This window comes from Aegilops tauschii, chromosome 4, assembly GCF_002575655.3.
Source record: "Aegilops tauschii subsp. strangulata cultivar AL8/78 chromosome 4, Aet v6.0, whole genome shotgun sequence".
In the NCBI taxonomy this organism is placed as follows: domain Eukaryota; kingdom Viridiplantae; phylum Streptophyta; class Magnoliopsida; order Poales; family Poaceae; genus Aegilops; species Aegilops tauschii.
This window is the reverse complement of record NC_053038.3, coordinates 55,453,576-55,597,754: the sequence shown is the minus strand read 5'-3', so window position 1 is coordinate 55,597,754 and position 144,179 is coordinate 55,453,576. Positions and strand designations below refer to the sequence as shown.

At 45.6% G+C, this 144,179-nt stretch overlaps 1 protein-coding gene across 1 annotated transcript; it reads left to right on the top strand.

The window, feature by feature from the left end:
* The first annotated feature begins 81,271 nt into the window (after positions 1-81,271).
* On the top strand, positions 81,272-82,199 carry LOC109771008 (peamaclein). The gene is made up of 2 exons (XM_020329725.3): positions 81,272-81,537; positions 81,641-82,199. The coding sequence occupies exons 1-2, from the start codon at positions 81,435-81,437 to the stop codon at positions 81,832-81,834; spliced, it is 297 nt and encodes a 98-aa protein (XP_020185314.1). The 5' UTR covers positions 81,272-81,434; the 3' UTR covers positions 81,835-82,199.
* The last annotated feature ends 61,980 nt before the right edge of the window (positions 82,200-144,179 follow it).

Sequence of the window (144,179 nt, the reverse complement as noted above, 5' to 3'; positions counted from 1 at the left end):
CAACTATACCATGCTCCATTAAAAGAAACTTTGTTAAAACTGCTTTATGTGATCTTGGAGCCGGTGTTAGTGTTATGCCTTTATCTTTGTATCATAGACTTGCTTTGAATAAGTTGACACCTACTAAAATTTCTTTGCAAATGGCTGATAAATCAACTGCTATACCCATCGGTATTTGTGAGGATGTGCCTGTCGTGGTTGCAAACGATACTATCTTAACGGACTTTGTTATTCTTGATATTCCCGAGGACGACAATATGTCGATCATCCTTGGTAGACCCTTTTTGAATACCGCAGGGGCTGTTATTGATTGCAACAAAGGCAATGTCACTTTTCATGTTAAATTTGTCAGCTATCCTAGCAGTAATATGCCCCTTTCTGGATTGTTTTTGCCATGAAGAATCAACACAATCCATAAAACCCTCCAGCTCCAGCCAATAATTCTCAAACCTAAAAAGATTAGACTTGGGAATAGAAGTTTTGATTGTAACCACACAAGGCACATGGTCAGATGCAGTTCTAGCAAGAGGTAGCACCTCAGCCATGGGATAGTCAGATATCCAATCAACAGAAGTGAAGAACCAGTCTAGCTGCTCAAGCAATGGAGTATCCTGCATATTGGACCAAGTGTAAGATCTGCCTTTGATGGGCAATTCCAAAAGACCTAAGTGCCCAATAATCTCATTAAAGATGAACATGGCATTCAAATCACCACCAGGTAGTTTTCTGTTATCCAAAGAACGCAAGAAATTAAAATCCCCCAGTAGCAGCCAATTTTCATCCACAGGAATATTCAGGTGATACATCCAGGTTACAAAATTATCCCTAGCTCCCCCCTGACAAGGACCATAAACAACCACAAGTGTCCACCTCTCATTGTTTTGCCTAGAAACAAACTCAATCACCACTGCAAATTGTTGGACTTGCAATAAAGTCCCATCAAAAATAGATGAGTTCCAAACAACTAGAATTCCACCAGAGGCCCCCAAAGAAGGAGAGAAAGCAAAGCTGTCAAATCTCTTGGGGCAAAAGCTTTTAATTGTTCTGGAATCGAATGAAGCACATTTAGTTTCTTGCAGACAAGCAATAGCACTGTGACTTTCATCTATCTTTTGTCTAACAGCTCTTTGCCTAGTCTCAGAGTTTAAACCCCTGACATTCCAGCACAGGACATTCCAGCTTCTACATTGAGTATTCATAAATAAAGATCATAAACAAGTCCCCAAACCACATGACACACAATGTCATATGCCCAAAAAGCCCATAAAGGTCTGAACCAACATTATTACATGCTTATGTTAGTAGACAATTGAAACGTAATGCTTACATGCTTGACCACTTGGGTGATTATACGAGTAGAACTGTTAATGATCTTAAGCTTATTAGTAAACATGCTTCCATGGAAACAACTCAAGTAGAACAAGTACTTAAAGCTCAAGATGATTTTCTTAATGAGTTGAATAGTAAGAATAATGATAATGCTGTTAGGGTTATGACTCGACGTGGTAAGATGACCCAGGAACCTTTGTATCATGAGGGCCATCCTAAGAGAGTTGAGCAGGATTCTCAGAGAACTAATACTGATGCACCTAGTCCTCGTACTAAAAAGAAGAAGAAAACTGACAGGACTTTGCATGCTAGTGAACCTGCTATTGATACACCTGAGAATCCCAATGATATTTCTATTTCTGATGCTGAAACACAATCTGGTGATGAACATGAACCTAGTGATAATGTTAATAATGATGTTCATGTTGATGCTCAACCTAGTAATGATAATGATGTAGAGATTGAACCTGCTGTTGATCTTGATAACCCACAATCAAAGAATCAACGTTATGATAAGAGAGATTTTGTTGCTAGGAAACATGGTAAAGAAAGAGAACAATGGGTTCAGAAACCCATGCCCTTTCCTCCTAAGCCATCCGAGAAAAAGGATGATGAGGATTTTGAGCACTTTGTTGAAATGATTAGACCTATCTTTTTGCGTATTCTTTTGACTAATATGCTTAAAATGCCTCCATATGCTAAGTATATGAAAGATATTGTTACTAATAAAAGAAAGATACCGGAAGCTAAAATTTCCACCATGCTTGCTAATTATACTTTTAAGGGTGGAATACCAAAGAAACTTGGAGATCCAAGAGTACCAACTATACCATGCTCCATTAAAAGAAACTTTGTTAAAACTGCTTTATGTGATCTTGGAGCCGGTGTTAGTGTTATGCCTTTATCTTTGTATCATAGACTTGCTTTGAATAAGTTGACACCTACTAAAATTTCTTTGCAAATGGCTGATAAATCAACTGATATACCCATTGGTATTTGTGAGGATGTGCCTGTCGTGGTTGCAAACGATACTATCTTAACGGACTTTGTTATTCTTGATATTCCCGAGGACGACAATATGTCGATCATCCTTGGTAGACCCTTTTTGAATACCGCAGGGGCTGTTATTGATTGCAACAAAGGCAATGTCACTTTTCATGTTAAATTTGTCAGCTATCCTAGCAGTAATATGCCCCTTTCTGGATTGTTTTTGCCATGAAGAATCAACACAATCCATAAAACCCTCCAGCTCCAGCCAATAATTCTCAAACCTAAAAAGATTAGACTTGGGAATAGAAGTTTTGATTGTAACCACACAAGGCACATGGTCAGATGCAGTTCTAGCAAGAGGTAGCACCTCAGCCATGGGATAGTCAGATATCCAATCAACAGAAGTGAAGAACCAGTCTAGCTGCTCAAGCAGTGGAGTATCCTGCATATTGGACCAAGTGTAAGATCTGCCTTTGATGGGCAATTCCAAAAGACCTAAGTGCCCAATAATCTCATTAAAGATGAACATGGCATTCAAATCACCACCAGGTAGTTTTCTGTTATCCAAAGAACGCAAGAAATTAAAATCCCCCAGTAGCAGCCAATTTTCATCCACAGGAATATTCAGGTGATACATCCAGGTTACAAAATTATCCCTAGCTCCCCCCTGACAAGGACCATAAACAACCACAAGTGTCCACCTCTCATTGTTTTGCCTAGAAACAAACTCAATCACCACTGTAAATTGTTGGACTTGCAATAAAGTCCCATCAAAAATAGATGAGTTCCAAACAACTAGAATTCCACCAGAGGCCCCCAAAGAAGGAGAGAAAGCAAAGCTGTCAAATCTCTTGGGGCAAAAGCTTTTAATTGTTCTGGAATCGAATGAAGCACATTTAGTTTCTTGCAGACAAGCAATAGCACTGTGACTTTCATCTATCTTTTGTCTAACAGCTCTTTGCCTAGTCTCAGAGTTTAAACCCCTGACATTCCAGCACAGGACATTCCAGCTTCTACATTGAGTATTCATAAATAAAGATCATAAACAAGTCCCCAAACCACATGACACACAATGTCATATGCCCAAAAAGCCCATAAAGGTCTGAACCAACATTATTACATGCTTATGTTAGTAGACAATTGAAACGTAATGCTTACATGCTTGACCACTTGGGTGATTATACGAGTAGAACTGTTAATGATCTTAAGCTTATTAGTAAACATGCTTCCATGGAAACAACTCAAGTAGAACAAGTACTTAAAGCTCAAGATGATTTTCTTAATGAGTTGAATAGTAAGAATAATGATAATGCTGTTAGGGTTATGACTCGACGTGGTAAGATGACCCAGGAACCTTTGTATCATGAGGGCCATCCTAAGAGAGTTGAGCAGGATTCTCAGAGAACTAATACTGATGCACCTAGTCCTCGTACTAAAAAGAAGAAGAAAACTGACAGGACTTTGCATGCTAGTGAACCAGCTATTGATACACCTGAGAATCCCAATGATATTTCTATTTCTGATGCTGAAACACAATCTGGTGATGAACATGAACCTAGTGATAATGTTAATAATGATGTTCATGTTGATGCTCAACCTAGTAATGATAATGATGTAGAGATTGAACCTGCTGTTGATCTTGATAACCCACAATCAAAGAATCAACGTTATGATAAGAGAGATTTTGTTGCTAGGAAACATGGTAAAGAAAGAGAACAATGGGTTCAGAAACCCATGCCCTTTCCTCCTAAGCCATCCGAGAAAAAGGATGATGAGGATTTTGAGCACTTTGTTGAAATGATTAGACCTATCTTTTTGCGTATTCTTTTGACTAATATGCTTAAAATGCCTCCATATGCTAAGTATATGAAAGATATTGTTACTAATAAAAGAAAGATACCGGAAGCTAAAATTTCCACCATGCTTGCTAATTATACTTTTAAGGGTGGAATACCAAAGAAACTTGGAGATCCAAGAGTACCAACTATACCATGCTCCATTAAAAGAAACTTTGTTAAAACTGCTTTATGTGATCTTGGAGCCGGTGTTAGTGTTATGCCTTTATCTTTGTATCATAGACTTGCTTTGAATAAGTTGACACCTACTAAAATTTCTTTGCAAATGGCTGATAAATCAACTGATATACCCATTGGTATTTGTGAGGATGTGCCTGTCGTGGTTGCAAACGATACTATCTTAACGGACTTTGTTATTCTTGATATTCCCGAGGACGACAATATGTCGATCATCCTTGGTAGACCCTTTTTGAATACCGCAGGGGCTGTTATTGATTGCAACAAAGGCAATGTCACTTTTCATGTTAAATTTGTCAGCTATCCTAGCAGTAATATGCCCCTTTCTGGATTGTTTTTGCCATGAAGAATCAACACAATCCATAAAACCCTCCAGCTCCAGCCAATAATTCTCAAACCTAAAAAGATTAGACTTGGGAATAGAAGTTTTGATTGTAACCACACAAGGCACATGGTCAGATGCAGTTCTAGCAAGAGGTAGCACCTCAGCCATGGGATAGTCAGATATCCAATCAACAGAAGTGAAGAACCAGTCTAGCTGCTCAAGCAATGGAGTATCCTGCATATTGGACCAAGTGTAAGATCTGCCTTTGATGGGCAATTCCAAAAGACCTAAGTGCCCAATAATCTCATTAAAGATGAACATGGCATTCAAATCACCACCAGGTAGTTTTCTGTTATCCAAAGAACGCAAGAAATTAAAATCCCCCAGTAGCAGCCAATTTTCATCCACAGGAATATTCAGGTGATACATCCAGGTTACAAAATTATCCCTAGCTCCCCCCTGACAAGGACCATAAACAACCACAAGTGTCCACCTCTCATTGTTTTGCCTAGAAACAAACTCAATCACCACTGTAAATTGTTGGACTTGCAATAAAGTCCCATCAAAAATAGATGAGTTCCAAACAACTAGAATTCCACCAGAGGCCCCCAAAGAAGGAGAGAAAGCAAAGCTGTCAAATCTCTTGGGGCAAAAGCTTTTAATTGTTCTGGAATCGAATGAAGCACATTTAGTTTCTTGCAGACAAGCAATAGCACTGTGACTTTCATCTATCTTTTGTCTAACAGCTCTTTGCCTAGTCTCAGAGTTTAAACCCCTGACATTCCAGCACAGGACATTCCAGCTTCTACATTGAGTATTCATAAATAAAGATCATAAACAAGTCCCCAAACCACATGACACACAATGTCATATGCCCAAAAAGCCCATAAAGGTCTGAACCAACATTATTACATGCTTATGTTAGTAGACAATTGAAACGTAATGCTTACATGCTTGACCACTTGGGTGATTATACGAGTAGAACTGTTAATGATCTTAAGCTTATTAGTAAACATGCTTCCATGGAAACAACTCAAGTAGAACAAGTACTTAAAGCTCAAGATGATTTTCTTAATGAGTTGAATAGTAAGAATAATGATAATGCTGTTAGGGTTATGACTCGACGTGGTAAGATGACCCAGGAACCTTTGTATCATGAGGGCCATCCTAAGAGAGTTGAGCAGGATTCTCAGAGAACTAATACTGATGCACCTAGTCCTCGTACTAAAAAGAAGAAGAAAACTGACAGGACTTTGCATGCTAGTGAACCTGCTATTGATACACCTGAGAATCCCAATGATATTTCTATTTCTGATGCTGAAACACAATCTGGTGATGAACATGAACCTAGTGATAATGTTAATAATGATGTTCATGTTGATGCTCAACCTAGTAATGATAATGATGTAGAGATTGAACCTGCTGTTGATCTTGATAACCCACAATCAAAGAATCAACGTTATGATAAGAGAGATTTTGTTGCTAGGAAACATGGTAAAGAAAGAGAACAATGGGTTCAGAAACCCATGCCCTTTCCTCCTAAGCCATCCGAGAAAAAGGATGATGAGGATTTTGAGCACTTTGTTGAAATGATTAGACCTATCTTTTTGCGTATTCTTTTGACTAATATGCTTAAAATGCCTCCATATGCTAAGTATATGAAAGATATTGTTACTAATAAAAGAAAGATACCGGAAGCTAAAATTTCCACCATGCTTGCTAATTATACTTTTAAGGGTGGAATACCAAAGAAACTTGGAGATCCAAGAGTACCAACTATACCATGCTCCATTAAAAGAAACTTTGTTAAAACTGCTTTATGTGATCTTGGAGCCGGTGTTAGTGTTATGCCTTTATCTTTGTATCATAGACTTGCTTTGAATAAGTTGACACCTACTAAAATTTCTTTGCAAATGGCTGATAAATCAACTGCTATACCCATCGGTATTTGTGAGGATGTGCCTGTCGTGGTTGCAAACGATACTATCTTAACGGACTTTGTTATTCTTGATATTCCCGAGGACGACAATATGTCGATCATCCTTGGTAGACCCTTTTTGAATACCGCAGGGGCTGTTATTGATTGCAACAAAGGCAATGTCACTTTTCATGTTAAATTTGTCAGCTATCCTAGCAGTAATATGCCCCTTTCTGGATTGTTTTTGCCATGAAGAATCAACACAATCCATAAAACCCTCCAGCTCCAGCCAATAATTCTCAAACCTAAAAAGATTAGACTTGGGAATAGAAGTTTTGATTGTAACCACACAAGGCACATGGTCAGATGCAGTTCTAGCAAGAGGTAGCACCTCAGCCATGGGATAGTCAGATATCCAATCAACAGAAGTGAAGAACCAGTCTAGCTGCTCAAGCAATGGAGTATCCTGCATATTGGACCAAGTGTAAGATCTGCCTTTGATGGGCAATTCCAAAAGACCTAAGTGCCCAATAATCTCATTAAAGATGAACATGGCATTCAAATCACCACCAGGTAGTTTTCTGTTATCCAAAGAACGCAAGAAATTAAAATCCCCCAGTAGCAGCCAATTTTCATCCACAGGAATATTCAGGTGATACATCCAGGTTACAAAATTATCCCTAGCTCCCCCCTGACAAGGACCATAAACAACCACAAGTGTCCACCTCTCATTGTTTTTCCTAGAAACAAACTCAATCACCACTGCAAATTGTTGGACTTGCAATAAAGTCCCATCAAAAATAGATGAGTTCCAAACAACTAGAATTCCACCAGAGGCCCCCAAAGAAGGAGAGAAAGCAAAGCTGTCAAATCTCTTGGGGCAAAAGCTTTTAATTGTTCTGGAATCGAATGAAGCACATTTAGTTTCTTGCAGACAAGCAATAGCACTGTGACTTTCATCTATCTTTTGTCTAACAGCTCTTTGCCTAGTCTCAGAGTTTAAACCCCTGACATTCCAGCACAGGACATTCCAGCTTCTACATTGAGTATTCATAAATAAAGATCATAAACAAGTCCCCAAACCACATGACACACAATGTCATATGCCCAAAAAGCCCATAAAGGTCTGAACCAACATTATTACATGCATATGTTAGTAGACAATTGAAACGTAATGCTTACATGCTTGACCACTTGGGTGATTATACGAGTAGAACTGTTAATGATCTTAAGCTTATTAGTAAACATGCTTCCATGGAAACAACTCAAGTAGAACAAGTACTTAAAGCTCAAGATGATTTTCTTAATGAGTTGAATAGTAAGAATAATGATAATGCTGTTAGGGTTATGACTCGACGTGGTAAGATGACCCAAGAACCTTTGTATCATGAGGGCCATCCTAAGAGAGTTGAGCAGGATTCTCAGAGAACTAATACTGATGCACCTAGTCCTCGTACTAAAAAGAAGAAGAAAACTGACAGGACTTTGCATGCTAGTGAACCTGCTATTGATACACCTGAGAATCCCAATGATATTTCTATTTCTGATGCTGAAACACAATCTGGTGATGAACATGAACCTAGTGATAATGTTAATAATGATGTTCATGTTGATGCTCAACCTAGTAATGATAATGATGTAGAGATTGAACCTGCTGTTGATCTTGATAACCCACAATCAAAGAATCAACGTTATGATAAGAGAGATTTTGTTGCTAGGAAACATGGTAAAGAAAGAGAACAATGGGTTCAGAAACCCATGCCCTTTCCTCCTAAGCCATCCGAGAAAAAGGATGATGAGGATTTTGAGCACTTTGTTGAAATGATTAGACCTATCTTTTTGCGTATTCTTTTGACTAATATGCTTAAAATGCCTCCATATGCTAAGTATATGAAAGATATTGTTACTAATAAAAGAAAGATACCGGAAGCTAAAATTTCCACCATGCTTGCTAATTATACTTTTAAGGGTGGAATACCAAAGAAACTTGGAGATCCAAGAGTACCAACTATACCATGCTCCATTAAAAGAAACTTTGTTAAAACTGCTTTATGTGATCTTGGAGCCGGTGTTAGTGTTATGCCTTTATCTTTGTATCATAGACTTGCTTTGAATAAGTTGACACCTACTAAAATTTCTTTGCAAATGGCTGATAAATCAACTGCTATACCCATCGGTATTTGTGAGGATGTGCCTGTCGTGGTTGCAAACGATACTATCTTAACGGACTTTGTTATTCTTGATATTCCCGAGGACGACAATATGTCGATCATCCTTGGTAGACCCTTTTTGAATACCGCAGGGGCTGTTATTGATTGCAACAAAGGCAATGTCACTTTTCATGTTAAATTTGTCAGCTATCCTAGCAGTAATATGCCCCTTTCTGGATTGTTTTTGCCATGAAGAATCAACACAATCCATAAAACCCTCCAGCTCCAGCCAATAATTCTCAAACCTAAAAAGATTAGACTTGGGAATAGAAGTTTTGATTGTAACCACACAAGGCACATGGTCAGATGCAGTTCTAGCAAGAGGTAGCACCTCAGCCATGGGATAGTCAGATATCCAATCAACAGAAGTGAAGAACCAGTCTAGCTGCTCAAGCAATGGAGTATCCTGCATATTGGACCAAGTGTAAGATCTGCCTTTGATGGGCAATTCCAAAAGACCTAAGTGCCCAATAATCTCATTAAAGATGAACATGGCATTCAAATCACCACCAGGTAGTTTTCTGTTATCCAAAGAACGCAAGAAATTAAAATCCCCCAGTAGCAGCCAATTTTCATCCACAGGAATATTCAGGTGATACATCCAGGTTACAAAATTATCCCTAGCTCCCCCCTGACAAGGACCATAAACAACCACAAGTGTCCACCTCTCATTGTTTTGCCTAGAAACAAACTCAATCACCACTGCAAATTGTTGGACTTGCAATAAAGTCCCATCAAAAATAGATGAGTTCCAAACAACTAGAATTCCACCAGAGGCCCCCAAAGAAGGAGAGAAAGCAAAGCTGTCAAATCTCTTGGGGCAAAAGCTTTTAATTGTTCTGGAATCGAATGAAGCACATTTAGTTTCTTGCAGACAAGCAATAGCACTGTGACTTTCATCTATCTTTTGTCTAACAGCTCTTTGCCTAGTCTCAGAGTTTAAACCCCTGACATTCCAGCACAGGACATTCCAGCTTCTACATTGAGTATTCATAAATAAAGATCATAAACAAGTCCCCAAACCACATGACACACAATGTCATATGCCCAAAAAGCCCATAAAGGTCTGAACCAACATTATTACATGCTTATGTTAGTAGACAATTGAAACGTAATGCTTACATGCTTGACCACTTGGGTGATTATACGAGTAGAACTGTTAATGATCTTAAGCTTATTAGTAAACATGCTTCCATGGAAACAACTCAAGTAGAACAAGTACTTAAAGCTCAAGATGATTTTCTTAATGAGTTGAATAGTAAGAATAATGATAATGCTGTTAGGGTTATGACTCGACGTGGTAAGATGACCCAAGAACCTTTGTATCATGAGGGCCATCCTAAGAGAGTTGAGCAGGATTCTCAGAGAACTAATACTGATGCACCTAGTCCTCGTACTAAAAAGAAGAAGAAAACTGACAGGACTTTGCATGCTAGTGAACCTGCTATTGATACACCTGAGAATCCCAATGATATTTCTATTTCTGATGCTGAAACACAATCTGGTGATGAACATGAACCTAGTGATAATGTTAATAATGATGTTCATGTTGATGCTCAACCTAGTAATGATAATGATGTAGAGATTGAACCTGCTGTTGATCTTGATAACCCACAATCAAAGAATCAACGTTATGATAAGAGAGATTTTGTTGCTAGGAAACATGGTAAAGAAAGAGAACAATGGGTTCAGAAACCCATGCCCTTTCCTCCTAAGCCATCCGAGAAAAAGGATGATGAGGATTTTGAGCACTTTGTTGAAATGATTAGACCTATCTTTTTGCGTATTCTTTTGACTAATATGCTTAAAATGCCTCCATATGCTAAGTATATGAAAGATATTGTTACTAATAAAAGAAAGATACCGGAAGCTAAAATTTCCACCATGCTTGCTAATTATACTTTTAAGGGTGGAATACCAAAGAAACTTGGAGATCCAAGAGTACCAACTATACCATGCTCCATTAAAAGAAACTTTGTTAAAACTGCTTTATGTGATCTTGGAGCCGGTGTTAGTGTTATGCCTTTATCTTTGTATCATAGACTTGCTTTGAATAAGTTGACACCTACTAAAATTTCTTTGCAAATGGCTGATAAATCAACTGCTATACCCATCGGTATTTGTGAGGATGTGCCTGTCGTGGTTGCAAACGATACTATCTTAACGGACTTTGTTATTCTTGATATTCCCGAGGACGACAATATGTCGATCATCCTTGGTAGACCCTTTTTGAATACCGCAGGGGCTGTTATTGATTGCTACAAAGGCAATTACACTTTCCGAAGAAACAACTTCAAATTCATAGTATCAATTCTATTGGAAAATTTTCAACCATTACTATTGGAGGTTTTGAATTCCCTCTTCCTACTGTCAAAAAGAAATATGATATTCTTATTGTTGGGGATATGCATATCCCCGTTGAGGTAACCTAGTGTTATTCGAAAATTGTCCGATTTCATGTCATTCGGAAGAAGTTTGTTAATAAGACTTGATCAACCTTGTTAATGGATTCCTTTTGATGAGCATGAGATGGATGAATTTAGAAGGCACAACTCTCTGTACCCATATTTTACTTTCTATTAATTACAATAAATAAAGCAAAAATAGTATTTTCCGTCTGTTTTCTGAATTATCCCTGCAATAAAAAATGTCCCGAAAATAAAAGTTCTCCAAATGCCCTGAAAATTTAGTATGATTATTTTTAGAATATTTTAGAATTTCTGGTGCAAAGAACACACCAGGGGGCCTCACCAGCTGGCCACAAGGGTGGAGGGCGCGCCCCTGACCTTGTGGACCCCACGTGGCCCCCTCCACTTATTCTAGCACCCATCCACTCCTTCTTCCTCCAGAAAAAATCACTCCATTGCTCAAACTCGTGTTCTTGCTCATCTTGCTGCCTTTTTCGATCTCCTTGCTCAAAGCTCTATTCGCAAAACTGCTTTGGGGGATTGTTCTTCGGTATGTGACTCCTCCAATGGTCCAATTAGTTTTTGTTCTGGTGCTCCATTCATTGCAAATTTTTGCTGCTGTGGTGACCTTGTTCTTGAGCTTGCATGAAAATTTTATATGGTTCAAAGTGGTTTTGATGCATGATATAGCTTCTAGGCACTTGTGGGAGTAGTTGCTATCAATTTTGTTGAGTTTGGTTCACTTTTATTTTGAGTCACTAAAAATTTCAGAAATTTTTCAGAGGAAGAAAAATGTCTAGGAAAATGTACCAAGGTGGTTCTTCGAGGAAGCAAGGACCCTGGCCTGCGATTCGTGAGCAGGACCTTGAACCACCAAGGGAAGCTCAAGTGAAGCCGTGTGAATGGACATCGGATGAATTTATGGATCGTGCAGGTTTCAAGGATAAATTCTATGCGTACATACAAAATGCTGGCCTCGAGGATTTCTTATCGGACCAATGCTTACAGAATTATTATCTCACTGATTCCTTCGTGCGGAGGTTTGAGTTTTCATCCAAGCGCAATACTCTTATTATCCAGTTTGATCTTTACGATGAATCTTATACCATGGACCTAGAAGACTTTTGTAATGCATGTAAAATTCCGTAATGGGGTAGTCTTAGTGAGCCTCAGAAATCTGAATATAATGATTTCCTTGCTAGTATCATTGTTGGAGAAACTAGAAATATCACACAAGCAACCGTATGAAGCATTCACTTTCCTGCCGTACATTATTTTGCTCTCTTTATCGGTAGGCGCATTAATGGTAAACATGAGCTTGGCCACGTTTGAGTCCCAGATCTTAGCGTCCTCAAGTGTGCGGTGTTAGGTGATAAACGATATAATTTGGGGGCCATTATTGCTAAAACGCTACATCTTAATGCTAAAGATGGAGATTTATTTGGTGGGATTTATCCAACTCGTTTTGCTAACTATTTGAATGTACCTATTAGAAGTTATGATATTGAGTTGCCACCTGCTTTTCTTGTTGGGGAACGTATCATGCAATTTCAAAAAAATTCCTACGATCACGCAAGATCTATATAGGAGATGCATAGCTACGAGAGGGGGAGAGTGTGTCCACGTACCCTCATATACCGAAAGCGGAAGCGTTAGCTTAATGTGGTTGATGTAGTCGAACGTCTTCGCGATCCAACTGATCAAGCACCGAACGTACGGCACCTCCGAGTTCTACACACGTTCAGCTCGATGACGTCCCTCGAACTCTTGATCCAGCAAAGTGTCGAGGGAGAGTTTCGTCAGCACGACGGTGTGGTGACGGTGATGGTGATGTGATCCGCGCAGGGCTTCGCCTAAGCACTACGACAATATGACCGGAGGAGTAAACTATGGAGGGGGGCACCGCACACGTCTAAGAGAACAATTGATGTGCTTTGGGGTGCCCCCTGCCCCCGTATATAAAGGAGGAGGGGAGGAGGCCGGCCCTAGGGGCGCGCCAAGTGGGGGGAAAACCGACTTGGACTCCTAGTCCTAGTCGGCCCCTTCCTTCTTTCGGAGGGGAAAGGGGGAAGGAGAGGGAGAGGGAGAAGGAAAGGGGGGCCGCGCCCCCTCCCCTTGTCAATTCGGACTGCCCATGGGGGGGGGCGCCACCCCTTGTGGGCTGCCCTCTCTCTCCCCTATGGCCCATGTAGGCCCATTACTTTCCTAGAGGGGTTCCGGTAACCCCTCGGTACTCCGATAAATATCCGAAATACTCTGAAACCATTACGGTGTTCGAATACTATCGTCCAATATATCAATCTTTACCTCTCAACCATTTCAAGACTCCTCGTCATGTCCGTGATCTCATCCGGGACTTCGAACAATCTTTGGTCACCAAAACACACAACTCATAATACAAATCGTCATCGAACGTTAAGCGTGCGGACCCTACGGGTTCAAGAACTATGTAGACATGACCGAGACACATCTCCGATCAATAACCAACAGCGGAACCTAGATGCTGATATTGGTTCCTACATATTCTACGAAGATCTTTATCGATCAAACCGCAATGACAACATACGTCATTCCCTTTGTCATCTGTATGTTACTTTCCCGAGATTCGATCGTCGGTATCCTCATACCTAGTCAATCTCGTTACCGGAAAGTGTCTTTACCCATTCTGTAATGCATCATCCTGTAACTAACTCATTTTTCACATTACTTGCAAGGCTTATCATGATGTGCATTACCGAGAGCGCCTAGAGATATCTCTCTGATACTCGGAGTGAAAAATCCTAATCTCGATCTATGCCAAGCCAACAAACACCTTCGGAGACACCTGTAGAGCACCTTTATAATCACCCAGTTACGTTGTGACATTTGATAGCACACAAGGTGTTCCTCCGGTATTCGGGAGTTGCATAATCTCATAGTCAAAGGAATATGTATAAGTCATGAAGAAAGCAATAGCAATAAAACTTAACGATGATTATGCTAAGCTAACGGATGGGTCTTGTCCATCACATCATTCTCCTAATGATGTGATCCCGTTCATCAAATGACAACACATGTCTATGGTCAGGACACTTAACCATCTTTGATTAACGAGCTAGTCAAGTAGAGGCATACTAGGGACACTTTATTTTGTCTATGTATTCACACATGTATCAAGTTTCCGGTTAATACAATTCTAGCATGAATAATAAACATTTATCATGATATAAGGAAATATAAAATAACAACTTTATTATTTCCTCTAGGGCATATTTCCTTCAGTCTCCCACTTGCACTAGAGTCAATAATCTAGTTCACATCGCCATGTGATTTAACACCAATAGTTCACATCTTTATGTGATTAACACCCGTAGTTTACATCGCCATGTGACCAACACTCAAAGGGTTTACTAGAGTCAATAATATAGTTCACATCGCCATGTGTTTAATACCCGAATAGTACTAAGGTGTGATCATGTTTTGCTTGTGAGAGAATTTTAGTCAATGGGTCTGCCACATTCAGATCTGTATGTATTTTGCTAATTTCTATGTCTACAGTGCTCTGCATGGAGCTACTCTAGCTAATTGCTCCCACTTTCAATATGTATCCAGATCTAGACTCAGAGTCATCCAGATCGGTGTCAAAGCTTGCATCAATGTAACTCTTTACGACGAACTCTTTATCACCTCCATAACCGAGAAATCTTTCCTTAGTCCTCTAAGGATAATTTTGACCGCTGTCCATCGATCTACTCCTAGGTCACTATTGTACTCCATTGCCAAACTCATGGCAAGGTATACAATAGGTCTAGTACACAACATGACATACTTTATAGAACGTATGGCTGAGGCATAGGGAATGACTTTCATTCTCTCTCTATCTTTTGCCGTGGTCGGGCTTTGAGTCTTACTCAACTTCACACCTTGCAACACAGGCAAGAACCCTTTCTTTGACCGATCCATTTTGAACTTCTTCAAAATCTTGTCAAGGTATGTGCTTTGTGAAAGTCCCATTAAGCATCTCGATCTATCCCTATAGATCTTGATGCCCAATATATAAGTAGCTTCACTGACGTATTTTATTGAAAAATTCTTATTCAAGTATCCTTTTATGCTATCCAGAAATTCTATATCATTTCCAATCAACAATATGTCATCCACATATAATATCAGAAATGCTACAGAGCTCCCACTCACTTTCTTGTAAATACAGGCTTCACCATAAGTCTGTATAAAACCATATGCTTTGATCACCTTATCAAAGCATATATTCCAACTCCAAGATGCTTGCACCAGTCCATAGATGGACCGCTGGAGTTTGCACACTTTGTTAGAACCTTTAGGATCGACAAAACCTTTTGGTTGCATCATATACAACCCTTCTTTAAAAAATCCATTAAGGAATGCAGTTTTGACATCCATTTGCCAGATTTCATAAAATGTGGCAATTGCTAACATGATTCAGATAGGCTTAAGCATCACTATGAGTGAGAAAATCTAATCGTAGTCAACACCTTGAACCTGTCGAAAAACCTTTTGCGACAAGTCGAGCTTTGTAGATAGTAACACTACCATCAGCTTCCGTCTTCCTCTTGAAGATCCATTTATTCTCAATGGCTTGCCGATCATCGGGCAAGTCCACCAAAGTCCACACTTTGTTCTCATTAATGGATCCTATCTCAGATTTCATGGCCTCAAGCCATTTATCGACATCTGGGCTCATCATCGCTTCCTCATAGTTTGTAGGTTCGTCATGGTATAGTAACATGACTTCCAGAATAGGATTACCGTACCACTCTGATGCGGAACGTACTTTGGTTGACCTACGAGGTTCGGTAGTAACTTGATCTGAAGTTTCATGATCATTATCATTAGCTTCCTCTCTATTTCGTGTAGGCATCACGGGAACAATTTTCTGTGATGAGCTACTTTCCAATGAGAAGGTACAATTACCTCATCAAGTTCTACTTTCCTCCCACTCACTTCTTTTGAGAGAAACTCCTTCTCTAGAAAGGATCCATTCATAGCAACAAAGATCTTGCCTTTGGATCTTTGATAGAAGGTGTACCCAACAGTTTCTTTTGGGTATCCTATGAAGACACATTTCTCCGATTTGGGTTCGAGCTTATCAGGCTGAAGCTTTTTGACATAAGCATCGCAACCTCAAACTTTAAGAAATGACAGCTTAGGTTTCTTGCGAAACCACAGTTCATACGGTGTCATCTCAACGGATTTAGATGGTGCCCTATTTAACGTGAATGCAGTTGTCTTCTAATGCATAACCCTAAAACGATAGTGGTAAATTGGTAAGAGACACCGTAGATCGCACCATATCTAATAAAGTACGGTTATGACGTTCGAACACACCATTACACTATGGTGTTCCAGGTGGCGTGAGTTGTGAAACTATTCCACATTGCTTTAAATGAAGGCTAAACTGGTAACTCAAATATTCGCCTCCGCGATCAAATCGTAGAAGCTTTATTTTGTTGTTACGATGATTCTCCACTTCACTCTGAATTTTTTTGAACTTTTCAAATGTTTCAGACTTGTGTTTCATCAATTAGATATACCCATATCTGCTTAGATCATATGTGAAGGTCAGAAAATAACGATACCCGCCGCGTGCTTCAATACTCATCGGACTGCATACATCGATATGTATTATATCCAATAAGTCATCAGCTCGCTCCAATGTTCCGAAGAACGGAGTTTTAGTCATCTTGCCTATGAGGCATGGTTCACAAGTATCAAATGATTCATAATCAAGTGATTCCAAAAGCCCATCTGCATGGAGTTTCTTCATGCGCTTTACACCAATATGACCTAAACGGTAGTGCCACAAATATGTTGCACTATCATTATCAACTTGCATCTTTTGGCATCAATATTATGAATATGTGTATCAATACGATCGAGATTCAATAAACCATTTACATTGGGTGTATGACCATAGAAGGTTTTATTCATGTAAATAGAACAACAATTATTCTCTGACTTAAATGAATAACCGTATCGCAACAAACATGATCCAATCATAGTCATGCTTAACGCAAACACCAAATAACATTTATTTAGGTCCAACACTAATCCCGAAGGTAGAGGGAGTGTGCGATGGTGATCTTATCAACCTTGGAATCACTTCCAACACACATCGTCACCTCGTCCTTAACTAATCTTTGTTCATTTTGCAACTCCTGTTTTGAGTTACCAATCTTAGCAACTGAACAAGTATCAAATACCCTGGGGTTACTATGAACACTAGTAAAGTACACATCAATAACATTTATATCAAATATACCTTTGTTCACTTTGCAATCCTTCTTATTTGCCAAGTATTTGGGGTAGTTCCGTTTTTAGTGACCATTCCCTTTGCAGTAGAAGCCCTTAGTTTCAGGCTTAGGTCTAGCTTTGGGCTTCTTCACGGGAGTGAAAACTTGCTTTCCATTCTACTTGAAGTTCCCTTTCTTTCCCTTGCCCTTTTACTTGAAACTAGTGGTCTTGTCAACCATCATCACTTGATGCTCTTTCTTGATTCTACCTTCTTGATTTCAGCATCGCGAAGAGCTTGCGAATTGTTTTCGTCATCCCTTGCATATTATAGTTCATCATGAAGTTCTAGTAACTTTGTGATAGTGACTAGAGAACTCTTTCAATCACTATATTATCTAGAAGATTAACTCCCACTTGATTCAAGTGATTGTAGTACCCAGACATTCTGAGTACATGCTCACTGGCTGAGCTATTCTCCTCCATCTTATAGGCAAAGTACTTGTTAGAGGTCTCATACCTCTCGACATGGGCATGAGTCTGAAATACTAATTTCAATTCTTGGAACATCTCATATGCTCCGTGGCGTTCAAAACGTTTTTGAAGTCTCGATTCTAAGTCATAAAGCATGGCGCACTAAACTATCAAGTAGTCATCATACCGAGCTTGTCAAACGTTCATAACGTCTGCATCTGCTCCTGCAATAGGTCTGCCACCTAGTGGTGCATCAAGGACATAATTCTTCTGTGCAGCAATGAGGATAATCCTCAGATCACGGACCCAGTCCGCATCATTGCTACTATCATCTTTCAACTTAGTTTTCTCTAGGAACATATAAAAAATAAAACAGGGAGCTAAACGCGAGCTATTAATCTACAACATAGATATGGAAATACTATCAGGACTATGTTCATGATAAATTAAGTTCAATTAATCATATTACTTAAAAACTCCCACCTAGATAGACATCCCTTGAGTCATCTAAATGATCACGTGATCCATATCAACTAAACCATGTCCGATCATCACGTGAGATGGAGTAGTTTTCAATGGTAAACATCTCTATTTTGATCATATCTAGTATATGATTCACGTTCGACCTTTCGATCTCAGTGTTCCGAGGCCATGTCTGTACATGCTAAGCTCGTCAAGTTTAACCTGAGTATTCTGCACGTGCAAAACTGTCTTGCACCCGTTGTATGTGAACGTAGAGCTTATCACACCCGATCATCATGTGGTGTCTCGGCACGACGAACTGTCGCAACGGTGCATACTCAGGGAGAACACTTATACCTTGAAATTTAGTGAGGGATCATCTTATAATGCTACCACCGTACTAAGCAAAATAAGATGCATAAAAGATAAACATCACATGCAATCAAAATATGTGACATGATATGGCCATCATCATCTTGTGTCTTTGAGCTCCATCTCCAAAGCACCGTCATGATCTCCATCGTCACCGGCTGGACACCTTGATCTCCATCGTAGCGTCATTGTCGTCTCGCCAACTATTGCTTCTACAACTATCGCTAACGCATAGTGATAAAGTAAAGCAATTACATGGTGATTGCATTTCGTACAATAAAGTGACAACCATAAGGCTCCTGCCAGTTGCCGACAACTTTTACAAAACATGATCATCTCATACAATAACGTATATCACATCATGTCTTGACCATATCACATCACAACATGCCCTGCAAAAACAAGTTAGATGTCCTCTATTTTGTTGTTGCAAGTTTTACGTGGCTGCTACAGGCTTCTAGCAAGAACTGTTCTTACCTACGCATCAAAACCACAACGATGCTTCGTCAAGTTTGTTGTCTTAACCTTGAACAAGGACTGGCCGTAATCAAATTCGATTCAGGTAAAGTTGGAGAAACAGACACCCACCAGCCACCTTTGTGCAAAACAAGTTGCATGTCCGTCGGTGGAACCGGTCTCATGAACGTGGTCATGTAAGGTTGGTCCAGGCCGCTTCATCCAACAATACCGCCGAATCAAAATAAGACGTTGGTGGTAAGCAGTATGACTATGATCACCCGCAACTCTTTGTGTTCTACTCGTGCATATCATCTACGCATAGACCTAGCTCGGATGCCACTGTTGGGGAACGTAGCATGCAATTTCAAAAAAAATCCTAAGATCACGCAAGATCTATCTACACTAGTGCGTGTCGGTGTTATACAAACGGTTTTTAACCCCTTTCCACGACGACATTTGGAATCATCGTTAAGTGAGTGTGGGCGATAGGGGGGGTCCTTCCCACACGACCAAGTAATCATCGGGGATATGCCCTCCTGGCACACACGCTCGGCAAAATGAGTTCGTGTGCGACCGGCGAGCGCTCAAATACGGAAATACGTACAGTAGAGCTAAAAAATACAATTATACAGGCGAAATTGTTTCCGGTCACAAGTACATCCCACACAGTCAGTCCCTGCTAAACGTTTCCGTTCGTATGTACATCCCACCCAGTTGCTCGAAAGAAAACGTTTCCGTTCACAGGTACATCACACACAATTTTTCCCATTAAATCATTTGTGATAGCGTTGCCAATGCACACGATATTAATAATTTTATCGTTTGCATTATTGAATGCATCACACACGGTGCGTAGAAAAAACTTTGTGGCAAAGGCTGTCCACCACACACAGTTTTTATGTGGTAAACGTTTGCGCAAGGTGGCCTAACGCAAACAGTTTTCAAGAGAAAGTCGTGTGTGCAGTGGAGATTGATCGCACACGTGGTGGATCCTAGAAACGTTTCTGACCTCCACGTATATCGCAGAAGTTTTGCTTTCGCAAACCGTGTGCAGTGTAATACCTAATTAATCCCTAATTTAAAAATCACATGTTTTGAATTTGAAAGTAGGCAATCACTTATTTCATATCCAACCATGTTTATTACAAATATAGGTTCAACCATGAATGCATAATTTGATGCACAAGTACATATACTGAAGAACTACACAAGCACCAAGTAAAGAATGATGAACCACAGTTGTACTAAAGACTGTAAAGAGAGAGGCGAAAGACATTCTGGTTGTTGGAGAAGGTGAAGCGGAATGCCCATATTGTGCCCTCCTCCATGCGTAATGCGCGCATGACTCTAGGCCAACCCCTTGTGATGGCTGCCCATCCATCCTTCACTGTCTTCATTAGGACTTCTCGATGCTCATTGTAGTCTGGATGAAATACTTTAACCTTCATTGTGTGTCCACCAATCATGTACTTTGCGAGGTAATCTTGAGTGAACTGCTTCGGGAACCACTAGGAACGAAAAAGGTTCAGACATTGTTGTCTAACAACTCATTATGGGCAGTAAAAGGAGAAGGCTGCAGAGTTTGTAGTTACCATCCTACAGCTCGCTGTTGTGTTGGATAGAGCATAAACAAATAATTTGCTTGCCACCATTCGTATCTTTTTGCTAATAATCCTTATCAGTTTCCTCACTTGATGCTTGTTCATCAATATCTCATTGCCCCATACGCAAAAAGGGTTGATGCGTGGATCCTTACCAAGGGCATATGTGCCTACAAGCAACAAGTCAATATTAGAAGCTAACTAGTGTCCAGGCCTGGATCTATATGCACTACATTATGGAATGGCGGGGGGAGTACAAGCCGAGGGATGAAGCTAACCTCGGCGGAAAATGGTGGCCACTCCAGTTGTTGTCCTGCATAAGTAGTGGAAAGGCATGATAAGTACAGCAACCTTAACATCAAACAAATATAGCAAAGGTAAACAACATCATCTCCAAATGATAGCTTGAATGTGTTGGTTTCAGCATGCCGTTAAAGCAGATATAAAATGGAAGGCAATGTTACCGACAGCAGGCTTAACAGCCATCAAATATTGCAATTCAAACTGGTATTGTTGAAAATGAATAGAACGTAGGTAATGCTTAAACATCACACTGGATAAATGTGTAAAACTGAAATAAAGGGCATGTGTTAACTACACCAGGAATAACTAGAACCAAATATAGCCGTTCAAACTGGTCTTGATATAGTCGAGCGGCACAGTTCCGACTTGCACATAATGAACAACACATTGTGAATGACTGAAATAAACAAGGCATAAATGACCAGTATAACAACCAAATATAGCCATTGAAAACTGGACAGAGTCTCACTGCAACCTGAAGGAAATATGCCCTAGAGGCAATAATAAAGTTATTATTTACTTCCTTATTTCATGATAAATGTTTATTATTCATGCTAGAATTGTATTAACCGGAAACATAATACATGTGTGAATACATAGACAAAACATGGTGTCACTAGTATGCCCCTACTTGACTAGCTCGTTAATCAAAGATGGTTAAGTTTCCTAACCATTGACATGAGTTGTCATTTGATTAACGGGATCACATCATTAGGAGAATGATGTGATTGACTTGACCCATTTTGTTAGCTTAGCACTTGATCGTTTAGTATGTAGCTATTGCTTTCTTCATGACTTATACATGTTCATATGACTATGAGATTATGCAACTCCCGTTTACCGGAGGAACACTTTGTGTGCTACCAAATGTCACAACGTAACTGGGTGATTATAAAGGTGCTCTACAGGTGTTTCCGAAGGTATTTGTTGAGTTGGCGTATTTCGAGATTAGGATTTGTCACTCCGATTGTCGAAGAGGTATCTCTGGGCCCTCTCGGTAGTGCACATCACTATAAGCCTTGCAAGCAATGTGACTAAGGAGTTAGTTACGGGATGATGCATTACGTAACGAGTAAAGAGACTTGCCGGTAACGAGATTGAACTAGGTTTTGAGATACCGACGATCGAATCTCGGGCAAGTAACATACCGATGACAAAGGGAACAACGTATGTTGTTATGCGATTTGACCGAGAAAGATCTTCATAGAATATGTGGGAGCCAATATGAGCATCCAGGTTCCGCTATTGGTTATTGACCGGAAACATGTCTCGGTCATGTCTACATAGTTCTCGAACCCATAGGGTCCGCACGCTTAACGTTCGGTGACGATCGGTATTATGAGTTTATGTATTTTGATGTCCGGAAGGTAGTTCAAAGTCCCGGATGAGATCGGGGACATGATGAGGAGTCTCGAAATGGTCGAGACGTAAAGATCGATATATTGGACGACTATATTCGGACTTCTGAAAGGTTCCGAGTGATTCGTGTATTTTTCGGAGTACCGGAGAGTTACGGGAGTTCGCCGGGGAGTATATGGGCCTTATTGGACTTTAGGGGAAAGAGAGAGGGGAGGCTGCACGCCCCCCAAGGCTTAGTCTGAATTGGACTAGGGGGAGGGGCGGCGCCCCCTCCTTCCTTCTCTTCTCTTTTCCCTTTCCTTCTCTCCTACTCCTACTACTTGGAAGGGCTCCTAGTTCTACTAGAAAAGGGGGAATCCTACAGCCGGTGGGAGTAGGACTCCCCTATGGAGCGCCATAGAGAGGGCCGGGCCTCCCCCTCCTTCACTCCTTTATATACGGGGAGGGGGGCACCCCTTGGAGACACAACAATTGATTTCTTGATCTCTTAGCCGTGTGCGGTGCCCCCCTCCACCATATTCCACCTCGATCATATCGTAGCGGTGCTTAGGCGAAGCCCTGCGTCGGTAGCAACATCATCACCGTCATCACGCCGTTGTGCTGACGGAACTCTCCCGTGAAGCTCTGCTGGATCGGAGTTCGCGGGACGTCATCGAGCTGAACGTGTGCTGAACTCGGAGGTGCCGTACGTTTGGTACTTGGATCTGTCGGATCATGAAGATGTACGACTACATCAACCACGTTGTGCTAACGCTTTCGCTTTCGGTCTACGAGGGTACGTGGACAACACTCTCCCCTCCCGTTGCTATGCATCACCATGATCTTGCGTGTGCGTAGGAAAATTTTGAAATTACTACGTTCCCCAACAGTGGTATCAGAGCATGGTTTTATGCGTAGATGTTATATGCACGAGTAGAACACAAGTGAGTTGTGGGCGATACAAGTCATACTGCTTACCAGCATGTCATACTTTAGTTCGGCGGTATTGTTGGATGAAGCGGCCCGGACCGACATTACGCGTACGCTTACGCGAGACTGGTTCTAACGACGTGCTTTGCACACAGGTGGCTGGCGGGTGTCAGTTTCTCCAACTTTAGTTGAACCGAGTGTGGCTACGCCCGGTCCTTGAGAAGGTTAAAACAATACTAACTTGACGAACTATCGGTGTGGTTTTGATGCGTAGGTAAGAACGGTTTTTGCTCAGCCCGTAGCAGCCACGTAAAACTTGCAACAACAAAGTAGAGGACGTCTAACTTATTTTTGCAGGGCATGTTGTGATGTGATATGGTCAAGGCATGATGCTATATTTTGTTGTATGAGATGATCATGTTTTGTAACCGAGTTATCGGCAACTGGCAGGAGCCATATGGTTGTCGCTTTATTGTATGCAATGCAATCGCCCTGTAATTGCTTTGCTTTATCACTAAGCGGTAGCGATAGTCGTAGAAGCAATAGTTGGCGAGACGACAACGATGCTACGATGGAGATTAAGGTGTCGCGCCGGTGACGATGGTGATCATGACGGTGCTTCGGAGATGAAGATCACAATCACAAGATGATGATGGCCATATGATATCACTTATATTGATTGCATGTGATGTTTATCTTTTATGCATCTTATTTTGCTTTGATTGGCGGTAGTATTATAAGATGATCTCTCACTAAATTTCAAGATAAAAGTGTTCTCCCTGAGTATGCACCGTTGCCAAAGTTCGTCGTGCCGAGACACCACGTGATGATCGCGTGTGATAAGCTCTATGTTCATCTACAACGGGTGCAAGCCAGTTTTGCACACGCAGAATACTCGGGTTAAACTTGACGAGCCTAGCATATGCAGATATGGCCTCGGAACACTGAGACCGAAAGGTCGACCGTGAATCATATAGTAGATATGATCAACATAGTGATGTTCACCATTGAAAACTACTCCATCTCACATGATGATCTGACATGGTTTAGTTGATTTGGATCACGTGATCACTTAGATGATTAGAGGGATGTCTATCTAAGTGGGAGTTCTTAAGTAATATGATTAATTGAACTTAAAGTTATCATGAACTTAGTCCTGGTAGTATTTGCATATCTATGTTGTAGATCAATAGCTCGCGATGTTGTTCCCCGTTAAATTTTTGATATGTTAATAGAGAAAAAAATAAGTTGAAAGATGTTAGTAGCAAAAATGCGGATTAGCTCCGTGATCTGAGGATTATCCTCATTGCTACACAGAAGAATTATGTCCTCGATGCACCGCTAGGTGACAGAACTGTTGCAGGAGCAGATGCAGACGTTATGAACATTTTGACAAAAGCTCGGTATGATGACTACTTGATAGTTTCGTGCACCAAGCTTTACGGCTTAGAACCGGGACTTCAAAAATGTTTTGAACGCCATGGAGCATATAAGATGTTCCAAGAGTTGAAATTGGTATTTCATACTCATGCCCGTGTCGAGAGGTATGAGACCTCTAACATTACTTTGCCTACAAGATGGAGGAGAATAGCTCAACCAGTAAGCATGTGCTCAGATTGTCTGAGTACTACAATCACTTGAATCAAGTGGGAGTTAATCTTCCATATAAGATAGTGATTGACAAAGGTCTCTAGTCACTATCACCAAGTTGCTAGAACTTCATGATGAACTATAATATGCAAGGGATAACGGAAACGATTCCCAAGCTCTTCGTAATGCTGAAATTGACGAAGGTAGAAATCAAGAAAAGCATCAAGTGTTGATTGTTAACAAGACCACTAGTTTCAAGAAAAGGGCAAAGAGAAGAAGGGGAACTTCAAGAAGAACGGCAAGCGAGTTGCTGCTCAAGTGAAGAAGCCCAAGTCTGGACCTAAGCCTGAGACTAAGTGCTTCTACTGCAAAGGAACTGGTCACTAGAAGTTGAACTACCCTAGATACTTGGCGGATAAGAAGGATGGCATAGTGAACAAAGGTATATTTGACATACATGTTATTGATGTGTACTTTGCTAGTGTTTATAGCAACCCCTTAGTATTTGATACTAGTTCAGTTGCTAAGATTAGTAACTCGAAACGGGAGTTGCAGAATGAACAGAGACTAGTTAAGGGTGAAGTGACGATGTGTGTTGGAAGTGGTTCCAAGATTGATATGATCATCATCGCACACTCCCTATACTTTTGGGATTAGTGTTGAAACTAAATAAGTGTTATTTGGTGTTTGCGTTGAGCATGAATATGATTTGATCACGTTTATTGCAATATGGTTATTCATTTAAGTTAGAGAATAATTGTTGTTCTGTTTACATGAATAAAACCTTCTATGGTCATACACCCAATGAAAATGATTTGTTGGATCTCGATCGTAGTGATACACATATTCGTAATATTGAAACCAAAAGATGCAAAGTTAATAATGATAGTGCAACTTATTTGTGGCACTGCCGTTTAGGTCATATTGGTGTAAAGCGCATGAAGAAAATCCATGCTGATTGGCTTTTGGAATCACTTGATTATGAATCAGTTGATACTTGCGAACCATGCCTCATGGGCAAGATGACTAAGACTCCGTTCTCCGGAACAATGGAGCGAGCCACTGACTTGTTGGAAATAATACATACCGATGTATGCGGTCCAATGAGTCTCGAGGCTCACGACGGGTATAATTGTTTTCTGACCTTCACGGATGATTTGAGCAGATATGGGTATATCTACTTGATGAAACATAAGTCTGAAACATTTGAAAAGTTCAAAGAATTTCAGAGTGAAGTAGAGAATTAGCATAACAAGAAAATAAAGTTTCTACGATGTGATCGTAGAGGCAAATATTTGAGTTACGAGTTTGGCCTTCAATTAAAACAATGTGGAATAGTTTCACAAACTCATGCCACCTGGAACACCACAGCATAATGGTGTGTCCGAATGTCATAATCGTACTTTATTGGATATAGTGCAACCTATGATGTTTCTTACCGATTTACCACTATCGTTTTGGGGTTATGCATTAGAGACAGTTGCATTCACGTTAAAAAAGGGCACCATCTAAATCTGTTGAGACGACACCGTGTGAACTGTGGTTTGGCAAGAAACCAAAGTTGTCGTTTCTTAAAGTTTGGGATTGCGATGCTTATGTGAAAAAGTTTCATCCTGATAAGCTCAAACCCAAATCGGAGAAATGTGTCTTCATAGGATACCCAAAGGAGACAGTTGGGTACACCTTCTATCACAGATCCAAACGCAAGACATTTGTTGCTAAGAATGGATCCTTTCTAGAGAAGGAGTTTCTCTCGAAAGAAGTGAGTGGGAGGAAAGTAGAACTTGATGAGGTAACTGTACCTGCTCCCTCATTGGAAAGTAGTTCATCACAAAAATCTATTCTTGTGACTCCTACACCAATTAGTGAGGAAGCTAATGATGATGATCATGTAACTTCAGATCAAGTTACTACCGAACCTCATAGGTCAACCAGAGTGAGATCCGCACCAGAGTGGTACGGTAATCCTGTTCTGGAGGTCATGTTACTTGACCATGATGAACCTACGAACTATGAGGAAGCAATGATGAGCCCAGATTCCGCGAAATGGCTTGAGGCCATGAAATCTGAGATGGGATCCATGTATGAGAACAAAGTGTGGACTTTGGTTGACATACCCGATGATCGGCAAGCCATAGGAAATAAATGGATCTTCAAGAGGAAGACAGACGCTGATAGTAGTGTTACTATCTACATAGCTAGACTTGTCGAAAAAGGTGTTGACAAAGTTCAAGGTGTTGACTATGATGAGATTTTCTCACTCGTAGCGATGCTTAAGTCTGTCCGAATCATGTTAACAAATTGCCACATTTTATGAAATCGGGCAAATGGATGTCTAAACTACATTCCTTAATGGATTTCTTAAAGAAGAGTTGTATGTGATGCAACCAGAAGGTTTTGTCGATCCTAAAGTTGCTAACAAAATGTGCAAGCTCCAGCGATCCATCTATGGACTGGTGCAAGCATCTCGGAGTTGGAATATACGCTTTGATGAGTTGATTAGAGCATATAGTTTTATACAGACTTGTGGTGAAGCCAGTATTTACAAGAAAGTGAGTGGGAGCACTACAACCTTTCTGATAAGTATATGTGAATGACATATTGTCGATCGGAAATGATGTAGAATTTTCTGTAAAGCATAAAGGAGTGTTTGAAAGGAGTTTTTCAAAGAAAGACCTCGGTGAAGCTGCTTACATATTAAGCATCAAGAACTATAGAGATAGATCAAGACGCTTGATAAATTTTTTCAATGAGTACATACCTTGACAAGTTTTTGAAGTAGTTCAAAATGGAACAGTCAAAGAAAGAGTTCTTGCCTGTGTTGCAAGGTGTGAAGTTGAGTAAGACTCAAAACCCGACCACGGCAGAAGATAGAGAGAGAATGAAAGTCATTCCCTATGCCTCAGCTATAGGTTCTATAAAGTATGCCATGCTGTGTACCAGACCTATTGTATACCCTGCCCTGAGTTTGGCAAGGGAGTACAATAGTGATCTAGGAGTAGATCACTGGACATTGGTCAAAATTATCCTTAGTGGGATAAGGATATGTTTCTCGGTTAAGGAGGTGACCAAAAGTTCATCGTAAAGGGTTACATCGATGCAAGTTTTGGCACTGATCCGGATGACTCTAAATCTCAATCTGGATACATATTGAAAGTGGGAGCAATTTGCTAAAGTAGCTCCGTGCAGAGCATTGTTGACATAGAAATTTGCAAAATACATACGGATCCGAATTTGGCAGACCCGTTGACTAAACTTCTCTCACAAGCAAAACATGATCACACCTTTGTACTCTTTGGGTGTTAATCACATGGCGATGTGAACTAGATTGCTGACTCTAGTAAACCCTTTGGGTGTTTGTCACATGACGATGTGAACTATGGGTGTTTATCACATGCTGATGTGAACTATTGATGTTAAATTACATGACGATGTGATCTAGATTATTGACTCTAATGCAAGTGGGAGATTGAAGGAAATATGCCCTAGAGGCAATAATAAAGTTATTATTTATTTCCTTATTTCATGATAAAATTTTATTATTCATGCTAGAATTGTATTAACCGGAAACATAATACATGTGTGAATACATAGACAAAATATAGTGTCACTAGTATGCCTCTACTTGACTAGCTCGTTAATCAAAGATGGTTAAGTTTCCTAACCATTGACATGAGTTGTCATTTGATTAACGGGATCACATCATTAGGAGAATGATGTGATTAACTTGACCCATTTCGTTAGCTTAGCACTTGATCGTTTAGTATCTAGCTATTGCTTTCTTCATGACTTATACATGTTCCTATGACTATGAGATTATGCAACTCCCGTTTACCGGAGGAACACTTTGTGTGCTACCAAACGTCACAACGTAACTGGGTGATTATAAAGGTGCTCTACAGGTGTCTCCGAAGGTATTTGTTGAGTTGGCGTATTTCGAGATTAGGATTCTCACTCCGATTGTCGGAGAGGTATCTCTGGGCCCTCTCGGTAATGCACATCACTATAAGCCTTGCAAGCAATGTGACTAATGAGTTAGTTATGGGATGATGCATTATGTAACGAGTAAAGAGACTTGCCGGTAACGAGATTGACCTAGGTATGGAGATACCGACGATCGAATCTCGGGCAAGTAACATACCGATGACAAAGGGAACAACGTATGTTGTTAAGCGGTTTGACCGATAAAGATCTTCGTAGAATATGTGGGAGCCAATATGAGCATCCATGTTCTGCTATTGGTTATTGACCGGAAACATGTCTCGGTCATGTCTACATAGTTCTTGAACCCGTAGGGTCCGCACGCCTAACGTTCGGTGACAATCGGTATTATGAGTTTATGTGTCTTGATGTACCGAAGGTAGTTCGGAGTCCCGGATGAGACCGGGGACATGACGAGGAGTCTCGAAATGGTCGAGGCTATAACGCCCACGATGCAGCTATATCTCCCACGTGTCGAGGCACGACTTAGAGGCATAACTGCATTGTAGGTATTGTCGCAAGAAGGGTCATCTTCACACAATCCCATGTAATGAACAAGAATGGGATAACAAGAGTTGGCTTACAATCGCCACTTCACACAATGCATAAATTAATTCATACATCATCCAAAATCCACACATAGACCGACTACGGTCAAATCCAAATGAAAATAAGATAACCCCAATGCTAGATCCCCGATCGTCCCAACTGGGCTCCACTACTGATCAGCAGGAAAAGAAACATAGTAACGACCACGTTCCTCGTCGAACTCCCACTTGAGCTCGGTTGTGTCATCTGCACTGGCATCGTCGGCACCTGCAACTGTTTTGGTAGAATCTGTGAGTCACGAGGACTCAGCAATCTCACACCCGCGAGATCAAGACTATTTAAGCTTATAGGAAAGGATGGTGTAATGAGGTGGAGCTGCAGCAGGCACTAAGCATATATGGTGGCTAACATACGCAAATGAGAGCGAGAAGAGAAGCAACGCAACGGTTGCGAAGCTAGAAATGATCAAGAAGTGATCTTGAAACTACTTACGTTCATGCATAACTCGAACCGTGTTCACTTCCCGGACTCCGCTGAAAAGAGACCATCACGGCTACACACACGGTTGACGTATTTTAATTAAGTCAAGTGTCAAGTTCTCTACAACCGGACATTAACAAATTCCCATCTGCCTCATAACCGCGGGCATGGCTTTCGAAAGATAATACCCTGCAGGGGTGTCCCAACTTAGCCCATTATAAGCTCTCACGGTCAACGAAGGATAAACCTTCTCCCGAGAAGACCCGATCAGTCTCGGAATCCCGGTTTACAAGACATTTCGACAATGGTAAAACAAGTCCAGCAAAGCCGCCCGATGTGCCGACAAATCCCGATAGGACCTGCACATATCTCGTTCTCAGGGCACACTGGATGAACACTACGTACAACTAAAACCAGCCCTCGAGTTTCCCCAAGGTGGCGCTGCAAGTGGCTCTAGTTTGGACCAGCACTCAGAGGAACACTGGCCCGGGGGTTTAAATAAAGATGACCCTCGGGCTCGCGAAAACCCAAGGGAAAAAGGCTTAGGTGGCAAATGGTAAAACCAAGGTTGGCCTTGCTGGAGGAGTTTTATTCAAGGCGAACTGTCAAGGGGGTCCCATAAATCACCCAACCGCGTAAGGAACGCAAACTCAAGGAACATAATCCCGGTATGACGGAAACTAGGGCGGCAAGAGTGGAACAAAACACCAGGCATAGGGCCGAGCCTTCCACCCTTTACCAAATATATAGATGCATTAATTAAATAAGAGATATTGTGATATTCCAAAAATATTCATGTTCCAACATAGAACCAACTTCAACTTCACCTGCAACTAGCAACGCTATAAGAAGGGCTGAGCAAAAGCGATAACTTAGCCAAACAACGGTTTGCTAGGAAAGGATGGTTAGAGGCTTGACATGGCAATATGGGATGCATGATATAGCAAGTGGTAGGTAGCGCAGCATAGCAATAGAACGAACAACTAGCAAAGCAAAGATAGAAATGATTTCGAGGGTATGGTCATCTTGCCTGCAAGGTTCTCAGAGTTGTCGAAAGCTTGATCCTCGTAAGTGTACTCAACAGGTTCCTCGTTCACGAACTCATCTCCCGGCACTACCGACAGCAAGAACACAAGCAATGGAACCACAATCAATCACGGGAAATGCACAAGCAACATGATGCAAAACATGCATGATATGCGGGATATGATATGCGATGCATATGCGTGCTCCAGAAGAAAAAGGATGAACAAGTCAGTAACTTGGCAAACCAAGTATGCCACTGGAAAGGTGAGATGATTTCGGTCGAAATCGATATAAAGATCACCGGAAACGGATGCACGGTTTGCAAATGGCGAGCAAAACAAGAATGGCACGATTCTGCGATTAACAGCATGATAGCACTTAGAATGCATCAAGAAACTATGCTACAGTACTCCAACATAGCAAAAAAGCATATGGCAGTAATCTATAGGAGATGCTTGACAAAAGATGAACACTGAGCTACGGCTAGATCATACTATAACAGGCTCAAACAAGCCTGGCAAAAGTGCAAAAGATAATAGCTTCACAGACTTGGTGAAAATACTGGACATGGCTGAAACAGCATCAGGTAGCAATGTTCAGAGCAAGCAAAACACATACTACAGGACTTAACATAGCAAAACAAGGCATGACACGAATCTACTAAATGCATAGAACAAAAGTCCCTTACTGACCATGAGCCAAAAAGGATCAGAAGATATGATGGCACCCATGTAAACATAGCAAGTTTTGTTAACAGGTTTCAGACTCAGCAGAAAACAGAGCATGGCATTAACAGCATTATGAAGGCATCTTGGTGATCTTGATTCACTCACTACAAAGCAATTCATGACAAAACAAGCATACCTACAGAAAGATGGCATGTTTATGAAGCTAACCATGGCAAGAGAAAGTTCATAGGATGTATGGATCAACTACAACAACCTTGGCAAAATTGAATATCATGTTAACATTCTGCCAGAAATAGTTTATAGCAAAAGTAGAGCAAGATTAAGACATGCTAGGCACTCCATAATTGCAAACAGGGGCATGTATGAATAGAGCATAACTATATCTACAAAACATTCTTACTGAACATACCCAAAAGAAGCATGGATCTCTCTGTAGCCACATGGATACATGGCAACAAAATAACAGCAGTCACAGACTTAGCAAAATTTTAAGTCCCTGAAAACAGAAACATCACGAAGCCTAGTTTGCATGCTTGTGCTAGTCACCACATAGATCACAAAAATACATGGCATATACCTCTGTAAATATGGCATGGCATAGATCCAAACACCTGTAGAGCTCATGCCCATAAGATGCACACATCAAATGCAACAAAAATAACAAAACACCAAGTTCTGATAAGTAACAGCAGTAAACATCATATAGCACTCTTACCCCAGAGATTTGGGCATCAAGATGAACTCAAACGAGCATGGCACAATGGAACAAAATGAAGAGCATCTCGATACGAACATTTAGATATATCACATGCATGAAACGGAGCAGTAGGCAATGATATATAATGCGATGAACATGGTAACATATTATGAAAAACTTCGGGACTTGGAGGATTTTGACCTCGCCCAGATCTAGGGTTTGCCGCGGATGACGAGGACGGCGGGAGCGGATCTCGCCGGAGCTTGCGGGGGCAGTGACCGGAGTCGGGGCGGCGCTTGACGCGGGGAACGGCGCGGGGGCGCACGGGCGGCGGCGAGGTCGAGGCGGGGCGGCGGGCGGCGACCGGAGAGAGAGCTCGCCAGAGGGGCGACGGGGCGGCGAGGGACAGGCGGCGGTGGACGGCGTCGCGGGCAGAGAGGCGGCGGGGACGCCGACCAGCGGGCGCGGGCGGCGCGCGGGAGTTGGCTCGGGCGCGGTCGGGCGGCGGCGACCCCTCGCGCAGAGGGACGCGGGCGGCGCACGGGAGGCGGGCCGCGGGGGCCAGGCACGGGCTCGGCGGGTCGGCGCGGCGCGGGCGGCCACGTGGCGCACACTCACTGGAGCGGGGCGGCGGCGGGTTGCGTCCGGCGGCGTGCGGACATGTCCGCCGGGCGAGAGGGAGGAGAAGGCTAGGGTTTGGACGCAAATTTCGGAGGGGGAGGTGTATTTATAGGTAGAGGGAGCTAGGAGACTCCAAATGGAGTGCGGTTTTCACCCACATGATCATGATCGAACGACCGAGAGCATGGAGGTGACTTAGAGGGGTTATTGGGTTGTTAGGAGAGGGGTTTGCTGCAACACACAAAAGGACTTTGCGGTTACCCGGTTAACCGTTGGAGTATCAAACGACCTCCAAATGAAACGAAACTTGACAGGTGGTCTACCGGTGGTGTACCAAGGCCACTTGACAAACCTCGGTCCATTCCGAGAACGTTTAACACCCGCTCACGAAAAGAGACAAGAGGGGTGCGCCGGTGCATGTGGGAGTGCCGGATTGCAAAACGGACAACGGGGAAAATGCTCGGATGCATAAGACGAACACGTATGCAAATGAGATGCGCGTGATGACATGATATGAGATGCATGACATGAAAAAAATGCAAAACGAGAGACAAAACCCAACCACGGAGGGAATATCATAACACATAGCCCAAAATGGCAAGAGTTGGAGTTACAAATATGGAAAGTTACATCCGAGGCGTTCCAGAGACGTAAAGATCGATATATTGGACGACTATATTCGGACTTCGAAAAGGTTCCGAGTGATTCGGGTATTTTCGGAGTACCGGAGAGTTACGGGAATTCGCCGGGGAGTATATGGGCCTTATTGGGCTTTAGGGGAAAGAGAGAGGGGAGGCTGCGTGCCCCCAAGGCTTAGTCCGAATTGGACTAGGGGAGGGGCGGCGCCCCCTCCTTCCTTCTCTTCTCTTTTCCCTTTCCTTCTCTCCTACTCCTACTACTTGGAAGGGCTCCTAGTTCTACTAGGAAAAGGGGAATCCTACTCCCAGTGGGAGTAGGACTCCCCTAGGGCGCGCCATAGAGAGGGTCGGCCCTCCCCCTCCTCCACTCCTTTATATACGGGGAGGGGGGCACCCCTTGGAGTCACAACAATTGATCTCTTGATCTCTTAGCCGTGTGCGGTGCCCCCCTCCATCATATTCCACCTCGATCATATCGTAGCGGTGCTTAGGCGAAGCCCTGCGTCGGTAGCAACATCATCACCGTCATCACGCCGTCGTGCTGACAGAACTCTCCCGTGAAGCTCTGCTGGATCGGAGTTCGCGGGACGTCATCGAGCTGAATGTGTGCTAAACTCGGAGGTGCCGTATGTTCGGTACTTGGATCGGTCGGATCGTGAAGACGTACGACTACATCAACCGCGTTGTGCTAACGCTTCCGCTTTCGGTCTACGAGGGTACGTGGACAACACTCTCCCCTCTCGTTGCTATGCATCACCATGATCTTGCGTGTGCGTAGGAAATTTTTGAAATTACTACGTTCCCCAACACAACCAACCTAACAAGCAAATACAGATAAACATGGCATATGCTTGAAAACTGGACAAATGCTCACTGCAACCAACCTAACAAGCAGATAAAGATAAACAAGGCATCTGCTTGATAACTGGATAAATGCTAAAAAAACAACCTAACAACCAAATACAGATAAACAAGACATCTGCTTGATAACTGGACAAATGCTCACTGCAACCAAACTAAGAACCAAATACAGATAAACAAGGCATCTGCTCGATAACTAAAAAAATGCTCACCCCAACCAACCTAACAACCAAATACAGATAAACAAGGCATCTACTCCCTATAAACAACCAAATATAGCCATTCGTAAAACTGAAGTGGACAATTCATACTTAAACATCACATAGACCTATTGAACAATACATTTTTGCATAACTGAAATAATTAAACACGACACAGTTAAAGCACCGCATGCTACTACAATAAAGGGTACAGGTTGGCAAGCTAGAAAAGGTAAGATTTGCTGATAGAATGTTGCCTCACATTTCATGGACGGGATCCTTCCAGTTGGAGGAGCACAGACCCATGGTGTGCTCTCTGATGTCACAGATGGGCTGATTTACCTTGGAGGAACCTTGGTGGGTGCCCTCCTCGTGGTCGTGGTCGATGAGATCTGACTTGGCAATTGAGGATCCCAAGCCGCCGCCGTAAAACGTGTCCTTCAGAAATGACAAACTGGGCTCGATGGCGTATAAAGCTCGCAAATCGTTGACCGCTTGGTGGAGGATATCAGGGGCAGGGCCATCGAAGATATCGACGGCGGTTGAACCAGAGGGGTTGGGGATGGGCCACTTAACCTGTGACATGGCCCGCGTGAAGCCGTCGGTGTGGACGAGCTCGATGTCGTAGCCAGCTTTCCCGAGATACAGTAATACGCTAGCCCGCTGACATGAAGCCTTCGGCATGGCAACGTAGTCAACGTCTTCACCGGCTTCCGCGGTGACGTGTTGCTCCGGGATCGACAGGTCGGGGCGAACGGCGGTCACCTCGCCAACGCCTGCCGGAGAGGCCATGATAAACCTCTTCTTGGCAGAATGCTCATCGGGCTCCCCGGGATACGTGGTTGAGCTTAGGCTGTGACATTCTTGAGCAGGGGATGTGGATCTGGCGGGGAGGAACACTGCATGCTTCATCTAAAAACTCAGGGGAGTGGGGCAACGGTATGGGAATCGCTGGGTAACCTGAACTTTATTTTCTAAGCTAGGAGGAACGGGCAGACCGGCAGGGGTTGGCGGCGGCGCCGGCGCCGGCCGCAAGCTAGGGTTCGAGGGGGGAGGGGCGGGTGGGGAACTGTGGAGGGGGGTGGTGTTTGAGGATACGACGCGGCTACTGAAAATTTTAGTAATGGTGGGTGGAGATGGTGGTGGACGAGGGAGGGCAACGGTTCAAATGCCTCGGCTACTGCAATTTTACTATAAGGTCGGTGCTGGAGGAGTGTGGGCGACGGTTGAAGTACATCGGCTACTAAAATTTGGGTAAAGGAATTGATGCGGGGCGGGAGTGCCCAAGATCGCGCACGGTCCAATAACAATATGCGTGTATGATAATAAGGAAAAGTGGCGCGGATCCGCCAATTTTTGCAACGCTCAAGGCGGGTAGTTTGTTTTTTAAATTTCTAGCTAGCTGGTTTCTCGCACACGGTTTGTCCTAATTTCCAAATAAACTTACCCGCCTTTAGCTTGCACAGGTGGTGGTTTTACATCGCACTTGCATCGCACACGGTAATGCCAGTACCTCCACCCTTTGCTCACGCTTGCACGGTCGTGGTGATTTCAGCGCACTTGCATCGCACACGGTTGAGCCAGTACCTCCACCTTAATTTGCTCGCGCTTGTGCTGTCGTGGTGATTTCAGCGCACTTGCATCGCACACAGTTGAGCCAGTACCTCCACCTTAATTTGCTCACGCTTGCGCGGTCGTGGTGATTTCAGCGCACTTGCATCGAACACGGTTGAGCCAGTACCTCCACCTTAATTTGCTCGCGCTTGCGCAGGCGTGGTGATTCACATCGCACTTGTATTGCACACGGTTAAGATATTATACCCCGTGTCCTTGAGCGTCACCAGAGTATTTGCAGCAAAAAATAACGTTACAGAGGGTCAAAAGACAACCACACCAGCATGTGGCCCAAATATATATGAGTGAAAAGGGTGGTCTGTGATGTTCAAAATTCCAATGCACAACTCTGACCGCGCGGGCCCACGGTTGGGCGCGTCGTTGAAGATCGATGAGAGGGGCCAGAAGTCAAGAACCACCTGGAAGTGGCCAAATATATGTACGAATATTGGGAATGTTTAAAACTTTAAATACACAATGCATAACTTTGGTGGCACCTGCCTCGCAAACCCGAAAGCACCCTAACAACCACCTAGCTAGGATATATATAATGACATAATGTCGTACCTAGCTAGGATGCTTGGCCCACCACCTCCCACTTTGTGTCAGTAGGGCGGATGCACATAATGATCAATACTTTGGTCATTCATGCATGTTGCCATGACCTACCATAAGACGGACCAATGAATCTATCGTTTGGTTAAATGACAGTTGTTGTTGTCGATAAACCGCTTGGGCCAATAGATTGAACCATCATAAAAATCGCACGAGAGGGACCACAAAACCAGCACCTCTTGCATGCGGCCCAAAATGATGTACGTTGGGAAGGGGTGATGTGTGTTTTCAATATAGAATAATATACAATTTAGATGTGGTGCCTACCTCTCGATACAGACAACAACCATGAAGGCAAGGAGTTAAGGACGAGATACGCAGGGTTTGATGTAGGTCGAACCCAGCAATCCGAGCATGTGGGAGGGAATCCTGACAACACATGAGCTCGAGCTTTGGTTGAGCGACATGTGACCGGCCCTAACACGAACTACGAGGAATCCATTCATGGCCAACACATAATACCCCTCATTATCGGTCAAAGGGATGATATATATACACTCGGGGAGCCCACAGATATGCGTGTCATCACAATAAACCGCACAAGGGAGACGTGGTCGATTAGAAGACCCCGTATACACTGCATGCGGCCCGAAAATATGTATGGGTACGGTGGTGTGTGATGTGTTTAAATCCCAAATGCACAACTTTGATGGGCCACCAACTACATTACAAACCGAACACCGTACCCGACTCCAAGCTTGGTTTAATACATATGATGTAAGTTTCCCAACTTTGAGGCGGCGACGGCGGGGGGGGGGGGGGGGGGGTCATCCCATGCATGCGCTTATACTTTATTTGGTCTAGCATGGGACACACACACACACACACACATATATATATATACACATATCTATACACCTATATAGTGTGCGAATAGCTTTGAAAGTTTGTCGTTGGATGAAGCCAATCCGACGGTATAGAGATGGCAAATCCAAGCACTACTGGCCGTTGGATATCATCTACATTCCACCAGATTCTGCCACATGCATGTACAATCTAGAAGACTCCATGGTTGAACTTAAGCATAATGCACAAACCTCAAACACACAAGCACTTCTCCTTTGTTCTCTAGAATCTTCCATATCTTAATTGCCCAAACCTTTTTTTTCTAAATGGATTGTCACTTTTTGTTTTTACCTTTACAATGCACAATTCCATGAATCTTAAAATAGATTTTTTTATAAAACTAATTGATTTTGGATGAGATGAACTATAAGAATTAAACGAACATCTACTTCATGCATATATGACTCAAAGCTTACAAGCTATAGTGTGGTATTTATTCATAATTTGGTTACCAAATCTCATGCGTGCAATGCACATGTACCTCACTAGTATCAATAGGAAACCATCATGGTCAAACCCTTCTCGTTCTGGGTCAAAGGGATAGATTGTGTGGGGCCCCCTAAATGTCGGTAAAGGGTAGTATATATACCTCGGCGAGCGCACAGATATGTGCCGCGTCTGTAAGCCGCACAAGGGAGACATGCTGAGAAGAACACCCTGCCCCTATACCCTGCATGCAACCTGAAAAAGGTTTATATAATCGCCATACAGGTCAAGTCAATCATTCTTTAATATTTTAGAGGAAACAATAACCCATAAAAACATAGTAGGTTTATATAATCTCCATGACAAGTCCGGTCAATCATTCTTTAATTTTTTAGAGCAAAAAATAACCCATAAAAACATAGTCTACAAATTAGCAGAACAAGGATCCCAAGGTTTATATAATTGCCATGATAGGTCACTATAGAGATATATTAATATATCTCTATACCTCTATAATGGCCGTGTCACATCATTTAAATGAAGCTTGAGATATGCAACTTCCCACCGGGTCACCCATCCTTGGACTACTCCAGCCCGAGCACGCTTAACTTCTGCGTTCTATTCGACTGGGCTAGCGGATGGGAAGCCGGCCCTTGCTGATAAGAATTGCCTCCTTGCCATTAAGGCGTTTCACGCTGTCGAAAGGGCTCAGGGTTTCCGTTCGATCTGGGAGCCTCCAACGGTGCAGATGTATGATCCGTGGGGTTTGGGTTCTGGCCAATCAGAACGCATGACTCAGATCGTGCGCGCAACAAAGGGGGGCATCGGCCACGGTTTGGTAGGCACACGGCTTTCGTGTGAGAACCATGTGCTATTTGAAAACATTTTTTTGGAGGGGCTATTTGAAAACATTTACATGTGCCATCAAAAGGGATGAGGATCGCCGTTCGATCAAGGAGAATCCAACGGTGCAGACGTACGATCCGTGGGGTTTGGGTTCTATCCAATCAGAACACACGACTCAGATCGCGCGCGCAGCTGGGGGAGAATATCATACGGAAACCAACATTTGGTGGAAACCGGTGAAAACCACGAGAAAAAGATGTTTTGAAGTTTCAAAAAAATTGAAAAAAATGCGGGATGTTAAGAGGATGATGTTTTATTGCCACACAAAATTTCAAGTTGAAACACATTACGAGATGTGAGCTATGAAAAAGACAAAATCAGCATTGAATAGTGCCGAATAGTATGTCACTATTCAGGGCTGAATTTGTCTTTTTCGTAGCTCACATCTCGTAATGTTTTTCAACTTGAAATTTTGTGTCGCAATAAAACATCACCTTCTTAACATCCCACAGTTTTTTCAGTTTTTTATGAAACTTTAAAATATGGTTGCCACGAAGTTTTCATTGAATATCGGCTTTCGTCAATGAACCGTCTGCTATTTGAAAACATTTTGTGAGAAGAATCTCGGTTTTTAAATCCCCGTAAATCCAAAACTAAGCCGAAAATCGTGAAACCTGGCATGGTGTCATGACATGGCACTTATATGTCGAGGAATTTTTTTCGTCCATTGTGGCGTAAGTTTTATTACAAGCCTCTTACAAACCGGAGCTTCTCTCAAAGAAGCCTCGTGGTTCCGATAGGGAAACGTGTCCCCCTTGTGGGCGAAACGTAATCACTGCCTCTTTTCGCCTTGTATTCTCTTCTACGGGCAACATGGAATGACAGGATATCCGTGCTGGAATTTAAACTTATTCAGGGTTCGTTTGGCCTTTTTATACACTAATTGAGTTTCCTAGGCATTTAATGCCCATAATTCAAATCTGAACTACAAATACATGCTCCAGTTCACCAAAATGGCTAGAAAAATTATACATGTGTCCTTGGGTGCATGTTTAGGTCCCATGCCAGGAATGGGAAAGAATTACAACTGTACCGGTGTCATGGCTCGTCCTCAAACATTTTGAATCTCGGTTTTTTAAGTCCCCATAAATCCTAAACTCACCAGAAAGTCATCAAAGGTGTCATGGTGTCACGTCATGGCACATATATGTCTTGGTAAAAACATTGTCCAATTTGGGACAAGCTTTACTACAAGCCTCTTACAAAAATTGGAGCTTCTCTCAAAGAAGCCTCGTGGTTCCGGTAGGGAAACGTATTCCCCTTGTGGGCGAAACGTAATCACTGCCTCTTTTCGCCTTGTATTTTCTTCCACGGGCAACATGGAACGACATGATATCCGTGCTGAAATTTAAACTTATTTAGGGTTTGTTTGGCCTTTTTATACACTAGTTGAGTTTCCTAGGCATTTAATGTCTATAATTCAAATCTGAACTACAAATACATGCTCCAGTTCACCAAAATGGCTAGAAAAATTATACATGTGTCCTTGGGTGCATGTTTAGGTCTCGTGCCAGGAATGGGAACGAATTACAACCATACCGGTGTCCTGGCTCGTCCTCAAACATTTCGAATCTTGGTTTTTAAGTCCCCATAAATCCTAAACTCATCAAAGGTGGCATGGTGTCACGTCATGGCACATATATGTTATGGTAAAAGCATTGCCAATTTGGTCCAAGCTTTATTACAAACCTCTTACAAACCGGGAGCCTGTCGCAAGAACCCTCGTGGTTTCGATAGGGAAATGTGTCCCCTTGTGGGCCAAACGATAATCACTCCCTCTACTAGCCTCGTATTTTCTTCTACACGCGACACGGAACAAGTGGAGATTCGCGCTGAACTTTGAAATTATTCAGGGTTCGTTTGACCTTTTTTATTCATTAATTGAGTTTTCTAGGCATTTCAATGTCCATAATTCAAATCCGAACTACAAATACATGCTCCAGTGCACCAAAATGGCGAGAAAAAACATACATGTTTCCTTGGGGTGCATGTTTAGGTCCCATGGAACGAATGGGAACGAATTCAACCGTCTCGCCGTCCTGGCTTGGCCACAAACATTGCGAATCTCGATTTTTAAATCTGTGTAAATCGAAAACTCACTAGGAAATCATGAAACTTGGCATGGTGTCACTACATGGTACATATAATTGTCCAATTTGGGCGAAGTATATTACAAGCCTTTTACAAACCGGAGCCTGTCGCAACCCTCATCGTCCCGGTAGGGAAACATGCCCCTCTTGTGGGCGAAACGATAATCGCTGCCTCTTCTCGCCTTGAACTTTGTTTTCTACAGGCAACATAAAATAACAGGAGTGTCAGGCTGAAATTTGAAACTGTTCAGGGTTCGTTTGGCCATTGTATATATATTACTAATTACTAAGTTTTCTATTTATTTAATGTAGTCCATAATTCAAATTTGAACTACAACCACATGCTCAAGTGAAGCAAAATGGGTGGGAAATCGTACATGTGTCATTGGGTGCATGTTTAGGTCTCATTTAAGGAATGGGAATGAATTACAAACTTGTCGTCGTCCTGAAACATTGAGAATCTCGGTTTTTAAATCCCAGTAAATCAAAACGTCACCCAAAAAACATGAAACTTGGCATGGTTTCATGACATGGCACATATATGCCGTGGTAAAAAATCGTCCAGTTTGAGAAGAGGCGCACACATTAGTAGCCAACGAAGTCCTTTTTGAAACAAAAAGCTGACATGTTAATATCGCAAACGGTTGTATTATATTAACCATGTCGAAATTTAACCATACTTGGGGGCATGCGTGCAGCTGTTTGATTAGACGGGACGAGCGTGAGAAGTCCGCCGTGCAGGCTCGGCGGGACGCGTGCGAGCAGTCCGCCGTGTAGGCTCGACGGGACGCGTGCATCCTGTCCACCTCGCAGGCTCGACGGGACACGTGCGGGCAGCAAGGCCGCCCATGCTCACCGGGAAGCGAGCTCTTTGACTTCCATGCACCAGCCGCCGCCCGCCTTGCTCACAACTTCTCTATTAATGGGTTAATTAAAGCACATGGACGGAGGGTGTTTGCTTGTGATCCCATGGCAACATTTGCTTTGTTCGTGTTTTCAACTCGTTTCCGCCCTAATTTAAATTGCCACATAGGGCAACGGATAATACGACCACAAATAAAATGGCAACGGATAATACGACGACAAATTTACAATGGCGCAGATAATAATTGTCTTACATATTCCGGATAATTTAAAATGCCACATGCGGCAAAGCCCGGAAGACACGGGGGCAAGAGAAGAAGGAAATTGCACACAACGATCTGGGTCGCTACTGTCTCTACTCGTCGATGGATCACCGGGTGGCGAAATCCTCCAGCTCCTTCTTCAATTCCTCACGACTTTGCTTGAAAGCAGCACGGATTCCTCCACCTCCTGCTCGCGCTCGATCCGGAGCTTCCTCATGCCACCCATCAGTTCCTCGACGACCGCTTTCAGCGTCATCTCCGAGGCACTACTCTGCTCATGCAGCATCTTCCACCCGGCGACCTCCTCCTTCTCGGCGACCAACTTGAGGAGCTTCGCATTGTCACCCATGAGTTGCTCGACGAGGCCGGTTGCCTTGTCAACCGAGGCATCGCCAATCTTGAGCAGCTTCAACAAACCATCGACCAGCTCCTGCTGCGTAGTGACGCCAGCGAGAATGTCGTCGTCGCCGGCGAAGGACTTTAGGAATGCCGGCTCGTCGCGATGGCCGACACCGCTAATGCACTTGTGAGAGCCCTCGCGTGCCCGTGAGAGCTCGTTCGAGGGCTCCGCGGCACGCCGGGACATCTCTGCTGCGGCTGCGGCTTCGCGGCGGGACCTCTCTAGTGCTTCCGCGGCCTTGGTCTTTGCTGCTTGGTTATATGCCCACCCTAAACTCCTCCTACCGGTCATAGCAGAACGACTTGACAGAAAAAAACCAGTTTGTGGGTGATGACGAGAGGAACTGTGAAGTAATTTTCGAGTGGGTGGTTTTTATAGCCCAGTGCTAAGTGTGAACACATATTAGTTTGATAGTTGTGAATAGATTTGCAATTACTTATTGCATTGTAATCAGCAATATGACGAGAAACAAGGTCAAAATTTATTGATGGCAGAAGGTTGACCACGTGGTTGCTCGCCGTTGAGGCGGCCGCGGCGCGCTCCGCTCTGGCGTCCCTGCACGCGCTCTACTCGCTGTTGAGGCAAAGTTACAGTGGAAATGGTTAATAATTGTCTTACATATTCAGGAAATTTAAAATGCCAAATGCGGCAAGGCCCAGAACACTCATGACCTACATATGCATACCATTATAATAAAATATAAGCTAAAAGGCTGAGCTGGCGGCCTTCCGACGATGGTCTTCTCAGACTCCATGATCAGCATAGCACCCTTGCGGCCGTGCACTCCGAGTGTCTCGACCCGCCTCCGCCTACAGAGCTGCTGGCGCTGGGAGGCTCTTGGGGTTGCTGGGCCTCTTCCATAAGAGCTTGACAGCGTGCAATCACGCGCATGACAACTCCGCGGAACCGCTCCATTTCCATGTCTCTGGTCTGGTAGAAAATTCCGTCGATCACCTGCATCCTCAAGATATCACGTTGGCGATGTTCTACTTCATCGGGGACGTCAACTCTGCCAAGGATGCGCTCGAGCCTGGCCACCACATCATCGGGATCGAGGTTGACACGGCCACCACGGGCAATGATGAAGCCGCAGGCTGCCTTTGTCTTGACTGAATCGCAGAGGTCCTCTGCCCATTCCTTGCAGGGCATCAGGCTCTCGATGAGCACTGGTGACGGCGGCTCTTTGGGTGGGTCGTCGATCATGCAGCCGAGTAGCTCTGGATCTTTTGCACGGTGGATGGCAAACTGCTCATCACACCTCTGCAATATGTCGATTGTGCTCCCAAGGACTGTGACGTCGGTATCGCTGCCGATGGGCCATGGTGCCTGCACTGGCTGATGAAGCTCTTTCTCCCCGACCTGCTCCGGCTCGTTCTCCTCGCCGAAGATGTAATGCAGGCAGGCGTCGACGTTGAAGCTTTGGTCGTTGCCTCGCATGCTTGGAATAACTAATGGTAGATGGGTGAGGACTAGATCTTCGCAGAGTGTCGCGGCGGTGCATTGCTGCCTGGGTTATATGCAGCAAGCCGTTAGCTGGTTGCGGGAAACCGGTGAGGGAATAGGCGTGGATTTTACAATTCACCCATGTGGAGCACAGGAAGCATTCGCTAGAGCGCGGGAATCATTCGCTGGAGCGCGGGAAGACTAAGTGGAGCACACACACAACCCAAATACCGTATCCGGTGCCACGTGTTATTTATCACACAAGTGTTAACATAACGAAACATATGTGTAACTTACTAATCATCGCACACGAGTACTCGCAGACGCATCATGTGTGATACTCCTAGCCACCGCAAGCAACTAGTTTGCATTTTTCAAAGTTTTTTGTACACACAGAATCGCACACGAACTAACTGTATTAAACGTCTGTGTTGTAATTTCTCATCGCAAACAGTTCATCCGAGTTGGCTGTTTGCCACGTATCACACACATCTTGTTAAGTTGAACTATTTCTGTTGCATTCGCGAATCGAAAACAGTTCGTTCGAGTGAACCGTATGCCCTATTGATACGTCTCCAACGTATCTATAATTTTTGATTGCTCCATGCTATATTATCTACTGTTTTGGACATTATTGGGCCTTATTATTCACTTTTATATTATTTTTGGGACTAACCTATTAACCGGAGGCCCAGCCCAGAATTGCTGTTTTTTTGCCTATTTCAGAGTTCGCAGAAAAGGAATATTAAACGGAGTCCAAACGGAATGATACCTTCGGGAACGTGATTTTCAGAATGAACAAGATCCAGGAGACTTGGACCCTACGTCAAGAAACAAAAGAGGAGGCCACGAGGTAGGGGGCACGCCTACCCCCCAGGGCGCGCCCTCCACCCTCGTGGGCCCCCTGTTGCTCCACCAACGTACTCCTTCCTCCTATATATACCTACGTACCCCGAAACGATCAGATACGGAGCCAAAAACCTAATTCCACCGCCGCAACCTTCTGTACCCACGAGATCCCATCTTTGGGCCTGTTCCGGAGCTCCACCGGAGGGGGCATCGATCATGGAGGGCTTCTACATCATCACCATAGCCCCTCCGATGAAGTGTGAGTAGTTTACCTCAGACCTTCGGGTCCATAGTTATTAGCTAGATGGCTTCTTCTCTCTTTTTGGATCTTAATACAATGTTCTCCCCTCTCTCGTGGAGATCTATTCGATGTAATCTTCTTTTGCGGTGTGTTTGTTGAGACCGATGAATTGTGGGTTTATGATCAAGTTTATCGATGAACAATATTTGAATCTTTTCTGAATTGTTTTATGTATGATTGGTTATCTTTGCAAGTCTCTTCGAATTATCAGTTTGGTTTGGCCTACTAGATTGATCTTTCTTGCAATGGGAGAAGTGCTTAGCTTTGGGTTCAATCTTGCGGTGTCCTTTCCCAGTGACAGTAGGGGCAGCAAGGCATGTATTGTATTGTTTCCATCGAGGATAACAAGATGGGGTTTTTATCATATTGCATGAATTTATCCCTCTACATCATGCCATCTTGCTTAAGGCGTTACTCTGTTTTTATGAACTTAATACTCTAGATGCATGTTGGATAGCGGTCGATGAGTGGAGTAATAGTAGTAGATGCAGGCAGGAGTCGGTCTACTTGTCTTGGACGTGATGCCTATATACATGATCATACCTAGATATTCTCATAACTATGCTCAATTCTGTCAATTGCTCAACAGTAATTTGTTCACCCACCGTAGAATACTTATGCTCATGAGAGAAGCCACTAGTGAAACCTATGGCCCCCGGGTCTATCTTCATCATATTAATCTTCCAACACTTAGTTATTACCTTTGCTTTTTTACTTTGCTTTTATTTTACTTTGCATCTTTATCACAAAAATACCAAAAATATTATCCTATCATATCTATCAGATCTCACTCTCGTAAGTGACCGTGTAGGGATTGACAACCCCTTATCGCCTTGGTTGCGAGGATTTATTTGTTTTGTGTAGGTGCGAGGGACTCGCGCGTAGCCTCCTACTGGATTGATACCTTGGTTCTCAAAAACTGAGGGAAATACTTACGCTACTTTGCTGCATCACCCTTTCCTCTTCAAGGGAAAACCAACGCAGTGCTCAAGAGGTAGCAAGAAGGATTTCTGGCGCCGTTGCCGGGGAGGTCTACGCAAAAGTCAACATACCAAGTACCCATCACAATCCCTTATCTCCCGCACTACATTATTTGCCATTTGCCTCTCGTTTTCCTCTCCCCCACTTCACCCTTGCCGTTTTATTCGCCCTCTCTTTTCCGTTTGCCTCTTTTTCGCTTGCTTTTTGTTTGCTCGTGTCTTGGATTGCTTGTTTGTCGCGATGGCTCAAGATAATACCAAATTGTGTGACTTTACCAATACCAACAATAATGATTTCCTTTGCTCGTGTCTCTTACCAAAACTGAATCTTGTGAAATCAATGCTGCTTTGTTGAATCTTGTCATGAAAGATCAATTCGCCGGCCTTCCTAGTGAAGATGCCGCTACTCATCTAAATAGCTTCGTTGATTTGTGTGATATGCAAAAGAAGAAAGATGTTGATAATGATATTGTTAAATTGAAGCTATTTCCTTTTTCGCTTAGAGATCGTGCTAAAGCTTGGTTTTCGTCTTTGCCTAAAAATAGTATTATTTCATGGAATAAGTGCAAAGATGCTTTTATCTCTAAGTATTTTCCTCCCGCTAAGATCATCTCTCTTAGAAACGATATTATGAATTTTAAGCAACTTGATCATGAACATGTTGCACAAGCATGGGAGAGGATGAAATTAATGATACATAATTTCCCTACTCATGGTTTGAATTTGTGGATGATTATACAAATTTTTATGCCGGATTGAATTTTGCTTCTAGAAATCTTTTAGATTCGGCCGCGCGAGGCACTTTGATGGAAATCACTTTAGGAGAAGCTACTAAACTCCTAGGTAATATTATGGTTAATTATTCTCAATGGCACACTGAAAGATCTACTAATAAAAAAGTGCATGCGATAGAAGAATTTAATGTTTTGAGTGGAAAGATGGATGATCTTATGAAATTATTTGCTACTAAGAGTGTTTCTTCTGATCCTAATGATATGCATTTGTCTACTTTGATTGAGAATAATAATGAATCTATGGATGTGAATTTTGTTCGTAGGAATAATTTTGGTAACAACGCGTATAGAGGAAACTTTAATCCTAGGCCTTATCCTAGCAATTCCTCTAATAATTATGGTAATTCCTACAACAAATCTTATGGAAATTTTAATAAGATGCCCTCTGAATTTGAGACTAGTATTAAAGAGTTTATGAATTCATAAAAGAATTCCAATGCTTTTCTTGAAGAGAAATTGCTTAAAGTTGATGAATTGGCTAGGAACGTTGATAGAATTTCTCTTGATGTTGATTCTTTAAAACTTAGATCTATTCCTCCTAAGCATGATATCAATGAATCTCTCAAAGCAATGAGAATTTCCATTGATGAGTGCAAAGAAAGAACCGCTAGGATGCGTGCTAAGAAAGATTGCTTTATAAAAGCGTGTTCTTCAAATTTCTATGAAAATAAAGATGAAGATCTAAAAGTTATTGATGTGTCTCCTATTAAATCCTTGTTTTGCAATATGAATCTTGATAATGATGAGACTGAATATGATCCACCTTTACCTAGAAGGCGTTCCAAAAATTCGGAGTTTTTAGATCGTGATGCTAAAATTGATAAAAGTGGGATTGAAGAAATCAAAACGTTAAATATTAATAAACCCACTATTTTGGATTTCAAGGAATTTAATTATGATAATTGCTTGTTGATTGATTGTATTTCCTTGTTGCAATCCGTGCTAAGTTCTCCTCATGCTTATAGGCAAAATAAAGCTTTCACCAAACATATCGTTGATGCCTTGATGCAATCTTATGAAGAAAAACTTGAGTTGGAAGTTTATATCCCTAGAAAACTTTATGATGAGTGGGAACCTACTATTAAAATTAAGATTAAGGATCATGAGTTCTATGCTTTATGTGATTTGGGTGCTAGTGTTTCCACTATTCCCAAAACTTTGTGCGATTTGCTAGGTTTCCGTGATTTTGATGATTGCTCTCTAAACTTGCACCTTGCGAATTCCACTATTAAGAAACCTATGGGAAGAATTAATGATGTTCTTATTGTTTCAAATAGGAATTATGTGCCCGTAGATTTTATTGTTCTCGATATAGATTGCAATACTTCATGTCCTATTATTCTTGGTAGACCTTTCCTTAGAAGGATTGGTGCAATTATTGATATGAAGGAAGGGAATATTAGATTCCAATTTCCATTAAAGAAAGGCATCGAAAACTTCCCTAGGAAGAAAATAAAATTACCATATGAATCTATTATGAGAGCCACTTATGGATTGCCTACTAAAGATGGCAACACCTAGATCTATCCTTGCTTTTATGCCTAGCTAGGGGCGTTAAACGATAGCGCTTGTTGGGAGGCAACCCAATTTTATTTTTAGTTTTTTAGTTTTTGCTTCTGTTTAGGAATAAATATTTGTTCTAGCCTCTGGTTAGATGTGTTTTTTTGTTTTAATTGGTGTTTGTGCCAAGCTAAACCTATAGGATCTTCTTGGATGATAGTTATTTGATCTTGCTGTAATTTGCAGAAACTTTCTGTTCACGAAAATAATTTTTAAAAATCACCAGAACGTGATAAAATACTGATTCCAATTGCTGCTGATCAATAAACAAATTTTCTAGGTCGTCCTATTTTGGATGATTTTTTGGAGTTCCATAAGTTTGCGTTAGTTACAGATTACTACAGACTGTTCTGTTTTTGACAGATTCTGTTTTTCGTGTGTTGTTTGCTTATTTTGATGAATCTATGGCTAGTAAAATAGTTTATAAACCATAGAGAAGTTGCAATACAGTAGGTTTAACACCAATATAAATAAACAATGAGTTCATTACAGTACCTTGAAGTGGTCTTTTGTTTTCTTTCGCTAACGGAGCTCACAAGATTTTCTGTTGAGTTTTGTGTTGTGAAGTTTTCAAGTTTTGGGTGAAAGATTAGATGGATTATGGAACAAGGAGTGACAAGAGCCTAAGCTTGGGGATGCCCATGGCACCCCCAAGATAATCTAAGGACACCAAAAAGCGAAAGCTTGGGGATGCCCCGGAAGGCATCCCCTCTTTCGTCAACTTCCATCGGTAACTTTACTTGGAGCTATATTTTTATTCACCACATGATATGTGTTTTGCTTGGAGCGTCTTGTATGATTTGAGTCTTTGCTTTTTAGTTTACCACAATCATCCTTGCTGTACACACCTTTTGAGAGAGCCATACATGATTTGGAATTTGTTAGAATACTCTATGTGCTTCGCTTATATCTTTTGAGTTATATAGTTTTGCTCTAGTGCTTCACTTATATCTATTAGAGCACGGTGGTGGATTTGTTTTATAGAAACTATTGATCTCTCATACTTCACTTAGATTATTTTGAGAGTCTTAAATAGCATGGTAATTTTCTTAAATAATCCTAATATGCTTGGTATTCAAGGTTAGTAAAAACTTTCTTATGAGTGTGTTGAATACTAAGAAAAGTTTGATGCTTGATAATTGTTTTGAGATATAAAGATGGTGATATTAGAGTCATGCTAGTTGAGTAGTTGTGAATTTGAGAGATACTTGTGTTAAAGTTTGTGATTCCCGTAGCATGCACGTATGGTGAACCGTTATGTGATGAAGTCGGAGCATAATTTATTTATTGATTGTCTTCCTTATGAGTGGCGGTCGGGGACGAGCGATGGTCTTTTCCTACCGATCTATCCCCCTAGGAGCATGCGCGTAATACTTTGCTTTGATAACTTGTAGATTTTTGCAATAAGTATATGAGTTCTTTATGACTAATGTTGAGTCCATGGATTATACGCACTCTTCTTTGTTCCACCATTGCTAGCCTCTCTAATACCGCACACTTTTCGCCGGTATCATACACCCACCATAAACCTTCCTCAAAACAGCCACCATACCTACCTATCATGGCATTTCCATAGCCATTCCGAGATATATTGCCATGCAACTTTCCACCGTTCCGTTTATTATGACACGCTCCATCATTGTCATATTGCTTTGCATGATCATGTAGTTGACATCGTATTTGTGGCAAAGCCACCGTTCATAATTCTTTCATACATGTCACTCTTGATTCATTGCATATCCCGGTACACCGCCGGAGGCATTCATATAGAGTCATATTTTGTTCTAAGTATCGAGTTGTAATTGTTGAGTTGTAAGAAAATAAAAGTGTGATGATCCTCATTTTTAGAGCATTGTCCCAAGTGAGGAAAAGGATGATGGAGACTATGATTCCCCCACAAGTCGGGATGAGACTCCGGACGGAAAAAAAGAGGCCATAAAAAAGGGGAAAGGCCCAAATAAAAAAATAAGAGAAAAAGAGAGAAGGGACTACTATCCTTTTACCACACTTGTGCTTCAAAGTAGCACCATGATCTTCATGATGGAGAGTCTCTCATTTTGTCACGTTCATATACTAGTGGGAATTTTTCATTATAGAACTTGGCTTGTATATTCCAATGATGGGCTTCCTCAACATGCCCTAGGTCTTCGTGACCAAGCGAGTTGGATGCACACCCACTTAGTTTCTTTTGTTGAGCTTTCATATACTTATAGCTCTAGTGCATCCGTTGCATGGCAATCCCTACTCACTCACATTGATATCTATTGATGGGCATCTTCATAGCCCGTTGATACGCCTAGTTGATGTGAGACTATCTTCTCCCTTTTTGTCTTCTCCACAACCACCATTCTATTCCACATATAGTGCTATGTCCATGGCTCACACTCATGTATTGCGTGAAGATTGAAAAAGTTTGAGAATGTCAAAAGTATGAAACAATTGTTTGGCTTGTCATCGGGGTTGTGCATGATTTAAATACTTTGTGTGGTGAAGATAGAGCATAGACAGACTATATGATTTTGTAGGGATAACTTTCTCTGGCCATGTTATTTCGAGAAGACATAATTGCTTTGTTAGTATGCTTGAAGTATTATTATTTTTATGTCAATATTAAACTTTTGTCTTGAATCTTTCGGATCTGAATATTCATACCACAATTAAGAAGAATTACATTGAAATTATGCCAAGTAGCACTCCGCATCAAAAATTCTGTTTTTATCATTTACCTACTCGAGGACGAGCAGGAATTAAGCTAAGGGATGCCTGATACGTCTCCAACGTATCTATAATTTTTGATTGCTCCATGCTATATTATCTACTGCTTTGGACATTATTGGGCTTTATTATTCACTTTTATATTATTTTTGGGACTAACCTATTAACTGGAGGCCCAGCCCAGAATTGCTGTTTTTTTGCCTATTTCAGAGTTTCGCAGAAAAGGAATATCAAACGGAGTCCAAACGGAATGAAACCTTTGGGAACGTGATTTTCAGAACGAACAAGATCCAGGAGACTTGGACCCTACGTCAAGAAACAAAAGAGGAGGCCACGAGGTAGGGGGCGCGCCTATCCCCCCAGGGCGCGCCCTCCACCCTCGTGGGCCCTCTGTTGCTCCACCGACGTACTCCTTCCTCCTATATATACCTACGTACCCCTAAACTATCAGATACGGAGCCAAAAACCTAATTCCACCGCCGCAACCTTCTGTACCCACGAGATCCCATCTTGGGGCCTATTCCGGAGCTCCGCCGGAGGGGGCATCGATCACAGAGGGCTTCTACATCATCACCATAGCCCCTCCGATTAAGTGTGAGTAGTTTACCTCAGACCTTCGGGTCCATAGTTATTAGCTAGATGGCTTCTTCTCTCTTTTTGGATCTCAATACAATGTTCTCCCCCTCTCTCGTGGAGATCTATTCGATGTAATCTTCTTTTGCGGTGTGTTTGCTGAGACCGATGAACTGTGGGTTTATGATCAAGTTTATCTATGAACAATATTTGAATCTTCTCTGAATTCTTTTATGTATGATTGGTTATCTTTGCAAGTCTCTTCGAATTATCAGTTTGGTTTGGCCTACTAGATTGATCTTTCTTGCAATGGGAGAAGTGCTTAGCTTTGGGTTCAATCTTGCGGTGTCCTTTCCCAGTGACAGTAGGGGAAGCAAGGCACATATTGTATTGTTGCCATCGAGGATAACAAGATGGTTTTTTTTATCATATTGCATGAATTTATCCCTCTACATCATGTCATCTTGCTTAAGGCGTTACTCTGTTTTTATGAACTTAATACTCTAGATGCATGTTGGATAGCGGTCGATGAGTGGAGTAATAGTAGTAGATGCAGGCAGGAGTCGGTCTACTTGTCTTGGACGTGATGCCTATATACATGATCATACCTAGATATTCTCATAACTATGCTCAATTCTGTCAATTGCTCAATAGTAATTTGTTCACCCACCGTAGAATACTTATGCTCATGAGAGAAGCCACTAGTGAAACCTATGGCCCCGGGTCTATCTTCATCATATTAATCTTCCAACACTTAGTTATTACCTTTGCTTTTTTTACTTTGCTTTTATTTTACTTTGCATCTTTATCACAAAGATACCAAAATATTATCCTATCATATCTATCAGATCTCACTCTCGTAAGTGACCGTGTAGGGATTGACAACCCCTTATCGCGTTGGTTGCGAGGATTTATTTGTTTTGTGTAGGTGCGAGGGACTCGCGCGTAACCTCCTACTGGATTGATACCTTGGTTCTCAAAAACTGAGGGAAATACTTACGCTACTTTGCTGCATCACCCTTTCCTCTTCAAGGGAAAACCAACGCAGTGCTCAAGAGGTAGCACCTATATCACACACGCCTTGATCTGGCTAACCGTTTATGTTGCACTCCCTAATAGCAAATGCTTCATCGGAGTGAACTGTATGCCGTATATCGCACACACATTGATATGGCTGCCCGTTTCTGTTGTTCTGCCTCATCGCAAACAGTTCAAACGGGTTAACCGTGTGCCCTGAATCGCACACGCAACTAAAATCTGAACTGTGTTTGATGGATCCGCCATCGCAAACGTTTTGCACCTTTTTTGACGGTTTTTTACATCCCTGTTTGTGATTAATGCATCGCACACAGTTTCGTCAAAGGCTCTCTGATCGTAGTGTCGCGTTAGCAGCATCCTGCAGTAGTGCTAGGAGATGCATAGCAACAAGAGGGGGAGAGTGTGTCCACGTACCCTCATAGACCGAAAGCGGAAGCGTTAGCTTAACACAGTTGATGTAGTCAAACGCCTTCGCGATCCAACCGATCAAGCACCGAACATGCGACACCTACGAGTTCTGCACACATTGAGCTCGATGAAGTCCCTCGAACTCTTGATCCAGCAAAGTGTCGAGGGAGAGTTTCGTCAGCACGACGGCGTGGTGACGGTGATGGTGATGTGATCCACGCAGCGCTTCGCCTAAGCACTACGACAATATGACCGGAGGAGTAAACTGTGGAGGGGGGTACTGCACACGGCTAAGAGAACAATTGATGTGCTTTTGGGTGCCCCTGACCCCGTATATAAAGGAGGAGGGGAGGAGGCCAGCCCTAGGGGGCGCGCCAAGTGGGGGGGAAACCGACTTGGACTCCTAGTCCTAGTCGGCCCCTCCTTCCTACTTTCGGAGGGGGAAATGGGGAAGGAGAGGGAGAGGGAGAAGGAAAGGGGGGCCGCACCCCCTCCCCTTGTCCAATTCGGACTGCCCATGGGGGGCGCACCACCCCTTGTGGGCTGCCCTCTCTCTCTCTCTCTCTCCTATGGCCAAAGTAGGCCCATTACTTTCCCCGGGGGGTTCCGGTAACCCCTTGGTACTCCGATAAATATCCGAAACACTCCGAAACCATTCTAGTGTCCGAATACTATCGTCCAATATATCAATCTTTACCTCTCGAGCATTTCGAGACTCCTCGTCATGTCTGTGATGTCATCCGGGACTCCGCACAATCTTCGGTCACCAAACACATAACTCATAATACAAATCGTCATCGAACGTTAAGCGTGTGGACCCTACGGGTTCGAGAACTATGTAGACATGACCGAGACACATCTCCTATCAATAACCAACAGCGGAACCAGGATGCTCATATTGGTTCCTACATATTCTACGAAGATCTTTATCGGTCAAACCGCAATGACAACATACGTCATTCCCTTTGTCATCGGTATGTTACTTGCCCGAGATTCGATCGCTGGTATCCTCATACCTAGTTCAATCTCGTTACCGGCAAGTCTCTTTACTCGTTCCGTAATGCATCATCCTGTAACTAACTCATTAGTCACATTGCTTGCAAGGCTTATCATGATGTGCATTACCAAGAGGGCCCAGAGATATCTCTCCGATACTCAGAGTGACAAATCCTAATCTCGATCTATGCCAACCCAACAAACACCTTCGGAGACACCTGTAGAGCATCTTTATAAATCACCCAGTTACGTTGTGACGTTTGATAACACACAAGGTGTTCCTCCGGTATTCGGGAGTTGCATAATCTCATAGTCAAACGAATGTGTGTAAGTCATGAAGAAATCAGTAGCAATAAAACTTAACGATCATTATGCTAAGCTAACGGATGGGTCTTGTCGATCACATCATTCTCCTAATGATCTGATCCCGTTCATCAAATGACAACACATGTCTATGGTCAGGAAACTTAACCATCTTTGATTAACGAGCTAGTCAAGTAGAGGCATACTAGGGACACTTTATTTTGTCGATGTATTCACACATGTATCAAGTTTCCGGTTAATACAATTTTAGCATGAATAATAAACATTTATCATGATATAAGGAAATATAAAATAACAACTTTATTATTGCCTCTAGGGCATATTTCCTTCATTTCTGGATTATGAGGCTATGGTACGCCACCAATTTCTTAAGAGGAACGAACAGATCCTCCAGTACCGACTAATCTTTGATAGACGGTGTGCCGTCCTTGTTACTCTTCATGCTCCTGCTTTCTTTAACTTTCAGGAAAAGGGACGATATTTTATAACTAGAGAGGAGGCAGACGAGTATGAGAGAACAGCGGAGGTTGCTCGCCTCCATGCTGCAGCCCTTCAGGTAGTACCTGATGCGTCTCAGTACAACCCCAACTACAGCTTTGGATATCCACTAGGCCAGTGGCCTTAGACTAACTTAGGCCAAAAGCCTAAGCTTGGGGGAGTACATATTTCTCACTGACATTATATTCATGTTCACACACTCGTTTCAGTTGTCGGTGTTCATACTTTTTCATTGTATTATCCATTTTAGTTTATTTCTTTTTCGCTTTCTTCTTGTGTGTTTGATAAACCTTAAGAAACACCAAAAAAATAGTTGTAGTTAGTATACTTTCTATGCATGCTTAGTTGTAGTATAAAAAGAAAACCCAAAAAGATTTCTCGTTCTTCTTTTGCTTGTTGGGAGCTTTCCCGTGTAAATAGTTTTTCTCGTTCTTGTTTTACTTTCTTCAGAAAAACAAAAACTCCAAAAATAAGTGTGTTTCTTTGAATTTCTTTTCTTTTCTTTGGGGGTCGAGAGGAGAAGACCACGATGAAAATGTTGAGTGGCTCTTATGCATTATTGTTGATCTAACAAAGAGCCCATGTTACCTTGTCTTCTCCTTTGAATAAATGTTTGGAGATTCCAGCTTAGTCCAATGCACGTGCACTATTATTATCATCCACACCATTCAGTCGTGCAAGTGAAAGGCAATAATGACGATACATGATGAAATATTTGAGATGAGGAAAAGTTGGTATGAACTCGACCTATCTTGTTTTTGTAAATATGATTAGTTCATCGTTCCTGATTCAGCCTTTTATGAATGAAACATGTTTACAATGACAATTAGAGATTATAATTACTCATGCCATGCTTAATTAGCTAGGAGTTTATAATGGTTTACCTTGCATGCCAACATGGAAATTAAAATGGTTGTGATGTAGTATGATAGGATGGTATCCTCCTTTGAACGATTCGAGTGGCTTGACTTGGCACATGTTCACGCATGTAGTTGAAACAAAATCAACATAGCCTTTACGATATTTATGTTCATGGTGATTTATATCCTACTCATGCTTGCATTCAATGTTGGTTAATCTCAATGCATGTTTATGACTGTTGTCGCTCTCTAGTTGGTCGCTTCCTAGTCTCTTTCTAGCTTTCAGTTGTACTAAGCGGAATACTGCTTGTGCATCCACTTCCATAAACCCCAAAGTTGTTCCATATGAGTTCACCATACCTTCCTATATACGGTATTTACCTGCCGTTCCAAGTAAATTTGCAAGTGCCAACCTCTAAACCTCCAATAATAATATGTTTTGTATGCTCGAATAGCTCATGTACCAACTAAGGCTGTCAATATCTTCCATTCTAGGTGGGTTATTCTCACGATGAGTGGACTCCACTCGTCATTCACGAGAAAATGGCTGGTAACCGGGATGCCCAGTCCCATGCTCAAAGCAAATCAAATCAAAATAATTTGCAAACAAAACTCCCCTAGGACTGTTGTTAGTTGGACGGTACCCGTTGTTTCGGACCAGCCATGGAGTGTGCTTGTTGGTGGTGGGGGAGTACAAAATTTACCATTTTGTTTGGGAACCGCCTATAATGTATGTAGCATGGAAGATACCAAGATCTCTTGGTTGTTATGTTGACAATGGAAGCATACCGTTCAAAATATTATTCAATCTCTATTTCAAAACTCGAGCTCTGGCACCTCTGCAAATCCATGCTTCCCTCTGCGAAGGGCCTATCCATTTACTTTTATTGTTGAGTCATCATCCTCTTATAAAAAGCACCAGTTAGAGAGCACCACTGTCATTTGTATGCATTGTTATTAATCTATATTGAGTATGACTGTGACTGGATCTCTTTTACAATGAATTACAATGTCTAGTCAGTCCTTGATATTCAGGGGTGCTCTGCATTTATGTTTTGCGGTCTCAGAAAGGGCTAGCGAGATACCATCTTGTTATATCATATCATGGTTGTTTTGAGAAAAGTGTTGTTATCCGAGATTTATTATTATTGCTCGCTAGTTGATTATGCCACTGATATGAGTAAATGTGAGACCTAAAAGTTATTGTGAATATGGTTAGTTCATGATCTTTGCTGAAAACTTGAATGATGGCTTTACATATTTGCAACAACAAGATCAAACAAAGTTTGTAAAAGTTTTTATTTATCACTTTCAGTTTATCAACTGAATTGCTTGAGGACATGCAAAGGTTTAAGCTTGGGGGAGTTGATACGTCTCCATCGTATCTACTTTTCCAAACTCCTTCGCCCTTATTTTGGACTCCAACTTGCATGATTCGAATGGAACTAACCCGGATTGACGCTGTTTTCAGCAGAATTGCCATGGTGTTATTTTTGTGCAGAATAAAAAGTTCTCGAAATGACCTGAAACTTCACGGAGCCAAGTTTTGGAATTAATAAAAAATATTGGCGAAAGAATCAGCAGCAGGGGGCCACACCCTAGCCACAAGGGTGGGGGCGCGCCCTCCGACCTTGTGGGCCCCCTGGACCTCCACCAACCTCAACTCCAACTCCATATATTCACTTTCGGGGAGAAAAAAAATCGGAGAGAAGGATTCATCATGTTTTACGATACAGAGCCGCCGCTAAGCCCTGTTCTTCCTCGGGAGGGCAGATCTGGAGTCCGTTTGGGGCTCCAAAGAGGGGAATCCGTCGCCATCGTCATCATCAACCATCCTCCATCACCAATTTCATGATGCTCACCGCCATGCATGAGTAATCCCATCATAGGCTTGCTGGACCGTGATGGTTTGGATGAGATTTACCATGTAATTGAGTTAGTTTTGTTAGGGTTTGATCCCTAGTATCCACTATGTTCTAAGATTTATGTTGCTATGACTTTGCTATGCTCAATGCTTGTCACTAGGGCCCCAGTGCCATGATTTCAGATCTGAACCTATTATGTTTTCATGAATATATTTGTGTTCTTGATCCTATATTGCAAGTCAATGGCCACCTACTACGTGTTATGATCCGGCAACCTTGGAGTGACAATAGTCGGGACCACTCCCGGTGATGACCGTAGTTTGAGGAGTTCATGTATTCACTAAGTGCTAATGCTTTGGTCTGGTACTCTATTAAAAGGACGCCTTAATATCCCTTAGTTTCCAATAGGACCCCACTGCCACAGGAGAGTAGGACAAAAGATGTCATGCAAGTTCTTTTCCATAAGCACGTATGACTATATTCGAAATACATGCCTACATTATATTGATGAACTGGAGCTAGTTCTATGTCACCCTATGTTATAACTGAAGGAAATATGCCCTGGAGGCAATAATAAAGTTATTATTTATTTCCTTATATCATGATAAATGTTTATTATTCATGCTAGAATTGTATTATCCGGAAACATAATACATGTGTGAATACATAGACAAACATAGTGTCACTAGTATGCCTCCACTTGACTAGCTCGTTAATCGAAGATGGTTAAGTTTCCTAGCCATGGACATGAGTTGACATTTGATTAACGGGATCACATCATTAGGAGAATGATGTGATTGACTTGACCCATTCCGTTAGCTTAGCACTTGATCGTTTAGTATGTTGCTATTGCTTTCTTCATGACTTATACATGTTCCTATGACTATGAGATTATGCAACTCCCGTTTACCGGAGGAACACTTTGTGTGCTACCAAACGTCACAACGTAACTGGGTGATTATAAAGGTACTCTACAGGTGTCTCCGAAGGTACTTGTTGGGTTGGCATATTTCGTGATTAGGATTTGTCACTCCGATTGTCGGAGAGGTATCTCTGGGCCCTCTCGGTAATGCACATCACTATAAGCCTTGCAAGCATTGTGACTAATGAGTTAGTTGCGAGATGATGTATTACGGAACAAGTAAAGAGACTTGCCGGTAACGAGATTGAACTAGGTATTGAGATACCGACGATCGAATCTCGGGTAAGTAACATACCGATGGCAAAGGGAACAACGTATGTTGTTATGCGGTTTGACCGATAAAGATCTTCCTAGAATATGTAGGAGCCAATATGAGCATCCAGGTTCCGCTACAGGTTATTGACCAAAGACGTGTCTCAGTCATGTCTACATAGTTCTCGAACCCGTAGGGTCCGCACGCTTAAAGTTAGATGACAATCGGTATTATGAGTTTTGTGTTTTGATGTACCGAAGGTAGTTCGGAGTCACGGATATGACGAGGAGTCTCGGAATGGTCGATACATAAAGATCGATATATTGGACGACTATGTTCGGACACCGGAATGGTTTCGGGAAGTTTCGGACACATACCAGAGTACCGGGGGGTTACCGGAACCCCCCGGGGAGTTTAATGGGCCAAGATGGGCCTTAGTGGAGAAGAGGAGGGGCGGCTAGGGCTGGCCGCGCACCCCCTCCCCCTCTAGTACGAATTGGACATGGAGGGGGGCGCCCCCTTTCCTTCCCCCTCTCTCCTTCCCTTCCTTTCCCCCTCCTACTCCAACTAGGAAAAGAGGGAGTCCTACTCCCGGTGGGAGTAGGACTCCTCCCTAGCGCGCCCTCCTCCTGGCCGGCCGCCCCCTCCCCCTGGTCCTTTATATACGGGGCAGGGGGCACCTCTAGACACAACAATTGATCTCTTGATCTCTTAGCCGTGTGCGGTGCCCCCCTCCACCATATTCCACCTCGATCATATCGTAGCGGTGCTTAGGCGAAGCCCTGCGTCGGTAGCATCATCATCACCGTCACCACGCTGTCGTGCTGACGGAACTCTCCCTCAAAGCTCGGCTGAATCGAAGTTCGAGGGACGTCATCGAGCTGAACGTGTGCTGAACTCAGAGGTGCCGTACGTTCGGTACTCGGATCGGTCGGATCGTGAAGACGTATGGCTACATCAACCGCATTGTGCTAACGCTTCCGCTTTCGGTCTACGAGGGTACGTGGACACACTCTCCCCTCTCGTTGCTATGCATCACCATGATCCTTTGTGAGCGTAGGAATTTTTTTGAAATTACTACGTTCCCCAACAGTGGCATCCGAGCTAGGTTTTATGCGTAGATGTTATATGCACGAGTAGAACACAAGTGAGTTGTGGGCGATACAAGTCATACTGCTTACCAACATGTCATACTTTGGTTCGGCGGTATTGTTGGATGAGGCGGCCCGGACCGACATTACGCGTACGCTTACGCGAGACTGGTTCTAACGACGTGCTTTGCACACAGGTGGCTGGCGGGTGTCAGTTTCTCCAACTTTAGTTGAACCGAGTGTGGCTACGCCCGGTCCTTGAGAATGTTAAAACAGCACTAACTTGACAAACTATCGTTGTGGTTTTGATGCGTAGGTAAGAACGGTTCTTGCTCAGCCCGTAGCAGCCACGTAAAACTTGCAACAACAAAGTAGAGGACGTCTAACTTGTTTTTGTAGGGCACGTTGTGATGTGATATGGTCAAGGCATGATGCTATATTTTATTGTATGAGATGATCATCTTTTGTAACCGAGTTATCGGCAACTGGCAGGAGCCATATGGTTGTCGCTTTATTGTATGCAATGCAATCGCCCTGTAATGCTTTACTTTATCACTAAGCGGTAGCGATAGTCGTAGAAGCAATCGTTGGTGAGACGACAACGATGCTACGATGGAGATCAAGGTGTCGCGCCGGTGACGATGGTGATCATGACGATGCTTCGGAGATGGAGCTCACAAGCACAAGATGATGATGGCCATATCATATCACTTATATTGATTGCATGTGATGTTTATCCTTTATGCATCTTATTTTGCTTTGATTGACGGTAGCATTATAAGATGATCTCTCACTAAATTTCAAGATAAAAGTGTTCTCCCTGAGTATGCGCCATTGCCAAAGTTCGCCGTGCCGAGACACCACGTGATGATCGAGTGCGATAAGCTCTACGTTCATCTACAACGGGTGCAAGCCAGTTTGCACACGCGGAATACTCGGGTTAAACTTGACAAGCCTAGCATATGCAGGTATGGCCTCGAAACACTGAGACCGAAAGGTCGAGCGTGGATCATATAGTAGATATGATCAACATAGTGATGTTCACCATTGAAAACTACTCCATCTCACGTGATGATCGGACATGGTTTAGTTGATTTGGATCACGTGATCACTTAGATGATTAGAGGGATGTCTATCTAAGTGGGAGTTCTTAAGTAATATGATTAATTGAACTTTAATTTATCATGAACTTAGTCCTGGTTGTATTAGCATATCTATGTTGTAGATTAATTGCTCGCGTTTAGCTCCCCTGTTTTATTTTTGATATGTTCCTAGAGAAAACTAAGTTGAAAGATGTTAGTAGCAATGATACGGATTGGATCCGTGATCTGAGGATTATCCTCATTGCTGCACAGAAGAATTATGTCCTTGATGCACCACTAGGTGACACACCGATTGTAGGAGCAACTGCAGACGTTATGAACGTTTGGCAAGCTCGATATGATGACTACTTGATAGTTTAGTGCACCATGCTTTACGGCTTAGAATCGGGGCTTCAAAGACGTTTTTTGAAACGCCACGGAGCATATGAGATGTTCCAAGAGTTGAAATTAGTATTTCATACTCATGCCCGTGTCGAGAGGTATGAGACCTCTGACAGTACTTTGCCTACAAGATGGAGGAGAATTGCTTAGCTAGTGAGCATGTGCTCAGAATGTCTGAGTACTACAATCACTTGAATCAAGTGGGAGTTAATCTTCCAGATAAGATAGTGATTGGCAGAGTTCTCTAGTCACTATCACCAAGTTACTAGAACTTCGTGATGAAATATAATATGCAAGGGATAACGGAAACGATTCCCAAGCTCTCCGTGATGCCGAAATCGACGAAGGTAGAAATCAAGAAAAACATCAAGTGTTGATGGTTGACAAGACCACTAGTTTCAAGAAAAGGGCAAAGGGAAGAAGGGGAACTTCAAGAAGAACGGTAAGCGAGTTGCTGCTCAAGTGAAGAAGCCCAATTCTTGACCTAAGCCTAAGACTAAGTGCTTCTACTACAAAGGGACTGGTCACTAGTAGTGGAACTGCCCTAGATACTTGGCGGATAAGAAGGATGGCATAGTGAACAAAGGTATATTTGATATACATGTTATTGATGTGTACTTTACTAGTGTTTATAGCAACCCCTTAGTATTTGATACTAGTTCAGTTGCTAAGATTAGTAACTCGAAACGGAGTTGAAGAATGAACAGAGACTAGTTAAGGGTGAAGTGATGATGTGTGTTGGAAGTAGTTCCAAGATTGATATGATCATCATCGCACACTCCCTATACTTTCGGGATTAGTGTTGAACCTAAATAAGTGTTATTTGGTGTTTGCGTTGAGCATGAATATGATTTGATCATGTTTATTGCAATACGGTTATTCATTTAAGTTAGAGAATAATTGTTGTTCTGTTTACATGAATAAAACCTTCTATGGTCATACACCCAATGAAAATGGTTTGTTGGATCTCGATCATAGTGATACACATATTCATAATATTGAAGCCAAAAGATGCAAAATTAATAATGATAGTGCAACTTATTTGTGGCACTGCCGTTTAGGTCATATTGGTGTAAAGCGCATGAAGAAAATCCATGCTGATGGGCTTTTGGAATCACTTGATTATGAATCAGTTGATGCGTGTGAACCATGCCTCATGGGCAAGATGACTAAGACTCCGTTCTCCGGAACAATGGAGCGAGCTACTGACTTATTGGAAATAATACATACCGATGTATGCGGTCCGATGAGTGTTGAGGCTCACGGTGGGTATCATTATTTCCTGACCTTCACAAATGATTTGAGCAGATATGGGTATATCTACTTAATGAAACTGAAACAGTTGAAAAGTTCAAAGAATTTCAGAGTGAAGTGGAGAATCATTGTCACAAGAAAATAAAAGTTTTTCTGCGATTTGATCGCAGAGACGAATATTTGAGTTACAAGTTTGGCCTTCAATTAAAAAATGTGGAATAGTTTCACAAACTCATGCCACCTGGAACACCACAGCATAATCGTGTGTCCGAACGTCATAACCGTACTTTATTGGATATAGTGCAATCTATGATGTCTCTTATCGATTTACCACTATCGTTCTGGGGTTATGCATTAGAGACAGCTGGATTCACATTAAATAGGGCACCGTCTAATCCGTTGAGACAACACCGTATGAGCTATGGTTTAGCAAGAAACCTAAGCTGTCGTTTCTTAAAGTTTGGGGATACGATGCTTATGTGAAAAAGTATCAACCTGATAAGCTCGAACCCAAATCGGAGAAGTGCGTCTTCATAGGATACCCAAAAGAAAATGTTGGGTACACCTTCTATCACAGATCCGAAGGCAAGACATTCGTTGCTAAGAATGGATCCTTTCTAGAGAAGGAGTTTCTCTCGAAAGAAGTGAGTGGGAGGAAAGTAGAACTTGATGAGGTAATTGTACCTGCTCCCTTATAGGAAAGTAGTTCATCACAGAAATATGTTCCTGTGACTCCTACACCAATTAGTGAGGAAGCTAATGATGATGATCATGTAACTTCAGATCAAGTTACTACCGAACCTCGTAGGTCAAACAGAGTGAGATCCGCACCAGAGTGGTACGGTAATCCTGTTCTGGAGGTCATGTTACTTGACCATGACGAACCTACGAACTATGAGGAAGCGATGATGAGCCCAGATTCCGCGAAATGCTTGAGGCCATGAAATCTGAGATGGGATCCATGTATGAGAACAAAGTATGGACTTTGGTTGACTTGCCCGATGATCGTCAAGCCATACAAAATAAATGGATCTTCAAGAGGAAGACGGACGCTGATAGTAGTGTTACTATCTACAAAGCTAGACTTGTCAAAAAAGGTTTTTGACAAAGTTCAAGGTGTTGACTACGATGAGATTTTCTCACTCGTAGCGATGCTTAAGTCTGTCCGAATCATGTTAGCAAATTGCCACATTTTATGAAATCTAGCAAATGGATGTCAAAACTACATTCCTTAATGGATTTCTTAAAGAAGAGTTGTATATGATGCAACCAGAAGGTTTTGTCGACCCTAAACGTGCTAACAAAATGTGCAAGCTCCAGCGATCCATCTATGGACTGGTGCAAGCATCTCGGAGTTGGAATATACGCTTTGATGAGTTGATCAAAGAATATAGTTTTATACAGACTTGTGGTGAAGCCTGTATTTACAAGAAAGTGAGTGGGAGCACTATAGCCTTTCTGATAAATATATGTGAATGACATATTGTCGATCGGAAATGATGTAGAATTTTCTGTAAAGCATAAAGGAGTGTTTGAAAGGAGTTTTTCAAAGAAAGACCTCGGTGAAGCTGCTTACATATTGAGCATCAAGATCTATAGAGATAGATCAAGACGCTTGATAAAAATTTTCAATGAGTACATACCTTGACAAGTTTTTGAAGTAGTTCAAAATGGAACAGACAAATAAAGAGTTCTTGCCTGTGTTGCAAGGTGTGAAGTTGAGTAAGACTCAAAACACGACCACGGCAGAAGATAGAGAGAGAATGAAAGTCATTCCCGATGCCTCAGTGATGACCCACAAGTATATGGGATCTATCGTAGTCCTTTCGATAAGTAAGAGTGTCGAACCCAACGAGGAGCAGAAGGAAATGATAAGCGGTTTTCAGCAAGGTATTCTCTCCAAGCACTGAAATTATAGGTAACAGATAGTTTTGTGATAATATAATTTGTAACGAGCAACAAGTAACAAAAGTAAATAAAGTGCAGCAAGGTGGCCCGATCCTTTTTGTAGCAAAGGACAAGCCTGGACAAACTCTTATATAGAGAAAAGCGCTCCCGAGGACACATGGGAATTATCGTCAAGCTAGTTTTCATCACGTTCATATGATTCGCGTTCGGTATTTTGATAATTTGATATGTGGGTGGACCGGTGCTTGGGTGCTGTCCTTACTTGGACAGGCATCCCACTTATGATTAACCCCTATTGCAAGCATCCGCAACTACAAGAGAAGTATTAAGGTAAACCTAACCATAGCATGAAACATATGGATCCAAATCAGCCCCTTACGAAGCAACGCATAAACTAGGGTTTAAGCTTCTGTCACTCTAGCAACCCATCATCTACTTATTACTTCCCAATGCCTTCCTCTAGGCCCAAATAATGGTGAAGTGTCATGTAGTCGACGTTCACATAACACCACTAGAGGAGAGACAACATACATCTCATCAAAATATCGAACAAATACCAAATTCACATGACTACTAATAGCAAGACTTCTCCCATGTCCTCAGGAACAAACGTAACTACTCACAAAGCATATTAATGTTCATATCAGAGGGGTATTAATATGCATATAGGATCTGAACATATGATCTTCCACCAAATAAACCAACTAGCATCAACTACAAGGAGTAATCAACACTACTAGCAACCTACAGGTACCAATCCCAGACTTGGAGACAAGAATTGGATACAAGAGATGAACTAGGGTTTGAGAGGAGATGGTGCTGGTGAAGATGTTGATGGAGATTGGCCCCCTCCCGATGAGTGGAGCGTTGGTGATGATGATGGCGATGATTTCCCCCTCCCGGAGAGAAGTGTCCCCGGCAGAACAGCTCCGCTAGAGCCCTAGATTGGTTCCGCCAAGGTTCCGCCTCGTGGCGGCGGAGTCTCGTCCCAAAAGCTTGCTTATGATTTTTTCTTCGGACGAAAGACTTCATATAGCAGAAGATGGGCACCGGAGAGCCAACAGGGGGCCCACGAGGCAGGGGGCGCGCCCAGGGGGGTAGGGTGCGCCCCCCACCCTCGTGGCCAGGGTGTGGGCCCCCTCTGGTATTTTCTTCGCTCAGTATTTTTATTATTTCCAAAAATAACTTCCGTGGAGTTTCAGGACTTTTGGAGTTGTGCAGAATAGGTCTCTAATATTTGCTCCTTTTCCAGCCCAGAATTCCAGCTGCCGGCATTCTCCCTCCTTATGTAAACCTTGTAAAATAAGAGAGAATATGCATAAGTATTATGACATAATGTGTAATAACAGCACATAATGAAATAAATATCGATATAAAAGCATGATGCAAAATGGACGTATCACTCAGCTATAGGTTCTATAAAGTATGCCATGCTTTGTACCACACCTATTGTATACCATGCCCTGAGTTTGGCAAGGGAGTACAATAGTGATCTAGGAGTAGATCACTGGACATTGGTCAAAATTATCCTTAGTGGAATAAGGATATGTTTCTCGGTTATGGAGGTGACAAAAAGTTCATCATAAAGGGTTACGTCGATGCATGTTTTGGCACTGATCTGAATGACTCTAAATCTCAATCTGGATACATATTGAAAGTGGGAGCAATTAGCTAGAGTAGCTCCGTGCAGAGCATTGTTGACATAGAAATTTGCAAAATACATACGGATCTGAATTTGGCTGACCTGTTGACTAAACTTCTCTCACAAGCAAAACATGATCACACCTTTGTACTCTTTGGGTGTTAATCACATGGCAATGTGAACTAGATTGCTGGCTCTAGTAAACCCTTTGGGTGTTGGTCACATGACGATGTGAACTATGGGTGTTAATCACATGGTGATGTGAACTATTGATGTTAAATCACATGGCGATGTGATCTGGATTATTGACTCTACTGCAAGTGGGAGGCTGAAGGAAATATCCCCTAGAGGCAATAATAAAGTTATTATTTATTTCCTTATATCATGATAAATGTTTATTATTCATGCTAGAATTGTATTAACCAGAAACATAATACATGTGTGAATACATAGACAAACATAGTGTCACTAGTATGCCTCTACTTGACTAGCTCGTTAATCAAAGATGGTTAAGTTTCCTAGCCATGGACATGAGTTGCCATTTGATTAACGGGGTCACATCATTAGGAGAATGATGTGATTGACTTGACCCATTCCGTTAGCTTAGCACTTGATCATTTAGTATGTTGCTATTGCTTTCTTCATGACTTATACATGTTCCTATGACTATGAGATTATGCAACTCCCGTTTACCGGAGGAACATTTTGTGTGCTACCAAACGTCACAACGTAACTGGGTGATTATAAAGGTACTCTACAGGTGTCTCCGAAAGTACTTGTTGGGTTGGCGTATTTCGAGATTAGGATTTCTCACTCCGATTGTCGGAGAGGTATCACTGGGCCCTCTCGGTAATGCACATCACTATAAGCCTTGCAAGCATTGCGACTAATGAGTTAGTTGCGAGATGATGTATTACGGAACGAGTAAAGAGACTTGCCGGTAACGAGATTGAACTAGGTATTGCGATACCGACGATCGAATCTCGGGCAAGTAACATACCGATGACAAAGGGAACAACGTATGTTGTTATGCGGTTTGACCGATAAAGATCTTCATAGAATATGTAGGAGCCAATATGAGCATCCAGGTTCCGCTATTGGTTATTGACCGGAGACGTGTCTCGGTCATGTCTACATAGTTCTCGAACCCGTAGGGTCTGCACGCTTAAAGTTAGATGACGATTGGTATTATGAGTTTTGTGTTTTGATGTACCGAAGTTAGTTCGGAGTCCCGGATATGATCACGGACATGACGAGGAGTCTCAAAATGGTCGAGACATAAAGATCGATATATTGGACGACTATGTTCGGACACCGGGATGGTTTCGGGAAGTTTCGGACACATACCGGAGTACCGGGGGGTTACCGGAACCCCCCGGGGAGTTTAATGGGCCAAGATGGGCCCTAGTGGAGAAGAGGAGGGGCGGCTAGGGCTGGCCGCGCGCCCCCTCCCCCTCTAGTTTGAATTGGACAAGGAGGGGCGGCGCCCCCTTTCCTTCCCCCTCTCTCCTTCCCTTCCTTTCCCCCTCCTACTCGAACTAGGGAAAGAGGGAGTCCTACTCCCGGTGGGAGTAGGACTCCTCCCTGGCGCGCCCTCCTCCTGGCCGGCCGCCCCCTCCCCCTGTTCCTTTATATACGGGGGCAGTGGGAACCTCTAGACACAACAATTGATCTCTTGATCTCTTAGCCGTGTACGGTGCCCCCCTCCACCATATTCCACCTCGATCATATCGTAGCGGTGCTTAGGCGAAGCCCTGCATCGGTAGCATCATCATCACCATCACCACGCCGTCGTGCTGACAGAACTCTCCCTCAAAGCTCGGCTAGATCGGAGTTCGAGGGATGTCATCGAGCTGAACGTGTGCTGAACTCGAAGGTGCCGTACGTTCGGTACTCGGATCGGTCGGATCGTGAAGACATACGGCTACATCAACCGCGTTGTGCTAACGCTTCCGCTTTCGGTCTACGAGGGTACGTGGACACACTCTCCCCTCTCGTTGCTATGCATCACCATGATCCTATGTGTGTGTAGGAATTTTTTTGAAATTACTATGTTTCCCAACAATAACCGTTGCATGATGAATGCCATCCGACATAATTATCCATCATTGATCCATTGCCTACGAGCTTTTCACATATTGATCTTTGCTCAGTTACTTTTCCGTTGCCGCTGTTACGATTGCTACAAAACTGCTACTGTTACTTTTGCCACCATTGCCGCTACTTCCATACTACTTTGCTACTAAATACTGTGCTGCAGATATTTAGTCTTTCAGGTGTGGTTGAATTGACAACTCAGCTGCTAATATTCGAGAATATTCTTTGGCCCCCCTTGTCTCGAATCAATAAATTTGGGTTGAATACTCTACCCTCAAAAACTATTGCGATCCCCTATACTTATAGGTTATCAATTACCCCTTCCAAAGGGGATGAATCTCAACAAAATCAGCCCTCCTGGAAAGAAAACGGCTCCCCTCCATTTTCTTCCTTGCTCCGATGGCGCAAAAAATCCAACTTAATAAGGTTTAGGGTTTTCAAGTAAAAGTAACACCAAGGGTGCGAGAGGGGGAGGCGCGCCCTATGAGCCACATGCAGCATGGTGGCGTGGCCAAGGGTCTGGCCATGTTGGGTGGCCGCGTGGCCCCCGTATGCCTGGGTCCAAGCCTCTGGCTCTTTTCCTCGGTGATTCTGACTTTCTGATTTTTTGGGAACTTTTCTGTCTTCAAAAAATTGTTTTGTTTGCTTAACTTCTTTTTGATCCTTTCTGGAAGTTTCATGGCACTTCCCCCTCCTTTATTGTAACTTGTAAAATAATAGGAAAAACAAATAAGATTGGTGGCATAATGTGAAAAACATGGTTGATAATGAGCAATTTATAATAAGAAATAGTGATGCAAAGTTGACGTATGAGCTCCCATGTCATGGTTATTTCATTAACAATATGCATAGCGACTACCAAAGATGCAAATGGGTGTACACATAAGGAGTTATACAAGTTCAGGCCATCGACAATGGTGGTAATACCCTACTTCTTGTGTGTTGTTTTCTCTCGTGTATAGGATGATTACAAATGGTGTGAACCCTTGACCTTATGCCCTCCTCGGCTTATATAGAGTGTGCCATGAAGAGGAGCAACAACGGCATGTATAACAGATGTGGTTATAAGGGGAGATCGTGTCCCCTTATAGGCCCATGACGACATACGTCCTAGCTAAAGGCCTAGGTGTATAACAGATCGGCAATAAGGGGACAGGTCTTGTCAAAGCAGAGATCGGCAATAAGGGGACACGTCTTGTCAAAGCAGAGATCGTGTCCCCTTATTGCGGGATCCTCATCAATACGAGTTTCGGTAATCCAACCGTGTTGTTTGCAGGACCCCCTTGGGAACCGGCGAGTTTTAAGGCTCATGGGGGGACGCTCGATATTCACCGCCTTTATAAGAGGATAAGGATCTATCTTTTCCCCCACACCTTTCTCCTTCCTCGGCCCTTCCGTCCCTGAGCTCCAACGCCCAAGTTCCAGGCTTTTCTCCTCGCCACCAAGAACTCCATCCATGTCCGGATCCGGCTTGCAAGGCAAGTGGATGGCCTCCTCCGTGACGGAGAAGGACATCAAGGAGCTTCGGGAGGCGAGGTATTTGACAACGGAAATCAAACACAGACTCCCTGCCAAGGAGCAGGTTATCCCCACTTCAGAGCCCGGTGAGAGGGTTGTATTCCTCCCTCACTTTCTCCGCGGACTAGGGTTTAGCCTACACCCCTTTGTCCAAGGTCTCATGTTCTATTACGGGCTAGATTTTCATGATCTGGCCCCGAACTCCTTCCTCCACATCTCGGCGTTTATCGTCATGTGTGAAGCATTCCTCCGCATCCCTCCACACTTCGGCCTGTGGATCAAGACTTTTAATGTGAAGCCGAAGGTGGTCGACGGGCAACACGCAGATTGTGGCGGTGCCATGGTGAGCAAGCTTCCCAAAGCTATCTGGCCCAAAGGGGCCTTTGTGGACACCATCAAGATATGGCAGCAGGAGTGGTTTTATATCACTGAGCCCCGCGGCACCAAGTGGGCGGCCTCCCCTGCACCCCGCTTCGGCTTGCGTCATGGACCAACAAGGGTCTGGACTGGGGATCAACCGACAAGGTGTTGATGCTGCAGAAGCGCATCAAAAATATCATAGAGAAGAACACCAGCCTCACAGATGTGATCCAGGTGATGCTCATCCGCCGGTCCCTTCCCTGCCAGCGCCGGCCTCTCCGCATGTGGGAGTTCAATCCGGAAGGGCCACGAACCTTTAAGCGATTCTTCGGCACGACGCACGAAGCAATTTGGAAGCTACTTTTCAAGACTCAAAAGTCGTGGCCAGGGACATCCGAGGACATCGGCCTTGACTGCAATCATCCACCCTCCCCGGTGAGTGCTACCTTTCCGAACACAACATAGTTCATTAATCAAAAGAGGGGGTGTACCGATAATTCTGTTCTGTAAAACAGAGCTGGATGAAGAAGGCAGAGCGGATTTGATGTTCAGCTCCATTGCTCGAAAATCCAGCAGATCCTCTTCTAATGAGGATGCTGGTCTCGGGGCCCTATCAAGTGCCACAGAAAAAGGTCTAGAAGAAGAAGAAAGGAGCCAAATACAGCCTCCGCCGCAAAGGTACTCCAGACGCAGTGTCCGGAGAGACCGATACTCACTCTTCCGAGGAAGATGAAGACAAAGAGGAGGAGGAGGCAGAAAGCAATCCTTCCCCGAAGGGGAGGAAGAAGAAAAGGGCGGCCTCCGAAGGCCCCAAGGCGGGGGCGTCCAAAAGGGGGAAATTGTCCCTCCCAGATGGTTCAGATTCGGACGCCGAAACCATCCCCGAGTGGTGCCCCAGGCCGAAGGCCCTCGCCGAGTCGTAAGTACCCAAAGATGCCTTACATAAGTTCGGTCTTTTTGATTATGATCCTAACACATTGTATGGTGCAGTTCGGCCCGCGATCTCCCCCAACAATCATCGGAGGGGAATTCTTTAGATCCGGGGATGATGGAGAGCGAGTCGCCTCCGCGAGCCTCCCCGCCAACCGCCACGGACGACACCGAAGTGTTGTCCCACGGGGCCTCTCCGGGCCACGGAGTGGTACGGGAGACCACCAAAACAGCGCCAGAGGGTAACGCCTTGGCTGTCGAGAACATGGGGGGCGCAATCCCCAAGAAGACCGACGGCGGGGGCCTTGATCAGTTCGGCCCCTAGCCGAACCTCGTTCCGGAAACCCAAACGGTTCCGGAACCAAATAAGCGGCCCCCTTCAAGCGAGGGGGTGTCGACTGCTGCGGCAACCTCCACTAGTCCGGAGGTGCCGAACACCTTGGTGGAGGCACTGCAACGTGCTTCCTTGTCGGAGGAGCACCGCACCCTAATGGGTGTGGTGGTTGAAAAGGTTCAGTCCGCCAAGAACGGACTGAACAAGGCCTTCACCAGCCTGCTATAGGCTTCGAGGTAAGCAATGTAATATCCCTGACCCCTTTTCATATGAAAAGATGCCTTTGCATAGCTAGTATCCCCTGAGACTCTGGTCGTCCCTTTTGCTAGAAAGGGGGACAGAGGATCAATAATTTTCACAGGAGATAATATACTTGTATACGCTTAAATGTAGGCTTCTCTGTTAGCGGCGACCGCGCAGGCTGCCGAAGTATCCGAACTTAAACGTAAGCTGGGGCTAGCCGATGAGGATCTAGTCCGCATCAACAAGAGATTGGATGAGGCGCAAGGTATGTTTTAGAACACTTTGTTCATGCCTGCAGATTTTGTGTCAAAGCTCATGCGCTGCTATGTGTATGGTTGTAGGCAGCATGGCTGCGGTTGAGGCCATTCAGGGTGAACTGACCCAGGCCAAGGAGCAGGCAAGGATGAGCAAGGCGGCCACTGATAAAGCGGCCGAGGACTTGAAGGCCGAACAAGCTGTCCGCTGCCAATACGAGGAGCGGGTGACCCAAGTAGAGCAGGCGCTCAAGGACGCGGCCGATAAGTACAAGTCCCTAGAGGAGAAAAGTAAAGCCCAGGCGACTGACCTTGCCAAGGCCCTTAAAGAGGCAGAGGAGGCGCGGGCCGAATCCCGAGCGGCACGTGAAGAGATTAAACAAGCTGGACAAATAGCGGCCGGTAAGCCCTTTCTTCTACAGTGTAAATTCGGCAATTAGTCGTATGTTTTACTCACACAATTGTGGAATGCTCCAGATGTCTTTGCGGATCTTCCAAAGAGTACCGCACAGTTCTTCGGGGCTCAGGAGGGACACGCGGCGGAGGAACTATTTTGGTCACAGTTTGAGGCGCGGGAGCGCCCAGCGATGCTAAATGACCAGATGGCGCGATGGGCCGAGCTGCATAGGATGTCCGGATCAGCCATGAGGGACGCCATAGTCCAGCTGTGGCCAACCGAACCCGTTTCGAGCAGCTATTTTGGCCTAGTGCGGCGAATTGTTGACGCACTACCCCGTATTGACACGGTCAAGCAGTCGTCATGCATAGAACGTGCATGGCTGGCCTTTGCCCGTGTCAAGATGCACTGGGCGAAGATGAAGGCCGCTAGCGTGGCCGTTGAAGGTCCGCCCGGAGATAAGGTCCACCGTACGCCGGGGCGCTATTTTGAAGACGTCCTGAAAGGTGCCCGCTTGATAGAGGGCCAATGCTCAAAGGACATCTTGTTCAAGTGAATGTATCCGGACTATCCGGACAATGTATTATAAACCAAGGCTTTGTAATATATTTGTGCTTGTTATCTTGAATTACTTCTCCTCCTGTGCGGCCGTTTGTATCTTTGAGAGTTTGCTAGTCGTCAGCTTCAGCCCCCACGTAGATAGTACGGGGGTGTTCGGGATAGCACATAATCACACTTGACCCAACGTCTTGGTCCGTAAAGGAGGTGTTAGTGCGGCGAACAAGGCAATCGGACTATGTGGCTTTACCACTCTCACTTAGCCATAGGAGTTTTACAATGGGGTTGTAAGACAGCCCCTGGTGCGTATGCGGCGATCGAACTTAGATGCCTTTAGACGTGTGACTGAACAAGGCCAGCCCTTCGTGTAATACGGGAGAAATCGCTAGAGATTTAATAAGTCACCGAATTGCTGACCAGCTCTCGCCGCATCACGACAGTCAATTTTCGGCTTTCTCTACTGAGGTGCTTAACCGGGCTAGCCAGAAACACAATCGCAGTAGTTCTCCCTTTACTACCTTAGCCAAAAAACGGAACATAAGGTGGCAAGCACAGGAGCCGGGCAACCCAACTATTGACCAAAGATGTGATTCGGAGCCGATGCATATAATGCAGTATCCGGGATGCCGAAGTGTACTCTGAGAGTGTTCGGACTTTCTATTGTTTGAAGATATATATATATATATATATATATATATATATATATATATATATATATATATATATATATATATATATATATATATATGGCTTGAATAGAGCCCCTGGCGATTTAAGTCGTACCAAGGTGTATATGCCAATTTGGACGTGAAGTGAAAAAACATATTAAAAAGAAGCCAACACCGAACAGGGTTGGGCAAAAAACTGTTTCCATTATAATCTGATTAGTACGTCAAAACGTATTTGTACAGAAGATGCGATAAGCATCACCTCTATTTTACATGCCGAAGACAAGGGAAAGTTGTATAAGGTCCTAAAAGCAAAAAGATGATCTTGAAGATCCTTTGGACACCCTGCCGCACGTCTGCGCCGCTTTTCGCCTTGGTGTATGATCCTTTGAGAGGATCAACTATCGAGAATGCATAAGGGGCCTAGAAGGAGGCCCATGTTACCACCAAAAATTGATGTGGGTTGTAGAGAACCTGAAAAATAAAAACAAGAAGAAAAAAGGTGGAACAATGTGGAGGTCCGGATAGGGTCGAGCCGTGCCGTAGACCTTATGTTTAGCGTGCCTCCATCCTTGCCCATGGTATTTTTAACGCGTAGTTATGTACGCGCGGTACGTATGCTGCTAGCAGGCTGGGGCATTGAAGGAGGCCGAATTGCTAATCTAGCTCTGGAGGACCCGGACTGTCGTTTTGCAGGGTAGACCGGACTTGTTTAACAGTGTCCGAGGGCTTGACTACCAGTGTAGTATTCGGCTTAGCAAGGCCCCCCTACACCTCGGCTGTGAGGGCCGCGGTATGCTCCTCTGTACGGAGGGAGCGCTCCATGTTTCCATTGACTGTTATAACGCCACGTGGTCCAGGCATCTTAAGCTATAAATAAGCGTAGTGCGGGACTGCATTGAAACGGGCGAAAGCAGTTCGTCCAAGTAGTGTGTGATAGCCACTACGGAACGGGACGATGTCGAAGATCAGGTCTTCGCTCCGGAAGTTATCCGGTGAGCCGAAGACGACTTCCAGCGTTATGGATCCTGTGCAACAGGCCTCTACGCCAGGTATTACCCCTTTAAAGGTGGTTTTAGTGGGCTTGACTCTTGATGGATCAATGCCCATTTTGCGGACGGTGTCCCGATAAAGCAGATTCAGACTGCTACCGCCATCCATAAGGACTCGCGTGAGGTGGAATCCGTCAATGATTGGATCGAGGACCAATGCAGCCGAACCTCCATGACGGATACTGGTCGGATGGTCTCTGCGATCAAAGGTGATCGGACAGGCTGACCACGGGTTAAATTTTGGGGCGATTGGCTCGATGGCGTAGGCGTCCCTTAATGTGCGCTTGCGCTCCCGCTTACGGATATGAGTAACATAGATCATGTTCACCGTTTTGACCTTGGGGGGAAATTTCTTCTGTCCCCCTATGTTCGGTGGGTGAGGCTCTTCATCGTCATCCTTGCTGGGCGGCCCCTTCCCCTTGTGTTCGGCGTTGAGCTTGCCGGACTGTATAAAGACCCAACAATTTCTGTTGATATGATTGGCAGGCTTGTCGGGGGTGCCATGAATCTGGCGGGGCCGATCGAGTATTCTGTCCAAACTAGATGGACCATCTCTGTTTCCTTTGAATGGCTTATTCCATTGACCGGATTTAGAGCCACTGAATCCGGCGTTGACCGCCGTGTCTTTGGTACCTTCATTATTGCTTCGACGCTTGTGCTTGTTGCGTCGTGGCTTGCCATTGCCATCCCTGGCTTCGGAGGTGCCGGGGTCGCTGGTGCTATTGCTTCTACAGGCTAGCCAGCTATCTTCTCCCGCGCAAAAGCGGGTCATAAGTGCAGTCAGGGCTGCCATGGACTTCGGCTTTTCTTGGCCGAGGTGTCGGGCGAGCCACTCGTCTCGGACATGGTGTTCAAAGGCCGTGAGGGCTTCGGCGTCCGGACAATCCACAATTTGGTTCTTTTTAATTAAGAACCTGGTCCAGAGTTTCCGGGCTGATTCCCCGGGTTGCTGGACTATGTGACTAAGGTCATCGATGTCACGTGCCTTGGAAGTTGTCTCTAAAGGCATCCTCCAAGTCTTCCCAGCTGCCAATAGAATTTTCTGGGAGGCTGTTTAACCAGTGCCGTGCTGGTCCCTTTAATTTGAGAGAGAGGTATTTGATGGCGTGGAGATCATCACCGCGGGTCATGTGGATATGGAGAAGAAAATCTTTGATCCATACTGCGGGATCCGTCGTACCATCGTATGATTCAGTGTTCATGGGTTTAAACCCTTCTGGGAACTGGTGCTCCATCACCTCATCGGTCAAGCATAAGGGGTGTGCAGCGCCTCTGTATCGGGCGATATCACGGCGCAGTACGGATGAAAGTCCGTATGCGGTTTTCGGCCCGGGTGAGGTTGTGCCTGTCACGCCAGGCCTGATGGCCGTCCTCTCATGTTGGAGCGCGTCCCTTTGATCCATAAATTGATCTTGGCTGACCGGCTCTATTGTCCATGTCCTTGCGTAGGTCGTAGGTATAGCCCGGGGCCGTTGTCTCCTTGCCTCGGCGGCGGGGCGGCGCAGGCTGGTGTTCGGCGTAAGTAGCCGGTCTGTCCCGTCCATGTGGTGGGTGGTCGGGTTCGTCAGCAGCTTTGTTCTTTGGCGGTATTGGCTCAAGGGCCTCGTCGTCGAATTGTCATAGTAGCTTGCACTTCGGGTAACTCTTAGTTGGGCGTTCAAGGCCGTATTCCTCGGCTGCCAGGACATTAGTCCATCTATCATTGAGCAAATCATGTTTAACTTGAAGCTGTTGCTGCTTCTTTTTCAGGCTTCTCGCAGTAGCGATTAGCCGGCACTTAAAGCGCTCTTGCTCGAGGGGTTCCTCAGGCACGATGAAGTCTTCGTCGCCGAGGCTCACATCCTCTTCGGAGATCGGTAGGTAATTACTGTCCTCCGAGTCCTCGTTCCCGACCGGATCGTAGGGGTTAACTTGCCCTTCCTCCCAATCATCCTGTTCGGATGTTGGCTCGACAGAGGCTTCAGCGTCTTCGGCATTCTCCGGAGTGTTATTATCTCCGGTCCCGGTATTGCTGTCTTTGTCGTGACGCGATTTTGAGCGGCACCACTGACGTCGACGCTTCGCAGGTGCCTCAATAGGCTTGTCCTCAACCGGATCCTCCTTGCCGTCGTCGCCCTCTTTGGGTGTGTCCATCATGTACACGTCGTATGTGGAGGTGGTCGTCCATCGTCCGGTAAACGGAGGGTCTTGGCCTTGTTCGTCGCCGGCATCGTCATCCATACCGTCGATGTCTTCAGAGGCGTAGTCCAGCATGTCGATTAGATCTTCGACAGTGGCTATGAAGTGGGTGGTGGGTGGGACGTAAAATTCCCCGCTCTCAGCCCATAGTCCGGGCTGGGCATAATTCAGAAGCGATTCTTCCGTAATGGCGAGTGATCGCATTAAGTCCAGGGCCTCGTTTAGGAGCGAGGTTTGGACAGAGAAGCGAGGGTCCGCAGGGCTGACCGGGGCGAGAGCCTCCTAGTCATGCCTGCTCGACGCGGAGCTCGAGATTTTAGATTTAGAGTCCGAGGGAGAATCCGGCACCTTAGCGACAGTGGGAGCTCGGTTTGTCTTCGGTTTGCCGATGACGCCGTCCCCTCCAGATCTCCGGTAGCAAGTCCATAACTGCAGGCAGTCCAGCGGGCTCTAAACTCCCGTCTTCGGACCTGGTAGTGTGCTCCGGATCTAAGGCCGTAGCGGCGGTTGGGGCCGCGAACCCTTCGAAGATCAAGTCTCCGCGGATATCAGCGACATAGTTCAGATTTCCAAAACTGGTCTGATGACCAGGGGCATAGCTGTTGATCTGCTCCAAGTGGACAATCGAGTTGGCATGCAGTGCGAAGCCGCCGAATACGAAGATTTGGCTGGGGAGGAAAATCTCCCCTGAAACTGCATTATTGTAGATGATCGAACGGGCCATCGAACCCTCTATCGACAGCAGAGAGGAACTCTCAATGAAAGCACTAATGTCAGTGTCAAAACCGGCCGATCGCGGGTAGGGGGTCCCGAAATGTGCGTCTGAGGATCCATGGTAACAGGAGGCAGGGGACACGATGTTTACCCAGGTTCAGGCCCTCTTAATGGAGGTAATACCCTACTTCCTGCTTGATTGACTTTGATGAGTATAGGGGTTACAAGAGTTGATCTACCTCGAGATCGTTATGGCTAAACCCTAGATGTCTAGCCTGTATGATTGTGATTGCCTCTACGGACTAAACCCTCTGGTTTATATAGACACCGGAGGGGCCTAGGGTTGTACAGAGTCGGTTCACAGGGAAAGGAATCTTCATATCCAAACGCCAAGCTTGCCATCCACGCAAAGGAGAGTCCCATCCAGACACGGGGGAGAGCCTTCTATCTTGTATCTTCACGGCCCACCAGTCCGGCCCACGTGACATAGCCCGGACGCCCGGGGACCCCCTAATCCAGGACTCCCTCAGTTGCCCTTGTCATTAGCCCTCGACTATATCTGGGTCTCGCTGAGGGAACCGACTCAGTCCTCGATGGAAAGGGATTTTGGTTGTCAATCAGACTCGAAGAACCATTGGACTTGCTCATAAAGAGACCCCGATGGACTCAAAATAGCAAAATTGGATGTAAAGGTTAACTATAAACAAGCTACTGAAAGGCTCGGTGATACTCTATCATCTCTCGGAAGAGGTTGATTGGTGGCCGGACTAAGGTCATATCATGAAATCTGAATTATAACGATGATGCATGGGCTTATTCGCGCTAAGGTTGACAGTCATTATCCCAGAAGAACATCGTTCAATTACCGAAATCGGTCTCGAGTCTACAAAATCTAGCATTCGACTCTTTGTCTAAATCCAGTTTGTGCCACAGAGGATGCTAAATTTGTCCCTTGTTCATGGTGTTGTTGAGCAATCTGCGGACCTCGTTGAGGCAAATTATCGGCACCCATTTGTAGAAGCAGGCCTGCCCTGAGTGATGCAACTTGTGCCACTCTAGGGACCGACCCAACAACAATATTGGCATATACTTAAATAAATCCGAGTTCGCCAACCGAAGGGAAACCGAAGCGTCAAGGTTGTAGATGACGTCACAATGAATCTTAAGCGATTTGTCACATCAATAATTCCCATTGAATGCTTGAATTTGATCAGTTAGCTCAGTGGATAGTGACTCGGTTGTTCGGGTTGGGTACATTTTTCTTCAGTTTTTTCTTTCTACTTTTGAATTAGATTTTGATCTTAAATCAAACCAATTCAATTTCGGAAACTCTATAAAAATTCACATAAATTAAATATAGTATTTAGAGCTCAGGAATAATGCTTCCGTCACAAAATATCATTACATATAATAATTTATAAATCTATTTTGGACTTTATAAATATTTCCTAAATTGTTAATTTAGGGTTATAAATAATTCCAAAAATATTTTGAACTCCAAATGAGTAACCAATTAATATTTAAAGTATTTTCAGCCTATTATTTTGAAGAGTAATATAATCGTCTCTCGTGGTTGCTTTGAATATTTTTAAAGATCGAGTTAAATCCAAAAATGAATATTTCCGAAACTCCTTTTATTCCCTCTCAATTTGATATCCATTTAAACTCCAAAAGCTTCAAATACTAGTCAAAGTTAGGTAATCGCAAGCAGCACATGCTTGTTTTAGTTAATCCTACTTAAATAGTTAACATTCTGAAATTTAGAATTTTGGAATATTACAACCTGGGGCTGAGGTTACTTGTGTGGCCTAGTGGAGTGCGAAATATATAATGTGTTAACGCCCGAAAAGATGGGGAGGGAGAAATGAAAACATTCTAGACAACTTCTTCCCCTTCCTCAAGTCTCCTCCCAATCTCAATTGTCTCTTTTCTTGAGTGTTATTTGTATTGATTCCAGCCTAGGTTGGATATTCCAGTTTCAGGATTGAGAGTGCGATCTCATCCATATTTGCTGGAAAAAATCTTCGCCTCAACTGATTCTGGTGGAAGAGGGGTGAAACACCCGAGGCGGGTAGGGGATGTTGTGGCCTCCCTGGGATCGTGCCGGAGTTGAGGACGATGTGGCTTGCCATCATGTCGCCGGTGGAGGAGCGACAACATGTTAACTTGTTCGAGTGGGGGTGGGAGAGAGAGATAAGGTCAACAACGACATGGTGACAACGCCACCGGCCGCTGGTGGTGGGAGTTGGCGTCCGTTGGTACAGTGGGTGGGGCATTGTGTGGAGGAAACTTAAGGAGACGGATGAAGCAAAAAAGAAAGGGGTCCCAACCATGGGATTGTGATCCAACGGTCTTGGCTAAATCGTCTGATTCCAACAATTTTTTCAAAAAGCTGAAGTCTTGGCCTTCTGTTTTTTTTACGAAATATAGTAAATACATACAGACACACACTAGGAGCACATGAGGCTAGACGGTTCCATCATACCTGATGCCTCTTTTGGTTGGGAGGTATTTTGTAGGAATTTTATAGGATAGGATTTTATAGATTTTTTTCCTTTAGGGTCCTTTCGTTTGTAGAAATAGAATCACATTCCTATGAAGGAATTTTTCATGTCCTCCATATTTTATAGGAAATTAAACATTAGCCTAGACTCAATGAAAAAATCCCTATCATGTGAATCAAAGGACATCTCTTTTCTTGTTCCTATTTATATAATTTGAGATACATGACATCTCATATTCTACAAATTTAATATTCCTATGATATTCATATCCTGTGAATCAAAAGCGGCATGATTGTATTTTGGTGCACGCCTGTTGCAGATCGAGGTCTCCTTTGGTATAGAGGAATTTATAGAATTTCTATAGGATAGGATTCGTAAAATTTTCCTCCAGAGTCCTTTGGTAGGAATGAATTCTTATTTTTATATAGGACTGATCATATCCTTCACATTTCAAAGAAAATATTTCTATCCTGATCCTGTGAGGAGGCGTTAAAGTTTCGCCGCTCTAGCACGGATAGTGATCCGTTGTTCGAGTACAACAAAGAGCGGTACTGTCTGAATTTATCGGCACATGCACGGGCGTTCGTCCTCTCCGGGCCCTGCATATTTCTGGGAACCATGCAGGGCGAAACGCCAAACGCCTGCACGACGACAATATGGCACGTCGACCCTGACGGAACCCGACACGGGCGCCGGGCCATGCACAGAGCAACACCACCACGGCCGCCCGCACGCGCCACTGATCATCAAACACGGTGGTCACGGACCGGCTCCTCCTCTGCCGCGGCGCAGTGCAGCACACACCTAGCAGACCAGCAGCCCTGCCCCCTCCGTCGCCGTGTTATTACTATCGTCGCCGTGCATTAACTCGAATCCGGGCACCAACGAAACCCCATCAATTCTAGGAGCAGGTGCACGTGACCGCGCGACACGTCGCCCGTTCTCCAGAGGCTTCCCGATCGACCGGTACAAAGGTGCCCGGACCTGAGCTACATCATCCTCACTCGCTCACTCCCTACCCTCACACCCACACTCCCACTCTGCTACCGCCTTATCTAGCTCCTCCTGCAAGCTCCTGCATCCCAGCTAGCAGAGCTTGAAGCTCGACCAGGATGAGCAAGCCATCGAGGTGCAGGGCGCTGCGGACGCAGGTCGCCCTGCTCCTCGTCTTGCTCGTCGCTGCCTCCCTGCTCCCGGCTGGCGACGCTGCTTCAGGTACGTACTACCTAGCTACACACGCGTGTCCTGTCCTGTGTCCTCCATCACGCAGCGTGCGGTCGAGCGGCTGATCCATGGATGCCTGTGGTGTGGTGTGCAGGGTTCTGCGCGGGCAAGTGCGCGGTGCGGTGCGGGCGGTCGCGCGCGAAGCGGGGGGCGTGCATGAAGTACTGCGGGCTGTGCTGCGAGGAGTGCGCCTGCGTGCCCACGGGGAGGAGCGGCAGCCGCGACGAGTGCCCCTGCTACCGCGACATGCTCACCGCCGGCCCCAGGAAGAGGCCCAAGTGCCCCTGACCGCCCTATCGTCGGCCCACCGTCTCAAGTCTCAACGCACCAACGGCTTCTTCAACCTCTACTCCACCCTACCGACAGGAGTAGTAGCCCAGCTACTCTATGTATGTGATGTCGGACGCGCGTGCTTATGTCACTTCCCTGTGCTCGCTCGTGCTAATTATTTGTGTGATGCGTATTGCTGCCTGCTAAAGTGCTAAGTATGTGTTGTCGTTGTACACCACGATCGACTTGTAGAAGTACTCTGCTACTAGCTGGGATCGTCGGGTGAGTGAGTTTGCTGCCTGTAAATTAAACAAGTGTGTGGCTACCTGTGTACTCTACGTGGTTGTAGTACGTACAAGCTACTAATTGTTCTCCGTGAGTTACTGTATGAGTGTACGCTGAAGCAGTGTGTCTAACTGAGGCCTGCGGGCCATGTATGTATGCCAATGCCACGTAGCATGCGCACCGAGCTTACAAGTAGCAATGGAATCATCATGTCGCCGTCTTTGTAAGTACCAACGTGCATATGAATATGAAGGTATCAGTAATTATTCGGTATGACATGGTAAGAGCAAGTATAATATAATAGAGCTGAGTCAGCGGGCTATAAAAAATAAACTAGTATATTTTTTTAGTTAGAGGAAAGAGAAGAGAAGATAAGTGGGCATTTCGTGAAGAGCCAGCTCTAGCACATGCTTCTAGACACTTTGTCAGAATGAAAGGTGAGCCACATAATAGAAAAGTAGTACAATCTTTTGATCTACTACTCTCCTTTCCGGTTTATAAGACTCAAATCTGAAATTTCATCAACCAAGGCACATGGTGAGTGAAGGAATATATCTCGTACTTTACAACGCTATCCAAATTAAAATGATGCATTCATTTGGATTAATTGCAGTGCATATATGCTTGCCCACTACTCCCTCCATTTCTAAATATTTGTCTTTCTAAACATTTCAAATGGACTACCATATACGGATGTATGTAGACATATTTTAGAGTGTAGGTTCACTCATTTTGCTTTGTATGTAGTCACTTGTTAAAATATCTAGAAAGACAAATATTTAGGAACGGAGGAAGTAGATGAGTAGGAAAGTTACATGCATTGGTGAGTTCCTTTTAATTATTGCATGCAAATATTTAATGCGCCTTGGAATCTCAATAAAAGATGAAGTTCCCTTTAAATCAGAAAAACAAAAAAATTAAGATAAGCCTTATAAATCGAAAAGAAGGAAGTATTGTACAATATTGACTATAAAATGGGCCGTAGATGACATGGCACTGACTTATAGTTAGCGGTTGGCTATACTATTAACCATGCTCTAACAATGATAACACGCACTACATAGCTGAGGAAATTACACCACCCTCCCGCATCGTTCGTATGAATATGAAGGTATCAGTAATTATTCGGTATCACGTGGTAACAGTGATATATCACCCGCGGCGTTTCTGTACCTAGGTCTAGATGCTCCCATCCGTGAACAGTAAAATTCTTTAAAATGGTAAAAGAATTTTAAAAAAATCCATTTTTTTTCCTGTGGTGTAGGATGGCTGAATGTGTGATGTCCGTGCCAAATTTGATGAAGTTTGGATATTCGAGAAGCTAGCGATAAAAAAGATGAATTTCAGGTCCGCAAGGGAGTTTGAAAAAAACACAGTGTTCATAGCCGATTTTGTCTTTCTTGATAGGAGCTCCTCGAATGTCGATTACCCACGAAAATTTCCACTCAAGCATCTTGCTTGCAAAAAAGTTCCCGAATTATTTCAATTTTCTTACTATTTGTTTTCATTTTACCGTTCATCGTATGTAGATGAGACTAGGCACCGTTTTGAATATCCCACGAGGTAGCTTTCTACATGGTGAAGAAATTGCACAAATCACTAATTTGTTTTAAAAAATACACCGCCTATTAGTTTAACCCATTGCAAGTAGCATTAACTCATCATTTGACTATATCGACAGGATTGCTGGTGAATGGACCTCGCTTGACTACATTGTCACATTGACATGATCCCTTGTGAATGGGCCCCGCTTGTAAGGGCAAACTGGCAAAAATTCTGACCGGCCAATATTTTTTTTTAAATTTTTATTTCCAAATAAACCCAGTAAATCATATATGTATTGAGTAAACAAAATTTGTTGATTTTTCTTTTCAAAATTTATTATTTTCGAAAATAAAAAAAATCATATATGTATAGAGTAAAGAACTGGAAAATTTGACTCATTCTGACCATAGGACTAGAAGTTTTAGTTAGGTTCACCATGTGACACATGTGTTAAGCAATACAAAAAAATTAAAATAGTAAGGTTGAGTCGACTGATGTGACATGTTCATTTGTCCACATGTGCACTTACAGGCTGGGCCCACCTATTGCAAATCTTGTCAACAGATTCAAATGATGAATTAGAGCTATATGCAACCGATTACAGCAATCGATGATGTTTTGTGTAGCAAATAGTGTGTTCTGTACAAATTCCATCCCCAACAATCGATGGCTTGTGCAATTTTCTCTACATGGGTACATGTCACACGCTCTAGCTTCCCGTGAGCCTATCTGCTTTTCAGAGCTCGTTGTGATACATGACGCGAGCCCTATTTTGGTTTTATTTCATAACTGCCTTGCCTGCCACAATGTGCGACAGAGATTTTTTATGGAATCTGAGAGGGAACGAAGAGGACGAGCCAAGGACCGCCCGGACCGGGGCATGTGACCCTTGTTTGTTCCTGCTTTCACTATCTTCCATGAGTTTCAGTTCCAAACTGTCAGAAGACTCCGTTTAGATCTTACAATTGAATCGCACCATTTGCAATGAAGCTCAATTATAGAGTTTTTTTTCTGGGGGGAAACTGCAATCTTTGTCCTAATCAGACTTTTCTAACTTGACTAGGTTTTTACAAGAATCCACCAACATTTATAACGTAAAATAAGTTTTACGAAACTTTGGTTTTCGCCCGGTTTTCCTCTAATTAACCGGGCAACTCTCTTCTTCTTAATCAATGAAAATGGCAAATCTTTTGCCTCGTTTAAAAAAAAATTTACGAAACTGCCTCACGTACGATCCATTGTCATACGATTTGTACGACAAGAGACAGGCCCGTTTCCCGAGGTCTGGGCCCACCACACCAGATGAGTCTTGTCGTACAAAAATCGTACCGAATTTGATCGTACGTATAGCACCGCTCTAAGTTTTATTACTCCCTCCGATCCATATTAATTGTTGCTGATTTAGTATCGACAATTAATATGGATCGACGGGAGTATCCCGATTTTATAGACTTTGTTAAATATAGTGAAGTTTCATTTAACACAAAACTAAAACTTTAAATAAATTAGAATAGAGGGAGTACATGAAAATAAATTTCATAACACAATTAGTTTTATTATCTCTTTAATTTTTTTAATTCTTCCCACAGTTACATTAGTCCATTATGTAAGACTGTAGGGACATGGTGATCTGTGTTTTCCCTTGTGGCGTCGTTGGTTACTAGCGCTCTCCCATCTAAGGGGCTCTTTTATTCCAAGGATTTTTATAGGATTTTTTTAGTATTTAGTTTTTTTACATACCGATCATTTGATTCATACTCAATTGGATTTTTTATTTTAATAATTTTTATCATATATATATATGTATTAAAATGTCTTAGAATATATATTTAATTTTTAATTTACCAATCTTGAAAATATTCATCGTGTTTTCAAAATGCTTAACGGTTATTTAGAAAAATGACCTATCATGTATAAATTATGTTTATCACATACCTAAACAAATGTTCCTACAACACATAACTAAACAAAATAATCATGAATTAAAAAACATTCATCCTGTATTTCCAAAATTTCCATCGCATAATAAAAAAGTGTGTGCCAAAATTTGTTCATTGTGCATTAATAAAAGTTCATATAATATAAAAAGTACACCCATTTAAAAATAATTGAATTAGTTTATAAACAAAATTTCACATATTTTAATTAATTTCACATATTTTGGCACATTTTAGAAAATGTTTGTGTTTTTTTCAAAAATAAAAAACAATGTCCATATGTTAAAAACAAGTATTCATCTACCTCTAGAATATGTTTGTATTTCTGAAGAGATGTATTCATGTATTTTTACCCCAGAAAATAGAGGGAAAACAAAAAAAAAATCATCACCCGACTGTACTTTTAGATAAACATATATACGGGGAAGCAGCCAGTGCCAAACCATTGGGTGGGTAATACAGCCGTACATGTGACAACGCTTTAGAGGCGGAGTTAGAAGCGTGCAGAGAAGGCTTGGAGCTGGCCTTGCACCGATCTAACCTACCTATTCTGGTTGAGTTGGATAGCACGGAGGCGGTGTCGATGATTACAGCACGCGAGATGGATAGATCGTCACATCGTGCACTTATAAAGGAGATTCGTAGGTTGGCTGGAAGCGATGCTAGGGAGATCTCTTTTACTCTTTGTAGCCGTCTGCAGAACATGATTAGTCATGAGCTGGCCGCCTATGGCCGTAGCACTCCGCGCACAGCAGTCTGGCTTACTACCGGGATGGACTTTGTTATAAACCTGGCTCTCGCTGAGAAGCCTCCTTGAGTAATGAGAATTTCTTTTTTCCCGCAAAAAAAAAAATACAGCCGCATATGTATGCATTTTGTTGGGGTGTCCGCACACAAATACGGAGTACATGCCAATTGACCGCATTCGTCACACACAGAACTACATTTGTTGGGCCAGTCCTTACGTTGCGTGTTATTGGCGAGTACAACATGCACCTTAGAGTAACTGAGCTACCCCTAAAAATGCAGTAAGTGAGCTATAAACGCGCCCATGCCATGGTGGTAGATATGTATGTTGACGTCATGTCTGGACTTCAAGAACGAGAGCTCCTCCCAAGCACCTTAGAGCAACTCTAGCAGACCCCGCATCCGCCCCTGATCCGCAAAATAACCGCCAAAATGCGGGTATGGGCCGCAAAGCCTGCCCGACCAGACCCCGCATCCCGCCCCGGCCCGCAAAAATTTTTGAGGGCGCGACAAATTCCCAGCCCCAACCCGGGAAAACGCGGGTTTTCCCCTCGCCGCTGCGGTGCCCTGCATCACAGAAAAGCAGTTGGCGGGAGGGACATTTCAGCCCCGCGCTCTTTTCCCCCTCCTTCCGCCGTCGCCCGCCCGCCGCCGGCGATTCCGGCCATATTTGCGGGCGGAATCGCGCCGCGGGGCCGCCCCACACCCTCCCGCGCCGAGCCGCTGCACCGTCCCTCCTGATCCGGTGAGAAGAGCCGCCCCCGTCGCCGCCGCCGCTGGGGATCGACCACCGTCGAGCGCACCCCCCTCGTCGCCGCCTGGGATCACCCGCCACCGGTTAGTCCCTTTTTTGTGATTTTTGCGAGCTGTGTAGTATATTGACGCGCCGGTGTGCGTATAGATGGAGTTGACCCCGTGCGAGAAGTTCTTGCTATCCGATTCGTCCGATTCGGACGACTCGGATGTGGAGACCATGCTTGCGACCTTTCGGCAACAAACATTATTTCGCGGAGATGTTGATGCATGATTATTTCGCGGAGAATCCTACATATCCTGCACACCTCTTTCGCAGAAGGTACCGAATGCGCCGATCCCTCTTTGTGAAACTTGTTCAAGCTTGCGAGGCAAATTGCCGGTATTTTACTCAAAGAAGGAATGTCGCGGGCTTAAAGGGATTTAGTGCATATCAAAAAATCTCCGTAGCTATGCGGGTGATTGCATATGGCGTTCTGGCTGACTATGCCGATGAGTATCTTCGCATTGGTGAAGATAGCACAATTGAGTCTGTGCGTAGATTTGTGAAAGTGACCGTCCGTGTCTTTGGTCCTGAGTATCTTCGGGCACCCAATGAAGATGACACAAAGAAATTGATGGCAGCTAATGAGAGGAGAGGTTGGCCTGGCATGCTAGGTAGCATTGATTATATGCATTGGAATTGGAAAAATTGCCCCAAGGCTTGGCAAGGAATGTATTGTGGCAAGTCTCGTGATGCAACAATTGCGCTAGAGGCCGTAACATCCAAGGATTTATGGATTTGTCATTGCTTTTTTGTATGCTGGGCACTCTAATGATATCAATGTGTTGCAACGCTCTCATTTGTTTGCTAGGCTTGCTAGTGGTGATCCTCCTGCTTGCAACTACACTATCAATGGGCATGAATACACAAAGTGGTACTATCTTGCAGATGGTATATACCCTCCTTAGTGCACATTTGTCAAGAGTATCAAAGAACCCAAAACAAAAAAAATGTGAATTTGCAAGGGTGCAAGAGGCAGCCCGAAAAGACATTGAAGAGCATTCGGTGTTTTGCAATCTAGGTTTGCCATTGTCCGTGGTCCTGCTCGTTTTTGGGATAAAAAACCTTGAAGAACATCATGACATGATGTGTTATCCTGCACAATATGATTCTTGAAGATGAGAGAGGAATGAACTTAGAATTCTTTTACGACAATGTGGGTAGCCGTGTCAAACCAGCTAGAGACCCAAACCGCATTAGAGCTTTTCTTCAGACATACAAGGAGATTGAAAATGCAGACACACACTTTCAACTTCAGGAAGATCTCATTGAGCACCATTGGCAAAGGGTAGGACAGTGACTAATTTTTGTATTCATTTATATTTGTATTCACGACAAGTTTTGTATTGCATTATTTAAGTTTGCTACGGTGATTTGAATAATTATTTGTAATACGGATGATTATTATATTATGTTTGATTTGAATAATTCAGTTTGTTTTCGATTGTTGAATTATGTTGGATTTGATATTTGCGGGCGGATGATATGCGCGATGCAGCGGCGCAAAGAGCAGAGCCCGCATAGCCGACCCGTAAAAAAGCATATTCCGAGAATATACTTTTTTACGGATCTGTTCGGGGGTCTGCATCTGTGCCAGCTCGCGCCCGCTCGCAAAAACTGTTTTGCGCGAACTGCAAACGCGTTTTGCAGGCCGGTGGGATGCGGGGTCTGCTAGAGTTGCTCTTAACCGTCCAGGAGTGCAGCCAACGCTCACACGCTCTCCATTATTAGTTTTGATTGATGCCCTCTTCTCTTTCATGGAATTGCAGATAAAGCTATTTCTCTCCTTCGAGTGTGAGCACTTTCGAAAGCAGGAAGTTTTTTTTAAGGGGTGTCGAAAGCAGAAAGTAGGTATGGTTTCAGGAGTTGGATCTTTCATCAACCCGAAAAAATAGTGTTGGCCGGCCTAACAACGAGCAAGCGTTCGCTCGTTGTTGACCGGCTGCTCTAGTAATCAAGGTTCGCTGGTTGCAGTTAACTTATGACTTTTCAAGAAAATGTGTTTTAAAAACATCAGGATAGCAAAAAAGTTCATGAATTCGAGAAATAATCATGAGTTCAAAAAAACTAAGGGATTTGGAAAAAATTTGGCATAATTGGAAAAAGTTCATGAAGTCAAAGGTCATAAGTTTGATTAAAAAGTTACGAATTTGAAATAATATTGTGAGTTTTGGGGAAAAAAGTGCACGGATTTTCAAAAAAATATCATGGACTTGATAAAAGATCATCAATTTTGAAAAAAAAACTCATAAATTTTAGAAAAATTGCAGATTTGGAAAAAGTTCATTGATTTTCAAATAAATCACAAATTTGAAAATTGTTCAGGGAGCTTGAAATTAGAATTATAAAGTTAAAAAGTTCATGGATTTGAAAAAACTTCAGGATTTGGAAAAAAGTTTGCAAAATGTAAAAAAGTTCACGAATTCAGAAAAGGTCGTAATTTTTATTAAAAAATCACGAATTTGAAATAATATTGTGAGTTTTGGGAAAACAAAAGGGCACGGATTTGCAAAAAAGATCATGGACATGAAAAAAGATCATTTATTTTGAAAAAAAATCACAAATTTGAGAAAAGTTCACAGATTTGGACAAAAGTTCATCGATTTTGAAAATTAATCACAAATTTTAAAATGTTCACGGAGCTTGAAAATAAAATCATAAACTTTGAAAAAGTTCATGGATTTGAACGTATTCATGCATTTGAAAAAGTCCGTGCATTTATAAAATGAAAAAGGAAGAAGAAAAGAAAAAAGGAAAAAAAAGAAAAGAAAAAGGCGAATAAAAACCTTCCAGAAAACGAAAGAAAAATAAAAAAGGTTAGAAGCTTCCCAAAACCGATTGGAAGCTTCTAGAAGCTATAGAAATCCTGCACATGTCACTTTCGAGAAAAAACAAAACAACATCGCTGCTATTGAAAGAAGAAAAAAATGAGCCGAGCCCAAGCGGAGGACGGGGTGTGCGCCGGTTTGCAGTGTGTACTGTAACCAAATGGGCTTTGGGTTCAAGGACACTTGGGCTTGAGCTCATATTTTTTTTCTCGAATACGCACGAGAGTGCGTACTATATATATTGAAGAAAAGGATGGGGTAAGGAGCCCCTCCACGTTGAAGATTACAAGTTACATAACCCCAAATCCACCCGTACAAGGATTACACTCCTACGCCTAACTTCTCTCACTCTCCCACCTTTCCACCGTTAAGAAGATTGGCTCAACGTCTCCTTTAAAAAGGTTCGCTCTCTTCCATATTCTACCCTCAAGGACTATCCTACGTAGCACATGTGAGCTCGAAGGCGTGGCTCCGTCAAAGACTATTGCATTTCGGTGCTTTCATATCTCCCACATACCAAGGATCAACAAAGCTCTAGTGTCCTTAGCACCCATCCTCGTGTCTGTCTTTGTGTTGCACCACTCCTCAAGTGTTGTGCCCGCTCTCGGTATCCACTACGGTCGATTGGAAGCTAGGCAGACTCCCGTCCAGACTTGTCTCGCGAAAACACACCCAATGAGCAGGTGATTGATGGTCTCCTCTTCTTGGTCACAAAACGGGCAAGCTTCTTGGTGTTCCAGTCCACGGCGAGCTAACCTATCGGACATCCAGCATCTGTTCTGCAGGGCCAGCCATGCAAAGAAGAGGGAACGTAACGGCGCCCTTGACTTCCAGGTGAATGTCGCCGTGGGGAGGACCTCCCTGGCACCCAAATTCGCTGCATAGGCCGATCTCGTGGAGAAGCATCCACTCGTCTCCTAAGCCCATAAAGTGGTATCATCCTGCTCCGGTTGAAGTTGTATCTCAGCGAGGAGTTCCCAGAGGGTCATATATTCCTGGAGCATGATCACATTGAGCTCAGGCCCCACATCAACTGCCCAGGTGCCATTGTGCAAGCCTTGGCTAACCGTGCGCGTGCAACGAGTGCTCTGCGACACTTTCATGTACAGGTTTGGGGCAATATCCTCCACGCGCGCCCCATGAATCCACATGTCCTCCGAGAACCATGCATTATTTCCATTGCCTACCATGGTCTTCGTTGCAGCCTTGAAAAGGAATGTTGATTCCTGGGGACGGTGATATCCAGATGTGCCCAAGGCCTAGATCCATCCACGCGCTGAAGCCAGGGCCACGGGGCTTGCATGGCCAGGTTTAGCCATCTCATGTTCGGTAAGCCCAAGCCTCCGGCCCACTTGGGCGAGCACACTTTGTCCCAGGCCACCATACACTGACCTCCATTTGCTTTCTCCTTCGCGCTCCAAAGAAAACCTCTGCAAATCTTTTCCATTTGGGTGATCGTCTTGATGGGAATATCAAGTGCCATCATTGCATGAAGCGGTATGGCACACAACACCGACTGAATTAACATCAGTCTTCCACTCTTTGGCATGTTCACGGCTTTCCATCGTGGTAGGCATCCAGCCAGCTGATCCACCAGCCCTCGAAGCTGCGCTGTTGTTTGTTTTCGTAGGGTGAGAGGCAACCCTAGGTACTTGCATGGGAAAGCTCCCACCGGACAGCCCATAATCTCCCCAACTCTTTGCATGATTTCTGGGCTGCACCGGATAGGAAAGGCTGCACTCTTGGCCAGATTTGTGCATAGTCTAGAGCAGTCACCAAACAGACGTAAGAGCGCATCGCAAGCAATAAGATCCTCATCCCATGGCTTCCAGAAAATCATCACATCATCTGCGAACATGGACAAACTCTGTGTAATGCCCGTACCTGAGAGAGGGCTCAGAATGCTGCGGGAGGCAGCAATCTCGAACAGCCTATGGAGCGGCTCCATTACTAGGATAAATAGCATTGGCGAGATAGGATCGCCTTGCTTGAGGCCCACACAATTCAGGATGGGCTTGCCTGGGATACCGTTGACCATGATGCGTCTTGATGAACTTGAAAGCAATCCACATATCCATTCTCTCCACTTATCGCTGAATCCCATTGCTCGAAGCACCTCCCAGAGGAAAGGCCATTGAATAGAGTCGAAAGCTTTAGTGATGTCGAGCTTCATCATCACAACAGGTTCCTGTTGGGGAACACAGTAATTTCAAAAAATTCCTACGATCACGCAAGATCTATCTAGGAGAAGCATAGCAACAAGTGGTAAAAGTGTGTTCACGTACCCTCGTAGCCCGAAAGCTGAAATGTTATATCAACGCGGTTGATGTAGTCGTACGTCTTCACGATCCGACCGATCCTAGCACCGAACGTCCGGCACCTCTGTGTTCAGCACACGTTCAGCTCGATGACGTCCCTTGTACTCTTGATCCAGTTGAGGCCGAGGGAGAGTTCCGTCAGCACGACGGCGTGGCGACGGTGATGATGAAATTACCGGCGCAGGGTTTCGCCTAAGCACTACGACGATATGAGCGAGGTGTGTAACTATGGAGGGGGGCACCGCACACGGCTGAAAGATCAATTTGTGTGTCTCTAGGGTGCCCCCTCCCCACGTATATAAAGGAGGGAGGGGGAGGCCGGCCGGCCCTAGGGGGCGCGCCCAAGGAGGGGAGTCCTACTAGGACTACAAGTCCTAGTAGGATTCCACCAAGAGGGAGAGAGGGGGAGGAAGGAGAGGGGGAGGGAGTAGGAAAGGGGGCGCCCCCCTTCCCTTGTCCTATTCGGACTCCAAGGGGGGGTGCGGCCTGCCCTGGCTGCCCTCCTCTCTCTCCAATAGGGCCCATGGTGTCCCATTAGTTCCCCCGGGGGGTTCCGGTAACCCCTCCGGCACTCCGGTTTTACCCGAAACTATCCGAAACACTTCCGGTGTCCGAATAACATGGTCCAATATATCAATCTTTATGTCTCGACCATTTCCAGACTCCTCGTCATGTCCGTGATCTCATCCAGAGCTCCGAACAAACTTTGGTACATCAAATCACATAACTCACAATACAAATCGTCATCGAACGTTAATACAAATCGTGATCTCATCCGGAGCTCCGAACAAACTACGGGTTCGAGAACTATGTAGACATCACCGAGACACATCTTGTTGGAAATATGCCCTAGAGGCAATAATAAAATGGTTATTATTATATTTCCTTGTTCATGATAATTTTCTATTGTTCTTGCTATAATTGTGTTATCCGGAAATCGTAATACATGTGTGAATGCATAGACCACAACATGTCCCTAGTGAGCCTCTAGTTGACTAGCTCGTTGATCAACAGATAGTCATGGTTTCCTGACTATGGACATTGGATGTCATTGATAACGGGATCACATCATTAGGAGAATGATGTGATGGACAAGACCCAATCCTAAGCATAGCACAAAGATCGTGTAGTTCGTTTGCTAGAGCTTTTCCAATTGTCAAGTATCATTTCCTTAGACCATGAGATTGTGCAACTCCCGGATACCATAGGAGTGCTTTGGGTGTACCAAATGTCACAACGTAACTGGGTGACTATAAAGGTGCACTACGGGTATCTCCAAAAGTGTCTATTGGGTTGGCACAGATCGAGACTGGGATTTGTCACTCCGTATGACGGAGAGGTATCTCTGGGCCCACTCGGTAATGCATCATCATAATGAGCTCAATGTGACCAAGTGTCTGGTCACGGGATCATGCATTACGGTACGAGTAAAGTGACTTGCCGGTAACGAGATTGAACGAGGTATTGGGATACCGACGATCGAATCTCAGGCAAGTAACGTACCGATTGACAAAGGGAATTGTATACGGGATTGATTGAATCCTCGACATCGTGGTTCATACGATGAGATCATCATGGAACATGTGGGAGCCAACATGGGTATCCAGATCCCGATGTTGGTTATTGACCGGAGAGGCGTCTCGGTCATGTCTGCATGTCTCCCGAACCCGTAGGGTCTACACACTTAAGGTTCGGTGACGCTAGGGTTGTAGAGATATTAGTATGCGGAAACCCGAAAGTTGTTCGGAGTCCCGGATGAGATCCCGGACGTCACGAGGAGTTCCGGAATGGTCCGGAGGTGAAGAATTATATATAGGAAGTCCAGTTTCGGCCATCGGGAAAGTTTCGGGGGTTATCGGTATTGTACCGGGACCACCGGAAGGGTCCCGGGGGTCCACCGGGTGGGGCCACCTATCCCGGAGGGCCCCATGGGCTGAAGTGGAGAGGGGAACCAGCCACTGGTGGGCTGGTGCACCCCCCATGGTCCTCCCCTGCGCCTAGGGTTGGAAACCCTGGGGGTGGGGGGGCGCCCCACTTGGCTTGGGGGGCAAGCCACCCCCTTGGCCGCCCCCCCCTCAGATGGGATCTCCAGGGGGCCGGCGCCCCCCCAGGGCCCCTATAAATAGTGGGGGGGTGGGAGGGCAGCCACACAACAGCCCCTGGCGCCTCCCTCTCCCTCCCGTGACACCTCTCCCTCCCGCTTACGCTTGGCGAAGCCCTGCCGGGATCCCCGCTACTTCCACCACCACGCCGTCGTGCTGCTGGATCTCCATCAACCTCTCCTTCCCCCTTGCTGGATCAAGAAGGAGGAGACGTCGCTGCTCCGTACGTGTGTTGAACGCGGAGGTGCCGTCCGTTCGGCGCTCGGTCATCGGTGATTCGGATCACGACGAGTACGACTCCATCAACCCCGTTCACTTGAACGCTTCCGCTCGCGATCTACAAGGGTATGTAGATGCACTCCTTCCTTCTCGTTGCTAATAAACTCCATAGATGGATCTTGGTGATGCGTAGAAAATTTTAAAATTCTGCAACGATTCCCAACACATCTATTGTCAATAACAAATAGCGAAACCTACGGTGCCCTCCGTCTCGCGCAAACGTGAGTGTAGGATCGAAAGTGTGTCTAGAGGGGGGTGATTAGACTACTTGACCAAATAAAAATCTAGCCTTTTCCCAATTTTAGTTCTTGGCGGATTTTAGCAACTTAGCACAAGTCAAGCAATCAACCTACGCATGCAATTCTATGAGTATAGCAGCGTAATGTAAAACAATTGCATATGAAGGTAAAGGGAGGAGTTTGAGGGAGCAAACACAATGTTGACACGGAGATTTTTTATCCGTGGTTCCGATAGGTGGTGCTATCGTACATCCACGTTGATGGAGACTTCAACCCACGAAGGGTAACGGTTGCGCGAGTCCACGGAGGGCTCCACCCACGAAGGGTCCACGAAGAAGCAACCTTGTCTATCCCACCATGGCCGTCGCCCACGAAGGACTTGCCTCACTAGGGTAGATCTTCATGAAGTAGGCGATCTCCTTGCCCTTACAAACTGCTTGGTTCAACTCCACAATCTTGACGGAGGCTCCCAAGTGACACCTAGCCAATCTAGGAGACACCACTCTCCAAGAAGTAACAAATGGTGTGTTGATGATGAACTCCTTGCTCTTGTGCTTCAAATGATAGTCTCCCCAACACTCAACTCTCTCTCATAGGATTGGATTTGGTAGAAAGAAGATTTGATTGGAAAGCAACTTGGGGAAGGCTAGAGATCAAGATTCATGTGGTTGGAATGGAATATCTTGACCTCAACACAAGTGTAGGTGGTTCTCTCTCAGAAAATATGTGTTGGAAGTGTAGGCATGTTCTGGTGGCTCTCTCCACGAATGAACAGTGGGTAGAGGGGTATTTATAGCCTCCACACAAAATCTAACCGTTACACACAAATCACCAAACTCGGTGGGACCGATTCAGAGAACTCGATCAGACCGATTTAGTTCAAAATGTGAACGTTAGGATTCTCGGTGGGACGGACATGTCAACTCAGTGGGACCGATATCATTAGGGTTAGGGCATAGCGTAATCTCGGTGAGACCGATTACACAAACTCGGTGAGACCGATTTTGGTAATAGTCAAACAGAGAGTTGGTCAGGCAAACTCGGTGGGACCGATTCGCTCATCTCGGTTGGACCGAAACGTTACGAAAGGGAAACAGAGAGTTTGCATTGCAATCTCAGTGGGACTAATCACTCATGTCGGTTTGACCGAAACGTTACGAAGGGAAACAGAGAGTTTGCAATACCATCTCGGTGAGACTGAGATCCCTATCGGTGAGACCAAAAAGACTAGGGTTTCTGGCAGTGGCTATGTCAACTGAACTCGGTGGCTCCGGATAGAAAGAATCGGTGGGGCCGAGTTGGATGTTTGGTTTGGGACATATGTGGATATGGGAAAGTAGTGGAGGGTTTTGGAGCATATCACTAAGCATTTTGAGCAAGAACCTCATTAAGCAACACCTCATCCCTTCTTAATAGTATTGGCTTTTCCTATAGACTAAATGTGATCTTGGATCACTAAAATAGAAAATGTAGAGTCTTGTGCTTTGAGCTTGAGCCAATCTTTTGTCCTTAGCATTTTTAAGGGTCCACTTTCTAATCCATGCCATGTCAATCATTGAGCTTTCCTGAAATATTTATCTTGGAATAGCATTAGCTCAGTGAGCTATATGTTGTTAGGAATTACCAAAACCACCCAGGGATAGTTGCACTTTCAATCTCCCCCTTTTTGGTAATTGATGACAACATATAGATCAAAGCTTCGACAAATGATAAGTAAGATTGAAAAACATCGTCGCTTTGAGAAGTATGTGATAAGCAAGAGCTCCCCCTAAATTTGTGCATTATTTAAATTTTTCTTTTGAATGCAAATGCACAATCGATTAGAATCACGGGTTACTCTTCCATGTCACATAAATCTTGGTGGAGTGCTCAAAATGATAGAAGTTAAAGCATGCACTCATCACCAAAACAAGTGAATGATCATATAAGGATATAAGAAATAATATCATCCAACAAGCATTAAGGGTAGCATATGATCAAACACATGATCAAACAAGTATCTCACAAGTAGCTCACACAAGCACACAATAAAGTTTCGAACCAAACCAAATAAGTGCAAAGAGAGATAAAAACCAACACTCTCTCTCTCGAAGACTTTGATCTATACATTTTTCTCCCCCTTTGGCAACAAGTTACCAAAAAGTTCAAAAATTCACAGTGCTAAAGGACTCTCAGGCTTGATCTTTGGTAGGAGGTGTCGAGAGAACTCCAAGAACGAAGGCTTTAGATGAAGTAGCTGGAGCTGGTGGAGTAGCTGCTGGAGGTGGAACTGGAGCTGTAGCTGCTGGTGCTGATGTTGTAGCTCTGGTGTCTGTCACTGGCACTGCAGCAGATCTCTGTCCTCTGGGCACTCTGGCAAAAGCATCTGTGGTAGACTTGCCCTTCTTCTCCTCAGCTTCCTCCTGAAGTTGCTCAACTGCAGTTTGGATCTCTGTTACCTTGACATCAAGGTTATAGAATTTCTGCTCAATGATCCTCTCCAGACTCTCCTGGTTCTTGGTCAGGGTGGCCAAGCCCTTCTCAATCCTCAGGGTGGATTGGATCAGGTATCCAAGCTGGTCTTGCTTGCTTTTCAAGAAAACCTGAGATGCCTCATCCACAGTTGGCATCTTTGCAGCCTTCTCAACCTTAGCCTTCTCTCTCTTCTCATGTGCTTGAGCTGAAGATGGTTCATTCTCATTCATCACTATAGTGTTATCTTCAAATTCAGGATAGATGGGCATGTGCTCCTTGTCCAAAAGATATGTGTCTGTGCCCATCTTTGAGTTGATGAGCTCCTGAATGTGTGGAGCATACCCACAACTCCTCTTCTGGTCAGCAGCAGTCCTCTTGATTGTCTCAACAATCAGGCTCATGACTTTGAATTTCTGTGGGACATCAAATATGTGTAGCAAGTTTATAGCATGTCCTCTGATCATCTTGTGATCACCTGACTTGGGTAGCAGTGTGTGCCTTAAGATCCAGTTTATAGTTGGCAAACCAGACAATAGGTAATGGACAGATCCAAACTTATGTGTATCCAAGGCAGCATCTGGGATCTCTTTGTACATGTTGGCCATAGTGTTGTGGTCTTTCTTCTTCTCTGCATAAATGTCCAAGTCATCCTCATGTTCCTCAGGAGCATTTATAAGCTTAGCCCATTCCTCAACTGTAGACTGGTACCTAGTACCCTTAGACATCCATACTATCCTTCCATCTGGATAGAAGTGGGCAGTGGATTAGAATTGCATGATGAGCTCATCATTCCACTTGGTGAGCTTCTGGGCAACAAAAGTGTCCACTCCACATGCCTTGAAGCTATCAAGCACGCCAGGGAAGTGATCCTCATTTTCCTTGATGAATTCCCAGTCAACCCATCTCATATCACACACAATGGGCTTCTTGTCAAGCAGAATAGTCTCATAGAAGTCCAGTTGTTCCTTAGTGTGAAATCTGTAGTCCACAGCAGTCCTTCTCCTGATAGCATATGGATCAGACTATCTCCATAGTCTCAATCCGGCATCCTTCCTGATTTTCATGTTCTCTGCAACTGGGTGTGCATCAGTGTGGTCAGGGATCATGGGTTTCAACTTTCTTAAAACAACAGAATCATGATCTTCTTCTTCAGCAGCTTGAGGCACTGGGGCCTTGTTCTTCTCTTCAGCAGGTATTCTCCTAGTGCTTCTCTTGGGTTTTGGTTTTGGAGCTGGAGCAGCAGCCGTGGGAGCAGCTTTGGGCTTTGATGGAGCAGCCCCTGATTTAATTGCATCTCCCATAAGCTTTTGTGCTTTGGGTGCTGGTGCAGCATCCTCTTCCTCTTCCTCTTCTTCTGAAGGTTCTTGCATCATGGAGGGCTTTCCAATGACTCTGGCCATTGTTTTCTTAACCCTCTCCTTCCTCTTCTGCCCTTTCTCAGCTTCTTCAGCAGCTGATTTTGAAGCTTCAGCAGTTGAAGTTCTGACTTTTGACATGGGCTGTCTTCTCGCTGGCATCTTTGTTTTCAGACCAGGTTTTGTTGCAGCAGTTGTGACATACTCTTTCTTAAGCACTTTCTTCTTAGAAGTGGCTTCATCTTCAACAGCCACATAATCTTCATCCTCAGAGTCAGAAGTTATCTTCTTCCTTGTCCTGGTGGCAGCCTTTGGCAGATTGCTTGGAGTGCTCCTGCTGCCTTCATCATAGCTGCTAGAGGGATCTGAACCCTCACTCATCTGCACCTGTTGCTCAGACCTGTTATAACTATCACTCTGGTCAGACATCTCTGCAAATACTCTGACAGTAGACCCTGTGAATAGGTTATAGATGAGGTAGAGTAGATGAGCATCACAAAGTACAGGAGTTTTGCAAAATGGATGACTTAAAAACTTAGTTTTAGTTCTTCACAGAAAGCATTTCGGATCTACCGATTTGTAAACTCGGTGATACCGAAGCAGCTTTTGGAACCTAAGCTAGTGAACTCGGTAAGACCAAGTCACAGCTTGGTGGTACCGCGGCTGCTAGGGTTTCACAGAGAATCGAACTCGGTCACACAGATTTGCAATTTTCGGTTAGACCGAAAACGCATGTGCTCTGGCCTAAGCCAAAATCGGTGAGACCGATTTCTACAACTCGGTCGGTCCGAGATGAATTCTGCGGAGACCTAACCCTAAATTTTCAAATCAAAACTAATCTACGGGATGTTTTCGCTGGACAGGATGATTTCAATCCTGGCAAGAATCATGGCAAAGCAATGTGCTAAGAATCGGAGGTAAGGATTAGCACAAAGTTCAAGTTCGTACCCTAGTTCGGCGACGAACTTGCTACGGCGGTGGAGATTTCCGTTGACGGAGGTGGAGACCAGCGGCGGGAGGTCGCTGGCAACGAGAGGACGATCCGGAGACCTGAGGAGGCAGAGTAGGTTACGCACGGGTGAGGAGGTTCGGAAAATTTTCCAAAATTTGGCCCGTCGGTATATATAAACTGACCCTGTCAGTGTGACCGAGTGGAACGACTCGGTGGCACCGAGATGCAAAACTACAAGCAGTTACTGCAACTCGGTGTGACCGAAAAGTTCTAATCGGTTGCACCGAGATTGAAAACCCTGGATCAACTTAGTGACTAGGTAGGACCGAAAAGGATGAATCGGTCAGACCGAGATGCACAAAGAGGTTTTGGAGGTTTAAGTCTATGACGAATCGGGGACTCTGAGTGCTCCTCACACAGAGTGGTTCGAATCTGACTTGATCAAACTTTGTGATGTAGCATGAATAGAGTTTGACAGGAGAAAAGCATAGATAGCTAGAGGGAGTTCTTAGGCATTCTTGTCCATCCATTTGGCAAAAGAGAAAGAGCCAAACAATCAAAACAACAAATGGATGTCCTCGAATGAGTAAAATGTGCAACCAACATGCTCACACAATAAAATGGCAAATGAAATATGTGACAAAGCATGCACAAACACTCTAGCATATATCAAGCAATTTGGCGATGACTAGGTCATCTATATATGAGTATATTGACTTAGGAGTCAAATGAGAACATTTGATCATAGGTCATACTCATCGTTTAAGCACAAGTGGGGTTACCACTTTTAAATAAAGCATTGTTGTGTTCACACCATTAGAGTTGCTTTAGCTCAATTGATTAGAGTAAAGCTCCCCCTAGATGTGATATCCCCCCTAAGAGGGATGAACTAACCTTGGGTTTTGTCGATGATGACTTCATGTAGGTGTTGAAGATGTAGATGCTCAATGTTGATGTAGATCATTTGGAGCAATCCTTTGGAGTGAGTTGCACTTTCAATACCTACACGGGTTAGTCCCACAAGGAACAAACAAGGATATCCATAGACATAGAGCGATGCATACACAAGATGATGTCCATGAAAGCATTAGGTTACCTTGTCCCTTGTCTTACCAACAAGAGGGTTTGTGACTCCTTGAACTAGTGCAAGATATGGAAGTTGTTTGCACTTGTCCTTGCCAAAATGGTAAGAGTGAAGTATGTTGGCGGAGTCACCCTCAAGAACTCTCTAGTTCTTCTTCTTCTGGATCCACACCATCTTGATGGGAATCCTTGGAGTTTTAGTTGTACTTGATGAAGTAGAACTTGATGTAGTCTTGGGAGCCCACTTGACCAAGGCCTTAGGTGCTTCTTCAAATGCATCAATTTCCTCTTGAAGCTTGTCCTTGCCTTTTTGCTTGTGGTCTTGTGGTGGAAGATCATCTTGAGCATGTGTCCCTTTGAAAGAAGTAGGACCATACTTCTCTTGTTGAGGAACAAACTTCGTCTTGGGGTATTGATCTTGTTCCCACTCAACTCCATTGGCATTGAACTTTCGTTCAAAACCAACACCTTGATTCTTCCAGTGTCTTCCTTGCTTGCGCACAATTTCCTCAAATTGCTTACTTCCGGCAAGGCTCTTGTAAACACCTTTCTCTATAATGCCCTTCAATAAGCTATTTTCTTGCTCAAGTGTAACTTGGCTAAGAGAATCATTAGTGGAATCAAGAGAATTACTAGAAGTAACAACATTGGATTTAGCATGATTGTTGTTACTACTAGATGAAGCATCTTTCTTGTTCTTGTTACTAGATTTAACTTGTGGCATGTAAGTAGAAAAGAGTAAATGCTTGGCAATGTAGGAAGAACTTTTCTTGCAAAGATCATCATTGATTGCCTTTCAGAACTCATGCTCTTGCTCAAGGTTGAGATTTTCAAAGCGTAGCTTATCATGAGTCTTTAAAAGTTCTCGATGATTTTCCAAGATAGTTTCATGAGCTAACTTAAGAGTGTTTAGTTCTTTAGTTAGACGCTCAATCTCCTTCTTATCATCATCATTCGTTTTATCTTGATTAGCATATGATTAATTGACGTTTCATCATAGTCTTCATCACTAGAGTTGTCAACAAGTAAATCATCATCACCCAGCAAATCATCTTCATCACTATTGAAATCAACATACTCGGGATGTGTTAGCTTTGGACCTTTGGCCATGAAGCATCTTCCAATTCCTTAATTTGGTGAGTCAACTATGTCTTAGGAGTTGGTTGACACAAGTGCTAGACCGGCAACACCTTCATCTTGAGTATATTCGCAGTCGGAGTGATAACTTCTTTCGGAGTGATTGTCGGAGTCGGAGCCGGATACCCATTCACCAACATGAGCTTGATGTCTTCTTTTTGTGTAGCTCCTTGATGACTTTTCCTTCCTTTCCGAATCCTTGCTTCTCCGAGAGGGTCTTCGTTCATAACGATCATCTCTACTCCTCCTTTCTTTTGGTGGTGATTCTTCTCTTTTACTACTTCTTTTGGGAGAATCTTCTCTTCTTTTGTAGGGGGCGTACACTCATTGGAGTAGTGTCCGGGTCTTCCACAATTGTAGCAATTTCGCTCATGACTAGAAGATCTTTTTTCAATGTAGGACCTTGACTTGGAACTTCTTTCTTTGCTTCTACTCTTGTAGAACTTGTTGAAGTTCTTTACCATTAGGCTCAATTCTTCATTGAAGGTTTGCTTCTCACTTGATGATGTGGGAGCATCACACGAGGCTTTGTAAGCACCACTTGACTTCTTGTGAAGCTCTTCCTTATCCTTGAGTGACATCTCAAGAGCAACAATTCTTCCAATGACTTCCGTTGGCTTGAGATCTTTGTAATTGGGCATCATTTGGATCAATGTGCACATGGTATCATATTTTCCATCCAAGGCTCTTAGGATCTTCTTGATGATGAATTTGTCGGTCATCTCTTCACTTCCTAAGCCGGCAATCTCATTTGTGATGAGAGCAAGCCTAGAGTACATTTCGGCGACACCTTCACCATCCTTCATTTTGAACTTGTCAAGTTGACTTTGAAGCACATCCAATTTGGATTCCTTGACGGAGTCGGTACCTTCGTGCATATCAATCAAAGTATCCAAAATTTCCTTTGCATTCTCAAGACGGCTAATTTTGTTGAATTCTTCGGGGCACAATCCGTTGAAGAGAATGTCACAAGCTTGAGCATTGTATTGTAGCATCTTCAACTCTTCCGCGGTAGCTTCACGGTTAGGTTCTTTCCCATCGAAGAATTCACCTTGCAAGCCAATACACACAATAGCCCAAACGGCGGGGTTATGTCCAAGATATGCATTTTCATCTTATGCTTCCAACTAGCAAAATTTGTACCATCAAAGTAAGGACCTCTACGGTGGTAATTTCCCTCGCTATACGCCATACTCTCCTAGGTTGTGAAACCAAGGCTATTACCACCAAAAGCTATGGAAATCAAAGCAAATGGAGGCCAAAGCTCTGATACCACTTTTAGGATCGAAAGTATGTCTAGAGGGGGGTGATTAGACTACTTGACCAAATAAAAATCTAGCCTTTTCCCAATTTTAGTTCTTGGCAGATTTTAGCAACTTAGCACAAGTCAAGCAATCAACCTACACATGCAATTCTAAGAGTATAGCAGCGGAATATAAAACAATTGCATATGAAGGTAAAGGGAGGAGTTTGAGGGAGCAAACACAATGTTGACACGGAGATTTTTTATCCGTGGTTCCGATAGGTGGTGCTATCGTACATCCACGTTGATGGAGACTTCAACCCACGAAGGGTAACGGTTGCGCGAGTCCACGGAGGGCTCCACCCACGAAGGGTCCACGAAGAAGCAACCTTGTCTATCCCACCATGGCCGTCGCCCATGAAGGACTTGCCTCACTAGGGTAGATCTTCATGAAGTAGGCGATCTCCTTGCCCTACAAACTCCTTGGTTCAACTCCACAATCTTTACGGAGGCTCCCAAGTGACACCTAGCCAATCTAGGAGACACCACTCTCCAAGAAGTAACAAATGGTGTGTTGATGATGAACTCCTTGCTCTTGTGCTTAAAATGATAGTCTCCCCAACACTCAACTCTCTCTCATAGGATTGGATTTGGTAGAAAGAAGATTTGAGTGGAAAGCAACTTGGGGAAGGCTAGAGATCAAGATTCATGTGGTTGGAATGAAATATCTTGACCTCAACACAAGTGTAGGTGGTTCTCTCTCAGAAAATATGTGTTGGAAGTGTAGGCATGTTCTGGTGGCTCTCTCCACAAATGAAGAGTGGGTGGAGGGGTATTTATAGCCTCCACACAAAATCTAACCATTACACACAAATCACCAAACTCGGTGGGACCGATTCAGAGAACTAGGTCAGACCGATTTAGTTCAAAATGTGAACGTTAGGATTCTCGGTGGGACCGACATGTCAACTCGGTGGGACCGATATCATTAGGGTTAGGGCATAACGTAATCTCGGTGAGACCGATTACACAAACTCGGTGAGACCGATTTTGGTAATAGTCAAACAGAGAGTTGGTCAGGCAAACTCGGTGGGACCGATTCGCTCATCTCGGTTGGACCGAAACGTTACGAAAGGGAAACAGAGAGTTTGCATTGCAATCTCGGTGGGACCGAAACGTTACGAAAGGGAAACAGAGAGTTTGCAATCCCATCTCGGTGAGACCGAGATCCCTATCGGTGAGACCGAAAAGACTAGGGTTTCTGGCAGTGGCTATGTCAACTGAACTCGGTGGCTCCGGATAGAAAGAATCGGTGGGGCCGAGTTGGATGTTTGGTTTGGGACATATGTGGATATGGGAAAGTAGTGGAGGGTTTTGGAGCATATCACTAAGCATTTTGAGCAAGAACCTCATTAAGCAGCACCTCATCCCTTCTTAGTAGTATTGGCTCTTCCTATAGACTCAATGTGATCTTGGATCACTAAAATAGAAAATGTAGAGTCTTGTGCTTTGAGCTTGAGCCAATCTTTTGTCCTTAGCATTTTGAAGGGTCCACTTTCTAATCCATGCCATGCCAATCATTGAGCTTTCCTGAAATATTTATCTTGGAATAGCATTAGCTCAATGAGCTTGTGTTGTTAGGAATTACCAAAACCACCCAGGGACAGTTGCACTTTTAGTGAGGAGCCCCCTCTGTAGGGTGTTGCAATATGTTCATGGTTCGCTTATGGTGGGTTGCGAGAGTGACAGAAACTTAAACCCGAGTAGGTGGAGTATGACGTATGGGAGTAAAGAGGACTTGACACTTAATGCTATGGTTGGGTTTCACGACCTTAATGATCTTTAGTAGTTGCGGATGCTTGCTAGGGGTCCAATCATAAGTGCATATGATCCAAGTAGAGAAAGTATGTTAGCTCATGCCTCTCCCTCATATAAAATTACAAGAATGATTACCAATACTTGTTATCGATTGCCTAGGGACAAATAACTTTCTTGTTGACACAAACCCTTTTACTAAACTCCTAACTTTTATTATCTTGCAAAGTACTTCTAGTTTTATTCTTGCAAAGTAGTTCTAGCATCACTCCTACAAACTAGTTTCATACTTGTTTTAGGTAAAGCAAACGTCAAGTGTGCATAGAGTTGTATCGGTGGTTGATAGAACTTGAGGGGATATTTGTTCTACCTTTAGCTCCTCGTTTGGTTCGACACACTTACTTATCGAAAGAGGCTACAATTGATCCCCTATACTTGTGGGTTATCATTGTGGTACCCAGACATTCTGAGTATATGTTCACTGACAGAACTATTCTCCTCCATTTTGCAGCTGTAGAACTTATTGGAGACTTCATATCTCTCAATCCGGGCATTTGCTTGAAATATTAACTTCAACTCCTGGAACATCTCATATGCTCCATGACATTCAAAACATCGTTGAAGTCCCGGTTCTAAGCCATAAAGCATGGCACACTGAACTATCGAGTAGTCATCAGCTTTGCTCTGCCAGACGTTCACAACGTCCGGTGTTGCTCCTGCAGCGGATCTTGCACCTAGCGGTGCTTCCAGGACGTAATTCTTCTGTGCAGCAATGAGGATAATCCTCAAGTTACGGACCCAGTCCGTGTAGTTGCTACCATCATCTTTCAACTTAGCTTTCTCTAGGAACGCATTAAAATTCAAAGGAACAGTAGCACGGGCCATTGATCTACAACAACATAGACATGCAAAATACTATCAGGTACTAAGTTCATGATAAATTAAAGTTCAATTAATCATATTACTTAAGAACTCCCACTTAGATAGACATCCCTCTAATCATCTAAGTGATCACGTGATCCAAATCAACTAAACCATGTCCGATCATCACGTGAATGGAGTAGTTTTCAGTGGTGAACATCACTATGTTGATCATATCTACTATACGATTCACGCTCGACCTTTTGGTCTAAGTGTTCCGAGGCCATATCTGCATATGCTAGGCTCATCAAGTTTAACCCGAGTATTCTGCGTGTGCAAAACTAGCTTGCACCCGTTGTATGTGAACGTAGAGCTTATCACACCCGATCATCACATGGTGTCTCGGCACGACGAACTGTAGCAACGGTGCATACTTAGGGAGAACACTTATACCTTGAAATTTAGTGAGAGATCATCTTATAATATGTCGGCTTCCTGGGAATGGGGGTCCCCAGACTTGCCTGCCTGCGGCCCACGGCGTGGCTCCACCGGCGGCCCTGTATGGCCCATCTTCACCAGCAAACACTCAAGACCCTCGCGAGGGGCCAAGCCTCGCGAGGCGGACGACACAAGACCTCCTCAGGGGTGGCCTCGCCAGGCTGGCTCGCGAGGAGCGGAGAGATCAAGGCAAGAGGTACCTCGTGAGGTTCCTGTGATGCAAGCCATGACGACCAAGGCCAGGCGGGCGCCAGCGCGCACAATGCACTGGTTTCATTTTTGGTGCTAAAGAAGCAGGCGCAGGTGAGGCGTCCCGAGGCATCAGGTAAAGGTTTCCATATCGGTGCAACAAGACCAAGACCAGCAGGACGGAGGTCACCATGGAGCCCAGGACGGCGTCACTGCCAGGACCTTTGGCAGGCGAAGACCACCTTTAGTCAGGATAACTTGTACAAGTTGTCTCCCTTCAAAATTGGCCGTTGTTGGATCCCTTCCCACCTACATTTGGGAAGAGGACAAGGGCCTCTATAAATAGGCCTAGCCACCACCGTAGGAAGAGGGATCGATTTCCACCAAGGCCACCTCACCAGCTCATAGAGCTCAAGAACACCTCTCCTCAGGAGGCTATTCATCCCTTGTACTTGTTCATCCTCAGCCTAGAAGGCAATCCACCACCACACACTGGGGTAGGGTATTACACCACAACTATGGCCCGAACCAGTATAAACTCTTGTGTCTCTTGTCCTTCGGGTTCGGCGAGCTGAGCTTTGGGATCGCGGTGAGAGTGCGGGCCAGGGAGGGAGAGATCATCGTGCGCACCCCAGAGTTCAAACCTTAAGGGTTTTTGCCGGAACCCGTGATCCGACATTCGGCGCGCCAGGTAGGGGGTGCGCTGAAGCTTTCCTTCTATCGATCCGTGCTCCACCGCTCCACCACGTCTATGGCCGATGCTCGTCGAGCCCGTGCTGAGCGCCGGGCCGCCCTTGCCGCCCGCGTCGCTCAGACAGCTCCCGTCGACAGGCCTCCCCGTCGTTCTCCGTCACCCGCTGCCAACGCCGCCACCGGCCCGGCGGGGAACGAGCAGCAAGCATCCTTGCTGCACCCCTCTGTGTGGCGGGACGGCCGCACCGCCACCCCGTCGCTAACTCCAGCCGGCTCATCATCTCACGCTCGTCGCATGCGCAGGCCGTGCTGCTCATGGCACGCGAGCTCCTGCGCTACCGCCCGGTCGACGACCTCTATGAGGACTGGCTGGACCGCATCGCCGGGCTCGTTAGCGCCGCTGGGGGCTCTCCCGCACCGTCCCTCTCGCTGCCTCGCCCTCCGCCAGCTGCGGGCGACGTAGCTCACGAAGCGCCTTCGCCACCTCCTCACCAAGACGGCGCCCTGGCACCAAGACGCACGGCCCCCCGGCACGACCTGCCACGCCGGGCGCCCGCGCGTGAAGAAGGAAGCTGTAAAGTAGTTCCCCGACCACAAGAAAACACTCCACCGCTACCAACACCGCCACGTCAAGATCGCCTGTCGCAGCAAGACCGTGCGCCGCTTGCTGTAGCGGCGCGAGGGCACCAAGACCAAGCTCCGCCCCCACGACGGGCCCCGGTGGCCACGGCCGGCTGCCGCGCCTTCACTCCAGAGCTGCATAGCGTCGTCTGGCCGGGCAAGTTGAAGCCCGACCTGCCTCCGCGCTACGACGGCACGCCGACCCTGCGGAGTTCCGGCAGCTCTACAAGTTGAGCATCGAAGCGGCCAACGGCAACGAGAAGGTCATGACGAACTGGTTCCCCTGGCTCTCAAGGACGGCGCTCGCTCGTGGCTCTTGAACCTGCCCGTGGGATCAATCTCCTCCTGGGGCGAGATGCGCGACCACTTCGTCGCCAACTTCCAGGGCACTCGCGATCGCCCACCGGCCGCGGGCGACCTGCTGCGCATCAAACAACAGCCAGGAGAGACCCTGCAGAAGTACATCCAGCGCTTCAACAATGTCCGCCTCAAGATCCCCAAGGTAACGGACGAGGCCATCATTTCAGCGTTCTCTGATGGTGTCTGTGACGTCAAGATGAAGGAAGAGCTCGCTATCCACGAGGAGCTATGCACTGCGCTGGAGATGTTCAACCTGGCGACCAAGTGCGCTAGAGCCGAGGAGGGGCGCCTCTCCCTCCTCGAGCTCCCAGCTGCCGACCCAGAAGAGAAGAAGGCCAAGCCCAAGGACTCGAAGCGCAAGGGGGAAGCCGTGCTCGCGATTGAGCCCGAGACGAAGCGCGAACGGGACCAACCCGAGTCGTCCAAGAGCAGCCGTCCGTTCTGTGCCTTTCACAACATGCACAACCACAACACCAACGACTGTCAAGAGCTCATGGCCATCCGCGATGGGCGCTTTGGCCGGCGCCCCGAGCGCAACGACCGGGGCTATGGCCGAGGAGGAGGACGAAATGGAGGACGCTGGGACGACCGCGGCCCCTGCCAGGAGTGGCGCGACCGACCTCGGGAGGACCACTGGCAGGGCCAGCCTCGTGAGGGCGCATGGAGGGACCAGCCTCGTGAGGACCGCCCTTAGGGCAACGCTGGCCTCCCTCCGCTGCCGCCACCGCCAAGGAGAAACGACGACCACCATCAAGACGAGGGGGCTGGGGGCTTTCAGGAGCCGCGCGCCGTGGCCTGCATCTTTGTGACGCCCGGGTAATTAAGCTATAGCAATCCCACGCTAATGGTGCCACGTTACCTCCGTTACTGTTGCTAATCTATCGTTAGATCAAAACCGGTCCAAATTTCAAATTCAAAATTTGGTAAATAATAAAAGTTTTCAAACATTAAAATAAAAATGTTCGGTTTGTACTAAATATTACATAGATAATTATGGTGTAGAAGACACAGTTTTATAAAATGCATAAATATTTTAAATTGAATTAAAACAGAAGAGAAAATAAATAAAAGAAAGAAAATACAAAAGACAAAAAAAAGAAAGAAGAGAAACCCCCCCGGGCTTCGGCCCAGCTGACCACAAGCCCAACTGGGCCAACCCACCAGGCCCAGCCGGCCACTCCTCCCCCCACTCCCTCTTATCCACTTTCCCCCCCGAAACCCTAGCACCCCACTCTCCCCCACTCGTTCGCCCTCTCCCTCTCCCCACCCGATCCGGTCTGGATCGGGGCACGAACGCCGCCGCCAAGCCCTGCGGCCACTACGCCGGACCGCCCTCGCCGCGACGCCCTCCCGCCCCTACGCCAACCCTCGTGAACGCCGCCCCGTCACCGTCGCCGAATCGCCTCCTCGTCCCCATCCCCACCGGTCGCCATCGCGCCTCGACGCCGCCCCACTGTGGTCGCTGTCACCCCGCCGCCCGGACCCCCTCGCCGGACTGCCTCCCCATCGCCCGTCTCCCACCACCGCCGCCTGAGGCCCCGACAACGGCGCCGCTCTCCCCGTCGCCCCGCCTCGCTGGACGCCCCCGCCACCTCGACGTCGTGGCCCTGCCTCGGGTCGTCGTCCACCCGTCGCCTCGCCGGCGCCGCCAGACCCGCGCCACCTCGTCCGCGTCGCGCTCGCCCCCGTCGTCGATCTGCCTCGCCGGACCACCCCGAGCGGCCCCTTGTGAGCTCCGCCCCCTCCTCCCGCTCTCTGCCTTGTATTATGATGCTTGTATGACTTATTTTATTTTTAGAGTTGTGTTGTGATATCTTCCCATGAGTCCCTGATCTTGATCGTACTCGTTTGCGTGTATGATTAGTGTACGGTCAAATCGGGGGCGTCACAAGTTGGTATCAGAGCCGACTGCCTGTAGGAATCCCCCTTCCCAACTCCTTGGCCCACGTCGCCATTGGGTGGTAGTAGGATCTTTTATTCCTCGACCTTTACTATGGGACTCTGAACTCAATCCTATTCGGGTTAAATGATTTTGCTAAAAAGACTAACTGTAGGTTCTCATAAATACTTTCTCCCGGAGAGCCCCTTCCGGACAGATGATCGCCTGCTGCACCAGAAGATTCTGCAGACACTCTCTGATGCTTTCCCGAGACCCTTGTGCCCTTCTCCATTGCGATCCCTACCACCGATAAATCTTTATGGATAACTACATACTTTTGTCGTTCATACCTTCATCCGCAGTTGCCCTTGTTATTACAAGGTGCCCTCAAATACTCTCCGATGTTCCAAGCATCCATTATGCTTACTACCCCGCAGTTCCTTGCCGCATGAATACCCCTACGAATAATTCTTCACCCTTATCGAGGAACTGTTCATTACTAGTTGATCATATGATCCACAAGGTACATTGATATACTATCCGGTCTTCCGGTAATTCCCTGCCAGCTGTTGTTGTGCAAATACTTGTCTACTTGCATTATGGTTGTGTTCCATATGTCTAGCAATATTCATTAGTATCCCTTGTCATCATCATTTTCAGCCTTTGATTTGATATGTGGTGAATGCTCGCAATCCTCAGTCGAAATCCTAGAATTCATCGTTCCGGATCAGACGTCATTTTAAACATGAACTGGTTCTCGACCAACCGAATAGCCGTCGGTTGTACCCGTAAGTTTACTCAACTTATCCATCCTTTGCGTTTGCTTCTGATCTCTTGATTTGGAAATCGCAATTCCTTTGCATTTGAGATTTGAATTAGTTAGTTATTCCCATAATCTGATGCCTTTGCATTCTTTCTTCCTCTGATTGAGTATCGATACTCACATCAGCTCTGTTGTGGATCGCCCGATCCATTGTTGGATTTTTATCCGACAGTGTCCTTCATATTCAATCACCTTGAGAAGTTCTTCCCTCATACATAATGCCTTCGGTAAATTGTATCCTATTCTTTTGTCACCCATGCTCTACTATCGAGCTTGTGTTATTTACTATTGTAGTTTGTGGTATATGTTCCCAATATGACCCTAAGGGTTGAACCTATGCCTTTCCAGATCCGGGTAAACCCGAGAGCTATCACGAGTCATACTCTTCTGGAGTTTTGCTACATAACATTTAAACATTACAACTTCTTCAAAAAATGAGAAGTGAATGAAAGGGTATGCATTGGAGAAGTGGGAGTTGACCTTGAACTTTGTGTTCATGCCCATGGACACGATGTAGATCCTATCATAGAAGCTTCTTGTAATAATAACTATTTCCTTGATATGATATCGTCTAGTATCTGTGTATTGATCCTTTTGCAATCGTGGTTCCAACCATGTTCTCCTTTAAATACCATTTCTCGTGCAAGTTTAAGCATTTGTCCTCTGTAGAGCAATACCCCCATCCAACCTCTACTTTGGTCTGTCGTCGAGTATTACCCCCCTGGTATCTCGAGAATGCCAAGGAACTACTTAACTTCTTATGAGTTCTTCATCAACTAATATTCTTGCCGATTCCATTTTTCCAACGGGTTCTGAGTTGTTAGAACCCCTCAAGGACACCGATAAGTGAATCAATTCCGCACTCCGATTCAATAACTCTAAGTAATTTTTGTTGCTTACGAGTTTAATAATCCTTCAAGTCATTCCTAGCCTGCTCGGCTATATCATTATCGTGCCGATTTTAACTGTGCTACCTGGACCTTCCCAGCGCACAAATTTCGACAGTGAGCTAATCTTGCATCGATCTTCCTCGTCATATCACTTCTCCTTGAACAGCAAACTTGATTTTGAGTTTGTGTCCTACCCGTGGTTCCAATAACCTTTCGCTTTCATCATTCCCTTGACTTGATGTCATCGTCGATCAATTACATCTTCTTGAAAACCTCTCGACAAATTTGTCATGATCATTGTCAACAATTTGACTTCTTCCAAGTTGTGTGTCGAAATTCAGGATGAGAAATACCATCCTTGCCCCTCGATAAATTGTGTTATCATCGATAACATTCTTGCCTCCCCCCAACACAAACTTGTTCATATTTTGTGTTGTATCTTGATTTCCCTGCTATCCAACTTATGTTATGTTCTGCCGTGGAGTATTACCATCTTTGATGTCAAGAATGTCGTGAGCATTACTCCACCTCTTAAGAATTCTTGGTACAGTGATACTTCTCACCATCACCATTCTTTCTTGGTCCCCGTGTTGTTTCTAAACGAAATACCGACAAATGGTCTGTGATGTGTAAATTCTAAACTTCTAGCAACCCTATTGCTTTGAAGTTATTGGTCTATAGTTTCATTCTACGTCTATGGCTTAATGAATCATCATCCGAACATTGATCGTGCTACCTAGCCCATATTTCGGGTGCACATTTCAACCAATGTTTAACTGTGTATGTTTTCCTCGAGCATACATCATTAAGTCATTTGATCTAGCTAATGTTATCTCATTGTTCACATAGTTGTGGAAATCCATCTTTTGGAAATCTCAATGGATTGTCACTGAGTCAATCAGTCACCCCCTCACCTCTCCTTGATTTAATGATGAACCCTTGTTCGGAACTCACTTCCATAGTTCATCTCCCGAGAATCTTCGATGTTGTTTCGACAATTTGTGTTGCACCTTTCTTCTGAGGCATCCTGAGTCCGAGTTATCCTGACACCAATCAGATCTGAATCTCTGTCAGATATGATGGTTGGAACATATTTCCAAGAGTTATAACATTGGTCTTATGTGACCCGGTAAGGTGATGTCGTGCCTAGCACACCTGGCCGGTTGGCCCTATTGTTATAGATTCCTTTTCAGCAAGGTTATCCCTTCTTCCATGAGGGAATTGTAAGACTTATTCTACAAGTTATTCCTGATGGATCCTTTGTGTTTTCAAAGTCTGATCTTCACCTGATGACCATGTCAATGCTATCTCGAATTATTTCTAAGGTACTCCGATTTTCAACAAGAACATTTGAAGCCCAATGCTAAATGTTTCCTGCTCAATTATCCAAACACCGCTGTATGGGTAATGTCATGAAATTCCTCTCCCCTTACCTAAATGGTTTTCTACATCATATCCTGTGACAGATATCATGCCCCGCTTGCCCTTGGGGAAGGATATATCCCTGAAATATGTGCTTAAACACATTTTCCTTTCCATTGTTCTGTTTACTCTGATAAACATATTTTCCTTTCCATTGTTTGGTTTAACCTTTCTTGTGATCTATATGATCTAAGCATTAATATTCCCTGCTTATGTAAACACCTCGGTGTACAATTCTGTCAGTAAGACCCTGTTACTTTTGTTGATGACATTTCGGTAACCGCCGATGGACGAGAACTTTGCCTACTGGTCCGCCTCGTTTCAACGAGCAGGAAAATGGTTCTCTACGTCCCTCGCCCTTGGTACCGACGTTGTTGCCGACATAATTGACAGGCTACCCTCTGACATGTCTTGCTATCATGACCGTGCAAGATGTCATCGTTCCTCCTACTTTTAATCCACATGGTGGGCCCATAACCCACAATTCCACAGGATCGAAACCTGACTCTCCTGTACACCCCCTGTTCCCAAGGATGTTCCTCGCGCGTGGCCTCGTATATAATTCACGAGCCACCTCCCGTGAGATCATCAATCCTGGTATCAGACACAAAACTTATTCCCATTGCTCTGGACCCCTTTTACACTTTGTTTCAGGCATCGAACGATTGCCTACCTGCTTGAAACTTCCCATGATACCTCCTTACTTTACTCTCGATATCTTCTTAAAGTTCCAGTTCGAGAGTTACTTTCCGCCACCTTCCCCGATATTAGCTACCAGATAGTCAACCTTGCAGAGGTCCGTTGTCCCGGAATACCCCCTTTATACATTCGTAAGTACGGTTGAGTTCCAGAAGAAAGGATGCCGACTTCAGCATGATGACCTGAAGCAGAGAAATGAAGACATCAACATAATGGATCGACCTCTCTGAGAATAGCAACTAAGACCGAGAAGACTCGTTAGAAGTTCGCGACCAAATCCCTTCCCCCTTACTCCCCTTCTTAAATCTCGGGACGAGATTTCTTGTAGAGGAGGAGAATTGTGACGCCCGGGTAATTAAGCTACAGCAATCCCACGCTAATGGTGCCACGTTACCTCCGTTACTGTTGCTAATATATCGTTAGATCAAAACCGGTCCAAATTTCAAATTCAAAATTTGGTAAATAATAAAAGTTTTCAAACATTAAAATAAAAATGTTCGGTTTGTACTAAATATTACATAGATAATTATGGTGTAGAAGACACAGTTTTATAAAATGCATAAATATTTTAAATTGAATTAAAATAGAAGAGAAAATAAATAAAAGAAAGAAAAGACAAAAGACAAAAAGAAAGAAAGAAGAGAAACCCCCGGGCTTCGGCCCAGCTGACCACAGGCCCAACTGGGCCAACCCACCAGGCCCAGCCGACTACTCCTCCCCCCACTCCCTCTTATCCACTCCCCCCCCGAAACCCTAGCACCCCACTCCCCACTCTCCCCCACTCGTTCGCCCTCTCCCTCTCCCCACCCGATCCGGTCTGGATCGGGGCACGAACGCCGCCGCCGAGCCCTGCGGCCACTATGCCGGACCGCCCTCGCCGCGACGCCCTCCCGCCCCTACGCCAACCCCGGTGAACGCCGCCCCGTCACCGTCGCCGAATCGCCTCCTCGTCCCCATCCCCACTAGTCGCCATCGCGCCTCGACGCCGCCCCGCTGTGGTCGTCGTCACCTCGCCGCCCGGACCCCCTCGCCGGACTGCCTCCCCATCGCCCGTCTCCCACCACCGCCGCCTGAGGCCCCGACGACGGCGCTGCTCTCCCCATCGCCCCGCCTCGCTGGACGCCCCTGCCACCTCGACGCCGTGCCCCTGCCTCGGGTCGTCGTCCACCCGTCGCCTCGCCGACGCCGCCCGACCCGCGCCGCCTCATCCGCGTCGCGCTCGCCCCCCTCGTCGATCTGCCTCGCCGAACCACCCCGAGCCCGCTGCCCTCCCCGACCGGCCCCTTGTGAGCTGTGCCCCCTCCTCCCGCTCTCTGCCTCCCCATGTCGTTCGTCGTGCACGCGGATGCGCCGCGCACGACGCGGCCCTGCGCGCTGTTGCACGTCCACGGCCTCCCGCCGTGCTCACCCCCTGCCTTGGCCTCGCCCTGCACCACTGGGCCACGCACGCCTCCCCTCGCCTCCGCTGCTCGCCCCCACGCACGTCGACGCATCGCTGCCGCCCGGCCCGCGCGCTGGCCGCACCGCGGTCGGCCTCTGCCGGGGCCGGCGTCGCCGCCCCCTGGTGGCCTCTCGCACACACGGGCGCCCACGCCCGCACCCGTTTCGCCCGCTCCGTTAGGCCCCTCTAGGCCACAGACACATGGGGCCCACGCCCCTCCCAGAATGATTTTTTAAGGAATTAATAAAAGTGATAATAAATAAATAAAAATATTAATTAATTAACTAAAATAATTAACTTAATTAATTATGTTTAGTTAACCCAATTAACTAATTAAACTAATTAACTACTGTTACTTAATTGAACAGTCAATGACACGTGGGTCCCACTAGACCCACAGGTCAGTTTTGACCCAGTCAACCGCACTGTTGACTGCCGACGTCATGCTGACATCATGATGATGTCAGCATACACTATTCTGAATAATGTTGATTTAAAATGATTAAATAAATTCTAAACATAATTAAAACTTTAGAAAATCATATAAAATAAACCGTAGCTCAGATGAAAATACTTTCTACATGAAAGTTGCTAAGAACGACGAGACGAATCCGGATACGCAGCTCGTTCGCCCGCCACACATCCCTAGCATAGCAAGCACGCAACTTTCCCCCTCCGGTTCATCTGTCCGAAAACGCGAAACACCGGTAATACTTTCCCGGATGTTTCCCCCCTTTGCCGATATCACCTACTACCGCGTTAGGGCACATCTAGCATCGCTCATTGCCATGTCACGCATCGTCATGCTTAGGTTTGCATTGTATTTACTGTTTCTTCCCCCTCTTCTCTCCGGTAGACTACGAGACCGATGCTGCTGCTGCCCAGTTCGACTACGGAGTTGACGACCCCTCCTACTTGCCAGAGCAACCAGGCAAGCCCCCCCCTTGATCACCAGATATCGCCTATTCCTTCTCTATACTGCTTGCATTAGAGTAGTGTAGCATGTTATTGCTTTCGGTTAATCCTATACTGATGCATAGCCTGTCATTGTTGCTACAGTTGTTACCCTTACCTGCTATCCTACTGCTTAGTATAGGATGCTAGTGTTCCATCAGTGGCCCTACACTCTTGTCCGTCTGCCATGCTATACTACTGGGCCGTGATCACTTCGGGAGGTGATCACAGGTATATACTATATACTTTATATACATGACACATGTGGTGACTAAAGGCGGGTCGGCTCGTTGAGTACCCGCAAGAGATTCTGGTGAGGGGGCTGAAAGGACAGGTGGCTCCATCCCGGTAGAGGTGGGCCTGGGTTCCTGACGGCCCCCAACTGTTACTTTATGGCGGAGCGACAGGGCAGGTTGAGACCACCTAGGGGAGAGGTGGGCCTGGCCCTGGTCGGCGTTCGCGGATACTTAACACGCTTAACGAGATCTTGGTATTTGATCTGAGTCTGGCCATTTGGTCTATACGCACTAACCAGCTACGCGGGAACAGTTATGGGCACTCGACGTCGTGGTATCAGCCGAAGCTCTTCTTGACGTCAGCGACGGAGCGGCACGCGCCAGATTGGACTGGAACGCCTGCTAGGCTAGGTCTGCTTCCGGCCGCCCTCGCAACGTGCAGGTGTGCAATGGGCGATGGGCCCAGACCCCTGCACGCATAGGATTTAGACCAGCGTGCTGACCTCTCTGTTGAGCCTAGGTGGGGCTGCGACGTGTTGATCTTACGAGGCTGGGCATGACCCAGAAAAGTGTGTCCGGCCAAATGGGATCGAGCGTGTTGGGTTATGTGGTGCACCCATGCAGGGAAGTTTATCTATTCGAATAGCCGTGTCCCTCGGTAAAAGGACGACCCGGAGTTGTACCTTGACCTTATGACAACTAGAACCGGATACTTAATAAAATACACCCTTCCAAGTGCCAGATACAACCCGGTGATCGCTCTGTTGGAAATATGCCCTAGAGGCAATAATAAATGGTTATTATTATATTTCTTTGTTCATGGTAATTGTCTATTGTTCATGCTATAATTGTATTATCCGGAAATCGTAATACATGTGTGAATACATAGACCACAACGTGTCCCTAGTAAGCCTCTAGTTGACTAGCTCGTTGATCAACAGATAGTCATGGTTTCCTGACTATGGACATTGGATGTCATTGATAACGGGATCACATCATTAGGAGAATGATGTGATGGACAAGACCCAATCCTAAGCATAGCTGAAAGATCGTGTAGTTCGTTTGCTAGAGCTTTTCCAATGTCAAGTATCTTTTCCTTAGACCATGAGATCGTGCAACTCCCGGATACCGTAGGAGTGCTTTGGGTGTGCCAAACGTCACAACGTAACTGGGTCACTATAAAGGTACACTACGGGTATCTCCGAAAGTGTTTGTTGGGTTGGCACGGATCGAGACTGGGATTTGTCACTCCGTATGACGAAGAGGTATCTCTGGGCCCACTCGGGAATGCATCATCATAATGAGCTCAATGTGACTAAGGAGTTAGTCACGGGATCATGCATTGCGGTACGAGTAAAGAGACTTGCCGGTAACGAGATTGAACAAGGTATTGGGATACCGACGATCGAATCTCGGGCAAGTAACATACCGATTGACAAAGGGAATTGTATACGGGATTGATTGAATCCTCGACATCGTGGTTCATCCGATGAGATCATCGTGGAACATGTGGGAGCCAACATGGGTATCCAGATCCCGCTGTTGGTTATTGACCGGAGAGGCGTCTCGGTCATGTCTGCATGTCTCCCGAACCCGTAGGGTCTACACACTTAAGGTTCGGTGACGCTAGGGTTGTAGAGATATGAGTATGCGGAAACCCGAAAGTTGTTCGGAGTCCCAGATGAGATCCCGGACGTTACGAGGAGTTCCGGAATGGTCCGAAGGTGAAGAATTATATATAGGAAGTACAGTTTTGGCCACCGGGAAAGTTTTGGGGGTTATCGGTATTGTACTGGGACCACCGGAAGGGTCCCGGGGGGTCCATCGGGTGGGGCCACCTATCCCGGAGGACCCCATGGGCTGAAGTGGGAAGGGAACCAGCCCTTAGTGGCCTGGGGCGCCCCCCATGGGCCTCCCCCCTGCGCCTAGGGCTGGAAACCCTAGGGTGGGGGGGGGGGGCGCCCCACTTGACTTGGGGGGGAAGCCAACCCCCCCCCTACCCCTTGGCCGCCGCCCCCCCATGTAGATGGGTCTTGGCCGGCGCCCCCCCTCCCAGGGGGCCTATATAAAGGGGGGGAGGGAGGGCAGCAACATTACAGCCTTTGGCGCCTCCCTCCTCCCGTGCAACACCTCTCCCTCTCGTAGAAGCTCGGCGAAGCCCTGCCGAGATCCCGCTACATCCACCACCACGCCGTCGTGCTGCTGGATCTCCATCAACCTCTCGTTTCCCCTTGCTGGATCAAGAAGGAGGAGACGTCGCTGCACCGTACATGTGTTGAACGCGGAGGTGCCGTCCGTTTGGCACTCTGTCATCGATGATTTGGATCACGGCGAGTACGACTCCATCAACCACGTTCATTGGAACGCTTCCGCTCGCGATCTACAAGGGTATGTAGATGCACTCCTTTCCCCTCGTTGCTAGTATACTCCATAGATGGAACTTGGTGATGCGTAGAAAATTTTAAAATTCTGCTACGATCCCCAACAGTGGCATCATCAGCCAGGCCTATGCGTAGTTACTATGCACGAGTAGAACACAAAGCAGTTGTGGGCGTTGATGTTGCCAATTCTTCTTGCCGCTACTAGTCGTATTTTGTTTCGGCGGTATTGTGGGATGAAGCGGCCTGGACCTACCTTACACGTACGCTTACATGAGACAGGTTCCACCGACTGACATGCACTAGTTGCATAAGGTGGCTAGCGGGTGTCTATCTCTCCCACTTTAGTCGGAACGGATTCGATGAAAAGGGTCCTTATGAAGGGTAAATAGAAATTGGCATATCACGTTGTGGTTTTACGTAGGTAAGAAACGTTCTTGCTAGAAACCTATACAAGCCACGTAAAAACTTGCAACAACAATTAGAGGACGTCTAACTTGTTTTTGCAGCATGTGCTATGTGATGTGATATGGCCAGAAGATGTGATGAATGATATATGTGATGTATGAGATTGATCATATTCTTGTAATAGGAATCACGACTTGCATGTCGATGAGTATGACAACCGGCAGGAGCCATAGGAATTGTCTTTATTATTTTGTATGACCTGCGTGTCATTGAATAACGCCATGTAAATTACTTTACTTTATTGCTAAATGCGTTAGCCATAGAAGTAGAAGTAATCGTTGGCGTGACAACTTCATGAAGACACAATGATGGAGATCATGATGGTGGAGATCATGGTGTCATGCCGGTGACGAAGATGATCATGGTGCCCCGAAGATGGAGATCAAAGGAGCAAATGATATTGGCCATATCATGTCACTATTTGATTGCATGTGATGTTTATCATGTTTTGCATCTTATTTGCTTAGAACGACGGTAGTAAGTAAGATGATCCCTTAAAATAATTTCAAGAAAGTGTTCCCCCTAACAGTGCACCGTTGCGAAGGTTCGTTGTTTCGAAGCACCACGTGATGATCGGGTGTGATAGATTCTAACGTTCGCATACAACGGGTGTTGACGAGCCTAGCATGTACAGACATGGCCTCGGAACACACGCAATACACTTAGGTTGACTTGACGAGCCTAGCATGTACTGACATGGCCTCGAAACACGGAGAACCGAAAGGACGAGCATGAGTCGTATAGAAGATACGATCAACATGGAGATGTTCACCGATCTTGACTAGTCTGTCTCACGTGATGATCGGACACGGCCTAGTTAACTCGGATCATGTTTCACTTAGATGACTAGAGGGATGTCTATCTGAGTGGGAGTTCATTGAGTAATTTGATTAGATGAACTTAATTATCATGAACTTAGTCTAAAATCTTTACACTATGTCTTGTAGATCAAATGGCCCACGTTGTCCTCAACTTCAACGCGTTCCTAGAGAAAACCAAGCTGAAAGATGATGGCAGTAACTATACGGACTGGGTCCGGAACCTGAGGATCATCCTCATAGCTGCCAAGAAAAATTATGTCCTAGAAGCACCGCTAGGTGAAGCACCAATCCCAGAGAACCAAGACGTTATGAACGCTTGGCAATCACATGCTGATGATTACTCCCTCGTTCAGTGCGGCATGCTTTACAGCTTAGAACCGGGTCTCCAAAAGCATTTTGAGAAACATGGAGCATATGAGATGTTCGAGGAGCTGAAAATGGTTTTCCAAGCTCATGCCCGGGTCGAGAGATATGAAGTCTCCGACAAGTTCTTTAGCTGTAAAATGGAGGAGAATAGTTCTGTTAGTGAGCACATACTCAGAATGTCTGGGTTGCACAACCGCTTGTCTTAGCTGGGAGTTAATCTCCCGGATGACGCGGTCATTGACAGAATCCTTCAGTCGCTTCCACCAAGCTACAAGAGCTTTGTGATGAACTTCAATATGCAAGGGATGGAAAAGACCATTCTTGAGGTATATTCGATGCTGAAATCAGCGGAGGTGGAGATCAGAAAAGAACATCAAGTGTTGATGGTGAATAAAACCACTGAGTTCAAGAAGGGCAAGGGCAAGAAGAACTTCAAGAAGGACGGCAAGGGAGTTGCCGTGCCCGGTAAGCCAGTTCCTGGGAAGAAGTCAAGGAATGGACCCAAGCCTGAGACTGAGTGCTTTTATTGCAAGGGAAGTGGTCACTGGAAGCGGAACTGCCCCAAATACTTAGCGGACAAGAAGGCCGGCAACACCAAAGGTATATGTGATATACATGTAATTGATGTGTACCTTACCAGTACTCGTAGTAGCTCCTGGGTATTTGATACCGGTGCGGTTGCTCATATTTGTAACTCAAAACAGGAACTGCGGAATAAACGGAGACTGGCAAAGGACGAGGTGACGATGCGCGTCGGGAATGGTTCCAAGGTCGATGTGATCGCCGTCGGCACGCTACCTCTGCATCTACCTACGGGATTAGTTTTAAACCTCAATAATTGTTATTTAGTGCCAGCTTTGAGCATGAACATTGTATCTGGATCTCGTTTAATTCGAGATGGCTACTCATTTAAATCCAAGAATAATGGTTGTTCTATTTATATGAGAGATATGTTTTATGGTCATGCCCCGCTGGTCAATGGTTTATTCTTGATGAATCCCGAACGTGATGTTACACATATTCATAGTGTGAATACCAAAAGATGTAAAGTTGATAACGATAGTCCCACATACTTGTGGCACTGCCGCCTTGGTCACATCGGTGTCAAGCGCATGAAGAAGCTCCATGCAGATGGACTTTTGGAGTCTCTTGATTACGAATCATTTGACACGTGCGAACCATGCCTCATGGGTAAGATGACCAAGACTCCGTTCTCCGGAACAATGGAGTGAGCAACCAACTTATTGGAAATCATACATACCGATGTGTGCGGTCCAATGAGTGTTGAGGCTCGCGGAGGATATCGTTATGTTCTCACTCTCACTGATGACTTAAGTAGATATGGGTATGTCTACCTAATGAAACACAAGTCTGAAACCTTTGAAAAGTTCAAGGAATATCAGAATGAGGTTGAGAATCAACGTGACAGAAAAATAAAATTCTTACGATCAGATCGTGGTGGAGAATATTTAAGTCACGAATTTGGTGCGCACTTAAGGAAATGTGGAATCGTTTCACAACTCACGCCGCCTGGAACACCTCAGCGAAACGGTGTGTCCGAACGTCGTAATCGAACTCTATTGGATATGGTGCGATCTATGATGTCTCTTACCGATCTACCGCTCTCATTTTGGGGCTATGCTTTAGAGACTGCCGCATTCACTTTAAATAGGGCTCCGTCGAAATCCATTGAGACGACACCGTCTGAATTATGGTTTGGGAAGAAACCTAAGCTGTCGTTTCTAAAAGTTTGGGGATGCGATGCTTATGTCAAGAAACTTAAACCTGAAAAGCTCGAACCCAAGTCGGAAAAATGCGTATTCATAGGATACCCTAAGGAAACCATTGGGTATACCTTCTACCTCAGATCCGAAGGCAAGATCTTTGTTGCCAAGAATGGGTCCTTTCTGGAGAAAGAGTTTCTCTCGAAAGAATTGAGTGGGAGGAAAGTGGAACTTGATGAGGTGATAGTCACCCCTTCCGAACCGGAAAGTAGCGCAGCGCGGGAAGATGTTCCTGTGGTGCCTACACCGACTGGGGAGGAAGTTAATGATGATGATCATGAAGCTTCGGATCAAGTTACTGCTGAACTTCGTAGGTCCACAAGGACACGTTCCGCACCAGAGTGGTACGGAAACCCTGTCCTGGAAATCATGTTGTTAGACAACGGTGAACCTTCGAACTATGAAGAAGAGATGGCGGGCCCGGATTCCGACAAATGGCTAGAAGCCATGAAATCCGAGATAGGATCCATGTATGAAAACAAAGTATGGACTTTGACTAACTTGCCCGATGATCGGCGAGGCATAGAAAACAAATGGATCTTTAAGAAGAAGACAGACGCGGATGGTATTGTGACCATCTATAAGGCTCGAATTGTCGCTAAGGGTTATCGACAAGTTCAAGGGGTTGACTACGATGAGACCTTCTCACCCGTAGCGAAGCTGAAGTCCGTCCGAATCATGTTAGCAATTGCCGCATACTATGATTATGAGATATGGCAGATGGACGTCAAAACGGCATTCCTTAACGGCTTCCTTAAGGAAGAATTGTATATGATGCAGCCTGAAGGTTTTGTCGATCCTAAGAATGCTAACAAGGTATGCAAGCTCCAGCGCTCCATCTATGGACAGGTGCAAGCATCTCGGAGTTGGAACATTCGTTTTGATGAGACGATCAAAGCGTTTGGGTTTACACAGACTTATGGAGAAGCCTGTGTTTACAAGAAAGTGAGTGGGAGCTCTGTAGCATTTCTCGTATTATATGTAGATGGCATATTATTGATGGGAAATGATATAGAATTCTTGGAAAGTATAAAGGCCTATTTGAATAAGTGTTTTTCAATGAAGGACCTTGGAGAAGCTGCTTATATATTAGGCATCAAGATCTATAGAGATAGATCGAGACGCCTCATTGGTCTTTCACAGAGTACGTACCTTGACAAGATATTGAAGATGTTCAATATGGATCAGTCCAAGAAGGGGTTCTTGCCTGTATTGCAAGGTGTGCAATTGAGCACGGCTCAATGCCCGACCACGGCAGAAGATAGAGAAAAGATGAGTGTCATCCCCTATGCCTCGGCCATAGGGTCTATTATGTATGCCATGCTGTGTACCAGACCTGATGTAAACCTTGCCGTAAGTTTGGTAGGAAGGTACCAAAGTAATCCCGGCATGGAACACTGGACAGCGGTCAAGAATATCCTGAAGTACCTGAAGAGGACTAAGGATATGTTTCTCGTTTATGGAGGTGACGAAGAGCTCGTCGTAAAGGGTTACGTCGACGCTAGCTTCGACACATATCTGGATTACTCGAAGTCACAAACCGGATACGTGTATATTTTGAATGGAGGAGCAGTAAGCTGGTGCAGTTGCAAGCAAAGCGTCATGGCGGGATCTACATGTGAAGCGGAGTACTTGGCAGCCTCGGAGGCAGCACAGGAAGCAGTCTGGATGAAGGAGTTCATTACCGACCTAGGGGTGATTCCCAATGCGTCGGGCCCGATGACTCTCTTCTGTGACAACACTGGAGCTATTGCCCTTGCCAAGGAGCCCAGGTTTCACAGGAAGACCAGGCATATCAAGCGTCGCTTCAACTCCATTCGTGAAAGTGTTCAAAATGGAGACATAGATATTTGGAAAGTACATACGGACCTGAATGTGGCAGATCCGTTGACTAAACCTCTCCCTAGAGCAAAACATGATCAACACCAGGACACAATGGGTGTTCGATTCATCACAATGTAACTAGATTATTGACTCTAGTGCAAGTGGGAGACTGTTGGAAATATGCCCTAGAGGCAATAATAAATGGTTATTATTACATTTCTTTGTTCATGGTAATTGTCTATTGTTCATGCTATAATTGTATTATCCGGAAATCGTAATACATGTGTGAATACATAGACCACAACGTGTCCCTAGTAAGCCTCTAGTTGACTAGCTCGTTGATCAACAGATAGTCATGGTTTCCTGACTATGGACATTGGATGTCATTGATAATGGGATCACATCATTAGGAGAATGATGTGATGGACAAGACCCAATCCTAAGCATAGCATAAAAGATCGTGTAGTTTCGTTTGCTAGAGCTTTTCCAATGTCAAGTATCTTTTCCTTAGACCATGAGATCGTGCAACTCCCGGATACCGTAGGAGTGCTTTGGGTGTGCCAAACGTCACAACGTAACTGGGTGACTATAAAGGTACACTACGGGTATCTCCGAAAGTGTCTGTTGGGTTGGCACGGATCGAGACTGGGATTTGTCACTCCGTATGACGGAGAGGTATCTCTGGGCCCACTCGGGAATGCATCATCATAATGAGCTCAATGTGACTAAGGAGTTAGTCACGGGATCATGCATTGCGGAACGAGTAAAGAGACATGCCGGTAACGAGATTGAACAAGGTATTGGGATACCGACGATCGAATCTCGGGCAAGTAACATACCGATTGACAAAGGGAATTGTATACGGGATTGATTGAATCCTCGACATCGTGGTTCATCCGATGAGATTATTGTGGAACATGTGGGAGCCAACATGGGTATCCAGATCCCGCTGGTGGTTATTGACCGGAGAGGCGTCTCGGTCATGTCGGCATGTCTCCCGAACCCGTAGGGTCTACACACTTAAGGTTCGGTGATGCTAGGGTTGTAGAGATATGAGTATGCGGAAACCCGAAAGTTTTTTGGAGTCCCGGATGAGATCCCGGACGTCACGAGGAGTTCCGGAATGGTCCGGAGGTGAAGAATTATATATAGGAAGTCCAGTTTTGGCCACCGGGAAAGTTTCGGGGGTTATCGGTATTGTACCGGGACCACCGGAAGGGTCCCGGGGGTCCACTGGGTGGGGCCACCTATCCCGGAGGACCCCATGGGCTGAAGTGGGAAAGGAACCAGCCCTTAGTGGGCTAGGGCGCCCCCCATGGGCCTCCCCCCTGCGCCTAGGCTTGGAAACCCTAGGGTGGGGGGGCGCCCCACTTGACTTGGGGGGAAGCCAACCCCCCCCTTCCCCTTGGCCGCCGCCCCCCTCCCAGGGGGCCTATATAAAGGGGGGAGGGAGGGCAGCAACATTACAGCCTTTGGCGCCTCCCTCCTCCCCTGCAACACCTCTCCCTCTCGCAGAAGCTCGGCGAAGCCCTGCCGAGATCCCGCTACATCCACCACCACGCCGTCGTGCTGCTGGATCTCCATCAACCTCTCCTTTCCCCTTGCTGGATCAAGAAGGAGGAGACATCGCTGCACCGTACGTGTGTTGAACGCGGAGGTGCCGTCCGTTCGGCACTCGGTCATCGGTGATTTGGATCACGGCGAGTACGACTCCATCAACCACGTTCATTGGAACGCTTCCGCTCGCGATCTACAATGGTATGTAGATGCACTCCTTTCCCCTCGTTGCTAGTATACTCCATAGATGGATCTTGGTGATGCGTAGAAAATTTTAAAATTCTGCTACGATCCCCAACACGCTCTCTAACAGGGCGACGAGGAGGGGATCGCCGGGTAGGATTATGCTATGTGATGCTACTTGGTAAACTTACCATCTACTCTCTTCTACATGCTGCATGATAGAGGTGGCCAGAAGCGTAGTCTTCGACAGGACTAGCTATCCCCCTCTTATTCTGGCATTCTGCAGTTCATTCCACTGATATGCCCCTTTACACATATACCCATGCATATGTAGTGTAGCTCCTTGCTTGCGAGTACTTTGGATGAGTACTCACGGTTGCTTTCCTTCCTCTTTTCCCCCTTTCCTTTCTACCTGGTTGTTGCAACCAGATGCTGGAGCCCAGGAGCCAGACGCCACCATCGACGACGACTCCTACGACACTGGAGGTGCCTACTACTACGTGCAGCCTGCGGACGACGACCAGGAGTTAGTTAGGAGGATCCCAGGCAGGAGGCCTGCGCCTCGTTCGATCTGTATCTCAGTTTGTGCTAGTATTCTTAAGGCAATCTTGTTTAACTTATGTCTGTACTCAGATATTGTTGCTTCCGCTGACTCGTCTATGATTGAGCACTTGTATTCGAGCCCTCGAGGCCCCTGGCTTGTATTATGATGCTTGTATGACTTATTTTATTTTTAGAGTTGTGTTGTGATATCTTCCCGTGAGTCCCTGATCTTGATCGTACTCGTTTGCGTGTATGATTCGTGTACGGTCAAATCGGGGGCGTCACAATCTTGGGTGGCGCTTAGGCCCCAGCCTCCCAGCGCATCTTCAAGCAGTTCGCCCGAGAGGTGAACGCGGCTCTCACCAGGCTTGAGGCCACACGCCCGCTCAGGTGGTCCAAGTACGCCATTACTTTCAGCTCGTCCGACCAGCTCAAGTGCGCAGCGACCCCTAGCGCTCTCTCTATGCTCTGCTCGCCCATCATCAGCACCGTCCAAATCAGCAAGACCCTCATCGATGGCGGCGCGGGGCTCAATGTTCTGTCCGTCGATACGTTCGATCGCCTCCAAGTACCTTATGATCAGCTACAACCAACCAAGCCCTTCTCAGGAGTGACCGATGGCTCCACCACCCCGATAGGGCAGATCCGCCTCCCTGTCACCTTTGGTGGACGCATAACTACCACGCCGAGCTCATTGACTTCGACGTCGCCCACATTCGCTTGCCGTACAACGCCATCCTTGGGTATCCGGCTCTGGCCAAATTCTGTTGGGAATCGTAGCATAATTTAAAATTTTCCTACGCTCACCAAGATGCATCTATGGAGTATACTAGCAATGAGGGGAAGGGAGTGCATCTACATACCCTTGTAGATCGCGAGCGGAAGCGTTCCAATGAACGTGGATGACGGAGTCGTACTCGCCGTGATCCAAATCACCGATGACCGAGTGCCGAACGGACGGCACCTCCGCGTTCAACACACGTACGGTCTAGCGACGTCTCCTCCTTCTTGATCCAGCAAGGGGGAAGGAGAGGTTGATGGAGATCCAGCAGCACGACGGCGTGGTGGTGGATGTAGCGGGTCTCCGGCAGGGCTTCGCCGAGCTTCTGCGAGAGAGAGAGGTGTTGCAGGGGAGGAGGGAGGCGCCCAAGGCTGTAGGTTGCTTCCCTCCCTCCCCATCCCCCTTTATATAGGCCCCCTGGGGGGGCGCCGGCCCTGGGAGATGGGATCTCCAAGGGGGGGCGGCGGCCAAAGGGGGAAAGGGGTTGCCTTGCCCCCCAAGGCAAGGGGGAAGCCCCCCCCACCCTAGGGTTCCCAACCCTAGGCGCATGGGGAAGGCCCAAGGGGGCGCCCCAGCCCACTAAGGGCTGGTTCCCTTCCACTTTCAGCCCACGGGGCCCTCCGGGATAGGTGGCCCCACCCGGTGGACCCCCGGGACCCTTCCGGTGGTCCCGGTACAATACCGGTAACCCCCGAAACTTTCCCGGTGGCCGAAACTTGACTTCCTATATATAATTCTTCACCTCCGGACCATTTCGGAACCTCTCGTGACGTCCGGGATCTCATCCGGGACTCCGAACAACTTTCAGGTTTCCGCATACACATATCTCTACAACCCTAGCATCACCGAACCTTAAGTGTGTAGACCCTACGGGTTCGGGAGACATGCAGACATGACCGAGATGCCTCTCCGGTCAATAACCAACAGCGGGATCTGGATACCCATGTTGGCTCCCACATGTTCCACGATGATCTCATCGGATGAACCACGGTGTCGAGGATTCAATCAATCCCGTATGCAATTCCCTTTGTCAATCGGTATGTTACTTGCCCGAGATTCGATCGTCCGTATCCCAATACCTTGTTCAATCTCGTTACCGGCAAGTCTCTTTACTCGTACCGCAATGCATGATCCCGTGACTAACGCCTTAGTCACATTGAGCTCATTATGATGATGCATTACCGAGTGGGCCCAGAGATACCTCTCTGTCACACGGAGTGACAAATCCCAGTCTCGATCCATGCCAACCCAACAGACACTTTCGGAGATACCCGTAGTGTACCTTTATAGTCACCCAGTTACGTTGTGACGTTTGGCACACCCAAAGCACTCCTACGGTATCCGGGAGTTGCACGATCTCATGGTCTAAGGAAAAGATACTTGACATTGAAAAATCTCTAGCAAACGAAACTACACGATCTTTTATGCTATGCTTAGGATTGGGTCTTGTCCATCACATCATTCTCCTAATGATGTGATCCCGTTATCAATGACATCCAATGTCCATAGTCAGGAAACCATGACTATCTGTTGATCAACGAGCTAGTCAACTAGAGGCTTACTAGGGACACGTTGTGGTCTATGCATTCACACATGTATTACAATTTCCGGACAATACAATTATAGCATGAATAATAGACGATTACCATGAACTAAGAAATATAATAATAACCATTTATTATTGCCTCTAGGGCATATTTCCAACAGTCTCCCACTTGCACTAGAGTCAATAATCTAGTTACATTGTGATGAATCGAACACCCATTGCGTCCTGGTGTTGATCATGTTTTGCCCTAGGGAGAGGTTTAGTCAACGGATCTGCTACATTCAGGTCCGTATGTACTTTACAAATATCTATGTCTCCATTTTGAACACTTTCACGAATGGAGTTGAAGCGACGCTTGATATGCCTGGTCTTCCTGTGAAACCTGGGCTCCTTCGCAAGGGCAATGGCTCCAGTGTTGTCACAGAAGAGAGTCATCGGGCCCGACGCATTGGGAATCACCCCTAGGTCGGTAATGAACTCCTTCATCCAGACTGCTTCCTGTGCTGCCTCCGAGGCTGCCATGTACTCCGCTTCACATGTAGATCCCGCCACGACGCTTTGCTTGCAACTGCACCAGCTTACTGCTCCTCCATTCAAAATATACACGTATCCGGTCTGTGACTTCGAGTCATCCAGATCTGTGTCGAAGCTAGCGTCGACGTAACCCTTTACGACGAGCTCTTCGTCACCTCCATAAACGAGAAACATATCCTTAGTCCTCTTCAGGTACTTCAGGATATTCTTGACCGTTGTCCAGTGTTCCATGCCGGGATTACTTTGGTATCTTCCTACCAAACTTGCGGCAAGGTTTACATCAGGTCTGGTACACAGCATGGCATACATAATAGACCCTATGGCCGAGGCATAGGGGATGACACTCATCTTTTCTATATCTTCTGCCGTGGTCGGGCATTGAGCCGTGCTCAATTGCACACCTTGCAATACAGGCAAGAACCCCTTCTTGGACTAATCCATATTGAACTTCTTCAATATCTTGTCAAGGTATGTACTCTGTGAAAGACCAATGAGGCGTCTTGATCTATCTCTATAGATCTTGATGCCTAATATATAAGCAGCTTCTCCAAGGTCCTTCATTGAAAAACACTTATTCAAATAGGCCTTTATACTTTCCAAGAATTCTATATCATTTCCCATCAATAGTATGTCATCCACATATAATATGAGAAATGCTACAGAGCTCCCACTCACTTTCTTGTAAACACAGGCTTCTCCATAAGTCTGTGTAAACCCAAACGCTTTGATCATCTCATCAAAGCGAATGTTCCAACTCCGAGATGCTTGCACCAGCCCATAAATTGAGCGCTGGAGCTTGCATACTTTGTTAGCATTCTTAGGATCGACAAAACCTTCCGGCTGCATCATATACAACTCTTCCTTAAGGAAGCCGTTAAGGAATGCCGTTTTGACGTCCATCTGCCATATCTCATAATCATAGTATGCGGCAATTGCTAACATGATTCGGACGGACTTCAGCTTCGCTACGGGTGAGAAAGTCTCATCGTAGTCAACCCCTTGAACTTGTCGATAACCCTTAGCGACAAGTCGAGCTTTGTATATGGTCACATTACCATCTGCGTCCGTCTTCTTCTTAAAGATCCATTTATTTTCTATGGCTCGCCGCTCTTCGGGCAAGTCAGTCAAAGTCCATACTTCGTTTTCATACATGGATCCTATCTCGGATTTCATGGCTTCTAGCCATTTGTCGGAATCCGGGCCCGCCATCGCTTCTTCATAGTTCGAAGGTTCACCGTTGTCTAACAACATGATTTCCAGGACAGGGTTGCCGTACCACTCTGGTGCGGAACGTGTCCTTGTGGACCTACGAAGTTCAGTAACTTGATCCGAAGCTTCATGATCATCATCATTAACTTCCTCCCCAGTCGGTGTAGGCACCACAGGAACATTTTCCCGCGCTGCGCTACTTTCCGGTTCGGAAGGGGTGACTATCACCTCATCAAGTTCCACTTTCCTCCCACTCAATTCTTTCGAGAGAAACTCCTTCTCCAGAAAGGACCCGTTCTTGGCAACGAAGATCTTGCCTTCGGATCTGAGGTAGAAGGTATACCCAATAGTTTCCTTAGGGTATCCAATGAAGACACATTTTTCCGATTTGGGTTCGAGCTTTTCAGGTTGAAGTTTCTTGACATAAGCATCGCATCCCCAAACTTTTAGAAACGACAACTTAGGTTTCTTCCCAAACCATAATTCATATGGTGTCGTCTCAACGGATTTCGACGGAGCCCTATTTAAAGTGAATGCGGCAGTCTCTAAAGCATAGCCCCAAAATGAGAGCGGTAAATCGGTAAGAGACATCATAGATTGCACCATATCCAATAGAGTGCGATTACGACGTTCGGACACACCGTTTCTCTGAGGTGTTCAAGGCGGCGTGAGTTGTGAAACTATTCCACATTTCCTTAAGTGTGTACCAAATTCGTGACTTAAATATTCTCCACCACGATCTGATCGTAAGAATTTTATTTTCCTGTCACGTTGATTCTCGACTTCACTCTGAAATTCCTTGAACTTTTCAAAGGTTTCAGACTTGTGTTTCATTAGGTAGACATACCCATATCTACTTAAATCATCAGTGAGAGTGAGAACATAACGATATCCTCTGCGAGCCTCAACACTCATTGGACCGCACACATCGGTATGTATGATTTCCAATAAGTTGGTTGCTCGCTCCATTGTTCCGGAGAACGGAGTCTTGGTCATCGTACCCATGAGGCATGGTTCGCACGTGTCAAATGATTCGTAATCAAGAGACTCCAAAAGTCCATCTGCATGGAGCTTCTTCATGCGCTTGACACCAATGTGACCAAGGCGGCAGTGCCACAAGTATGTGGGACTATCGTTATCAACTTTACATCTTTTGGTATTCACACTATGAATATGTGTAACATCACGTTCGAGATTCATCAAAAATAAACCATTGACCAGCGGGGCATGACCATAAAACATATCTCTCAAATAAACAGAACAACCATTATTCTCGGATTTAAATGAGTAGCCATCTCGAATTAAACGAGATCCAGATACAATGTTCATGCTCAAAGCTGGCACTAAATAACAATTATTGAGGTTTAAAACTAATCCCGTGGGTAGATGCAGAGGTAGCGTGCCGACGGCGATCACATCGACCTTGGAACCATTCCCGACGCGCATCGTCACCTCGTCCTTCGCCACTCTCCGTTTATTCCGTAGTTCCTGTTTTGAGTTACAAATATGAGCAACCGCACCGGTATCAAATACCCAGGAGCTACTACGAGTACTGGTAAGGTACACATCAATTACATGTATATCACATATACCTTTGGTGTTGCCGGCCTTCTTCTTGTCCGCTAAGTATTTGGGGCAGTTCCGCTTCCAGTGACCACTTCCCTTGCAATAAAAGCACTCAGTCTAGGGCTTGGGTCCATTCTTTGACTTCTTCCCGGTAACTGGTTTACCGGGCGCGGCAACTCCCTTGCCGTCCTTCTTGAAGTTCTTCTTACCCTTGCCCTTCTTGAACTTAGTGGTTTTATTCACCATCAACACTTGATGTTCTTTTCTGATCTCTACCTCAGCTGATTTCAGCATTGAATATACCTCAGGAATGGTCTTTTCCATCCCCTGCATATTGAAGTTCATCACAAAGCTCTTGTAGCTTGGTGGAAGCAAACTGGAGGATTCTGTCAATGACCGCGTCATCTGGGAGATTGACTCCCAGCTGAGACAAGCGGTTATGCAACCCAGACATTCTGAGTATGTGCTCACTAACAGAACTGTTCTCCTCCATTTTACAGCTGAAGAACTTGTCGGAGACATCATATCTCTCGACCCGGGCATGAGCTTGAAAAACCAATTTCAGCTCCTCGAACATCTCGTATGCTCCATGTTTCTCAAAACACTTTTGGAGACCCGGTTCTAAGCTGTAAAGCATGCCGCACTGAACGAGGGAGTAATCATCAGCACGTGATTGCCAAGCGTTCATAACGTCTTGGTTCTCTGGGATTGGTGCTTCACCTAGCGGTGCTTCTAAGACATAATCTTTCTTGGGTACTATGAGGATGATCCTCAGGTTCCGGACCCAGTCCGTATAGTTGCTGCCATCATCTTTCAGCTTGGTTTTCTCTAGGAACGCGTTGAAATTGAGGACAATGTTGGCCATTAGATCTACAAGACATAGTGTAAAGATTTTAGACTAAGTTCATGATAATTAAGTTCATCTAATCAAATTATTTAATGAACTCCCACTCAGATAGACATCCCTCTCCTCATCTAAGTGAAACATGATCCGAGTTTAACTAGGCCGTGTCCGATCATCACGTGAGACGGACTAGTCAAGATCGGTGAACATCTCCATGTTGATCGTATCTTCTATACGACTCATGCTCGACCTTTCGGTCCTCCGTGTTCCGAGGCCATGTCTGTACATCCTAGGCTCGTCAAGTCGACCTAAGTGTATTGCGTGTGTTTCGAGGCCATGTCTGTACATGCTAGGCTCGTCAACACCCGTTGTATTCGAACGTTAGAATCTATCACACCCGATCATCACATGGTGCTTCGAAACAACGAACCTTCGCAACGGTGCACAGTTAGGGTGAACACTTTCTTGAAATTATTATAAGGGATCATCTTACTTACTACCGTCGTTCTAAGCAAATAAGATGCAAAAACATGATAAACATCACATGCAATCAAATAGTGACATGATATGGCCAATATCATCATGCTCCTTTGATCTCCATCTTCGGGGCACCATGATCATCTTCGTCACCGGCATGACACCATGATCTCCATCATTGTGTCTTCATGAAGTCGTCACGCCAACGATTACTTCTACTTGTATGGCTAACGCGTTTAGCAACAAAGTAAAGTAAATTACATGGCGTTATTCAATGACACGCAGGTCATGCAAAATAATAAAGACAACTCCTATGGCTCCTGCCGGTTGTCATACTCATCGACATGCAAGTCGTGATTCCTATTACAAGAATATGATCAATCTCACACATCACATATATCATTCATCACATCTTCTGGCCATATCACATCACATAGCACTTGCTGCAAAAACAAGTTAGACGTCCTCTAATTGTTGTTGCAAGTTTTTTTTACGTGGTTTGTAGGTTTCTAGCAAGAACATTTTCTTACCTACGTATGACCACAACGTGATTTGCCAATTTCTATTTACCCTTCATAAGGACCCTTTTCGTCGAATCTGTTCCGACTAAAGTAGGAGAGACAGACACCCGCTAGCCACCTTATGCAACTAGTGCATGTCAGTCGGTGGAACCAGTCTCACGTAAGCGTACGTGTAAGGTCGGTCCGGGCCGCTTCATCCTACAATGCCGCCGAAACAAGAAACGACTAGTAGCGGCAAGAAGAATTGGCAAACTCAACGCCCACAACTGCTTTGTGTTCTACTCGTGCATAGTAACTACGCATAGGCCTGGCTCATGATGCCACTGTTGGGAATCGTAGCATAATTTAAAATTTTCCTACGCTCACCAAGATGCATCTATGGAGTCTACTAGCAATGAGGGGAAAGGAGTGCATCTACATACCCTTGTAGATCGCGAGCGGAAGCGTTCCAATGAACGTGGATGACGGAGTCGTACTCGCCGTGATCCAAATCACCGATGACCGAGTGCCGAGCGGACGGCACCTCCGCGTTCAACACACGTACGGTGCAGCGACGTCTCCTCCTTCTTGATCCAGCAAGGGGGAAGGAGAGGTTGATGGAGATCCAGCAGCACGACGGCATGGTGGTGGATGTAGCGGGTCTCGGCAGGGCTTTGCCAAGCTTCTGCGAGAGAGAGAGAGGTGTTGCAGGGGAGAAGGGAGGCGCCCAAGGCTGTAGGTTGCTGCCCTCCCTCCCCCCCCCCTTATATAGGCCCCCTGGGGGGGCGCCGGCCCAGGGAGATGGGGTCTCCAAGGGGGGGCGGCGGCCAAAGGGGGGGAAGGGGTGCCTTGCCCCCCAAGGCAAGGGGGAAGCTCCCCCCCCCTAGGGTTCCCAACCCTAGGCGCATGGGGGGAGGCCCAAGGGGGGCGCCCCAGCCCACTATGGGCTGGTTCCCTTCCACTTTCAGCCCACGGGGCCCTCCGGGATAGGTGGCCCCACTCGGTGGACCCCCGGGACCCTTCCGGTGGTCCCGGTACAATACCGGTAACCGCCGAAACTTTCCCGGTGGCCGAAACTTGACTTCCTATATATAATTCTTCACCTCCGGACCATTCCGGAACCTCTCGTGACGTCCGGGATCTCATCCGGGACTCCGAACAACTTTCGGGTTTCCGCACACATATATCTCTACAACCCTAGCGTCACCGAACCTTAAGTGTGTAGACCCTACGGGTTCGGGAGACATGCAGACATGACCGAGACGCCTCTCCGGTCAATAACCAACAGCGGGATCTGGATACCCATGTTGGCTCCCACATGTTCCACGATGATCTCATCGGATGAACCACGGTGTCGAGGATTCAATCAATCCCGTATACAATTCCCTTTGTCAATCGGTATGTTACTTGCCCGAGATTCGATCGTCGGTATCCCAATACCTTGTTCAATCTCGTTACCGGCAAGTCTCTTTACTCGTACCGCAATGCATGATCCCGTGACTAACGCCTTAGTCACATTGAGCTCATTATGATGATGCATTACCGAGTGGGCCCAGAGATACCTCTCCGTCACACGGAGTGACAAATCCCAGTCTCGATCCGTGCCAACCCAACAGACACTTTCGGAGATACCCGTAGTGCACCTTTATAGTCACCCAGTTACGTTGTGACGTTTGGCACACCCAAAGCACTCCTACGGTATCCGGGAGTTGCACGATCTCATGGTCTAAGGAAAAGATACTTGACATTGGAAAAGCTCTAGCAAACGAAACTACACGATCTTTTATGCTATGCTTAGGATTGGGTCTTGTCCATCACATCATTCTCCCAATGATGTGATCCCGTTATCAATGACATCCAATGTCCATAGTCAGGAAACCATGACTATCTATTGATCAACGAGCTAGTCAACTAGAGGCTTACTAGGGACACGTTGTAGTCTATGTATTCACACATGTATTACGATTTCCGCAATACAATTATAGCATGAACAATAGACAATTACCATGAACAAAGAAATATAATAATAACCATTTATTATTGCCTCTAGGGCATATTTCCAACATCCCCCTTGCCTTGGGGGGCAAGGCAACCCCTTTCCCCCCTTTGGCCGCCGCCCCCCTTGGAGATCCCATCTCCCAGGGCCGGCGCCCCCCCTAGGGGGCCTATATAAAGGGCGGGAGGGAGGGCAGCAATATCTAAGCCTTGGGCGCCTCCCTCTTCCCCTGTTACACCTCTCCGTCTCGCAGAAGCTCGGCGAAGCCCTGCCGAGACCCGCTACATCCACCACCACGCCGTCGTGCTGCTGGATCTCCATCAACCTCTCCTTCCCCCTTGCTGGATCAAGAAGGAGGAGACGTCGCTGCACCGTACGTGTGTTGAACGCGGAGGTGCCGTCCGTTCGGCACTCGGTCATCGGTGATTTGGATCACGGCGAGTACGACTCCGTCATCCACGTTCATTGGAACGCTTCCGCTCGCGATCTACAAGGGTATGTAGATGCACTCCTTTCCCCTCGTTGCTAGTAGACTCCATAGATGCATCTTGGTGAGCGTAGGAAAATTTTAAAATTATGCTATGATTCCCAACACAATGTCCATAGTCAGGAAACCATGACTATCTGTTGATCAACGAGCTAGTCAACTAGAGGTTTACTAGGGACACGTTGTAGTCTATGTATTCACACATGTATTACGATTTCCGGACAATACAATTATAGCATGAACAATAGACGATTATCATGAACAAAGAAATATAATAATAACCATTTATTATTGCCTCTAGGGCATATTTCCAACAAATTCATGGCGGCGACCCACCACGGGTACATTGTCCTCAAGATGCCAGGGACCGGCGGTATCATCGTGGTCGCCTGTGAGGAGAAGGATGCGGTGTGCTCCCTCAAGTGCGCCTTCCAGGCCGCTACGATCGAGGACCCCGACAACGAAGGAATCATGTACCCTCCTGAGGCCATCCCCAAGAAGAAGAAGCAGCTGCTCCGCCAAGGGCCTCAGGAGAGTGGCATGACCAGCGGCACCACCTAAAGACATGCGCCCTCAGATGGGGCGTCTCCCTCCCTCGCATAGGAAGGCGCGCCCGGCGCCCTCCTCGGGCAAGGCTCGGGGGCTCTCTTCTGGAGGGCCTCTGACCTCGTCAACATCACGAGCGAGGCGCTCGGACACCATGTGGAGGCGTGCTTTGTTGCATGCTTCCCCCAAGCAGGCACTAGGCAAGGAGCGCCTGGTGCTCAGGAGTTCATCATCAAGACTACCCAGGAGCTTCAGGAGGCAAGGGCCATTCGCGGCGACAGTCGCCCACCACCCGACGCAGCTCCCCATCCTGGCGAGGACGGCGGGCTGCGCGTCTGCGTCGACATTCTAGGGCTCAACAGAGCCGCATCTCAGGAGCGTTTCTAGCCTTCGCAAGTTGGTTGGTGCGAGGGCCCACCTCACAGCTATGTTCGCATGCCATTTGGCCTGTCGACCGTGGCTGTCACCTTCCAGCGCCGCTTACGGAGTATCCTGGCGGCTCAGGAGGCCGGGCATCACGCAGTCCTGGCGGAGACGGCGACGGTCCTCAAGGAACCACCCGGGCCCCAGAGCCTCCCGAGGCTCAGGGTCCTGGTGGCTCATGAGGAGCGACTTCTTCATCACGCACCTTCGGCTACTTCAACACCCCTTCGACAACGGTACCAGGTGACATTTTCAGGTTTTACTCAGCTGGGAGCGCCCCTCGGGCTGCATCATTCCCAGGCCGCACGGCCTGTCCCCTGCATCATCTATCCTTTTGCATCTCTAGCTTACTCTGTTGGGGGCGCCCCTCGGGCTGCATCATCCCCAGGCCGCTCGGGTCCGTCCCAGTGGCATGTATCGTTCTTGCATCTATCTAAGTTAGCTTGTCTCCTTGGATGGGTTATCTTTGATTATCACTTGCCTGACTGAACCTCGCGGCATTCTGCATTGCTAACCAATTTCCTATCCGCCTCGCGACGAGAGCCACGCACTTCGGCACGGTGCTTGTGCTTGGGTCCGTCCCTGCAACGCTGATAAATCTAAGAGATCGAGCTCTGGCTCGCGGCCCGCTCCGCGCACGTCACCTCACCGGGTCCTTAGTGCCCCCGTCTCTATACGAGACGATCTACCCCTGGGTAGCCGGCTCGGTCGTAGGCTATGTTCCTCTTCAGTTAACATGCAGGAACCTCCGGAGCACTAGCCACAGGTGGCCCCGTTAGCTCGTTCCTCCACTTGTGCGATTCGCTTGCGCGTGAAAGGGCAGGGCTCCTGAGCATCGCGCCTCAGGAGCTCTTATTGACTCCCCAGCTCTCACCCCCTGGCCTTGACAACGACATCGCGACCTGGCATACCAGCGGCGGCTGAGCCTTGCTCAAGGGTCGGGACCTGAGAACGCATAGTACTCAGGAGGGCACGGGAGAAGGAAGGATCTAACGTGAGCCCGACCTGGTACCGCCGCCGCCGCACCAGATGAGCCGACGGGGAGCCGCACAAGGAATAGCCCCAGGCCCGCTAAGATAAGTCAGAGCATCTCCAGCCACGCCCCCAACAGGCCCTCCCTAGGCGTTTTTGCCCCGCCGGCGCCGAAAAAACGGCCCAGTCGCCCCCCAGAAGCCCGTTTTTCACCGGCTCGGGCCGAAACTGGTGCCGGCGGACCCAGGCAGAACCCGGCACCCTGGGGGGCGCCTGGGGCGCCGGCACAAGCGAAAAGGGCGCGTGGGTCCGCCCTGTCGGCGAGTCCAGCGCCTATTCCCGCCGTTTCTTCCCGCTTTTCCCCCACTTCCCTCCCATTTTCTCCTTTCCTCCCGCCAATCTCCCTCCCGCTCGCCTCCCAGCCGGCCGCCATGCCACCGAAGAAGTACGTCGTCCCCCGCGCGGCGGCAACTGCGACCGCCTCCGTCGCCCAGCCGAAGCAGAGGAAGCCGAGGGCGCCGCCGTCCAAGCCACCGGGCATGTCAAACGCCGAGTGGAGGCGGAAGTTCAGCGACGGGAGGCTGTCACCGCCAGCGTTGAGGATCAGGTATGCCACGCCGGTCTCCCACCTCTCTTCGTCGTCTGCGCCCGCCAACTGTTTGTTCCTCCGCGCAGTTGCTGCGCATGTTCGCCCTGTATCGGCAGAGCAACCGCGACGCCGAATTCAAGTACCTCCACGTTTACAAGGGCATTGACAAGTGCGAGAAGTGGGCGGAAGTCCGGCGCACCCTCGACAAGGCCAAGGAGACCTACAAGCCGGACGCGCCGACTCCGGGCGCGTCAGAAGGGCGGCCAGACGGCAACAAAGGTGCCAAGAAGGGGAAACACGCCGACGCGGCCACCGCTCGAGTGCAGGAGTCCATCGAGCACTGCCTCGCCGACCCACAGGCCCGGGCCGTCCTTCGTGAAGAGAAGACCGACGCGCGGTGGTCGGTGTTGATGTCGAGCAGCGCCGCCAAGCTCGACCTACTCCGGACCAACGTCGCCACGAAGAAAAGGAACACCGACCTGGCTTTCCTGCTGGGCGGGGCGGACATGCTCCAGAGCAACGACGAGGCGTTCAAGGTGTGGTACTTGGCGGAGCGTGGCCTCATCCTGAACCAGCTTCCCTCGAGGACACCGCCCACGCCCACGCTCCCGCCAAGCCCGAGCGATGATGTCGCCGAGACTCCCCGCAGCACAGAAGCCACGCCGACGCCGCCAAGCACAGAGACCCCGCCAAGCCCGCGCACGCCGACTCCGCCGACGCCGGAGGCCGACCTCGCCATCTGATGCGCACGCGCATCCTTTCTACTTTTTGTACGCCGGCCTTTTCATCCGATCACCGAACTTGTGGCCGCTTGATCGCCGGATTTGTGGTGTCTATTTTATGCGTGGGAATGACTACGTTTGAAATTGCCGTGGCTGGGGGCGGCGCCTGGGGGTGTGGCTGGGAGCTAGGTCGCCCCCAGGGGCCAATCTAGCACCGGTTCGCCCCCAGGCCGCTCTTTTTGGGCGCCCTGGGGGGCTGAACGGCTGGAGATGCTCTCATATATGCGTGCTGGCGAGGCGCCACGGTTTGGAGTTCTCAGCTTCTGTTGCCTCGCTTCGGCTGCGCCGTTCTCCTTTTCAGCCCCAGGAAGCTTCTTGCACGCCAAGGGGGACCTCTTGAGCATCGCGTCTCGGGAGCTCTTACCGGACCACGGGCCGCTCACCTCCTGGCCTTGACCACGACGTCGCGACCTGGCATACCAGCGACGGATGAAGCCTGCCTGGGGACTGGGACCAGCCGGCATAGAGCGCTAAGCTACCGCGAGAATGAAAGGGAGGGGGAACAAGGCCGAAGCGAGACGTACAACTTCACCACCCTCACTAATGCGTTTCCGCTTGGGCGACCTCGCCTCCCTTTCGGCCTTTGGGTAGTTGCTTGTGCGCTAAAGGGGACCCCCCGAGCATCGCACCTCGGGAGCTCTCACCGGACCTCGGGCCGCTCACCTCCTGGCCTTGACCACGGCATCACGACCTGGCATACCAGCGACTGCTGCAGCTTGCCTGGGGACTGGGACCTTTCAGCGTAGAGCACCAAGCTACCGCAAGGGACGCAAAGGGGCGACTAGCTGAAGCGGAACATGCGACCACCACACTGGATAAAGGATTATATTGCATCAAGCCAAAGGCGCTACAAGATCTTTACACACCCCTGTGAGGTTCATCCCGATTCCTCGCAGGGAACAAAAGGACAAGACTATCGGAAGCTATATCTATGGGCGTCGCCGCTGACGCCATCATCAACAGTGGGCCGCGGAGTAGGGTATTACACCACAACGGTGGCCCGAACCAGTATAAACTCTTGTGTCTCTTGTCCTTCGGGTTCGGCGAGCTGAGCTTTGGGATCGCGGTGAGAGTGTGAGCTAGGGAGGGAGAGATCTTCGTGCGCACCCTAGAGTTCGAACCTTAAGGGTTTTTGCTGGAACCCGTGATCCGACATAATGCTACCACCGTACTAAGCAAAATAAGATGCATAAAGGATAAACATCACATGCAATCAATATAAGTGATATGATATGGCCATCATCATCTTGTGCCTTTGATCTCCATCTCCAAAGCACCGTCATGATCACCATCGTCACCGGCTTGACACCTTGATCTCCATCGAAGCATCATTGTCGTCTCGCCAACTATTGCTTCTACGACTATCGCTACCGCTTAGTGATAAAGTAAAGCAATTACATGGCGATTGCCTTTCATACAATAAAGCGACAACCATAAGGCTCCTGCCAGTTGCCGATAACTTTTACAAAACATGATCATCTCATACAACAATTTATATATCATCACGTCTTGACCATATCACATCACAACATGCCCTGCAAAAACAAGTTAGACGTCCTCTACTTTGTTGTTGCAAGTTTTACGTGGCTGCTATGGGCTTATCAAGAACCGTTCTTACCTACGCATCAATACCACAACGGTTTTTCGTCAAGTGTGTTGTTTTAACCTTCAACAAGGACTGGGCATAGTCACACTCGATTCAACTAAAGCTGGAGAAATAGACACCCACTAGCCACCTGTGTGCGAAGCACGTCGGTAGAACCAGTCTCATGAATGCGGTCATGTAATGTCGGTGTGGGCCGCTTCATCCAACAATACCGCCAAATCAAAGTATGACATGCTGGTAAGCAGTATGACTATTATCGCCCACAACTCTTTGTGTTCTACTCGTGCATATAACATCTACGCATAGACCTGGCCCTGATGCCACTGTTGGGGAACGTAGTAATTTCAAAAAAATTCCTACGATCATGCAAGATCTATCTAGGAGAAGCATAGCAACGAGCAGGAAGAGTGTGTCCACGTACCCTCGTAGACCAAAAGCGGAAGCGTTATATCAACGCCGTTGATGTAGTCGTACGTCTTCACGGTCCGACCGATCCTAGCACCGAACGTACGGCACCACCGCGTTCAGCACACGTTCAGCTCGATGACGTCCCTCGTACTCTTGATCTAGTTGAGGTCGAGGGAGAGTTCCGTCAGCACGACGGCGTGGCGACGGTGATGATGAAGTTACCGGCGCAGAGCCTAAGCACTACGGCGATATGACCGATGTGTGTAATTGTGGAGGGGGGCACCGCACACGGCTAAAAGATCAACTTGTGTGTCTCTAGGGTGCCCCCTCCCCATGTATATAAAGGAGGGAGGAGGAGGCCGGCCGGACCTAGGGGGCGCGCCCAAGGAGGGGAGTCCTAGTAGGACTCCAAGTCCTAGTAGGATTCCACCAAGAGGGAGAGAGGGAGAAGGAAGGAGAGGGAGAGGGGGTAGGAAAGGGGGGCGTCGCCCCCCTTCCCTTGTCCTATTCGGACTCCAAGGGGGGGCGCGGCCTGCCCTGGCTGCCCTCCTCTCTCTCCAATAGGGCCCATGTTGGCCCATTAGTTCCCCCGGGGGGTTCCGGTAACCCCTCCAGCACTCCGGTTTTACCCGAAACTATCCGAAACACTTCTGGTGTCCGAATAACATGGTCCAATATATCAATCTTTATGTCTCGACCATTTCGAGACTCCTCGTCATGTCCGTGATCACATATGGAGCTCCGAACAAACTTCGGTACATCAAATCACATAACTCATAATACAAATCATCATCGAACGTTAAGCGTGCGGACCCTACGGGTTCGAGAACTATGTAGACATAACCGAGACACATCTCTGTTCAATAACCAATAGCGGAACCTGGATGCTCATATTGGCTCCTACATATTCTACGAGGATCTTTATCGGTCCAACCGCATAACAACATACGTTGTTTCCTTTGTCATCGGTATGTTACTTGCCCGAGATTTGATCGTCGGTATCCTCATACCTAGTTCAATCTCGTTACCGGCAAGTCTTTTTACTCGTTCCGTAATGCATCATCCCGCAACTAACTCATTAGTCACTTTGCTTGCAAGGCTTATAGTGATGTGCATTACCGAGAGGGCCCAGAGATGCCTATCCGACAATCGGAGTGACAAATCCTAATCTCGCTCTATGCCAACTCAACAAACACCATCGGAGACATCTGTAGAGCATCTTTATAATCACCTAGTTACGTTGTGACGTTTGATAGCACACTAAGTATTCCTCCGGTATTCGGGAGTTGCGTAATCTCATAGTCATAGGAATATGTATAAGTCATGAAGAAAGCAATAGCAATAAACTAAACGATCATAGTGCTAAGCTAACGGATGGGTCTAATCCATCACATCATTCTCTAATGATGTGATCCCGTTCATCAAATGACAACACATGTCTATGGCTAGGAAACTTAACCATCTTTGATCAACGAGCTAGTCAAGTAGAGGCACACTAGGGACACTCTGTTTGTCTATGTATTCACACATGTACTAAGTTTCTGGTTAATACAATTCTAGCATGAATAATAAACATTTATCATGATATAAGGAAATATAAATAACAACTTTATTATTGCCTCTAGGGCATATTTCCTTCAGTTCCTTGAGTGCTCTCAACTTTCTTGCTGTATACTGCATGAGCATGAAGTTATCGAGGATCGAGCGGCCTTTGACGAACGCACTCTGATGGTTGCCCACCAGGGACGGAAGCTCCACCGTCAATCTGTTGGCCAGCAACTTGTCGAAAATTTTGATGATCCCATGGACAAGGCTAACTGGCCGGAAGTCCTTTATATCTTCCGCACCATCCAACTTGGGCAAGAGGGAAACAATTGCTTTGTTTATGGCCGCTAAGCCTCTCATATCACCCTGATGAAAAGCATGAAACGCTCTCATAATATCTCCCTTGATTATCGGCCAGCACGCCGCATAGAAACGGCCCATGAATCCATCCGGCCCTGGCGCTTTGTCCAGCGGCATTGCTTTGATCACTTTTTCGACCTCCTCCTCCGTGAACTCAACGTCGAGACTAGTCATGTCCCTCGATGGCAGCTGAAGGACGCTCATGTCCAGCGAGTACGGCCGAGTCGGGGCATGCCCAAGTATTATGTCATAGTATGGATCCACCATTTGGGCAAGTTCCTCATGACCCGTGGCCACAGCCAAGCCATCTCTAAGCGAATAAATCGCATTTCTCCTCTGCCCAAACATTGCAGCTACAATGCAGACATTGTTTTTCCTACCTCTCGCTTAATGTGATTAGCCTGTTAGCAGTATTTGTCTTTTGATTTCTATTACTTCTTATCTTTTATATTATATTTTCATCCATTTTTTAAATTATGTTGGAATTTGAATGATTTTTTTCTTTCTGATTTGTCTTTCATTGTTTTTATTCATACAAATTCCTTGTGAACTCATTCACAAAATTAGTCTATGCTAGTTTTATTTTA

What these genes read in the sequence shown, in the direction of transcription:
- LOC109771008 (XM_020329725.3), top strand. Translation starts at nt 81,435, where the DNA reads ATGAGCAAGCCATCGAGGTGCAGGGCGCTGCGGACGCAGGTCGCCCTG. An exon ending in GGCTGGCGACGCTGCTTCAG is followed by an intron (nt 81,538 to 81,640) that starts GTACGTACTACC and finishes TGTGGTGTGCAG; the next exon opens with GGTTCTGCGCGGGCAAGTGC.